General features: G+C 40.1%; 1 protein-coding gene across 1 annotated transcript; it reads right to left on the bottom strand.

Moving 5' to 3' along the window:
• Positions 1 to 5,761: 5,761 nt before the first annotated feature.
• Positions 5,762 to 52,127, bottom strand: brinp3a.1 (bone morphogenetic protein/retinoic acid inducible neural-specific 3a, tandem duplicate 1; the record flags this gene model as incomplete). Its single annotated transcript, XM_083940184.1, has 8 exons — positions 52,007 to 52,127; positions 51,423 to 51,733; positions 33,468 to 33,658; positions 31,352 to 31,536; positions 17,766 to 17,871; positions 17,078 to 17,314; positions 12,769 to 12,991; positions 5,762 to 6,878 (listed from the first exon to the last, which is right to left on the bottom strand). The coding sequence occupies exons 2-8, from the start codon at positions 51,674 to 51,676 to the stop codon at positions 5,762 to 5,764; spliced, it is 2,313 nt and encodes a 770-aa protein (XP_083796310.1). The 5' UTR covers positions 51,677 to 51,733; positions 52,007 to 52,127.
• Between the last annotated feature and the right edge of the window lie 92,052 nt (positions 52,128 to 144,179).

A 144,179-nucleotide genomic window follows, 5' to 3' on the forward strand; every position in this document is an offset into this window, starting at 1 on the left:
TTTAAATAACTAATAAGACAGTATATGAAGTATGTGATAGTACAAACATAAAAGCAGTTCTTGTGGTTACGCAAAAATCATTGGCTGGATTAGTCAAACAGCCATCTGATCTGTCAAACCTTAAAAAAACCTCTCTCCTAATAACGTAACTGGTCCAAGCTGATCCCAAAGGTTGGTATTGGGGCCGATCCAGATGCATTTAAATGGAATTGGTATTGGCAAAGCTTTTTTTCAGACTTCTGATTGGCCAACATCTTCTCTGCATAACTGGCCATCATGGCTAGGGTTAGGATTATCTTGCCACCTGTTAGTTTGGCATGCTTTTGACAGGCTTCAATGTGGTTCTGCCTTCCCGTTTGGACAGACTTTTTTTTCCAACAGTGCTTGTGTGACTGGGAGCAAAAACAAAAATACCCGTACATGTGGACTAGGCCCCAGTCTGCTATTGTTGCAGTGCTGGTCAGATTTAATTACAGCAGCTGGCCTCTATGGTGAAATAATTTGTCTGTGAAAAAGTATTTGGTTGCACCAGCGAGTGAGTTCTAAGACACAGGTCGGCAAAGTGCACAGTTTTCAGGGCTTCAACAGTAATTATCAACAGTTAAGAGCTGTGTACAAAACAATCAGGCAGCAGCCAGTTAAAATGAAATACTACCGTTCGTAGGTCATATCAGCTTTTGCTAATTTATGTTAATTCCATGCGTAACTCGATTACAGGCCAAAATTAAACTTGACTGATTAAAGTTCTCTCTGAAAGCATTTCTGTACTCAACCAAAGACCATTTGTGAGAAAAAAAGCACTCCTCTTTGGAACAACATTGTTCAATAGACCATGACGAGCATGAAAAGCACAGGTGAAATTGAGAACACACAAACAATGGCTAAGTTCAATTAAGTGTCCAGTTTAGCTATTCTGGTGAACCAGCATGCACAATACCATGGCCTCCCCGAAGTGAAATGAGGCTGAGGTTATTCAGGTTATAAATACACCTGTGCTTTTACAACTACTACCCCGAAATTCCACCAGAAGGGCCAAGTTCTGGCTTTGCAGCAGTTCGGTTCCATCCTCTGCCCGGCGGCAATACCCACTGGGAGCTTTTCAGATGTGACGCATTTGCACAGCTCAGCCCAGCCCAGCAAAGCTCAGCCCAGCACAGCTTGTACTTTGATTGACAATTAACCTCGTAAAATCTTCAAATTGCGCAAGGAATGTGAGATCACATGTTAATCTGTACAGGTTGTATATCTGGTTGTATAAAGAGAACAGTAAACAAATAAAATGTTATTTTTCCAGATGACTTACTGGTGATTTGATTGTTTTCCTGTGATATTTCCTCGATTTCTGTGCATCAACCATGTGTAAGCAGGCTAGTTGGCAAGTTGAATGTGTCTTCCTTGACGTAGTGATATCATATACGGTTGGAAGTCTGCACAAGGTGTTTTATTTTGAAAACTCACCGGATGTTTCATGCCTTTCCTATGTCTGACTTCCAAGTTGCTCTATGCAGCTTAAGTCCAAAATAGACTTGGCACATACGCTTAGCAGAGCAGCGAGCAGCTTCTGATATGCTTCTGAATCGTGGCGCTTCCGTGTATGGTGGAATTTTGGCTTATTTCAGTGAACCAGCATTCATAATACCAGGTCCTTACCCTGAGTGAAATTCAGCTCAATAAGGTTATTAAATACACCTGTGTTTTAACAATCTGCTATGACAGTCAAAATATCTGCTGTGAAAAGGGCTTGATAGGGTCATTGCAAGCCCCGTGGACAGCGACTTCCTGGTTGATCCAATAAGGAAGTGCCTAAATCTGCAGTTCTCAGAGTGGTCACTAGTTTGCATAATAGGGCAATTTCTCATTGACCCCCATGTTAAACAGGTCATTTTCTCAGTATAATTAAACCTATTTGAGGCCTGGTACAAAAAAACTAAACCTTCCAGTCTATATATTAAGGTCATATCTCCATGACAACACTGAGGTGATTTTAGGCTATTTAGGTATTTTATTGGAGGTTAAAGTTTATGGAAAAAAAATGTTTGTTTTTATAGGTCACTGTCTGGTTTGAGGTCATGAGTGCTCTGGACCAGGTGTTCTTTAAGGATATATATGTACTTTCAGCTTCCCTTCAACCCTGATCAGTCCCTGCTGCTAAAAAACACCCCTGGAGAAAGATGCTGTCACCACCATTTTTCACCATTGGGTATTGTGCAGGAGAGGAGTAGTGCCTTGTTCCCTGTAGACACGGCAATCCAAACTGAGCCAAACAGTTTAATCTTGTTTTGATCAGACCCGAGAATCTTGTTGCTCGTTGCTTGTTGGCCGGGGAGTCCTAGTTGTTCTAAACTTCTTTCATTTAAGAAGGATGGAGCCAACTGCGCTCTTGAGAAACTTCAAAGCAGCAGAATTTTATTTATTTTGTAACCCAACAAAACCCTCTCCCTGAGCTCTGCAGCAGGGCCTTTGACATCATGGCTTGTTCTACGCTCTGGTATGCATGTCAACTGTGGGACCTTATAAAGACGGGTGTGTGCCAATCAGTGGAATCTACCACAGGTGGACTCCAATCAAGGTGTAAAAACATCTCAGAGGTGATCAAGAGAAATGGGAGTCACCTCAGCTAAAGTGTCACAGTAAAGGGTCTGAATTAATCCCTCAGTGTTATTCTCATGCAGATAATGTTTTACTCCCTGTTTTATTTTAATTGTAGATTTTGCAAATCAATGTCAGTTTGTCGATGTAGGGTATAATCTTAGCCTGTTTGCAAAATTAAAAGGCTCAAAATCAATCAGTGTTCTCCTTTTAATGGTGTAATCTTAGTTTGTATGGTTCAAGAATGATTCATAATTGTTAGTTTTCAAATGTCTCTTTTCTACTATGACAAGTCAAAATGTCTGCTGCTTAAAAAAAAGCCCAAGTGTCACTAATAACATACATTACTGGTGGCTGTGTTTTATCCAGGTGTCTCAATGAGATGCCTATTTCCATCAGTATGTAGGCTTGTAGTAAAATGCTGTTTTTTTATGGTGACATCGTTTTAACAGTCATAAACATTTATGTTTTAATGTTTTTCACAAGAATGTAATTCTTCATTTTGAAAACTAAATTGTGATACTCAACATATGACAGTGGTTTTGCAATGGCCTATATATTCTCAATTGAAACTATTATTATATCAAAGTCCCACTCCAGACATGTTTTAAAGTATGTGAAAACCACTTCAATATGATTATATTGTTGTTGTATGTTGTATGTTTAACGTGGTTTTAATACTTTTTCTCCCTCACTGAGAATTTCTGGATCTGGTCTTGCCCCGCAACCATCTCTGCGCATACTCACTATAGGTTAAGGCTCTTCGGTGACTACATTATACTGTAGGGTCTACCGGAGTTTGCCGAGCAGGTGAAAAAAAATGCACAATCCCTGCATCAGGATGACTAACCGCATTGGAGAGATTGCCATTCACACACATATGCTCTGTCTCTCCCTCTCTCAGACTCGCAGGTCTTTTCCTTTAACTTTTAAGTTTCTTCAGTTTCAGGTTTGTTTTTACTTCAGTTTGTACTCACTTATTAAGAGCAGAGTTCTGTAAACGTGGGTTCGTTCAGACGTGCTGCTTGGCAGAATGGGACTCGTGTTGCATCTCTGCCTGTCGGAGATTTGTTTTCTTTTTCATTTTTTAACTGACTGTCTGACACTTTCTTGCTGTATTCCATAAAACAATAAAGGTAGTAGTGGTATAAATATTACAACACACATACACACCTGGTTTGTAAATAGTTTGCTGTCCTGATCAAAACCATTGATATAAAGCTCAATGCTGATTCTGTCCTGTAAAAAGTTTTCTTATCAACTATTTCTGATCAACCCATATCAATTGCATGCTTAAAATTACATACTGGTTAAAGCCCTGGCCTTTTCAATACAACTCGACCCACTTCCGGGTTAAACCCCGCCCACTTCCAGGTTAGGCCCCGCCCAGCCCGAGTACGGCTATAGATCATTCATAAGGTAAATGGATACAGATAATGCTGTAAACACTCATCCCTAATCAATATGCTTCCTCTGTATCTGAGAATTACTTTTGGGGGGATTTTCTGAAAAAAATAAAACATCAACAGTGAATTAGGGCACACTCACACATGCTATTTGTACCGTGCGCAAGCACAAATGACGGTCTGGTTTTGTTTGACCAGTGTGAGTACACGCTTGCCAGCCGCATGAATGGTGGTCTTTTGTAAAGCATATAAGAAAGAAGCAATCAAGCTGAGCCTTGGATCATTTCAAGTAATGTGAGTGCAAGCGGACCTGGGCTGCGGGGAAGGGGGGGGTTACACTAAAGCATGGCACGGATCGTCTGGGCCAAGTGTGAGGGCGCCCTTAGCCTATGCTTTTGCAGGTTTGACCCTGAGGAGTTGGTGCTTTGATGCGGCATGGTTGTGTGGTGGTTAGCACCATCGCCTCACAGCAAGAGGGTTCCTGGTTGAATCCGGGCTAGGACCTTTCTGTGTGGAGTTTGCATGTTCTCCCCCGTGTGTCTGCGTGGGTTCTTCCCGGGTTCTCCGGCTTCCTCCCACAGTCCAAAGACATGCAGGTGTTAGGTTAATTGATGAATCTAAATTGCCCGTAGGTGTGAATGTGAGTGTGAATGGTTGTCTGTCTCTGTTTGTCTCTATGTGCCCTGCGATAGACTGGCGTCCTGTCCAGGGTGTACCTCGCCTCACGCCCAATGTCAGCTGGGATTGGCAGTCAAGTCAATTTTTTCCCAGCAGACATTTGACATGCCATAGCAGGAAAAGCACATGAAATTAATTAATGTAATTAATAACATTTTTTAAAGGCTGCAGTCAAATTTGACCGCTGCATGCTGTCTCACTGTAACACAATGTAATGGACCCTCATGGTGTTAGTTTGATCTGCTATGAAAACACTGAGCATTAAGTACCTCTTGCAAGTACACCATCTATAGACCACACATAAAAATGTTTATTTAGTGTATTAACAAATTGTATTATACATTTTATAGACAGTGTTTTTTGTTTACTTTTGTTTCACAAACAACAGCATTATAAAAATAAAAGCACATGTAACATATATTGTGATGGTGTCATTTTTTTTTCTCAGCAAATCTGGAGTAATACAGAATCTATTTATCTATTCATTTAGTTTTTTTTCTTTTCTTACAAAAATGTGAAGTGAGTTTACTGTTGAATGGAAAGCTAAAAACAATGTGGTGCCTATCATGTGCCATGTTAAAAGGGAGGGCCATGACAGTATTTATGTTTATTTTTGCACCCAGGAGATAAATGGATGAAGAATGTACAAACAAAAAACATGCTGGTGATGAAATGCTTATATCCGTGAGATGATTACATTGCTTGGGTAACATTTCGTAAGCAAAAGCTTTTGTTCACGCATGTGAGCGATTCAGATGTGTGCAACCTACAAACGTCAGCACACAGGCGACATATCAGTGGTGGTAGAGTTTTAAATTTCTATTATTTACTGTCAAAGTTATTCTTTTAATTAGGAGAGAAAAGAAAGCTATGAGGCAAGTTTGGTGAAACCCTCCTTAACTCTACAATGTTGTACAAATTTATACGAAAAGCTGACAGGAGAATCTCAAATGCACTCTTGAGATCCATGACGACAATGAAAATGTCCCCCAAATGTCCCTTGCTCGGCTCCAGAATTGCTCTTAACCATCATCAGGCCTGTGTGATAACTGCTCTGCCATCTGTGCACCTGGCCACTTGCCCACTTATTAGCTACATAATTTGGTTGTTTCGTATTCAATCGAGTTGGGCTGCTTGGCACTGAAAGTCTGCAGTGCTGCCTGGATCCTGGCAACGTCTGTGGTGGACAATTTGAGCCGATGCCGCAGCAGACAGGAGAAGAGGTCCAGAGGCGAAGGTCCAGGAGGGGAGAGCCTGTTGACCCGATCACGGATCTCCAGCAGCTGCAGCAGGGCAGAGTCCTGCGATCCCTGAGTGTATGGGTAGTCAAGCTGTAAAATCAAGTCCTGGATCGCTTCTGGGTCAAAGTGCATACTATAGCCATAAACCTGGATGCTGTTGATCTTCATGTAGCCTAGATTTCGCCCTGGTTCCAGGTACTCAAGGGGCTCATAATACACTGTTCCATTCCCATTACTTGAGGGCCCTCTAATTCGGCTCCGCAGGTAAAAGTGGACTGTCTCAAAAAATGTTTTCCACTTGTTACCCAAAGTCAAAGTCCAGTTGTAACAGTCATAGGGGAGGTCTAATTTAGTCCTCTCCCAGTCTGGGTAGTTGCTCTGCTCAATGGGCATGATCCAACTCTCTGAGTGGCTCCCCCCAAATGGATTGATATACACAGACAGCATGGGGTCCAGAGTGCTGTTCTTGGTAAGGCAGATCTGTAGAGACATCCCCAGGAGCATATGGACATGGTTTGATTTGTATTTATTACTTTTCAGCGTCAGCAGCATCCTCTTCCTCCATGACGGGTCGAACCAGTTATTTAGCCTGACGTCGTTGCTGACAAAGATCCCGTGGATGCTGATGCGGTTGTCACGTTTCTGCAGAAGGTAGCGCAGCTCCAGGTCCTGCAGGTCCGTTTCGAAGCCGATGTAGTGATCAGTGGAGTCGGGCACCTCGTTGCGGCACACACCCTGGCTCAGCATGTATCCCTGGTTACAGGTGGCACAGCGGGAGCGGTTCTCATATGAGCAGGAGGCGCATGAGGTGCCTTCGCCTACCGCGCAGGGGATCACGCTCTGGCAAGGGGGGTGCTCGTAGGGGCAGGAGCAGCTCCTGGTCTCCTCCAGGTAGGAGCCGATGTGGTTGTTCTCACTGCAGTACATGATAGAGAGGATGTAGTTCAGCCAGTAGCTGAAGGGCCTGTAAAAGATAAAGAGCAGTATGTAAGCTTTACAGTGGCTATAAATACATCTATATAATACAACATTTACCGAAAGACGTTTTGCCCTGAAACCTAAATTAAATGAATAAATGTCATGGGGGATTGACTGCACATCAACCGATATTCAGTTAAAGAAAATGTCATTATTATTAGATCTCTAATATAAAGTTAAAGACACAATAAAATAAAAAATACAACTTTCAAGTTTTAATCATGTGCTAATTACTCAGTTGTCTATCTGTCAAGTATCTAACAGTAACGGCTAATGGTAACTGGCAAATCGCACCATAAAAACAAGTATTGCAGAGGAGTTTGACTGACAGAGGGGATGGGTTCAAACAGGCCCAACCAGACTCCGGTCTCCCGTAGACTGCTGGGCCGGGTCTGACGAACATCAGTTTAGGTTTGAGATGTTGATATGAGGTCAGATATCTCCCCTTACAGCACTCTGCTCTAACAACATGGGTGAGCAGCAGCATGGGTGAAGGTCAACAGTCCTCCACAGTTTTGTTTTGTTTCATATCCTCCAAAGACTCATTCCTGCCACAGTCAGGAGTTTGGTTCAAATCCCTTAATATTTTTGATAGAATCCTTCTAGAAATGAAGGATTTTATATTTTTTGGTCTGAAATACTGCACCTTGCGGTAATAAAGATGTAAAGTGATAGAAAAAATATCCTTGGTTATTTTTTGGCGACACGGTGATGTAGTGGTTAGCACTGTCACCTCACAGCGAACAGGGGTCCCGGTTAGCGCCCCCCGCTTTGGCCTTTCTGTGTGGAGTTTGCATGTTCTCCCCGTGTCTGCGTGGGTTTTCTCCGGGTTCTCCGGTTTCCTCCCACAGTCCAAAGACGTGCTTGTGTTAGGTTCATTGATTACTCTAAAATTGCCCTTAGGTGCGAGTGGTCGTCTGTCTCTGTATGTCTCTATGTGTCCTGTGATAAACTGGCGTCCTGTCCAGGGTGTACCCCGCCTCACGCCCGATGTCAGCTGGGATCGGCTCCAGCCCCCCGCGACCCCGACAGGGACAAGCGGTTGAAGATGAATGAATGATATATTTATTTTTTGCCTCATCAGGGCACAATATCTCCCTTAACACGATAAGCTGACAGCAGAACAACAGATTCTGATTGGGATGTTGTTACATTTTGATTAGTGCTGGAAATACCCAACATCATGTTTTCCCCCAAAACAGTCTCTTTATGCCAATGAGAAGAGCTCAGACAAAAACACAAATACAGAAATTGCTCATGGATAATAAAAGAAATATATACTGTGGCTCCAACTGGGGCAGAAAGTGGTTTATGTAAAACCCAGCCTGATGAAAAAAATATGATATAGTGATTTGGAGTTAGTGACTAGAACTGTACAAGGGACACGTGCCAGGTTTCATTTATTCAGAGACACAAACTTTAATGGTAAATCAAAATTCCTGGGATTGTTTATGTGAAATGGAGCAGATGGACCACATGATGGGAGAACAATTTCCTAAATAAGTATTTCACTTTCTTTGTTTCACATCTGTCACATTTCTGAATCGTCTTTTGTTCTCTAGCAGAGATGGTCGTTTTGTTATGGTGGTCATGTGCAGCTGCTAAATTCATTTAGGAGAAACGATAGAGTAAGTTAGATCCAAAAAACATATTTTTGAAGGAAAAAACATTTGTCCTAACAGTTGTTTGACTAAATAAAAGCTGGGCAGCGTAGTGTGCTCAGCACTGGGGATTTTAACTTGAATGATGAATATTAGATCAGAGTGATCAAGATTCAGCCAAGTTTCTTTCCACAACTTTACAAACCGAGTTCAGAGCAAATATATGAGGCATATTTCAGCATTTCAACTTCCAAGTCTACCTCCATGCATTTTCTGGAGGGACATTTTCCATTTCTACACAGGAACAAATACAATATTATGGCACTGTTTGGTACTGACGTTCCCTTACCAAACAAGTTAATATGCCAGTTTTTACTACGTGGCATCCTCTGGGTCTGAATAAATGAAGCCAACCTGGAAGTGCCAAAAGCAGAAACGTTGATATTCAACATATCTGTCGTTTGCAGAAATGCACAGTGCCAACCTTTTCTCTGGTGACTGGGTTGGCCTGGTACAAAAAACAGTTTTGGTCTCTGTACCTAATTTTCCCTATCCTGACAACTGTACAGGGGTGAATTTTTATATAACTCACTGAATTATATTAAGGCATAAAGTTATGCATAATTAAGGGTGTTATCGCTGTGATTGATTTATTCTGTATCATTATTGTTATTATTATTATTATTATTATAAGCAATGGTACTAATCGTAATAATAATAATTATTGTTAATTAGTTAATATGTAAGAAGGGTTTTGGAGAAGGGCTGAGGTTAAATAAGTTATTCTTCTTCTCATTCCTTTCTGAGTTATAAGGAAAACAAAATTGTTGGACATTTTAATTTTGCTTTTGAATGTCTAACTGTTTGACTATTTACTTTTTTTTTATTCCTATTTTATGTCTTTACTTGTTTGGAACAAATAAACAATTGACGTGGGTGCCATCACAGGTGGCAAGCATAGACTGTAGGTTTCATTCAACTGGCCTCAGCCCCAACCATGCTACACCGCTGCCGATTTTGATTAGCTTGGAACAAGTGGAGTCAGGCACTGCCACGACAGTGACGGCCTAAAGACACCCATATTAAGCTTCACAAGGCTCTTCAGAAAGCTATGGATGACGTCATGGAGACGACGTCTATATTTTATAGTCCATGGATTTTGCTGCATTTATCAAGCAGTGTGAAAATGGGACAAAATGCTAAAGCTATTTTTTATTCTACTTCCACTTCATCAAGTAAACAAAACGTAAAAAAATGCCAAAACTGTGACAGATTTGTTTTTCTGGAGTTTTGTTTTTGTGAAGATATGGAGCCAGAGTCTATAGAAACACAAGCGCTTTGAACCAGCAAACCACTTTAAGACAATATTCCAACAGTGACTGTAGCCATTATGTGTAGTGGGGTGTGATGTGGAGGAAAAAAGGAAGGAGCAAAAGACATTTTCTCAAGTCATCAAATTTCAATCTGGTGACAAGCCAGTCAATACAATGTGTTAACAATCTCAACAGTGCCCAGCTTCTCTGAAACTCATCTGTTCGAGTCAGTTGTGCATATCTCACCTCCAGAGCGGAGGCTGTGCACAGCAAGAGAGAGGAAGCCGCCCCGCCACCATAAAGCGCATTGTGTCAGCAGGACATGTAAACTGTCATGGAGACGCAGTGTGCAGTGCGCGCCAAAGAGAAGCTGGGTGTTCACTCTGCAATCTGTTCACTGTCTGTCAGCTCATTTCACACTGATCAATGCCGCACAAACTTTCTCCTTCTGCTACTGTACTTTTCACTAGTGAGCAAAACTTTTCTTCTCCACAGAAGATGCACTCCATTTCTATTTTCCATGAAAAGCAATATTTATTTACTTTAATAAAAAAACCCAAAAAAAACAGTTGTTTTGTGCGGATCCTTCACTGAGATTCTGACACCTTGTATTCTGCAGCGCCAAACCGAAAAAGCACACTGTCCTAATCTTCAAAGACTGTATTGGAGTCACAATAGAAACCCAAGAATGGATTTGTGGTGTTAAGTTACAAAAGCATATCATGTTTTTCTGTTTGCTTGTTCTTCATCTGACAAAGACCATGATTCTGCAGTATGTGGATAAAGGCTGCAGAAACAGGAATATAAAAAAAACAAGTCCTTCATGAACTAGGTCATTACACACAAGGTGATACAGAAAAAAGCTGTGCAATAGAGCAAATCTTACTCATTTAGTTTAGAACAAGAAAATTTAGGTAACTTGTCGCAGTCTGTTGTGTAATGATGTTTAAATGCAAAACGTATAATTTATACCCCAAATATTTTGATTTAGAGGAAAATGCCTTTCAGTTGAGAAAGGGACTGAATCTTTTTTTTTCTAACTGCTCTACTTTGAACCCTGCTAATATGAAATGACAGACTCTTGCTTAGATCTTTATAGAGCAGCAGGTTACATCACAGCTGGAGCCAAAATATCCAGTTTTAGTATTTACTTTCATCGCTCCCTCTTATATCGTTACTACATTTACTGCTCTCCCTAAATATACCCTAGATACTGTCGAGTTGAACTGTGGAGAAATATTGAATATTAAGCTCTGGATGTGCCTTAATTTTTGATTAATTTCCACGTATCCTAAAAGTCACATATAACTTCATCAGTCCATTTCATTGTCAGTAGTTAAGCACATGTTTTGACACTATGTAGCCTGATGTCAGCTTTACAAACAGATCTGTGATTAGGTGAATTAAGGATATAAAGTGTTGGAATTTCTTTGTCAAGATAATTTATATAATAGAATAATACAGCAGTCTACTCAATTACTATTGCTGGCCCATTCAATTATAACGCACTGGACTGGAGCTGCTGTGAGCCATTTTAAGTCAAAAATAAAACAAAAAACAAAAAGGGCCTTGTGTTGTGGTACTGAGAGGAGAGCTCTGCTGAAGTAAAAGTAATGTAATGCATCTTTTAATTAGCATTTCTCTCTTGTGTCTCTGAGTGCGTTTGGCTATTAGTCTCACATCGTGCGTGTCAGAAAAAAAACGGTGCTGCAAACTTTTATACCTGCTTTTCTCAGACATTAAATTGCAGACGCAGTTTCCTCTGCAGCAGTGGTCAGTCTACGGTGATAAATCAAGTGCAACGACCATTTCCCCCTCCCATATGTTGCACATTTAAAAAGGAACGCCTTAAAATACAAATCGCATGAGACCAAACTTTTAAGCTTAACCAGTGTCAGGTGAAATCTTGTTTCTATATTAATAAGGACAAACACAATATGTCTGTTTAGTGTCTAAAAAAGGGTGTTAAGCCTTCGTAAATATCCCATAAAAATGTGCACTAAATCTGTGGTTCATTGGCAATTGTGCTCTATGCTAAAACGTCAGCATCTGCTATAAAGGCCATAAAAAAACATGGAAATAAGGTGTAGCAGGTTAACAATACATCCTTGTGCACATATGGCCTGATAAGATTTTATAGGTGTTGTTTAAATGTTTGTATATAGAATGAACAGGGATTATATCCCCTTTGGTTGTGGGCGATGAGAGACTATAGCTGCAGCTAAGTATCACATTGCAGAGGATGCATATTTAGTTTCTCACCTGAAATAGCTCCTGAAATACTGTAAGCCTGGCTGCATTAGCTGCACTGACTTCATCACATTTCTTTTTCATAAACTCTGCAGACTACACAGCCTTTTTAGAGAAAAACACAAAAATAGATCCAATGATCTACTGAGGAGACATGGGAAACTTTTTTTTTTTTTCTATGATTTCAGCACAGGCTAGTTATCCAAAAGGAAAAACTCCCAAACTTAGCACATTCCTTTAAAACACTGAAAAGTTTAATTTCACAGGAGAGTGGCTTTGATTTTCTGGATGTAAAGAAGACCTTGGCTGGGAGCCAAGTCATCAGGTGTGACACTATAGCTCACTTCAGTAGGACCTCAGTTGAATATCAAAGTGCTCATATATTAAGTGTATTATTAGCATAATGCATAGTAGAGGGGGTAACAAAGCACTGCGCACAGAGTGGGCTGAAGAAAATAAATGAGCACTGCCGTTCACAGCTTGCTTGAAAGGACTTGTGATGTGGCTCCAGGCTTTGGAATTTTTGCCTATTTTTACACACACACACACACACACACACACACACACACACACACACACACACACACACACACACACACACACACACACACACACACACACACACACACACACACACACACACACACACACACACACATTTCTACATCCATATTAACAGAGAAGTCAGCAGGAATACTTATCAGCTTCTCACCTCTCCCTCAGCATAATAACTTTGGGCTGAGTTCGACACCTCTTGCTGAGGGTGAAGAGCTTGTTGACGATGCGCCTTGCTTTGCTCAGGAGCTGCTGGGTGCTGAGCTCCAGCTGTTTGTAGCGCTGGTGAATGGTCGGCTCCATCTTCCAGAAGTATTGGATAGCGGACGTGTTCAGGGCGTAGAACGTGGGAAGCCTTCGAACAAAGTTCTGAAACTCATCTGAAAAGGCAGAGAGAGATTGGAGTTGAACAGGCAAAACTAACTCTAAACCTACATTTCCTTCCAAGTATGTTTTGGCTAATTTAGTCAGACCAAGTGAGAGAATCACTTCTAGAGGCTATATGGGCTAAAAAGCGGCAAACTGGAAGTGACATTGTTTTACGCATATGCTAATGGTTAAAGGCAGAGCTAAACACAAGGTTTGGGAGCATTTTTTTCTTCCATTAATCAACAGCCAACGGCGTGGACAAGAAGCACAGAGGATAATTCGTGTCAGCCCTTCAGAGCTGGAATACGCTGCACACACAATGCACAGCAAAGAGATTACATTTCCAAGGCATTCAATATATATACAATATCGTCATTATTGTAATCATGATTGGTTGTATTGAAAATCGATGTGAAGTGCAACACTGATGAGAAAAGGACTGTTTGTAATTAGTTCACGTTATCGTGATAATACAGCATCTGATTAGAAAACCAATTAAGTGTCAATGACTTCCCTGGTGATTATGTAAGGTATATTACATGTTCCTATGAAATTAATAAGTTAATTAAACACCTTGTAATAAAATATATTAAAAGGGAATTCAAGTTGCTTTTCATGGCCTTTTTAAAATGAAAGACATTCTCCCGAGGAGAACAGAAACTACATGGTGCGGCTTCTGTGTTTGTTCATTTTATTCCACAGGTCAGTTAAGATATTGCCTTTTGACATATTCATTTGTAGTACATTATGTAGGGAGTTTAATGGATCACATTTTTCCTGTTTTAAACAAATCCCATGAAAACCCCAAGCTGTCTTATTTTTTCTCTGCAAACGTTCCATCTTGTGTTTGTGGCCCTTGTTCACAATCCCATTTGTTTCTTCTAAAGACAAGAGAAAGAGAAAAAGCAAACAAAAGTACTAAGAGCTTGCAATGAAACATATACTACTAAAATTTCAATTGAAAACTAGACCTGCAAGCAGGTATCAACAGGGTCCAAGCCCTCCCATGCAACTCCGACCTGGCGACCCAGAGAGGCGATGCAATTCGGACCCGCAGGTCCACAGGCACAATGCAAGTCGCAGCATGAACGCAGCGCAGATTGTAGTTTGCATAATTTCGTGCCAATGGGACTCTTGGCCTTGGCCGAGTTCGCAAAAGTAGGTTTTGAATATTTTTGGCATGGTTTGTGTATTTTTCAATTTTGTGTAACAGCGCCAAATAATGTCCGATTGACCTCAAATCTTGCACAGAGCCTGAAGTGTCTATGGAGAACTACCAATCCGGAGTTATACAACACTTTCTGTTCTGACTACAATGTGCAGAAAGTTTTGCCTTTCTTACTCACACATGTTTTGGACTTTTACAATTCTTATGATAACTTTTCATCAACATGATTGAAGGATAATTCCTGCCAAGTTTTGTCGTGATTGGACTCTCAGCCTAGGAGAAGCTTCAGCTAGTTTCAGGGAACGCGTAAGAATTTTCAATGTGCGAGGTAGGATCAGGCAGTTACAGGCAAAAATGCAGTCAACTTGATTATAGCGCCACCTGCTGGTGGACGTGTAATTTTTGGTGTCCGAACTTTGGTTCCGACCCCTGCATGTACGGCAAAGTTTAACTTGCCCAACGTGTACGATGTGGGCTGCAGTATGAGTTTGCTACTGCTGGTACTGGGAGGCACGCTACTGCTTGGCGTGGCCCCCAGCCCCCTCAGGCTTGGACCCGTAAAAATATATATATTTTAATTGTTTGTAAGAAAAATGTTGGCATTTTTAAAAATGACAGGCTTTTACAAAGTGCTTCATCAGGGTGGAAATTATTTTCAAATAGACAAGGCTAAGGTTTCCTCAAAGTTTTCCAACTTGTATTAAATGTATATTTTGTCATCATTGTAAAATTGACTCTGTGTTTCCATGTTGACTAATTAATGCTCAGGAGAAGATATTTTTCAATCAAGTTCTGAAACAGTGACTAAATCTGTTCATGGTGCATCGTGGGGAAGGTGGAAACTGAGAGTTACCTGCTGCTGAGTGTGACCATTATTTTATATATCCCTTTGTAAATACCCCTGGAAACTCACTCTCTGCCCACCATTATTATCTTGTCAGCCACAGAACCCAGGAAGGTACAGCGCTTCCCCTTTTGAATGATTTTAAAAATAGATGACGCTGTCAGATTCAGAGGAGCACAAGCACAGACACATTCAGGGAATTGTTAAAAATAAATTGGGGTTGGAGGGTAATGACGTGTTTCAAGAGGCTTATTTGGCATATTCTACTGAAATTGCTCATTTATGAGGTTACAATTAATAAATGATGTGCTTAAGATCCTGAGTTAATTTTAAGCAAATCTTCAAATTAATTTTACAGCAAATGCTAAATACAGTATATCCATACTTATTGTACCCCCTGACTTAGATATTGGAACTCTGTCTAATTAGATATACTATGACTTGATTGTTTGTCTCACAGGAAATGGAAGATCACTAGGCAATTAGTGCAGTTTTAAAATTAAAGATACTGATCCAGACATAAAAGATATAGTTTCAATGAGTGGAAGGTCGAAGAAAATCCACTGTCGGTGGAAACCTCATTTAACAATCTGAGACGTGATTTTCTCTCTGCTGCTGATGTTAGTTGTTATCTATTACATCAAAGCCCAAGTGGACTCCCTGGGCGTTCAAGGGAACTTACTTAATTTTCTTTATATATTACAACACTATGACTGATGTTCTCAGGGCACCTCACTGTTTATGTTATTGCCAGCTGTGTGATAATCAAGTTGCCCTGCCACAGAATCGTGTAGCCAGTAACAACACACTCAGCCAGCAAGGGGCAAAATGAACAGCTTAAGGCAGCGCTGGGAACCACTGAAACAGTTAGATGGCCTCAGGGCCTGGGATGCAGCTCACTGTTTCAAACGGAAACACAGAAACATAGCAATGATGGAACATTTGTTAATACACAGTGAGGGTGCACCAGTTGAGTTCATAGACGTGCATCAGACTGTGTGCCTTTTTCATTAATGAGATCCCCTTTGCAGAAAGCTGGTTTGAAAGCTCGTGCAGATGCTTTTCTCACACTCACCCCAAGTGAACACTGCGAGCACAGCGGTTAGCTGATTTGCAGGTTTGTGCCATGCTACCCAGCTGACATTAAATAAATACAGCTTCCCTTACGGTACTGAAAAACCTTCATTTGACTAAATCACTGTTGACCGAGTCACATAACTGGAAATGCAATCCTTTCATTTTCTGGACATTGAGGTTAGTACCATGCAATTTGTACACACAGGCAGGCTCGAATGGGAGCAAAGTGTAGTTGTTTGAATTCCCAAGTAGAGGGTGAGGTGTTTTGACAACGTCCACTGTGAGATGACGGATTTGTCAGCTGTTATAGATTTTTCCTCACCGTTTCTACTGAGTCAGCTATGTCTTTAATATCTCTGGCTGTACCAGGCCACTGAGGGAAATGTTGCATCGATAGGCAGGGCTGCTTTATGGCAGTTTCTGATTTATTGTATTTTTTATCAATGAGATGAAGAACCCTAATTTTTCCCAACATTTATTCAGCAGATTGTCCAACAAAACATTTACTCAACTGAATTACAGCAATTGCACATTATCACATCATATAAAGAAAATGTGTAACATAACATATTTATTTTTACATTAGCTGCAATCAGTTTTGCAATGGTGTTTCAATCAAAACCTACTAAACAGATATTTAAAAACTGATAAAAGTGCTTTATGAAAAAGATTAATACTTTGTTTTTCTTTTATAGCCCCGTACCACACCAAACACTGGGACTTTGGGAATATCTATTAATTCTGAGTCTTTTCAGTAAATAGGCATTAGATGCTCTTCTCTGTTGTTTTTAAATCATTTTGCAAGATGCCGCTTTAAACATTGTTCCTCTGTGTACTATCAAATTCCCATCACATGGATTGCTTGTAATTGGGTCTTGTTTTCATCGCCTCTCGGTCTATGATTTCTTTGCACATCGGTTCCTCTAACAATAGGGTCTCATTTGCTGGGGGGTGGGGGCTGGGGGGGCTCACAGCCACTGAATGAGTGCAAAAATGAAAAACACTGACCTGACTCCTCAAAGTTGTGATTGGCGAAGTTCCAGGAATCTCGTATTTTCAGCACACTGGCTTCCATAGCCCTTAAATCCACCTCTGGGCAATTACACTGTGGGTAGTCCACGGCACACTGGCACCAGCAGTCATTGTCCCGGCATACAAACTGGCCCTCCTCATTACAACCAATGTAGCTGAGAGCTGCCTGCACGAATCTGGCCCTTAGGTACTCTGGTAGTATGGCCTGAAGGCCTGAGGCAAGGGCAAAAACATGGAAATGTCACATGGATGAATGAAGAGGGAGCAGTTAGTACTTTAGCTATTGCTGAAAATGTGTTAAGATGGTTGTTGTACGCTGGATCTGTAAATCACTGAAGGCCGGCACTCATTTTCTTAGGGTTTTTTATTGCCACGCTTGACACATGCTTGCCATCACATGCAATAGGTCTATACTGAGAGTCGCTTAAAGTTTTATTTTTTTTATGCACAGTTTAACTTCAATTATTACTCAGTGGGATTCACATCAGAACTCTGCAAGCATGCATAGGAACCCCCCCTCCCCCCAAAAAAAACAAAAAAACGTAAGAGTGATTGAAGCTAAATTTGTTCTGACACTCTCATGCTGCAGTTATAAGCTTGCCAGAGAACAGACACTGTGACAATTCCATCAGAAATTGGGGGAGTTCAATTATGGATGGCCAACCTTGCAAATGAATCTTGTTTTCAGGGCTCTGAACCAAAACGGAGCTGACAGAGTCGAGGTTGTCATAGTTACTGCATCCAAGAGGGCCCGTCCTTGTTTCGGTCACCTAAAAACAACAAAGGCACATAACAATATCCATACTGAGAAGGAAACTCACTAATGACATAAAATATACAGAGAAGAAAGAGTGAGATGCAGGAAAAAGAAGAAAACACAATATATCAAGATGTAACTGCCTTGCAGAATAAGACAAACAACAACCTTTTCCAGTAACTACCTCCTCTTCTAAGAACCCAAAAAATATATGAAACATTATTTAGACCTCTACTGTGCAAATCACAACCAGGAAAATTAGTTTGTGAGGTGGTGGGCTGGAAATTGAGTTGTGATAATGATCCCTGGAGTAAAGCATAATGAGTAAGTTGTGGTGTCATCTGTCAGATTCATCTCTACATTGTGTTTCCCCATTATAATGCCCCCTGACACCCATAACATACTAAAATCTATTGTGATGCTAGTGTAAGCATGTCCTATTCAATTATATATGCACCTGAGGATTCATGTAATTGCTTGGAGCATACTTTTCAGGAGGTATGCAATATTGGTACAGGACTACACAAGATGGAATGTGATGAGGGATTGGCATTTAAATCCCCCATCAATTGTGGGCAATGTTCTTCAAATGTGGCATTAAAAGAACGTTAAAAAGAGTACTCCACTAATGACAGTACATTGTCAAACTTACAATGGACAAAAAGTATCAAAATCAATGAATCAGAACCAGATTTTGACTTTTTTATTTATTCCATGCTTTTTTCTTCCTTGTCAAAACCTGACCCCTATATTACCCACAATGCTAATTGAAACACTTGAAGCAATTTAACAGATGGCATGCAACTGTGTCTGGAGAAACAAAAGGCTCTGTACATACATAAAGTATATATGTAACATGATGCTACCCAAATTAAATCTCATCAAGATGTTATGGATTTCAGTTTATTGCCTTGCAAAGGACAGCATGCTAGGTACAGCTAGCTCCCCGTCGCTCGCTACAGGGCATTCAAGAACAGATGAAGAAAAAGAGACTGGAGATGTTACATTGTAGCAAACTCAAACGATTTTGGAATTAACGCTTTTGTTACCAGACATAGCCTTTTCCCAAATAGCTAGCTGTTAGCAAAAGATGCGTACAGTATACTCTTGCAAACATATATATCTGAAAACACTAAAATGAGCAATGCCACTGCTGATTATAGATGAATTCTTCTCTTCAATTTTTCGTCAGCCAACTGCATCACCCTTGATAGTTCATTTGCATAAAGTCATTGTCCAGTCAACTTTATGCAAATACAGATCGAAAAAACGCACCATGCACGGCTCGACTTCTCTTCCTGCCCTCGATAAAGGATGTATAGAAAGTGCACAAGAAGCCCTCCGTCAACACAAATAAAAAGTTTAGTCGAAGGTGTGCTGTATGATCGGAGCTCTGCAAAGTGATTTTCGGAGTTGTAACAGAACTACAATAGGAGTATTATTGTCAGTAGGTGTGATTACTTCAATCATGGCAAGATGGCAGTCTCATAATGCCTTGACAATACAATGTAGAGCAGGTTTCACCACAAGTTACTAATGTGTCTGTGTGGGAGGCGTAAAGTCTCATTTTTGAGAATAAACAACGACTAAAGTAAGCTACTGAGGGTTGAAGGATATCAAATTACTACAGCTTGAGTGGGAAAAAAACACATTGGTGAGAATGAGTTTCTCTCGTCCCAGGAGAACTCTTGTATAAATCTAGGAAATGGTTCATTGACATGAAGTGAGGTGCCAAATACATTGGCAGGAGTTGTTGGTTTGGTGCTGAGGGAAGCTTACGTACCAGCCAGCCTATAGAGGGTATGGCCATCTTATTTATCTTCACTTCATGCGTCATTATGGCATTTGCGTATCTCACAGTCTGTCACACAACAGCTATGTGTACATAATTAGCAATGAAAAGGTCTGGTCATGAGGCGTCTGTCATGAGTGGGCGTGTTGGAAGCACCAGCTGGAGGTGGAGAGGGGACTTGGTTTTACACACCTATTCTGACTCCGGTTAAATTACTGTAGGAGTTGAAGAACAAATAAAAGCACATACATTGACGCACACGCAGACAACTCTGTCCACCAGCCTTTTCCTAGCTTATATTTGGGGAGTGAGTGTTTATTTGAAGAAAGACATCTATATAGAGAGGCCATGGCAGGCAATAGCAGGGAGTTGTGTGTGCAGGGATCGTCCGGATTGTCAAAAAGCTGTTGTTTGTCCGAGTAAACAGTCACGGTAAACATCACTATGTCCTTGTGTCTGTGCTGGAGATTTGAGTGAAATAACTTTGCAATTTGCTTGGTAAATTCATGAAAACTGTGATTTGTACTCTGAGCCTTTCACCTGCAGAATCCCAAATCACTATAACCCCACCGGAGTGGAAAAACAAATAAAGAGCAAAACATAAGAGCAGAGCTGTTTTCTGTGGAAGGGAAGCATTGAGTGAATGCTAATTTAACATTTTGGTAAACAAGAACCAAATGACAGCAAAACAGACTGTAGAAGAGATAGTGTTTCTTGTATGGCATCTGTTGCTTGCTTGTATTCACTTATGAAGAAGCATAACAAACCTGTTCCCTCCCCTTTCTTAATAAAAGGGACTCCTGTGCAGGAGGAAATGATTCTCTGGGACAAATGAAGCTTTTGAAGGTGTTTAGGCAGATAATGGATCCACAGCTCCACTCAAGCTGAATGTGTTTATTTCCATTACCAGTTGGGTGATCTATTAAAGCTCACACCTCATTCTCTGCTGGCTCAACTTGAGAACAAATTATATATTTACATTTATGCTAAATTAAAAGTTGTGATTCAATATGTGGGTTGACTGAAAACGGGAACATAAAGAAAGCAAGACAAAAAAGAAAACTGTTTTTATGGAGACTGCTTCAAATTTCTCCAGTCATTAGGCGACACTCTGCTGCCAGAATTAATGGCTGATGCATTCAGATACAGAAGGGGCTTTAACACACAGTGAGTATGCGCAAGCATGTGTAGCAGAGAGGTTTTAGAAATGGTATTGAATTGAATAAGCTGACTATGTAGCCAAACTGTAACTGTGTAGTTATTTTTGATAAAAAGGCCAGATATTTTCCCACCTCGTTCATGTGACTGGCCTTGTAGTGACAGTGTATTCACGACTGCTGTGCATTGGGAAAAATCATCTGAGCTGTGCTATAAAAAAGTTTAAAGGGTCCATGTCATGCAAATTCAAGTGCCTGCACTCAGCACTACACTCCACAGCTGGAGAATAGATTTCAAGGGTTTATTTCTTAAGCTGTGTCTTGACCGCAGACGCCACGTCAGCGTCACGCTTGTGTGCCCACAGCATTTATCCAACATTGAAGCGAGCGGTTCTGTCTGGTCCGTGAGTTTAAAAGCATCCAACAGCAGGGCAGACATCGACAGACTTCAAAATTGTCACAATTGTACAGTGGTGGTTACAGTTTGCCCACAATAAACATTGAAGCTCCTCAGTGTTCACGTGTCTTGCCTCCTAGCCAATGGGCAATAGTGCAGAGTCTGTGGTATTAAACGGGAGCAGATTGTGCTGCTTCTGGCTCTGGCTACTGCCACAGCATGCTCTGCTCTGCCTATTTTGCAAATTATCCATATATATATTTATTCAGCCTTTTTATTGGGCATCAACCTTGCGTTTACTTGCATATAAAGCGTAAATAAACACTTCAGGTTGCACTTACGCCTGTGAGATGCAGCTGAGACAAGAGACTGAAGAAGTTGGTGTACACAGTGGAATAGATTCCAGCTGATAGACGCCTTTAGTCTAGATACAGGGTAACTGTAGTCAATACTGATGTTGTGGTTTTCATGCAGGCTAGCCCACTAATGAGACTTCACATAAAAACATGAAAACATGATAGAGAAAAAAAACAACTGACGCAACTTAAAAAAATAACAGAATGCCAGCAAATATATTTTACAATTCATGGCAAAATTTTTAGAAGTAGCAATGACGGAATATGCCAACATGCACACAAGAAAAGTTCCCAGAGGTAACAACTGCCAAGTCTGAAAAGCTAAATTAAGCTGAAATAAGATACAGATCAAAGAGAATAACTGTATGTCTCGATACAATGAAATTATTTGGTAAAATCTTGGAAGGGAGAAACAAAAGTTAAGTTAAAACAGTATACCTTCTGAGACATGCATAACAAAGATCTCACAACTTTTGTCAAGTCTTGAAAGATGCAACTCAATCCAAGGCTCAAAGACATAACACTTGAGCTGTCCTGATAAAACACTGACACACACAGAAGAAGAATCTCTCCTCTCCTTTTGAGCCCGTGGTTAGATTGCTCACAATCTCAGCTCAATCATCCTTGACAAAAGTCTGATTTGGAGCATGCATATATTCAGGCTCCACGGCCAGCAAGATAAACTGCCAACCTGAAGGGAAATCCATCTCCTTCGCTGTCACTTGCGAATTATTGCCAAACACCATGACGATGTCTTCTTTTAATATTTTCCCAAAGGTCCAAAAAAAGTAACAACATCTCTGTGCTTGATTAATGACAGCAACTGTTACATCCAGCCAGGAGCAAAAGGAAGACTTTTGCCACTGTGGGGAGATTTATTTTGACATCTACTTTGGACAACAACAAGGTCAATGAGGAATCTAAAGTGACCTGAGGATGAATAGAAGCTTGGATCTCTGTGTATATTTTTAACACCCGGTGTCTCTTTCAGTCTTCTACTAAAAATAGTTTACAGTTACTTGAATATTTTATTTTGAATACAATTATCATCATCATTTTAGGCAGGACAGGCACACTGACTTCCATTCTTCTTCTTTTTTTATTATTGACGCGTTAACACAATTAATTAAACTCAGAGCAGCCTCCGTGGGGATCCGCAGATTAATTTCTAACACAGACAGATGTCCGACTTAAAGGGTAAAATTGACCAAATGCAAATCTAAAGATGGCTTCTCTATGCATAGCAATGAGACAATCTGCAAAAAGAACCCAGTGGAGTAGAGCAAGTGTGCACAGTCAGCCTTCTCTATTCAAAATCGACCACAAAAAGAAAAATCATTTTAGTACATTTCATTACTTTCAAGACCCCACAGGGCATTTTTTTTGTGTGTGTGTGTGCAAAAGCAAGAAAACATACAAGTTATTCCAAAAATGTGATATGCAAATGACAAGGATCAGTTGGTGGGGGAATTATTAATGTGCCATAATTGAGTACAAGATAATTGTGCTGACTGTGTTGGAATAACTAACAGCTGCATTTAATGGAACATTTAATTGCACTTAAAGGCTTTTCTAGAATAAGCAGTTTGCGATGCTTACATGCTGCGGACGTGACTTGTTTATGTTATGTTTTTCACTTTGCCCCGTGGCTTGCCTTTTGATGTCTTCTCAATGTCTACAGTAAATGCTCCTTTAGAATTTATTCAGTCTGAATATAGATCTCGGGCAACCTCTGGAGTCCTAAAATCTCTAGCTTTTTAAAATGTCTTTAAGGCTGACAGATATTGCTGAAGATTTACATCACTATAGTAATAGGACTGTGTGTGTTTTTTTTAATCATAATATGACAAATCATATCATCAGTGATCATATTGATGTGCAGTGCTCGAGCGACCATGCAGGCATAGCAGCAAAAGAGACTTGTTTCTAAACAAAAGTAAACGATCAATTTTCATAAATTCACAAAAGCTAATGCCTGATTCAGTTTTCCATTAAGCTAAAGTCATTTTCCTCCTGTGCTGTATCTGTCTGTCTTCCACCAATCACCATTGTGAACATAATCCTTGAACCAGCAAGCTTTTAAGATGGCAGGTGGAAATGAAAAGCTTAATTGCCTAATCCTCACGATCTGCATATACGCCTATACAATATTGCCCCACAGCGAGGAAAAACGTGAGGTAGCGTCCAGCAAGTCCACTACAGATGGGTGGTAAATAACTTTGAAAAAATGATCTGTGTAAGAAGCTTGATCATCTCGAGCTGTTGTGCTTCTTGGTATCCAAGTCTCTTGAACTCTGTGCGTGATAAATCCCATTTTTCTTCTCTTATTTAGTGTTTTGATCCAGCAGCAACCTATGGGGCTGAAAATGAAGTTCCAAAAAGGTCCGCGTGCAGCTACGGGAGGCTGTCACGAAAAGCCTGTCGATCCCTATAGACCCTCATGATAAAAGTCCCAACTTTGTAGCTGAAATAATCCTGTTTACAAAAAACTAGCTTGGCTAATATTAGCTTATTTCCCCATTCATGACCACTGTACGGGGTGGATTTTCATCATCTATTAGTCTATAAAATATTAAGGCTTAAAGTAATGCATAGTGGCCACTTTAAATGACAGTTGGGCACCGTCATCATTTAGCCTGCGTCAACTGCATCCAAGCTCCACCTCTTTGCTCCTTTTTGGATTAGCCAAAACCGCACAGTCTTGTTACGCTACGCGATTGTGATATCAAGATTAGAAATTGAAAGGAAATATCACGGTTCCGTGGTTTTCATGATTTTTAATCGGTGGATTTATTATTTGACACAATGGAAGGAAAAATACGCTGAAGAATTTTTAATTAAAACACCAGTCCCCGTATTGTAACATTATTTTGGTCCTGCAAATAAAACATGTAAACCTGGCCTTTTTTATACGTCATACTAGATAACTAACCTCTAACGTGACGTATCAGAATGTTCATTACTCAGAGTCCTGTGATATTCAGCTGCTTTGCAAAGTTTATATATATCCCTACAACATTCTGACAGTAGACAGTAACATGTTGTGAACTACCCTTGTCAGTACCTCTGCCTCAAGGAAGGCGGCGATAGTGAGCAGCCAGGTCACGTTGAACTCTGACCTGTGTGCAAAAGTAAACACAAGAAGTGTGCTGTGCAACGCTGTAGAGCTTAGCGACAAGCTGTCATTTCTCACCCTGAAAATGGAGGATTTGATTTCTAAACTGAGAAATTTTTCAAAGCTGGACTTTCAGTCAAAGCAAGACATCATTTACAAGTAAAGGTAAGATATACTGCAATATACAGTTGCACTGGTGTTTTAAAATGGTTTTCAGCATCCTATTCTCTCCTATTCTCTCATCCTATCCTATTGGCATCCTACTGTATGTTTGTAAATCTGACTTGTGAGTCAGTGCCTCCCCAACCCCAACCCTCACTGCACGTCACTGCTCTTGGTCAAGTTTAAACTGCTTTGTTCCTGCTTTGTACATTAGCTAGTTACATTTTTTTCTACTTTGACATAAAGAGATTGATAATTATCTTGATGAAGTTGGAACATTTTCAAAGTGCTGGAACCCTGTGCAGTCACTTTTCGACAGCATGCTTTGCAAATTGGATATCAATCTTCTATCATTTTCAACAACTTCCTGCTCATTTTGTAGATATCTAAAAGGCTCTGCTGCTGACATAAGGCACTATTTTTGGCAGATAGGCTGGAATGTCAGTTTGGGCTGACATTTTTACAGCTATTCCAAACCTTTACGTGACACACAGAACAAACTGACACACACGTTATGGGACTTTTCACAGGGCAACAATGTGGGAATCTGGACACCATAGATGTTGTTGCTTCTACAATTCATACTGTTATGAAACTGTGACCTTATGAAACCATAATGTCGTTACATCCATGGCAAAACTATTAATTCCGATATTGCTAGCGGCCCTTGAATTAAAATGAGTTTGACACTTGTGCCCTAAAGGCTTACTCCAACGTGTCTCCCATTAACTGCCTGTATGAAAGCATCTGCATTTTTTGTTCCTGCACCCATTTATTCTGGTGTTTTCTTTAATTTGTCACCAGCCTGAATATTCAAACAGCAAGCAAAAGTTTGCAAATGAGCCCTGAAAGCATCCTTTTGAGCCTCATATTACACTCTGTCAACGGTCTGTAAAAAATGTAGCTGTCTGCTGCCAGGCACATTGTTCAGGGGAGCACTTCTGCTTGGAAAGTTGACATAGTTTCACTCTCACACAGCACAGCGGCACTGTGCACAAGTGCCGTGACTCGGGACGTGTCGTTTCGACTGTTGGAGCAGGAGAGAGCCAGAGCCTGTCCTTGGCATCCTAACTGGATTTAACACTGCTCACCTGCTAGTTTTACTCAGCTTCTACAGCCGAGGGAGATATAATGTTGGTCTAGTGTTCCAACGAGAAAACCCTGCTTTGTTCAGGAAATAATGGTGTTGTACCAAACGCAAGTATATGACACAACAAATAAAGAAGGCAGGGTAATGACAAACAAGAACACGTACAATTTAATTAATTCATAAGAAATGTAAAATATATCATACAATAATCATAATTGACTTAGAAGGAAGTCACCACTATACTTGTGATTTCATTGAGAAGCTTGAACTGAATATTTATATCTGATAAATCGAAGAAAGTGGACATGATAAAAAAGGAAATGATGCTAAGTTGGCAACAAAATACCAGTATTATCTAAATGAGATTATGCCTCATTTTACACAGCCTACAGATGGATGATAGTCTCAATGTTACTGGTGTGGGGCCTCAGCAGGGTAACGCAGCACTTAGCCTGTTAACATGGTCCACTGATACCCATGGCTCTGAGGCACATCCATTATTTAAAAATGTAGGGCTTTAATATTATTGTAAGACCAGTTAGGTGGTAGCATTTCACTGATTAAGATTCATCACCGCTGCAAATCCCTCATATGAATAATTCCACAAAAAAAAGCATAAAATGTCACTTAGTGCTTGTGTTGTCAGAATGAGCAACAATGGGCTTTAAATGGCTGCACTTTCTGCTTGCTGGGAAAAAAGTACATGATAGCATTAACATTTTATGAAAATCATCATTTCATTTCAAAACTGCCTCATTTGCAGCACCTTCAAGAATTGTCGTTGGCTTAATCATCCCGCCATACTAAATGTGCAAATCCACATTAGCATCTGAAATACGTTTCCGGCTGTTTATTCAGTCTTTGAGGATTTCAATGCATGTTTTAAGACCACTTTGTTGCACTGGCTTACACTCTAATGTCACCAGCGAGGGATAAGCCTATAAACTATAAGCAAGAAAAAAGGGGAAGAGGAAGAAAATAGCATCAGAATGAGATTATTGTGCGTTTGGGGGGGTGGGGGTTGGGGTTGGTGAAAAGCTACTCGAAGCCACAGGGTACCAGAGTAGAACCTTTGGTAGACAAAAGTGGAATTTACTGTATGTGGTGTTATGTTGACTGAGATTCTCTAAAAGAAGCTAAGCTATGGTATTTTACAGGAAGTACCAGTCTCTTGAAAAGGGGGGCAGGAGAGCAAATATGACTCTGTGTATTTATTTTCTTCGAAGTCAAATACGAGTCTAAAATTAGTAGCTATCATCCATGTATTTATATACAATATTATCTGAGGCTTCTTCACCCTTCCTACTCAAAGGAAGGAAACCTATATATTTTGTGAAAGGTTAAATGGGTTAAAGACAGCAAGAAGGACATTTATGTTCCTTTCTGAATAATGAAGAAGCTAAAAAAATCTGCCTCTAATGAATTATTCATACATGCTTGTGATAAGAGCTTTGTTTTATTTTGTTTAATTTATCCTGCCATCAAAACTGCCCCACACTCAGTGTTCATTGCAACTCTTCTTCGTTAGCCATTATCAGATTTCTAAAGCACGATTCTTACTTGGGTCTTCCACGGCGAACAAATGAAGCAGAACGTCGCACGACTGACTGAACACCCAAGGATTGCGCGGCGAATTGGGTCAAACATTCCTAATCACTCATCTTCCCCATCGATGATATTCTCCTCCCAACTTTAGTTTGATGAATCTTCAATACAGAGGAGCCTGGGTCGCAAATCAAAGGTAAGTGCATTTCCTGCATAACTGCTGCACCTGGATCCGGGCTGAAAGGCCTGCTAAATAAGCCCTGTCTGTCCTCATCTCTTTTGTTCAGTCGCATATGACACCCAATCCACAAAATGTTTGACAAATGATGGAGCCTCTCAAAGAAAATTACTGAAATGGAGGGGCTGATTCATCACACTCCATAACAGCAGACACTTTTTTTCCCCTCAGACTCCTATTTTATTTTTCCCGTCCCTGATTATTTTCCAGTGTTGCTGCACTCCAGGTTTTAAGGCGAGGCATTTAAAATGTTATCTCTTAAAACCAGGGGGCCAGTGATCGTCCTAAAGACGGCTTTGTTTTAGCATCCGTCTTCATTGGGGCGAGGTAAGAAACCCATGTTCTGAATTTAAGGCTGCTGAAATTGTGAATATTTTACATCAGTCACCTGAAAATGCCTCACAAACAAATGTACCCCAGAGGGCTCTTTCTCTATTCATCTCAATCAGAGGGGGTTTTAGCAGCACTTTGGTTCAGTGGGCGCCTGCCAAATCAGCTCAACGTCCTCGTGCCAATTCACTTTAGAGAATGTACAGTTTATATCTGATGGACTGTATCGCAGGACATCACTAAGGACGAGTCAATGAAAAATGGGCTGCAGATCAAAAAAAGGCAAGCGATTTAGTGTTTAAGCTGCAGCTGCACAGTCAGAATGAGGGATATTGACCCTGTTTCTGCTTTTCCAATGGAGTTCTTCTGTCTTAGAGCTCGCTACTTGCTGATGACTGCTTAATGTACTATGCGTGGCATGTTCAGGCATGTGAATGGAAATTGTAAGCTTGCATCACAGATTTTCATGGAATATTATACTAAGACAGAGTATATTCACATTTAATTTATTATATCGAGGTAAAAAAAAAAATTCAGCAACTATAGTTGATGCAATAGCCCACACCATGCAGTATTCCCTACAAGCCATTTCCACATTCAACAGCACAGCAAAAGCTTAGCAACATTTGCGTAGAACAAAAAACCCTGCATACTATCCAACATCCATACCTACTTTATCTTTTCAAGATATTTTGGTAGGTAGACTTTAATTACATAACAAATTATAGATCATAATGCTAGTGTAAAACAATGTTAGATAGATAGATAGATAGATAGATATATAGATAGATAGATATATAGATAGATAGATAGATATGGTTTTAATATAATTTGAATGTGGCCTGCTAGTCATAGAAAACAGTCGAAAGCCTAAAAAAATCTATGATGTGGAAGTTTGAATTGACACTATTCTGTCATTCAAATAAAGGTCAAGTAGATCTTCCATGTTTTAAAAAGGTATTTCACTGTCACTGTGGTCGTAGCCTGTCAGTTTTTATATCATGTCATGGATTTTATTCATGTATAAAATGCAGTAAATAAATACATCAATACTTTGAGAAATGAAAGCACACACCAGGCATTTTACCAAATGACCCAGCAGTGAAAAGAAAAAGAAAACAGGCTCCACCACCAATCTAAACACAGATTATAGCAATATTAGAGCATACATAGGGATCTGTGAGTCAGGTCAGATGTGTTTGGGTGTGGTACATCCAATCACTAATCACTGCAGAGGCAGGTGAAAGCACAAACAGACTGAAGAAGCTGACAGTGTCACAGATGGTTTTTTTTCAGGTTGCTGATATAACCTACAATCCGGGACGTTAATCTGTTGTTTACCTCGAGCGAGTGTAAACACATTAAGCCACGTGAGGGAACAAATGATCTCAGAAAGCAAAGAGAATTCAGTATGCGGTGCGAAGGGCAAGCTCAGCCAATTCATTCTGCTTGATAACAACTGACACAGTGATGAATGAACACACCTTGAAGGTATTAAGCAGTAAAAGATGCAAGGTGATATTTACATCATAAGCATATCTTGATATGCATAGCATGTTGTTCTATATAAGAGGCTGTGCAAAGAGCAGGGAAGTAAAACGTACTTCATCTTGACTCTTGTCCAAACTCTCATACTACATCAAAGCACAATAAAATGCACAAATGTATACTTTGAATTGACCAGCTATAATGACCAGCTATAATGTCAAGTAGATCAGTGAATTGATTTGCCTATATAGTATGTTTCACTCTCTGGAGTATTAAGGAAAGACCAATGGCGCTGAAATATTCATTACTAATTTTTGACCGGTCTTTGAAAAAAATATTAAAACCCAAAACAATTCAATTAAATTCACAATAAAATATGAAAAAGTATCTTAAATATACTGCAAGTTCTGCAGCTAAGACTGACGATGACTATTTTACCTCCTAGTTTGCTCAGTAGTTTGTTATCATCGGTTTTATGAGGAAGCTAAATCAGCCATCCGCGTTGCTCTAAACTGTTTGACCGTGGCCCTGTAAGGTGGCATAGTACGACGGTATGGAGTATCCACATTAGGAGGAAGGTTGGGGTGTTAGACGGATCAAACACACTTGAACACCCGAGTTCACGTTTCATGTTAAACCAAAAGTCATCTGTGACTTTTAGATTAACTTTCTTATATAACAATCATTAGTATTGTATGTCTTTTACTAAACCTAACCATATAGCTTTGTTGTCTAAACCAAAAAATGTACTCAGAACGAGACTCCAAGACCATTAAAAACTGATGACAAGGGGTCCTACTAATGACCATGACCATTACCGTGTGGATAGATGATAATCACCTTCTCAAACTACTTGTAGGTATAGCAGACACCTTCTAACCCATTACTATGCAGCTGATAACCACTGATTCGGTCCTTTAATGGAGTGATAACATAGGTGGTAGCCGGGATGGGCCTGGCTCATATGAATTCACATAGATGGTTCATTCTGCTTCATATCCTGAAAATTATGTTTTAATTATCTGCAGCAGGGTGATATTCTACATATGAAGCAGGCCAGAGTAGCCCACTAAGGGCCCATTGATGGGTCGCCAGCTCCATACAGTAATTGGTAGCAAAGTGGGAAGTACTTGGCAAGTACTGACCATTGTAGCTCCATAGGGGAGCACAAGCACCAATAATATTTCAAAAATATAAGCACATAAAAAGCAAGAATGTTTTGTATTTACTCTGCAAAGGTGTGTTGTCACCTTAAAAAAACTGTATCCTGTCCAGAGTGCATCAATAGCTTCACTCAGCACAATTTACAAAGCTTTAAAACTACAAACCAACTATGTAGATGTTATATTGTTTGATTGTGTTGCCATCCTCGCTATGAGTCAATATTTAATGGCATAATATTCCCATAATATTCTGTTGTAATGTTTATAAATGAGTGTCATGTAGGTCAAAAACTCAATGACTCACTGTTTTTATGATTGCCATAAAAACTATAATGGTTGAAAGGGTGTTGAACTAATAATTTTGAAGGCCAAATCCACAAAGAGAGAAAAAACATGGACCCTGGTCGCTCTGATTAAAATGAGCTAAACCTGCTGAATATAGGGTTTCCCATTTAAGGGCTTCATACTGGCAATGATTTCCTTAATTCTTCATAAGTGAGCTAATTAAAATCACTTGCTATGTTTCCAAACAAACAATAAATATGTTAATCCAACAAAATCTGAAGTGAATGTCCCTATAAAATAGCTACAATCATACATGAACAAAATCCAACAATGGGCGCGGATTTCGTATTTGACTCAGATCAGGAACCTTTTTACCTTGATGGCAGTGGAGGCGATCTGAATGTGGTGCAGCTTGTGCAGGGTGCTCTCCCTGTCAATAAAGTAGGAGGCAGCCAGCTGGTGCAGGGCTTCCAGAGTCACAGCTGTGCCATTGGATTCACTCACTTCAGATGTCCGACTCAACTTCCGCTTGTCCACAAAGATCATTAATGACTCTTCCCCTATGAATACACACACACAGACACACTTCATTAATGACTCAGCCCCTGTGAACATAAACACACATAATGTTCTCAATGATGTAGTGGTAAATATTAACCCACCTGCCAGCACTCATTATACAATCAAATATAGGCCGACAAACAGTACTCCGCAAGGTGGAAAGCTAATTAGAAATGTATCTGCCTCTGGTAATTTTATACTGTAGTCTGCATTGTGTCAATTAAGTGATAAGTCTGCAGCTACAGTATAGTGCACAAATTGAGTGCTCATAGAATAAGTCACTCAATAAAAGCAGAGGCAAAGCTTTCAGAGAACGGTGCATTGACAAACGGTGGAAAGAGTGAAGCGTCGATTGAAAAATCATTTCTAACAGCATTAAATTTTATGGGGAATGTGGTTTTAATTTGGAGAGACATTGGAACTAATACACAGCACATTGCCACTGGGAAAAGATAAAGGTTGGCACTTGTCTCCACCACAGTGTGATTTACTTTTTTGATTTTTTAATAACTCACTTTGTCGGGTTATTGAGTCCTAAAGAAGTTACACAATCATTTGTTTCCAATACAAATTAATTTACAGGAATATCACAGTTTAATTGGCATAACTGTATTACAACAACTTTATTTTGTCTTTTTTCCAAGATACTGACATGAAAACCTGTTACAATAAGGAAATCTGCAAAATCTTTTGAATCACATTGTATACATACAACATAAATAAAAGCATGTTTGGTGTGTTTTCAGTAGTTTGTGAATTCTGCAGCCTGCTGGTGGGGTTGTCATTGTGACAACCACAGGAGGAGGGGGGAAGTACCGTGAAGCAAGCATGAGCCCCTGTGGATCTAAGGCAGGCAGTGAAATTTGGGCACAACAATAAAAAGAAAGACAAAGTACAACTTGGTTCCCTTCGTTCATACCAAAAAGCCTTTCAAAAGAACCAGACCATTGGTAAACGTAACATCACCGGCTAAAGGTAATAATATAGGTTATATGAGGCCATGCTGTATTATTTTGTTTTAGTCTCTAATATATGATGAACAGGATTGTCTTTCCAATTTATTACAATAGTTGTTATTCATGATTGGTTTTAGAGTTAATGCACAAGAGACAAAACATGAAAAGAGCTAGCGGAGGGGCTGAGGGGAGATTGTGCAGCAGATAGCTATGGAAGCCCTGCTGTGCTTTACAGTACTCTGGCTGACTTACGTCTATTGTTATGGAAGCATGGGAACCACTCCAAACATAGGTTTTAAATGGTGACTTCAAGATTTTGAGTTTAAACAACCACAAACGAATCCCACAGTCACAACTGACAATATATAATGAATTAGTTATTTAGTTGTTTGAGCACACAAGAAGCTTTACAGCTTCAAATATGTTTAACTGCTCGGTCTTAACCCTTTTTTAAAAGATTACTCTTTTGTGTCATTTTATGTCATTCATTTGACAGCTGATGGTGAGGATGGTGATGAGGATAAAAGACAGTATTAGCTCTTTCCTATGTGGGGTTCCCAGCACATCTGAAGGAATAATGGGTTATTTAGACAGGTTATGGAAAGCATCATGTTTTTATGATTCATCACGTTATTTGCCATTTATTGCTGCATGACTGTGATGTTTGAATGGATGTCGGAAATTACATGTTGAGAGGACTCCAAAGTAATGAAATTCAAGTGAGTGTTTGAAACAATGGGAAAATACACTGTATTAAAATGTGGTTTCAGTTACTACTGAATTAAGCCCCTGGGTCCTCAAGTTGAGGTACTGGAAAAGTTCCTCAAGTCATAAAATGCTTCCTGGAAGGTTTTCTGTTGTGGAAAAGGGGCACATGGGTAAACCAAACCTCACCTTGTAAAATCTCATATCTCCCTTGTGTTAAGGTAGGTCAATAAAATCACAGATAAAAACAATCTGGTTACTTAATTTACCTCCCAGTGTAGCGGAGAGCAGGAAGTGGGTTCCATATTTCCTGATAATGTTGTCGGTGATGGCGTTGAGACTGGGCCTCCTGCCCAGCTGCCTAATGGTCTGGAGGAACTCAGGGTCCAGTGGCAAGGAAAAGCCATTGTTCTCTTGTCTCTCCAGCACCAAGCTGTTCACCTTCCAGCGGCCAAACTCCCTGCAATGCCACAAAAACACATGCTAAGGGTAAGCAAAGGAGGAACAACACATGGCTGCTGCATGCAGGTGCATTCAAAAAAAAGGATGACGATCCAACAGAAGCCACACCTAATAAAGTCCATGCAAAGACTACATGCACCAATCTGAACAGTTGTTTTCTGCCTTTTGAAAAGCAAAAAATACAGCACATTGTTGTGATCTTAAAGTGGGCAAAGTGTTCCCCTCACAAGGAGGCTCATATTCAGGTCTTTTCCTGGCCAGGCATAAAACATATCTGCACAACCTCTAAGTGACTCTTACGCACCACTCTTTGGAACACGAATGAGAAAATGTCAAACCACAGTGCTTGAAAAAGGGATGTGAGGAAAAAGGATTGCGCAGTTATTTAAATTGGTGGAGAAACACAATGTTTTTCATAATATTGTGCAAAGTTATTCTCCTAGCTGGAGGGAGAAATCACAAAGAAGTTAAATTGTTGAAAACAACTGTACATAAATAAACCCATATACTATACCCATGTCCATACAACTGTGTTCAACTGCCTTATGATGCCTTTAAATTGTATGCTGCTGCTTATAAATGCTAAATTGTGTGGCCTGTTAAGTGTTTCTGATGAATGGCATCATGTGGTTTCTACCTCAGGCTCAGAGGATTGGCTTGAACCACGGTAAAATACATAGTTTTTCTCTCCCAATTTGAAATAATATTGCAATCTTTTCTCATCTTGAGTCACTATTGGTGCTACAGTTGGACAGGCTATAATCATGGATGGAGCCTCGCTACTTTCAGGGGTTCTTGTAGAGGGAACAAGCTGTTGTTTGATACTCAGCCTGGCCTTGGAGCATGCCAGCTGCCCTTTATCTACCAATTGCAGACAGGGTGCTGCTGCTTGATGCATAGATTATTACCAGCTGCATATGAATAGTGCTAAACATGGTTCTACTCCTACCTAGCAGCGGAGAAATTTGAAGACCTTTTAATAACGGTAGGGTAGGTGGTTGATGTATCTTTTGGAAAGGGAGCACAGATTGCACATGCATTTGAATTGGAATGTTTTTTTGGCTGTGTAAAGCTGCAATATTTGAGAATTACATGTAAATTTACACCATCTTATGTCAAAAAGTGTCTGCAACACAAAGATGTCTCTTCTTATATATATGCTCTACATCTATCCTTTAAAAAAAAAAACGAAATCTCACAAAGGCCAATGTGTTGTGAAACATACATCTTATCCTGCAGACATGGATCAACATTAGCATCCATTTGGAGTTTCTGTCTATTGTATGTGTGAAAGAACAGTTTTCACTCGCCTTTAATCTCTGGTTTGGTCTCCACCAACCCCAAAGAAAAAATATATGTCTTTCTATTTGCTTAATGTTCCACTTTTTTCAACAGCTAACTGTCCATTTTGTGTTTGGTGCTGGGCAAGTAGTGTACAGTGAATTTATCAAACAGAGGTTACTGAAAATAGCTCCTTGTTGCTGCTGGACCTGAATCAAGGAGTAAATGTGCGGTAAAAAAACAAAAAAACAGTGAGATAAAATAAGCTAAAAAGCACCTTTGAGTTGCGGATGGGTAATACTTCTCTGTAGATTGAGTGCCTTTAGTTTACTTTAAACTGGATTTTTGTTTTAATGTGAACTACTTTAAAATTGTCAGGTATTTCATTCACTGGATAAGCCAGAATCATACGTATGCATTATATCAGTGACTATCTTCAATCGCATCAGCATTACGTTATTGCTTTCACCAACCCATGGTAGCATCCTATACAAATAATTCGCTCTTTCAGCAGGCAGCAATACAGTACAATCTAATGTGAATGCAAAATGGCTTCCAAGAGCACAGAGATGTACAAAGTGATACTATAGTTTCTATACTGTTTCACAGCATAATTCTTACACCCACTGCATACCTGAACTGCCTGGTTGTATGGTTTCTGAGAAGTAAACATCCTAAGTAAACCTTCAAAAATGCAAACAGTTGTCTTTGAAGACTGCTTGCTCGACCCACTTTGCATAGGAGCAAGTGGGCAATTTGGGATTCCTGATGTTTGTCTCTCTCAAACCTACAGTATACACAACCCTTAGCAACCTGCAGACTTACCAACTCCCTTATGCAAAGACACTTGCCCACATGCATGCACACCCTGCAGCTGCACAACATAGAAACAAAGATTCCGTTTCTGCACCGACTCTGCTATCGCCCAGAATATTGCAGAGCAAGTATGGGTGCGGGCTAGCTGCCAATCAATTTCTCACCAATAACAATGACCCCCTGAGAAAAATACAAAACAGAAAACAACTCATTAAGGCCTGTTTCATTTCTGTGTTTCTCTATAACGAGCAGCCATTAGTGTTTCTCTCCATCCGCTGGGGCAGGCTGAAGAAGGGAGCAACGCAGAGAGGAAGAGAGAGAACTTAACTTTGATCGCCACAATGTCTCTCTATGCAGCTCGCTGATGGACATGGTACCACGGCTAAGTGGGAGGATACAACACACACACACACACACACACACACAGACAGACACACACACACACGCGGCTATATGTTGTTGAAGACTTCAATTCAACTTCTGCCTACCACACACACACACAGACACAAAGAGACCTTGCATTTCATGGAAGACTGCAGGTGTATTCCACCCTAAACTGCTCTCAGTGAGATGCTGAGTGACTGAAATAGCCTATCACAGACACACACAGGTTTATTTCACCTGCAGCTCTGTGCAGCGGGGGGTTTCTGCACATCTACCTGTCAGCTCCCCCTCTGAGTGAGCCAGAGCATTGTGCACCAGGAGGTGAGGAGCTGCAGGAACTACAACCACGATCAGAGGAAGGGAGTTATGCCCTGCTACCTGTCCATCACAGCCCATGTGTCTCAGATCAATCACAGCGTACAGGCAGCCTGAGGGTGCCGCTTGGTGCCCAACATAACAAATCAGGGAATCAACTCAGCGAATAACCTACTGATGCAGTTGAAACACAATCTACATTCCTATGCTCTGTGGCGTGTCAGTTCCGTACTGTGTGCGACTGAGCAGGCTTGGTGAGTCTGCTGCAATTGATGTTATCTCCTGAGGCATGTTAACAGCAAAATTATTGTAAGAAAATGAAATGTCACACACATAACACATCATGGCATATTTTAATAAGAGAGGGCACACAGAAAATACATTTTGCAGCAGCAATCTGAGCATGTAAAACTCGTAAACAAAAATAAATAATGAATAATGATATAGATTAAAGTAGCAGCCATTTTATTTCATTTTTCATTTTTTTTAGCAGGGACCAAATAAAGTTCCATCAAGATTGTATACTGTGATATTTTATATCACATGAACAGTTACAGTGACAGTGGCTCACATACACTATAGCAGCCTCAATGTCATTATTCTTCAAAAACACCTTAGGGAGGGTCTGTATGAAGCCCTTTTGTTGTGTGAATGTCTCACCCTCTGGTTAATAAAAAGCCCACAAGCTAAGTTGAGACTGCTTCATAATTCTCTGAAATGACTGGAACCAAACAGGGGATCACACCACATCTTTCAGACTTACGGCAAAATCCATGTGACTGTCAACATATGAGAAGCACATGTAATTGATGCATAACCTACCCCTCCAGAAATTGCATGCAAAATTGTGCAATCGTACCTCTATAGCTTTTTTTCTAAATCGTAAGTGGATTCATTTTGTATGAGTTTCTTTTAATAAATGATATTTAGGTTTAAAATCCCTCTTCCACTGCAAGTTAATTAGTCTGGCATGAATGAGTGCTATGATTCTTGTGCTGCTGGTGTCTCAATCATGCTAATGTGTTGAGCTACAAATGCATATTATCATTTGAATCAATCATAACAACATCTGCATGACTCAGAGAAAGAAAACGAAGAAAGCAAAAATAACTCACTTTGTCTTTGCAGGTGTTTACAATATTTGTATCTATATAGTGTTTCCGACAGCGAGAGGATAACCTCTAAAGACAGTGCTCTCTCATTTCCTCGCTGTTTTACTCAGATACTGTATAACGGCTTTGCAGCCCTTAGATCCAGATCATTGTGATCATCATCAAAATTGTGTTGTCCAACTGTGATTTACAAAGTAAATGCACAATATGTATGCACTGGAGAAATTGTGGATTGCATATTTTCCTATATAATTCATGCATTTTTATTTTGAGCAATACCAGTGGTATACCGGGGAATTAATTAAATCATCAGCTTCCCCTAAAATGTCACCAAAAAGAAAAAATTGGTGAAATATGTACTGCTGTGTGCACATTTCATTGACCAAATACGCGCTAGAAAGCCTTCATCGTTTGTTTAGAATCAGCTACTTATCAAAGGTAACCAGCGCAACTTCCTTCCTTCTCATTCATCCCCACAGCGCTTTACACAGTCGGACGCTCAGCTTCTACTGACTTCAATGGGGAAGTGTAGAGCGGGTTGTTCCACTGCAGCAAAACTAGACGGTCATTTGATAAATACTGGGCTTTGTCCCGCCCATCACATGCTGCTCTGGGGGTCTATGGGACAGTGGGCTTCTGCATGATGATTAGATGAGCTGTCTGAGGCGGAATCCTTTTTTGATTGATAGCTAAATGAGTGAATCAGTGAACAAGTTTTTCATTCTGTTGTTCTGAACTGATCCGGAGACTTTACAGTTCCCCAGGGACTTTGTCTTTGTTAAAAACGACTAGCGTTGTGTCTGGCGACCCTGTTTTGTCACACTGCAGTTTCTTTCTCCAACGAGCAGCGGCAGCTGTGGAGCTTCTCCCCCCGTCACCATCACTTACACTCACAGGCGGTCACACTTCACAGTAGCCTGGCGCAGCAGCTCCAGCTGGGCCAAGAACGTTTAAGCAGCTTAGCTCTGCTGGCCATTGTGAGGACATAGGTCAAGTCCCTGGAAAGGATGCCTAGTTGGTACGACAAGGTCACGGATCATTTCCTTGAAAAGGAACGAAGGGTAGAATTTACATTTAACGAAACAAACACATTTATGATGTAGGCTGGAAAAATTAGCTTCCCCTCCTTGAAAGACCAGCGACCACCACTGCTTCAAATTTGCTTTAAATGTTAATGATGGGCAGCAAAATTGTTGGTAACATTATTCTCACGGCCAACATTTTTCCCAGTGAAGAGTATTACGTTTTTCTACAAATCATAGGGATTTATCACTGGAGAGTGTGTTCTCATCTTGTGTCCCAATCTCCAGGCAGAGGCGCTGGCGCAAGACAGGCAAGTGCTTGTGACCAGTAGGGAGCCTCCGGATGCTGACAAACTTTATCTTCAGCATTGATGATGTGCAAAGTTTTCAATGACAGTAGGAGACCTGACCTCCTTAAGGGGGCCCCACCTGATACTGACCACTCCTGTTGCCATTATTTTTTGCAATTTTCTATGATTCTTCATATTATTATGTATGAATTACACATTTTTTGATGTTTCTATTCACATTTTCAAAATAACCAACTTTGAAAATAACTAAAATGAGCACTGGTGGAATTTTTGCACAGGACCCCAACAGACTCGAGAATCACCTCTGCTTCCGGGGGCTAAAAGACGAACACAATGCAGAAGTGCCAAAAATTGCAGTTCCACAAATGGCCACTTGAGATAGGCCCCAAAAAGCTGTTGTTAATTTACTATTACATTACATTGCAGTAATAGTATATAAACCCATTTATTCTATGACAGTGTTGCACACGAAAATTATTTTTTTAATTTATTTTTTAAAATTTTGTCAAATAAATGGTTTAAAACATCAAAGCTCTGGGAGATGACAAAGAGGAGAAAGACAAAAAAAACTAACATTTACCATGACAGACTAACGTTTGCTCATCATCAAAAGGCCTGGGTGAGAACATATTGGTATGTTTGTAGCTGGGTTACCCCAGATACCAAAATAACCCGTTGTGCAAAACAGTTGGTTGATGTAGATTCAATGTTATTTCAAGGACCTCCCCGAAGAGAATTGTGCAGTGGGAGAAAAGTCCTTCATGCTTCATTCAGGAAGATAAACCCATTTACATATTTTTGGAAGACCTTGCAAGTTGCTGTTTTTTCCAATTTTTAGCTATTTTCTTTGCTGCATTTTGCTTTTTTCTCCCCTGGGTTTAATCTGATGTAACATTGATCCTTTAATATGCATACGCCATTAGCAACAGATACATGATTTTCAAAATTAAGAATTACAAACAAAGCTACATCAAAATAAATTTTACACATGCCAATTGCATATCGAGCATTTTTCTTAAAGGCACCTTCAATGTGGTATACATAAACTCTGTTAATTGAGCTTCTGATGATCCAGTCTTAACAAGAGGAGAGTGGGCTAGTAAAATACGAATGAAAGTAAGATAGGGGTAGAAAAGATAGAGAGACTCATGTCTTTTAGTAATCCACCCACAGAGCAGAGACACACAGCGAACTAAAGTGAGATCCAGACAAGAGAAGAGAGTAAAATGATGTAGTTAATAGCTGCTGGTTGTGAACACTTTACAGAATTACCACCAATGGTTTTTCCAATAACATCAAACCAACATCAAACCAGTCATTTGTGCCGAGAGGTCCAATAAACAACAGAGCCCACTGTTTCCTGCTCATTTTGCTTTTTCATGCCTTTGATGCATATATATGTTACTCACAACCACATTTTAAACACTTAGTTGCTACCGAAGACTGTGACCATTCCCAAAGAAATAAAGCTAGGATGAATTGCATTGGAGATGCAAAATGGTGAAAAAGAAAGGCAATTGAGCATTTTTCTTATTTTCTAAATTAAAGCTGCAGGAGGTAAAAAGCAAAAAAAAAACAAAAACAAACAAAAAGCAAGAATTCAAAGCAGACTAAGACCTCTTCTTGCAGTCCCCCTTCACCCCTGTTCTTTCTTGAGCCAATTGGTCAAGATGCTCTCTCTCTATAAAATGATCTGTGACTGGCCAAAGTCTCCCGTCAAAAGCTAGGTTTTCTAAAGCCTAAAAAACAGAGCCAAGAGGAGGTGCAGCAGTCCACACTTTGATCACAATATGATGAAAGATTATCGACTTTTCATCCAGCATCGCCAAAAACAAATTGTCTACCCCAGGTTAAATTTAGTAGAAAAACATATGTACAGTATATATATATATATATATATATATATATATATATATATATATATATATATACATACATTTATATAGATATAGATGTGAGCGTTTAATCGATCTTCAGTATGTCCTTAAAGTTTAAATTGAAGACAGTCTAATTTAACAGAATGAAAATAACTCAAATATTTTAAATGTGAAAATAAAAAAGTCATGATTTTTGCAAAAATCAAGTTTATTTTTCCGATATGATTGACATCAGCTGCTTCATTCATGCTTTACCATCAGTGGCTCATTCATCAGTTGCATTAGATGACTAGCAACTTACAATCATAGACAGCTTTGGTGCTCAGATCTAATTTTGTTAATGTGGCAAATATCAGATTCCATTGTAAACTGGTCATGCTGCTGCAGTGACCGACGAGCAAAAGAACAATTACAAAGAAAAATGCAATCAGAGGACGCCAGCAAATTCATGAGAGTATAATAATGAGGATGAGGAGAAAGAGAGCCACATTTTGAATTGTGGCTTTTTGTGGAGCATTGGCTGATACTTCTGTACAGACCTGTGTGTGGATGCGGAGTCGGGGCCAGGAGTGGTGAGATCATGACTTCAATAGCTTCACTGAAAAAAGGTTCCATCCAAAATTTCAGGATGTTAAGGGCTACTCTTTAACTAAATGTGTCAGCACCTCTCCACAAATATCCCGTGCCATGACACTTCAGCCGATTGTAAAAGTTGCATGAATTCCAAATATGCCTGTTCAGACTTAGGTCATAAAAATCAGACCTGTATCTGATTCAAGACCACATGTGAAAGTAAAAAGATCAGATGCCGTATGATTTGTGCTCTTCACAGCGTTAAGGAAAAAACTGATCTTAATCACGCATGAGCAAACCAAATCAGATTTGGGCTACTTTTGCCTCAAGTCCATATTTGTACAGGGGTACGCAGTGTCCTTAATAACCTGACACTTCTCACTAATTACTCTGCAGGTACACTCAGGCGGATGCTGTTTGCTGCTGCAGCCCCCTCCACAGACTAAACCTCCTCCTTATACATTATGCTTTTGGTACTGACTTAACGATGTAGTGGGTGTGTGTGTGTGTGTGTGTGTGTGTGTCTAAGAACTGCCTCAAAGAGATGAGCCTTTTCTGCCAATCTGATATAAATATTTGCTGTAAATAGTCAGTTCCGTGATGTAAATGTCTCTGAATGAACTAATTACTTGATTTATTTCCCAACCAAAGCTATGTGTTTTGCTTGACACCGTTTTTAAATTAGCTCTTTACATAAAACGGCTTTTCTTTCTTCTCTTTGCCTTTTAGCAAACCTTTAACATCAGTCTTTACCATAATTTAGTCTAGTGAGGCAATTTGAACTTCAGACAATTTTGTGAAACTGGGAAAAACTGCGCAGTGTGAAAAAAGACAGCTAAACTGTTGTAGGAGGGTGAGTTTTCTTTAAAAAGCAATTGCTTATTGATTTGTAGCTCCCATGAATATCACTACACCTCTGATAACAGAGCGCAAGGGCAAGTTGGAAAGAAAGAGAGCATGATTTGCAGGTGGGTTTGCTGAAATGAAGACTGCTGATCCCTTTTGTACTGCCTATTTGTCATAACACTGTTGACAAGAGACTCCTTTTAATACAGACAACAAGAAAGGCCTGGAATCACATTGTGTACATAATGAGGCATGCACATACTGTTAATACATGCTGTGCATACACAAATACACACACACACACACACACACACACAAACAAATGGAACAGAAGATAGAAGAGCCACCAGCTATGCCAAATCCTGCTCTTCATGAGAGTCACTTTCTGTCAAGGACATGCCTGCATGGGCTTTTTTCAAATTATAATCACTCTAGCAGCACACAAAGTGCCACCACATACATACATACATTTTTCTTTTTTACACGTTTTTAGCACCCTGGGGTGTCTTTGTAATTGTTTTCAATGAGAACGACGCTTTTTTCTCTTTGCTTTTGCATTGCTGAGCATCTAATTTTTTTTAGCGCTCAATGCCTCATGTTAAAAAAACTCAGAGCAGGAAAAACGCCAGAGGTCATTTGAATTAAGTGTCCAATTGGATGAATAAAGAGGCTGTTGCCTGGTCGCAATAATAATAAAAAAGCCAGTGCAGTGTGCATTGCGTTTTGTAACCTACACAAAGCGCTCTGTCCATTAGGACATTTAGATGTCAAGAGATATGATTTGACATCCTTCCAAGTCTGTCTCATTTTTTAGGTCATCATTCCTCTCAGTTACGATCGCTGGTTATGGTACCAATATCTTGATATTCAGCGACGTCAGTACAGCATACAGGCCAAATCAACTGTTGTCAGATGGCTGACCGCCTCCAATGCTCACCCGCGTGCGTGCGTGCGTGCATGCATGCATGCATGCTCATACACGTATGCACCCTCGTGCCTTTACATGTGCAACCATGCTTTACTAAAGCCCACCTCTCTCAACTGGGCCATGGCTGGCAAGCGTGCTGTGCCTGGGAGCGGTACAGATGTACTCACACTGGTCAAACGAGCTATGAAGCGTGCTTGGGCATGGTACAAGATGATGTAGTATGACATAAGAAAGTTAAATTAAAAAGTCACCTTTTCATATGAGACACAAACACAAGTTTTTTAGTCTTCTGATACTTTCTACTATTATGCTCTTTAATATTTTAACCCAAACCATAATATTTTACTAAACCTAACCAGATAGTTTTGACCTCAGCAAGTAACCTTTTTTTGTTTGAATTCACGGCAATGAATTCAATACAAGGAATGCAGTTCCTTTTCAACCTATATTCCATTGAATACACAATGACAAGATATTTAATGTTCAAACTGATAAACTTTATTGTTTTTTATGAAATATTTCACTCATACTGAATTTGATACTTGCAACATGTCCCAAAAATGCTGGGACATGGGCATGTTTACCACTGTTACATCACCTTTCTTTTAACAGCACTCAATAAGCGTTTGGGAACTGAGGACACGAATTGTTGACGCCTCCAGGCCAGTCTAGTACCCACACAACACAAAATGTTGCTTGGCATTGTCTTGTTGTAATAAGCAGGGACGCCCCTGAAACAGAATTTGCTTGGATGGCAGCATATGTTGCTGCAAAACCTGTATGTACAATTCAACATTAATGGTGCCTTCACAGAGAGGCAAGTTACCCATGATGCCATGGGCACTAACACACCCCCATACCATCACAGATGCTGGCTTTTGATCTTTGCGCTGATAACAATCTGGATGGTCCTACACGACAATTGTGATGTCAAAAACCAGTTTAAAATGTGGACTGGTCAGACCATAGAACACTTTTCCACTTCGCGTCAGTCCATCTTAGATGAGCTCAGGCCCATAGAAGCCGACAGCTTTTCTGGGTGTTGTGGATATACGCTTTGCATAGTAGAGTTTTAACTTGCACTTGTAGATGTAGCTGTTAACTGACAATGGTTTTTCAAGGTGTTCCTGAGCCCATGTGGTAATATTCTTTACAGAATGCAGCGCTGCGCGAGGGATTGTAGGTCGAGGGCATTCAATGTTGGTTTTTGGCCTCGCCTTTTAAGAGGTTTCTCCAGATTCTCTGAAGCTTTTGATGATACTATTGTATGCACGGCTGAGCCTTTCAGGCATGCTTCTCTTATAACCAATCATGACACCTGTTTCCAATTAACCTGTTCACCTGTGAAATGTTCCAAGCAGGTGTTCTTTGAGCATCACTCAACTTGCAGGCATCAAATTCAAAATGAGATTTGCCAGAAAACAATAATGTTTATCATTTTGAACGTTAAATATCTTGTCTTGGTGAATTCAACTGAATAAAGGTGGAAAAGGATTAGCAATTCTTTTTTTTTTTTGAATTGGGGTTGTATAAGTAGACCTTAAGGGGACAGAACAACCGACACTGGTATGCAGACCCTTCTCCAGTGATCTTAGTTCTTTATAAAATGTAGTCAAATAGAGTCTCTCCTTCATAAAAGCTGCTTCCTTGGACCTCTGGCCCTGATAACTCCCCCATCACACACTTGTCAGAAGCCATAAGCTTCGTGTTGGATGAAGTCCTCGTCACTGCCAGCACTGCTGGTGATCAAGAGGAGGAGGATGCCCTGCTTTTGTCCTGGAGACACATTCAACCTCTGAGTAGAGGACGATAGACTTGTCTCTCTCACAACTCTGTCATTGAACAAGGCGTTCATGCATGAGAGAATACTGCAGTTTAATGAAAACTATATCTCAGTATACAATTCTGCTCTCTCTGGGTCTGTTCTGCCATTGTGTTGGCAAAAAAAATCTATACCATAATCTTTTCCAGACACTAATATATTGATTATAAACAAACAAGACAATCGCACTAAAGATCAACAGCCTCCACCTGCGACAGCATTCTGCAGTGTGTACAACAAGGTCAGATTTGATTTGGTAAAGGAATGCCAGTAATGCAGAGTTAAAGTGCTCTGCATTTAAAGAAACAGCAGTGTGAAACAAACCAACTTCATCCATTGGCCGATTAATTGTAATCATTCCAAAGCAGAATAGCCAATTTTGGCCAATTTTCATTGCTTGAAACATCCTGTGAATTTGTGACAACAGACATCTCAGTGCCTGGACACTACAATCTCTCTGAGAAGCTGAGGTGTACGTTGGAATTGTAATACCACTGCAGAGGGATTCGGGATGGTTTGGTGTACAATTTTGTAACATTGAACCCAAAAACCACAGTTTATATCCCATTCCAGTCTAAACAAACCATTAAAGCAATCTTCCAAAGTCCACCACACTAAACAACAAAATATCTTTTATCATTGCCTTCCAATGTGTTTTATTGATCTGGCCTCCCTAACTGTTTGTCAGGGGCCTTCCAAAAGTATTACAAAATGATATGAAATATATGATATGAGGTTTGCTTTTTTTATAGGCACAAACCCTAACTAAGGTTAGGGATGGGGAAAGATCACAATTATGGTGCAAAGAAAACAATGTCGACTTCTAGGAAAACGGGACGTTAACAGTCCCAGTATTTAAAGGTCATAGACTTTGCTGAACCAACTGTACTTACTAACCTTTTTGATGTTAGAGGATTTATGGTGCTGCATCTGAGAGTAAGCTATTTTTCGCATGGCCACTTTTGGTCGATGTGAAATGAAACAAGGCAGATTTTAGGTTTCAGGAGACCCGTGATGTTGTTTCTTTTGATGTCTTAACCACAACTTTATGGTAAGTAAATTGTTTACAAGAATGCTCCGCTCTTCTCCAAGACTAACAGTTGGTGGGTACAGTTTTTTGATATTTTTGAGGTACTTTTGAGGTACAGCCCTTTCTGACAGGGAACTAAAGCCGGTCTATATCCGTCTTTACCTTGCACAGAAGAGTTCCCCAGATAACACGACATCAAGCAAGATTACATCAGATTTGCGGGTTCATGTCACATAAAAATGAATCTGGTCAGGTTCCAAGTAAAGTGTTTGTGTATCAAGCAAATGTGCCAGTGCTTGACAGTCAGCATCCTGTAAGGAGCTACTGGCAGTTGAGGGAGAGGTGTTAGTGGGGTGACAACGACACAAGAGATGACTGTTCGTTCAAAACAACAATGGTGGCTGCTAAAGAGGTTAGCTGTGATGCTGCAATACCATCGGTTTTATCAGAACTCAAGAGTATTTCTTCATTGAAAGAAGAAAACGGCACTGAAGGCTTTTCTAGATGGAAATATATTTTCTCTCTTCTCCTGATTGACCACGGTTAGAGTCAGATAGACTGATAGTTCATCCAATCACCTGCCAGGTATTGAGGTATTGAAAGCACCTGCCATATGTCAAACAGTTTCCAATGAAGGCTTCTCCGATGGTCCTTTAAAACAAATCATCTGACAAGTAGGTTATATCTATCTTTGCCTTCTTCAAAACCACCACACAAAGTTAACCAAACCTTCTTCTAATGTTTGTGTGCACGCGGTTCATTTTTCTTGCAGTCAACACGTACGACATGGTGTGGATGGCGATATTGTGCAATTGTAATTGTAATTGAGCGCTGAGTTGTGCATTGCCAAGAATTTGTAACAATGCGGACAGAGTCACAAAAACTTTTGCAATGATTGGCTAGCTACAGGAATATCAGGAGCAATTCTAACCGCATTCAGTATGAACGAACAGATGTGCATGTGGACATGCCTGCGGTCCACGCTGTGCCGACAACAAGAATGAAATAGACATGAGTTTGTTTGTGTAATCGTGCAACTTTGGTAAATTCAAACTAACAATTTAAAACACCAAAGTCACACAAGACATCTGCTAACTGGAAGTTTGGGAATATTTTAAATTTTGCATTTACATGAATATCATGTTGTCATTGCAATGCTTCGTTGCATGTAACTGCCACTGGTCGGTAACCAGCATACCAAATGCATGCATATAGTGTTTGCATGAAGTCACCTCACTCTAGAAGATTTTCCAAAGAAATTATGTCTCTTTGATTTGATAAATGAGATTATCATATTTAAAATACATTTACCAGAATGGAAGGCTGTAAGAGTTTTGTATTTCGGTCTAAAATATTCATTATTTCCTGATCACCTACTGTTTTATCCATGGTTAACTGTAGTATTGTATTCCATCACAGCACATCGTACTATTGTAGTCTTTATTGTTGTGTTCTCTTCATTTATTTATACAGCTTACAACGTGCAGTCATAAACTCATTCATCCCATCCCATTTCATAATCTCTTTTAAATGTGCTCTGCTTTAAAGCATTCAAAACACAATCGAAGAACCATAAAGACAAGACAGATAAGGCCCAATACTTCCTCCAGATCTAAATGACACGATTACACAGAAGCACAGGTATTGTCACACCATGCTTCTGCATTCTATTTTCTCTACAAACATGTTTGTATATACTTGAAACACTAATCACCCCATAATTACAAATGATGGCTCCTTACATCACTTGGAGTCAAAGGAACAGCCAGTGGGCTGACAGGAGAAAAGAGAGGAGAAAGCATGGGGGATGAGGTGTGATGTAAAAGTTATGGCCCGTGAAGAAGAAGAAAGGAGGAGCTGACATTTTGACTAATATGCTACTATCTGCGGATATGGCTCGACTACAGAAATCATGGAGCAAGAGCTTCTCACATTCACAGGATTGACTTCATACTACCAGACGCTTTTAAATGATTCAATGAAACATGCTTTTGTTCGGTTTCACACCCATTTCTACCGACTTCTCGTTCACACACCCTGATGCGTGTGTAACAGCAGTAGCTGCACAAAAAAATATCTAATTTGTACTCAGGCCATCCATGTGAATGAGAAGTCAGTAAAGAAACAATGTTTATTGCTTTAGTTTTGTCATTTTTCAAAATATACATAACATGCAGTTGACTGCTTTCAGTATACATTTAATTTGCGATCCAGAGCCAGAAAATGACAAAGAATGAAACAATGCATAGATGTTTTAAAATGACTGACAAATAAGGTGCATTTCATGCAATCGCAGCTGAGGTAATATTAAGTACATCCTATGCCCTTTTCTCTCTGCTTTTGAATCTGCTAAATCCATTAATTCATCACTCCTATTATTGCATTTGATCAGACCTTGAGGAGAGAAAACCTCTTTCACTCACAGGATTTGCAGTTTGAAAATCACTTCTTTTTTAATACAATGCTTCACATTACACTGCTGTGGCAGAAAGCCTATTCCCCAAGCTTTTAAATATGTCCTTTTAATGCAGACTGGACTGAAGCTGAAAGATTTTTAGGGTTGAAATAAAACACTTTATACCTTCTACTCTGAATATTACTTCATTAAAATGTCCAATTTATTTTAAAATTCTAATTAGAAATGGCTCAAAGCTGATCTGGTGCAGTGGCCGGCCAGCAGGGGGTGATAAAGCTGTGGTTCCTTTTATGTCCCCTCCATTGTACTGAAACTCCTCCAGTCCTCCCCCTCATCCCCGACTCCATCTCCCCTGCCCCCTGACGGGAAAGGCCAACTGAGCTCTGGAGAATATTTATGAGCGAGGGAGAGCAATTGGTTTGAGATCATTCGACAGGGGAGGGAGGGAGAAAGTGAGTGGGGGATGGCGAGAGGGAGAGAGGAAAGAGAACATAGAGAAAGACACGGAGATAAAGGCAGAAGAAGAGGTTGGATTTTAAGGATTTCTATACACTTCTTTTAACCAAGCGGTTAATTAAAAGTAATTTCTTATTACTATTGTTCTGCCTCTACCACAGCCTGTGCATGTGCCTGCATACATGCACTAGCATTAAGGAAAACTGTCAAAAGTAACTGAGGATATTTAGGCTGCTCCTCAGTTCTACAAGAGGCCAGTTTGAGTTTTCACATTTAGTACTACAACACATAGAGTGACAATCCAAGAGCCAATGACAGGACGTTTACTGAACCATAAAGGGCCATAATGTGTCTGCAACGAGCAGAACAGAGTTGTTGATCATTACAAATGACCCAGAGATTACCCTGCCTACATTTTTTCCAGCTTTCAAAATTTCAGAGGCAGCTCTGGAACGAAAAACTGTGCAGCCCGTTGTATTTCGAAGGCACTTTTGATCTCTTCAGTTCTCGGCTAACTGGCATCCTCGACGGCTCAGCGATGGATGACGGTCCTTCGAGTGCAAGATATTAAAAGCCTAAAAAAATTGTTTTTCAAGGCAAGGGAAGAAAATGACAATGCAGAGAAAGTATTCCAATTTTTTTAATAAAGCGATATTCTTCCTGCTTACTTGAGTTTCTATCGGATTTTTAGCTCTAATTAGTCAGCTCCCTCTTCTTTGGAGGAAACTGAAAAGGCCACTGTAGCTCAAGGGGAAAGGAGGGTTATAGACTTGTCAAGTTTGCATTTCTGGATATTTGCTGATAGAGGTCAGTAGAAGTCATACTGTAGTTACAGTAGCTTAAAAAAATCGCCCATATGTTTGGAAATGAAAGTGGTCAGACAATGGCCTGGGTGAGTTTTAATTTAAAAAAAAAAAAAAGTCTTGTGTATGCAAATTCACTTGTCAACGGTGGAGTAGGAAGACAAAAACACAAGAAGGGAGAAAGGGAGGTATGAAGACATCCTGACAGAGAGAAGAGGCCAGCAGAGACTCAGTGAAGGAGGAAGTGATGGATGGGAGGAAGCCAACAGCGCTACATTCACTATCTTTGCCTGGCATTGTCACCCCTGTCAGCTGCTAAATGCCAATGTCAGTCAAACCTCTGTTCATCTGGCATCATCCTCTCCACTTCAGGGCTTCAAATGCTCCGCCAGCATCGCTCTCATCAGCGTGTATCACAACGCTTACCTGGCACAACCAACAGCCAGAAATACAGAGTTATGTATGCACGCCCAGTCACAATCACATTATTGTTGTTGCTGTACATCAATGTTTCATAAAGAGCTATATTGTTTTGGCTACACTACATGAAATAAAAAAGGATATATATACGTATCTTGTGTCTGTGGGTGATGGATTTCTGAGTGTATAAAAAGATAAATCCATCACACACAGACACAAAAAATGTTCGTGTCCTACAGTTTACCCTGTGTGAGGGTCATGCGGCCTTGTACAGAAACAGACGCTGAACCTCCGCCTAAGATCATTATATCAGTCTGAGTTTCGGTGCTCAGTTGAAATGCCTCCGAGGCCTTTCTATCCTGAAGAGAACGAAACTCGGGGGATAATAGCAGCACAATCACACACCCACGCTTGCATACACACAGATGACTTACTAATGAAGAAAGCTTGCTGAGTATAGTTGAGGTTTACATCTGTTACATGCTTTATATGATTTGCTTGTGTGCGCCAACCTAATTCACGTTGGTGACCTGTGGGTGGAATGTGTGAACTGACAAAACCATTATCCTTTCTTTTGAGATGCAATACATTCAGAATTGTGCCTTTAATATTATTTTTCAAAACTTTTGGACGGTGAACATGTCATACATCTTACAACAAAAAATCCAACTATATCCTGTGAAGTAATTTGTGAGAGTGTGCATCTGAAAATACTGATCTGTAATCCTGCAAATCCAGTCTGTTGTCTCAAACAAAACCAACTGAAAAACGTCTTTGTAACAAGCTTTTCAAACAATAACCTGCCGCTTTTAAAAACACACCCACTATTCTTCACACCACACACTTCTGAAGCCATACTGTCTACCCACTGTCACACATCAACTGGCTCAGTCAGATATCTGTTACGTCCTGCTGCTTTGCCCAAACCCTCCTGCGGTATATCCTCTTTGAGTTTCCACTGATCTGCAGCATTCAGAGGGTTTGTATCATACTCAAAACATATGCCTCTGCCCACAGAAAGAGTAAGCAGCCAGTCGCGCCCAGAAACGTTTGCATATATACAGAACACATGCAGAGCTTTCATATGTATGCAAAACTCGACTAAGTAATCAGCTCAGTGCTTCATCCCAGTTTGCCACCTACTAAATCTACATCTTTTATATTCGAAAGAAAGATTATGTGATCCTTTGCCTATAGTTTTCTATAGATCCTGCAAAAATGCCTCTTTTCCTCCAAGCAAAGCTAAAAGAAGGCTTTAAGTATTTATTTTAATTTCCCAAACAACCTTTCATCATATCAGCTTTACCATGCAGACAGACATCCCTGACCCCGCTGTGCATTGCCTCTTACCTGTATATCTTGTACTTGGTTGTGAATCCTTGCTGGTAGCGCTCGGTGAAATCAACAAACTCCTGGGAGTGGTGAAAAGGACCCTTGTCCGACAGGAGCCAGCCCAGTTGCCCAGTGGAGCTGCTGAAGCCATCCTTGGCAGGGTCCACCGCCCCGGCCCCTAGTGACACCCAGCTCTGGAGCAGGCTTAGTGTTAACAAATTCCATAGAAACATGAGGGCCGTCAGTCTAATGGAGATGCACTGGCCACTCATGCTGCTTCCCCCGGCCCCGGTGACTCCTCATTCTCCCTGCACTCTGGATGAATCCCGCTGGAAGGAATGAGGAGAGGGAGATGGAGAGGAGTTGAAGCAGAAAAGACACAGATAATTCCGCTCACGCCCAAACCAAAATTAACTGATGTTAACTGTTTTTCTCAAGTTTTGCTGGATCTTAAATAATGGAAAAAGGTCAGTAGTTTTATCTACAGTGCGTGTATGTACATAATAAAGAACTATACTGTGTCAGTATTTTAAATTTAATTGGGTGTTAGCAAAGCTTCAAAGTGTAAAATCCTGTTGTTATTTTATTATGATGAGTTTTACCTTATTCTGTAAGTGCTATGATCCGTGACTGGTCGGAATTAGTTTCCACAAAATCTCCTGAAAGGACCGTGAAGTTGGGTTCGGATCGACATCCAACCTCCTCAGAGCGCGCTCTTGTCCTCTTCACAGTGGCAGATTTCCAGCGGAGGACGACGCGCAGTAGCTCCAATCCAAGGGAATGAGTCGCAGCAAACGCGATGTTTGTAGAGTGCACAGGGTCAAACCTTCCACTTAGAGCAATTATTTAAACACACCAGCAGGTGAATGCGCAGGGACCAAATGGCCACCTGGCGAGCGAGGGGCGTCGCTAGCAGCTTGCCCTCTAACTCATTTTGCCCTTTATTGGTGAGACGCGCTCGGGGCGCATGCAGGGCGCACGGGATGCCGGTGATGCTGCTGTCGGTGCCTGGACTCCCAGCGCACTGAATGTTTGAATTGCTTTCGCAGCGCTCTCTCCCTCCCCCTGTTCCATAACGCCGCAATTTAATTTATTCCAGCAGCGAGCACACTCCCGGTTGGCTGAGACATAACTGGAGGAAGTGAGAGTGGGAGGTGTAAAGATGGGGGGAGCGATGGTCAGAGGATGCCGATGTTCTGGAGTTAGATGCCTCATTTTAAGAACTCGACAGGCGTTACCTGCTGTTGAGTTGAATAGAGATTAAAAGCAGGATGGAGGGACACAGTTAGACGTTAGTTCCCAGTCGCAGAACAAATAACAACAAATAAACCACCATCATCAAGAAAATGAAACTTAATAATATATTCGGGGAAAGTTGATTAATTCAAAGAAAAACAGTATAATTTAATGTAATAAATGAATGTTCTAGGACTCTAGATGTAGGGAATCTGCTGATTTGAGATGGCTAAAATGTACATTATCTTACGGTAAATTAATCTCATTGACAACTTTGAATAATTTGCATAAGGGCTTTAATAATGCTTGTGGTGTTGATGATGACGATCATAAGGAGGGAAGGGTGTACTCAGCCCCCCCGCAGTTATTCTCGTTATGTTTTTTGCCCTCTTCCTCCTCCTCCTCCTTTCTTCCTGCAGAATAATCATCACTCTCACCATCAGCAAACTTAATTAGATCTGCTCTATCCCCACTCTATCCGAGCGCCTGTGCGTCGGACACTGAGCATGGATCAGAGAGGCAGAGAGCAGGCGAACGAAGGGAGGGATATGTGCTGCCTTTCAGCTTTTCTGCAGACGTTCAAAGGGAGGTTTTATATAGGGATTGGATTAGAAAAATGAACACCATTGAGTCGCGAAATTCCCTGGCTCCCAAACTCAAAGAGAAACTGAAATCCCGTGGCGTGGCGACTTGCAGATTCTGGAGTGAAAGAAAGAGTCGATGCGTCACGGTTTTCATCATCGTGTTTTGGGATTGGGTGGGTTTTCTTTTGACCCTGCCTTGCAGTTATATGATGACTTGTGAAGGACAACTACCTAATAGGAACAGACTCGGTCTATAGTGGTTCTGGATGGTAATGTTTCTTGCCTGTTGTTAAGCTGCCTTGTACCTGAACCTCTAAAGTTTGCCTGCAAGCACAGGTTAAAGTTATTTCTTATTAAAGTTTGAATAAACATGATTCTCAGAAGACAGTGTAGCGGCTCATTAATTTCACATTAGATTTTGGGCAGTTTTTAGAACACTGTTTTTATGTGTCAAAGCCCAAAACTCATATGAGCAGAGTGGAAACAAGTTCCTGCAGCTCATATTTACCGTTTCAAATACATAATTCATCAACGTGTGTGTGTGTGTGGTTGTGTGTTTACCTGTGCACTGGGATGTGGTCGAGGAAGGGTTGTTGTGTATTTCTTTTTAGAAGAGACAGTCAAGGCAACAGAATTGATCGCCAATTGATGGACCACACTGCAAGGATGTCCATGTGACGCCAGATGTAAAGCAACGCAGCAGCGGGGGAAAAACAAACAGAGAATTTCACAGCAAAGGGCTCATTATGGCTGTAGACAGGTGAAGGAAATGTATAGGTCATAGCTGAGCAGTGACATAACATGGAGTCGTCCTACTCTTTGAGGTTGCAGTAACCAAAGATTGCAAAAAGGGTAACCTTGGCAACTGCATTCAGCAGTTTTGAAATCTGTAAAACATGTTACTTAGTATTCTGCAAAATTAGTACGAGAGTAGTAATATCCAGGGATGGCACCAATGGGTTTCATTCGTACAATCTTGCTCCAATCATATCCACAATTATATTTCAACTTTGAATTGAGCTTTCACTTTACTTTCATGAAATGCATGGAAACTTACACTCGCAATATATTTTTTTTGTGGCCACTTGGGGGCAGAAGAAAAGAGTTGTGAACGCACAATTATTGAGATGTGACATTTTAAGTTCATTGTAAGTCCAATATTCACTCTCTTTTAGCTCTGGTTCTGGTGTCTACAGTAACACCCGAGGGAAATATCTGGCCCTTTAGCTGCTAAATGCTCCACTATGTTCACCAGCTAGTCTCTAATTGTCTCTGTCTCCTGCTTGGTGAAAAGAGCTTCCTGCTGTAGATGAAAATAGCGCTATGAGAGTAGTGGGAGTGACGTAAAAGACGAACATCGTGGGCTGGGCTCATTAAACATCAAATTGAGACCCGCTAGAAAGCATAGCCAAAGGGAGCTGTGGATTCAAGTGATCATTGACTGTAGGCCATCACTTCAATGTCTTTCACACTGCCATTTGATCCATTGTTATTAAAATAATAGCAATCATAGCCCCTTTAAGCCATAAATGCCATATAGCATAATAGAGTGCCTAAAACGATGTTTTCCTCAAAATACTGACAAAAAAGTACGCTGGGATTTCCTCCAAAGGGCACTCATGGACTGTCCCCAACTTGTCGAATACCGACGCTTTGTCAAGGCCCTCGAACTAACAAGGCACTCGCATGCATTACCATGCACGCACTGCTGGACTGGCAATCAAAACAAGGCAAGACTTGAAATACTATAGTAGTTTAGATAGTTTTTTCATTCCCTGCTCAGGACTCCATTACTCCACTACATCTTCACATAGACCAGCCCTCATCCCAACTCGTACATACTGCCATTTGGTTAGATATCTTCGGCATCACTTGTCAATGCACTAGGTAGGATTGCTCATCAAACACATGACACACTGCTACAATCTGTTTTCAGTTGGTAGGCCGAGTAGTATTGACCAATCATGTTTATGAGAGGGGAAAAAGAGGGAAAAGCATTTTCCCTCATTCAATCATGGAACACATCGACTCTAGTCTGATGACAATTTAGTTTTTCATTTGCTTTTTGTTACTATTTATCTGCACTCTTATGCAAATATTTGTTTATAGATATGTCGTGCCTCATCTCTCTTACACAAGTCGCTTTTCAAGTTGCAAATCGGACTGTAAACAATGACTGCAGCTCGGAAGAGGAGTCTTGGCCCAGATGTCCACTAGCTACACCGGAGAGCCCCAATACTGGTCCTTTCTCCTGGAGGTTAAAGTTTCATCAGACAAATATCCAATTTGTTCAGAGATTGGGTTAAGGCACCAAAACCACTTGGCTAGGAAGGGTTATAGTGTTTTTGTAATGCGACTACAGTGATGCAGGGGACACAAACCACAGTGTCCTGGGTGAAACTCCAATGCTTTTTGTGAGCTCTTGCTCTGTGCATCTAATATTTAACTATGGATGGGTTAACAGGTGAAAGCCTGGTGCCTTTTGCAAATGCGAATGCCATTACAAAACAGTGGTATTTGACACTGTTGCTATACTAATGTTCTGAATGTCAAGTTCCCCTCCAATTTAAATATGCCCTTTTCCCCTCAGGAGTTGGGGGAGACGAGATCAGGGCAAAAAGGAGTGTCCCATGTTTGGCAGGTGATGAGAAACTGAACTCCAAATAAATTTCAAGTTTGTATGCTGGATATGTAAACACTTGCCAACATATTTTTAAAGCAATAATATGCTGTCACACTGCCCCCAATTGGCCAAACAGGAGCAATGGAGGTGATTAAGTCACCAGGAACACGAGTATCGCGTCTTCTGCTAACATTTTTGATCATCATCAATCACAGGTAGCAGCCAAGGCGGCTAGCTAACTGCTAGCCCCGGCTCAGCTTACTTTTCTGTTGTGCTGAATGGGGAGTTATGCTAGTACTAAATGGGAAGCTAGTGCTAACCAGGGATATAAATGCTTCTAAAAAAACAGAAATGAGCTCTCGGATGAAGTGTGTGGCTCTTAAAAAAGCCGTTGTGTTGTAGTGAGATCAGGCTGTGAATAATTTAACCTCTTAAGCTGTACAGGGTGCTGCCCGGCATGCTCCACTCTGCAAAGATGGCTTTCTTCTTCTTTTTCTGGATTTCCAGCTGACCAGATGCCTAAAGGCACGTCGCAGTCATCCACAGTTCATAGTTAAAGCCATAGGAACAGTCTGATTTCCCCCAGGGACTGCAACAAGGGCAGCTTTGGCAATCCCCTGGATGTATCACGGAGAACTTCAATGACGCTTACCACAATCTCAACGCTGATTGGCAAAGCATCACGAGATGTCGCTTGAAAAGTTATAATTTTTCAACTTCAAGCACCACACGCAATGAGGCGATGGATGTGATGGATACGATCATCGCACTGCCCCTATCGCCCGAATCACCGGAATTGCGCTGTCATCGCGTCATTGCATGTCATCGCATGTCATCGCATGTCATCGCATGTCATTGCGTCATTTACATTGATTTTGAATGGAAGCTTGTTGCTTTGATCGCATCCATTGCTTTTGGTGTGAATGCCCAGTAATGCTTAAAACACACCAAGCATCTGTGAAGTGGGGCGAGCTGCCATGGAATGTCTGTGGAAAGTTGCAGAATACGCAAGGTGGCAAGATCACATGCTCAAATTCGGGCTACCAATTGCTGTGCAAACAAGAGACTTTGGATATGTTTGCCCTCTGGGCAGGAACTCTGTATATACGGCAGTAGGAGCTCAAACTCCCTCTGCAGGGGGTGATCAGGGCAGCCCTCTGGACCTGCCTATTTTTGATGTCGGAGAGCTGCAGCTGACTCACCCCAATGACTTGGACAAGCCTGGCCAAACCTATTCCTATTGGCCACATTCAGGTTCCCAAAACATGCCACAATAAAGAAGTACAGAACAGACTCAGAGAAACTTTTACAGAACAAAGTCATCATTAAAGTGCCCACATTAAAAGTTTTTCATTTTTTCTCAAGCAGACGCTGTTGGACCTTTTTAGAAACTACATCAACATTGTTTGGATTTTAATCTTGTTGTCAAAAATTGCACCCAAACCCTTGTGATTTTCAACAAGGTCAATTTCATTTTCCTCAATATCTGTCAGTTTTGGGTTGGGTGCAGTTTTCCTAAAGTCAGTGATCGTGTCCTTGGTTTTAGACACATTCAACTCAAGAAAAGTCTCCTAAACACCATGAGACAAAGGCATCTACCGGCCCATGACCTAGTTTGTCTCCTTTCAGTAGGCGTAGTATAACATAATCTTTGGTAAACTACATGTAGTTAATTCAATTCAATTCAATTTTATTTACAGTGCCAAATCATAACAAAAGTTATCTAAGGGCACTTTACAGAGTAGGTATAGACCTTGCTTTTTGACTTATTTATGATTTACATAGACCCAACAAGTCCCCCATTGAGTATGGTAGCAACAAAAACCTTCCCTATAACAGACAGGAACGTCGGACAGACCCAGCTCTGTGGAGGACGGACATCTGTCTTCACCGGTTGGGGAGGAAGAAAAGAAGAGAGAAAGAGAGAAAAGACTGACAGATGTACAGAGAGAGACAAAGACAGACAGACACACTTCCAGAGATGCAAGCAACCACAAAAGTAAAAGTGGTGACTTTCAAGTTATGACAGTTAATAGCAAGAAACAGACACAGCTAGAGTGACAGAACACGGCAATGATAATAATTATAGTGGCAAACATGGAGTTTACTATTTCTTTGCAAGTCATAGTTTAAAACAATTATTATACCACCTGCTGTCTCCCATCTGACTGCCAATTAAAATATTTCTGCACAGATTGGAGTGTGCTGATGCTTTTTCCCCATTGAGTTTAATAGTTAATAGATAAAAAAGGTGCATTGTCATATATTAAACTACCAAAAACCTATATATATATAAATAACAGGTACAGTATTCAGGGCTCTTCATGTTCTGCATAGCTGGAATTTTGTGAATACTTCTACCACCAAGAATAACTTAATAACACACAATAAAATCAACTTTAAATACAGCCTGGAGTTCATCTAGCCAATGTGTCCTTGTTTAACTTCATCATCAATTGCTGGTAGCCCACATTTTGGGGTGTTATATACTATCCCAGCATGCATTGGCGCAGCAAGCAAGAAAAAACCCTGAGCAGGTCAGGATTCTATTACAAGGCGAACTCAGATACAAACATTCACATTCATATTCACATATGCCGACAGTTCGGATTCTTCCATCCACCTGACTTGCATTTTTACAGGAAAAAATAACCTCCATGCAGCTCCAGGCGGACAGAGGAGAGATGTGGAATTATTCTTTGTGCAAAGCAACAATGCACAACCAGCAACCCTCACGCGCAGCAAAATATAACAACCTGCAAATGTTCTTGTGTTGACAAAAAGCTGGTACACAGACCCCGGGCTGAGGTCTCATCATCTCATCTCTGTGTGAGTGTGTGTAACCTTAACAAGTGGTGGAGAGGACCGAGGCAGTTGCATTTACTCAGCACTGAGACAGATAGTCATTAGGGGAGGTAAACATTCACTTAAGCCTGAGCGTGCTCATTGATGCCACTCAAGGGTCTTCGTAAGGAGTGATCAGGGAACAGAGTGAAGCTGAGGTTTTAATTAGCCTGAAAACCTGACAGCCTTTGTCAGTGCTTTGTCACAGTATTGTTGGCTTTTCTTGTTTTCTCCTCATGTGCTACGGGGCGAGACAAATAACGCGTTTGCTTGACACTTCCGGAAGCTAGATGACAAACACGCCTCGCCGTACTCCACGCAGAATCTTTAAAGTTATCTCCACCTATGAGCTTTGATGGATGAGACATCGCATTTTCTTTGTTAGGGTAAGTAGCACTAAGTGGTGCAGGATGCCAGTTAACTGCTTCTATAAATAATAAATCGCCACTAGACAATTGTGAAAAGAACGAGAATCATCTTTACTTAATGTTGTCCAGAGTACATATTTCAGCGTGGTCAGAGGCATGCATAATGTGGTGATTAAAAGAGCCACTAGCCTGACAACGCTTTAATCAGAATCTGCATTACTTATGGCTCATCTGGGTCACCAAACTCACCATTAATCAACTTAAGAAAAATGCTGAGTTTCTTTAATACTGGAGCTGGATTGCACAAGTCCAATAAATACCCTGTCTCCAATTAACTGTCTGATTCACTGAGTTCTTTTGTTGGTTGAGACACATCATTGTCTTGTGCTCAGAGAAGAGTCAATAGCAGATCAGTGCTGATGTTCTTTGAAGTCTTTCATAATCTTTTCTCTTCTTAAACTGGTAAATATTTGTCTAGATAGGCATATTCAAACCAAATTCTCTGAGCGTTCAGGAATCTGACTTTTTTTCCCCCCTTGGTTTGTGTATTCTCCTCCCTGTCTGTACGTTTTTCTGTCCGGTTAGTGTATGTGTGTACTTTTCTCTGGTAGTTTAAGGTTGTTTGTTTGGAATATATGTGAAATTAGTTGTTAGGAGGAAGTGTGCATCCTGCTGTTTGAAAATAAATAACACATATCAGCAGATTATATCGTCACCTTCAATCAGCTCAGAGAAAACAGATGTTTGATGAGACCCTGTAACCCCATAATACAGTATATACTAAATATAACCCTAAATACCATGTGTACAATGTGTGAATGTGACTGTATTCACAAGATCTATGTGTGATCCAATATGCTGCACAAAGATCCCATCTCTGTTTCACGGTTACACTTGTTTCCAACCCTGTCTCCTACATTACAATGTTTTGTTATAAATGCAATTGCCACCTGGAAAATGGTAACTTTTACCTTATAGGAAGCATTACTTATACAAAACATATTTGCTAATGCAACCAGACAGTTGTTTTTTTTTTCAGAGAGAACACAGGTCTAATATTAGCCCTGTGAAATAATACTGTGCATCTTTACATTTCATAAATATGTATATTTGCTCATGGGAATTTTTTATGCATGATACATTTTCAACTGGACTTATTTCAGTTTTTTAATGCAACATACAAGTTTCATGGGTGTTCTTCATAGATTTGTCACATTTTTCATTTTCATATTGTCTTATGTCATATGCTTGCTTTACAATTGCATTACCCATTCATGCAAATAGAGTATATTAGAAGCATGAGAAAGAAAGAGGTAGCGAGAGAGAAAGAGAAAGAGAGAGAGATAATAAAATGTGTCATTCTGTCCACAGAGGGACAGGCTCATACCTCTCCTAACAGCCTCCCCAGATGCTCAGCCTCTCCCTGTTGTTGCCTCTCTGAGTGAATGATTCTGACATTCACATATTCAGTCAAGAATGCAGTGACAGCCGGTGTGTTTGTGCACGCTTGTGCGTGCGTGTGTATGATATGATAAGGAGCCCGTCTGTGAAATCATTCCCCACTGTTAAGGCTCGTAGACTTTTCACCTCATCAGGGAGTTGAGTTCATTTGCTGGAGTAAAATTGTTATTTGGAAATGTGACCACTCCGGTTGAAAAAACATTAACAGCAGAGATTGAAATATATATTGTGTTGTAAAGAGTACACAATATTGCATTTTTTTGAGTGGGAACACAGGGAGCTAACAAGCAGAGGGCAATCTTTAACATGTGTGACTCTCAGGATGCTTATAGCAATTATACTGTATTCTTCAGTGATTCTGGGTATAATAGTGAGGCCAGTATTGACACCATCATCCAAATTGCTGAACTGATGTTGCCTCACAAATAATAAAGACGGCGTAAGAAGCTGAGAATACAGAATATGGTCTTAATCATCAGCCATGATAAAAAATGACTGTTCCATGCAACTTAACCGTATTCTCAATTACATTTCGAAGGACTCGTATGTTCTCCTGGATTACATTTATTTCTGACGTACCACTTATACTTTTCTAATCAATGACCACATTCAAATCAATGACCACATTCAAAGTCCACAGAGAAGGTAGGGGTGGATGGATGGGTCAAACAAACACAGGACTTTCACCCAGGAGACTGCTGTTTGAGTCCTGTGTAACCAAAAGTCAATGTTCACTTAATTAAGGACTTAACTTGCATCTCACTTGTTTTTTTTTTCATGTGCTTCGGTGTTTACCTGCTTCTCTCCCTTCCTCTCAGCTCCAAGAGTTGTGCAACAGAGTGCTGCTGTGAGCAGTGGTCGTCCGTCTGTTTTACCAACACACACTGCTCTCTCTCTGGCTTGTTGAGCCGGAGAGGAGGGGCGGACTTTGAATGCTATGTGTTTCCAAACAGTAAGCAATATTTCCTACATACAAGTTTAACTTACATATAGCACTTAACTTACATGGTAAAATACCTATTTCAATTAATATTGGGACCATGTCGCTGGTTTGAGGACATATGAAAACCCAGCTGAGAGGTAAGATGTGCAGGAGTGTAGTGTAGTGTTTTCTTGTTTAACACAATCTCTCTCCTACCATGGACTTGCAGCAATAGTTAGATTTTTTAAAAGTATGATGTGAGGCTCTGCATTTCACACCATTTCATGATGGAGCTCATGATGGATTTCATCCTTCTGGTTAATGATTGTGTAGCATTCACATAAAGTGTATTCGATGAGCATGCAATTATTGTTATTGAAGTTATTGTCAAAAAAGTTATATAGTAAAATTAAAAAAAATTAAGCATATGCAGCAGTCAGTCCTGAAAAGTTCAAAACCAGTCGTCAAGGATATTTATCGACTAGTGTTTCTACATAAATAAACAAAAGAGGAAAACACAAATTGTTACTTATCTCCCTGACTAATACAATGGCTCACATTTTTAGCTTAGCAACCAGTTTCATTTTTGTCCAGCCTGGCTGAAAGTTGTTAAGGGTCTCATAAAACATGGTAAGAAAGCTTATCTGACCAAGCAGAGTGCTTGGCTGGCACTGTATAAACCTTGTGAGCATTATGTTTTCCTTTCTCTTCTGTTTTTACCTTTTCAGAGTAATCCCTCCTTGATGCTGGTCTGCATTTGCAGGGGGGGAATTCAGTCCCTCCAGGGAAAGCAAAGCAAACAATTCACCACAGAGACAGATACTTTTTCCAGAAAAAAACCCAGTCTTGGGACGACATTGTCCCGGTTTATAGAGAACATAGGTCAGGGATAGCATGTGCCCAGCCTCTTCCTGTGGCAGCTGGCTGCTGATAAATGACCTCAGCCAACAGCCTCTAGTCTTGTGCAGTGTCCAGCTAAAATACCCAAGAGCTCTGCTCCAATCCTCTCCATGCGGAGAACATGTTGTATGCAAGCCTGATTGGATTGCTATTGCTCACCCATTGTGAGTGTAACTGTCATCAGAGCATGCAAATGGCCCAAATGGCTTAGTATAGTCCGTCTTTTTTGCACTCTTGTAGCAGTCGACACTGCATGTAAAATGCTCTTCTTGACAAAAAAATGACAAAACAACTTTTAAATCCGACTCATGTAAGTCTGAGCACAGTGTACGGTTGTATCATAAAATACTAAGGTTCTAAAATGACCACAGAATTACTCTGATGCAATAAAGCCAAACAAGGGTCTTGGGTGTTACACGTTCAATATTTACTTCATTCATTTTTAAATTTTTAACCCTGCTTGATCCATATTTTACAATGACTTTTAGCCACCGAACGTGGGCTGCAACTAAATACCATCACATACACAAATAACAAACTTGTTAGCTTGTTTATCAGTCTAACATCTAAAGTGATTTAATTAAAGCTCATAAGGCAGCTTAAGCTGGAGCCGGAGAATTTGGAGAAAAACAAGTACATTTAGGCTTGTAAAATGATTTAAATGAATAATCAATTTCACAAACCGAATTATCACTTTCTGTTAATCAGCTAATGTTTTCAGCACTACAGTAAACACATTAAAATCTCTTAAAGTTCTAACGGCCTGTTGGCGGGCTTTCAGAGGCTGTACTGGACTCAGTTTTAAAGCTATAGCGAATATATTGTAGCGTCATCTGAAACGAGACAATCTAAATAATCCATTAGTACCAACCATAGCACGCTAGCTTGCCAGGAACGGGGCTAAATAATGCTTATAAGAAAAACTGACATGGCCATTTTCAAAGGGTACCCTTGACCTCTGAACTAAAAAAAAAACATGCAATTTTTCCTCATGTAGCACAGATGTGTAATTTTGGCCTATTCTAAAATGGTATATTTGAATATTTCGTCATACTGAGGTGCCTGAATATTCTTGGGCCCAATCCCATTTCTCATTTGCTGTTCCTAAAACATTTATTCCAACCCCATCCATGATTACTTACCAAATGGTTTTGCTGCCTAAACTTTTGTTTGAATTTGTTTGAAAACACTACCCACATGTTTCCCATGTTTAAAACAGTGACCGTTGTTGAGCAACACTGCTTCAAGCAAAGGGCCCGGCACATTGAGAAGTAATGCCAAGGGGCCCTGACAAAAGGGCTGAAGGTTGTCAGTATTGACTTTTAGCTTGTTGTTGTGGTTTTATAACCCACAACTTCAGTGTTTTGGCTTAGACTCACAGCTCTCATCATCCTCATTTCCAGCCACAGCAGGAACTTGTTTTAACTCAAAACACAGACACATGCAGACACACACACACACACACATCTGACTTGACAACTAATGTTACAATATAGATCAGTGCAATTAAACCTTAACGATGTAGGGAAGTGAGCCGCTCGCAGCTCTATGCGTAATTTTACGCATGCGGACGTACAGTAGGCTACCAGTCGTTCACGTGAATGAAAAGCGTGTCCAAACCTTTGACTTGGTGCTGTAGCTCTCATGTTTATCGTCTGAAATCACCTGAAAACAACTTCAATCTGCTACAGGTAAAACACACAGACCTCTTGTGAAACAGCCACGTCCAGACGCGTCAGCTGTGATGTACAAACAATGTCCAGGTGTGAACCTAACCTGCTATTTGTTGTTACAATTATTTTACAGATGGCATTTCTTGCATCTACAGTAGGTGCATCATTTACACATTAGGTAGGGTCACCAATCACCCATTGGACTGATTATGAATAATTATTATTTTGATTCCATCAAACCTTATATCTCCTCTGTTTAACCCGAGTCAGCACCTGTGCACAGTCTCATTATGTTTTTTAGACATTTGTAATTAACTAATAAGGTAAAACGTGTTGTTTATGCTCCATTTTGCTGAACTTTCACTTCCCTTTGTATCGTGTGTCAGGCACTTCATTCTGCCTTCAAAAACAGCCTAATTAAGATAATTACCTCCTACATATGAGTTATTATCTACTATACTATTAATACATGTTTTTATTAGCTTGCCTTTCAAGGTATCTGTAAACCTCCAGCATTACACATGCCAGGTTTCCAGGTCACAGTTTGAGATATACAATTAAATGAATACAAACTGCTTTAATTATGAAACTATTTAAAACTGTACATATTTTATCAAATATATAATATAGAGAAATCATACCTCAGTGCTTAACTGAAGCATGGCCTTTAATATCATAGTTGACCATAACTTTTGCATCCTTATCCTTCCTATATGTAGAAGGGGCAGTGATAAAGACCGCTGCTGCAAATTTGGGGGGTCTTACCATCCAAGATATCACTGACATGTCTCTTAAGGGGCGGCAGTAGCTCAGTCCACCATTCATGGTGTGGACCATGAATGGAGCGTGGACTGCTGGCTGGTGAGGTGCCAGTTCATCTCCTGGACACTGCCGAGGTGCTGTTGAGCAAGGCACCGAACCCCTAACTGCTCAGGGCGCTGGTCACTGGCAGCCCCCTCGCTCTGAGATCTCTCTATTAATTGCATGTATATAGGTCCTGTCTGTGCATGTGTGTGTATTGTGTAAAATGAATAATAATAGACTGAAAAAATCGAATTTCCCCGTTACGGGATTAATAAAGTAATTCTTCTTCTTCTAAATGTCACAAAAAATAAACCCATAATAATAAACACATAAAAAAGCTTGGCTATATTTTATAGCTTAAATTTAGTAATATGATTATTTGGTAACTATAGAGCTGTTTACAGTTAAATTATACATTAAGGTATTATTTGAAAGCAAATTAAAAGTCAAGATAACTAAACTCGTGGAACATTTCTGCTCTAAGAGACAAAATTACTGTATTAACAATTATTATAAACATATGCCATTTTTAAATATTAAAGTATTTCTGATTCTGATTAATTTATTTTATTGAAGGGACATTTAATTATATAATGTATTGTTATCTAATACGCCAGTATTTTAATTTTGTGTCAATGTCAGATCAGCAGGATGGACATAAACACACCTCTGTTATCCCACTGTCCCCAAATCCTCACTCTTCTTCCTCTACCTCTTAATTCTACCATTGCAGCACCTAGTTTTGCTTAGGCACCAAAATAAATGCAAAAGGAGCTGTTTTACAACTATATCATATCTGACTTACAGGTACTGCAGCTCATATTTATAGGTTTAAAATCTGGAGGATTGTGATCGTAAAGAGGGCACTAAGACAGCTGCAGCACTTTTCCACATGCAGCAGGGCTACTGGAACATCGTGAGTGGGGAAAATCTAGGCGATAATGAGGTCAATATTGAACTTTTGAATACTTAGATTGTGCTGCACAAGATGTTTGCAGTAATTTTAGGGATCTTGTTTGCTCACATAAGATCTCAAATGACCTCGTTATGGGTCACAATTGTTGAAGGGGTGAAGCTGCAGCTGATAATGTGTTAAGTTATTGTCATATGCAAAATAAATCTGTGGAGAGAATACGATTTTCATTTCTGGGTAAACTCATAACTGCCCTTGAAAGTATAGTATTCAACCATCTCTTCTCCCACTAATTCTGTACAGTAGTCATACCGGATAAATTAAGTTTTAATTTAAAAATTTGTGAGACGATTACCTTAAAAAATGTGGGTATTGCTTAGTCATTTGCTGCAGGCTATATCTGAGATAATACAGTGGCTGAGGTTGAAAATGTATCAGAACCTTAATAGAATGGAGACACGGACTTATTGAGTTTTTGCTTATGACGCTATATCCTAAGCTGTGAATATTGCAAAAAGCATTACCACATATCTGGTGCCCCGCTCCATTGTGTCTCATGCAATGTTAATCATTGTGTATTCTGCTGTGCTCCCGTTGTGTGCGCGACTTTCGAAAGAGAAATTCCTCCTTGAGTTATATTTATGAATTCATTTTGATTGCGCTTCCCATATAGAACCACATAATGCCATACTTTTATCAGAGACCATATGTCCCTGCAATACTGACATTACACAGCAGTGAGATTTTAAACAGCAGACAACAGACTGCAGTGGGATTTAATGGAATGACTGCAGATGGACGGATGGTTAGAGCCAATGCAGCAGTGAGACAAACCGAACTGGTTAAATATAGTATATTGTGTGTGTGTGTGTGTGTATGTGTGTTTGGCTGTGAGGCATGTCCAGATGCTGTTTTGGGACAAGCTCTTGGGAGAATAAAAGGCTTGGCTCTCTAAGACCTCATCAGCTGCCATCAACTCTGGGACAGTGCAGAGAAAACCAAATTACATGTGATCACAAACACTTACCGAATAAATGGAATGTTGTGATTTGAGGGTGTTGGTGGAAAATGACTGACACCATGGGCGGCTGCAGGCACCTGAGCTGTCACAACTCAGGCCGAGGAGTCGTAAAAAACCAGAGAGAAAATCATAAGAAGTGTGAAAAGTGAAATGCTCTGTAGCACAATATTTTACCAGTTCTTCCACTGCAGCAAAACTAGGCGGTCATTAAAAATGATTGATAAATGGATAAATGCTGGGCTTTGTCCTGCCCATCGGACGCTATGGGACAGTGGGCTAGCCCGGACGCTCGGCTTCTGCATGATGATTAGATGAGCTGTCTGAGGCGGAATCCTTTTTTGATTGACAGCTAAATGAGTGACTCAGTGAACAAGTTTTTTATTCCGTTGTTCTGAACTGATCTGGAGACTTTACCGATCCCCAGCGACTTTGTCTTTGTTAAAAACGACTAGCGTTGTGTTTGGCGACCCTGTTCTGTCACACTGGGGTTTCTTTCCCCAACGAGCAGCAGCAGCCGTGGAGCTTCTCCCCCCAGAGTGAGGATCACTCACAGGCGGTCACACTTCACAGTAGTCTGGCGCAGCAAAAAGAAAATACAATTGTCAACACACATAGTGACCAACAACGGGACAAGATGGAGGCTCTGAAACAACAATAACAGGCTCGTCTCCAGTTATATCTTACCGCCACAGAGACCGCTATAACAACATATCTCAAATCTTATTGAGTACAACTTTAACAGACAAAGTCCTTTACTATTTTTTCCTCATACAGCAATGGTATCAGAGCTGCCATGCAGGATGCTGGTCTGCTTCACTGGGAGTAACCTGGGGTTCAGTGTCTTGCTGTGGTGTAGTGGTAAATGTTTTTGTGCAATATAATCTAATTTTAAGTTTAATTTAAAGTATTTATCATTGCAAATTGCATCATGATGATGTACACAAGTGCACAGGGTATTTTAAAAAGCATTCCCTTTTTTCTCTGTTCTTGCTGGTGGTTGTTTTGCTCCTGGTTTTCACTGACTGAAGGTCATATTTTTCACACCTTTTTATTTGATGCGGCATCATCACCCACAGGGCACGCACTGGCCGTATTTTTGCACTTGGTGATTAGATGTGTTTAAAAATGCATAACAAATGTGAACATTGAACATTTTGTTTTTAACCACGCTCACCTTGCTTGCATTAGGCTGCATATGCTAAGTGCCCATATCTCAGTTTTATTGCTATTTTTTAAATGTATTTTTTCCACTTTGGCTTACATGAAAGCGTCTGAAAAGCTGGATGTGAAAAACCTGCTTGTTTCACCCACAGTAGTAATCCAAAAGGGCAATTCAGGCAAGCATCAAGATTCAGGATTAAACATCTCATTTATCTTCCCCGAGGAGGAACATTGTTTTGGTCTGCAATGCTGCCAAATAAACTGATAAACAGTACAAAATACATCACCACCACTAAGAGCCCATAAAGTAGCATTTTCTGGGTTTTTCGATTGTTAGTGGATGTGGCTCTGCAGTGCGACCAGCAGATGTTTTGACATCCTTCCAGCTTCTTCCCCTGCCTTAATATTCTCACAAGGGTCCTCTCCTGGTTTTATTTTTAACTGGCATGAATAAATTAATTACTTGAGAAGGAGCAACAAATGATGCTCCTCTGTGAAAATAATAGCATCACACACAATACTGCTTTGCCCCAGTGCAGCACTTTCAAGAACACACACACACACACACACAAACAATCACACACATACACACACACCTGCTCATAAATCTCACCCCCAGAGGGACCCACTGTAGCTAATTGCGGTCATGTTACTTGTGTGTAGCTATGTTGTTTTGCCTGAAAATGATCAGTGAGTAGCAAACAACAATGTCATTGAGATCGCCTCGAGATTTATATCTAAAAGCATTGACTGCTTTAAGACTTTAGGCTTGTGATACAGTTGAATATGTCACCTGGGTTAACAGACTCCACAGTATCGGCTCATCTAGGCAAGCTGTAAACTGGTTTGCCAACTCCCTGTCAGGTAAAGCTCAATGTGTCAAGTTTGCTGGCTCTTCCTTGCTCCCTGTATTAAAGGGCATGCCTCAAGGTTCTATACTAGGACCATTATTATTTTCCAAATAATATTTGTGATCACTCAATACACGCATTTCAAGGCTGCTGATACTGTTATCTGTTGCTCGGTACAAACCCTTCGATTCCTTCATTCTGCCTTATGATGTTCCTTTTGGCTCAGCTCCTTTTCACCAGAATTAAGCTGGTTAATGGTTACCAATTACCCTTCCCAGGCTGACAACTATCCAAGGAGTTGATATTTCTTTAACCTGGCTTCTCCTTCAGGATGAGGAAACATAATATCACCTTTTTTATTGTTGTTGGATGATCTGCTCTTTATGAATACACCCGCCAAGATGTCGGCTGCTGTTTACCATTGTGGTTTATTGTTTGATTGCAGGGCGTGGTTGTCTTGTACAAGCTACTTCTAAGTGGCTACTATTGTGCTTGATATGTTTCAAGCTCTCCTTGGGCTGTACATAGATGCTTAAAGATCAAAACAATATGGCCTGTGTTCTTTCAAAGGTTAATAGATAAACTGATGTGTTTGCTGTTGTTCTACTTTTGTAACAGTACATGAAATCTGCCCTTTTGGCCAGGTCTCTCTCGACAACTACATTTAAATCTCAACTAGACTTTACCTGATTATATAAATAAAATATGAAGAACATAAATTAAATATACTGTAGATGTCATGTCGGTGTCATTCACAGCAGGCTCAAGAAGTTTGAAAATGGTAAAGTTGGGAGTTGAGAGAGAGACTATACTTCTGTTTCAAAGCATACAGAGAGCAAGGCATTGCACCTTACGTGAACTGTTTACACTTCAATGCAGTACAAGGTACGCTTCACCAGGGTCAACTTCTCCATTTTTTACACTGCATAAACACTTTTAAAGTAGATTTGACTGAATCTCTGTTCCATTATTAAGGACTGCATTATGAATTCATCCCCTTCCACTCACAGACACTCAGTCACCCTTGACATAGAAATCTTCTAAGACAGTCCATTCACTGAAGGATTGTTCAGTAAATTAACTAAATCCCCAACTGCAGAAGTGTCAGGTAATGATTTCCCTAATTACACTTTAATTCAATTTTGGACTATATTGACACCCTTCAGTGCATCTCTGACTCTCAGCCTGTCTCCCGGCATTACTCTCTCCTCCCTAAAGACGCAGAAAACAGCTCAGCACTGATGTCTTCCCTTCATGGTCTGTTTGTGGCCGCTGCAGTCTGAAACTGACTCTCTGAGCTTCTGTTTTGAATCAGGACTCTCTTAAAAATGAAACAGACCAAGCATTTTGAGGATTGTTTAATCGTAAATGCGTGTCTGCGTGGCAATCAGCCATGTCCCAGCTTGATTTGCCTCTCCAGAGCTTCACCGTGAGACTATAAAAACCTTTATTACCAAGACTTATGCCCGGGTCATGCTTGAGTCATGTGTTTTTTATTGCTTGTAAATGCTGAATGAACACAAATTATTGCCACCCAACTGAGTCACTTAATACTGAGTATTTACTGACATTGAAAGCTACATTATGGATGATAATAAGTATGTATCAAAGCTTTCCGTAAATTTTTTGGAATGTTTTGTGTTTACGTTTTGTAAATAATGACAATGCTGAACATTTGAACCCTTGTTGTCTCTTTAATAACATATTCAGCTAGTTTTTAACTCTGCTTCTGCTAAGCAGAACATAGAGCAAATACTGCTGCAGGTTTTTCTCATGCAATAGTGTCAGTAGAATCTGACCTTGTCTGGGAAGAGCTGTGCTGGTCTTATAATCGCAAGCTACTGGCTGAATTTTACAGGCAAATAGTATTGTTTGGGCAAGATTCAGGCCTGTAAAAGTGTTGAGCAACAGTAGGTCACAGAGGCTTGCAGAGGCTCAGACACTTCTCAACAACCTCGTGTTCATACATCGCATGTTGGAAGGTGGTTAAACAAAAAAACAAGGACACAGTAATCACTCACTCATCTCTCATCACTCATCCTCAACCGCTTATCCGGAGGCAGAAGCTCTAGCAGAGGACCCCAAAATTCCCTTTCCCGGGCCACATTAACCAGCTCTAACTGGGGGATCATGAGGCGTTCCCAGACCAGTGTGGAGATATAATCTCTCCACCTGGTCCTGGGTCTTCCCCGAGGCCTACTCCCAGCTTGACGTGCCTGGAACACCTCCAGGAGCACAGCTAGCATCCTTACCAGATGCCCAAACCACCTCAACTGGCTCCTTTCAACGCAAAAGAGCAGTTGCTCTACTCTGTGTTCCTCATGGATGGCTGAACTTGTCACCCTATCTCAAAGGGAGACTCCAGCCACCCTCCTTAGAAAACCCACTTTAGCTGCTTGTACCCGCGACCTTGTTCTTTCTGTCACGACCCAGCTTTCATGACCAAAGGTGAGGGTAGGAACAAAGATTGACCGTTAGATTGAGAGCTTTGCCTTCCAGCTCAGCTCTCTTTTCGTCAACGGTGCGGTAGAGCGACTGAAATACTGTCCCCGCTGCCCCAATAGAACACAGTAATGTTCAAGTATAAAAGCAATTGCCATGCAAACCAAACCAAGAAAGCAACCAATTGAATATCCATCTTTGTCCTGCTGGGCTACTGTAGAAATAAGACGGTTCCTCCCTACATATAGGGACATACATGAAGGGCTCATCCTAAGCTTAAAAAAAACAACAATTAGGAACCATTATTACATTTCTACCAATAGTTACCCCTACATGCTACAGACTGCTCCATGCACTTCAGTCCAGTAAATCATGTCTAAGCCTTTAGGGTTACAGTTAGGGATTGGTGCTGTTCCATTCACTCAATCATTCACAAGGCAAAAATGCCAACCTCAAGGCAGTTTGAGGTGTGTTTAGATAAAAACTAGTGAGCCATTTACAAAGCTATATAAACATTATGTCAGACTGAAAATAGAACTGCTATATAAAAAGGTCCAGAAACCCTTTTATCATTTGTCTCGATAACAGCAAGGAAAAAAGTGTGCTATCACTGCTCATGTTACAAGGTATTCTACCAGGGATTCATCTTTGAATTGCTGGATAGGTCGAGGCTATAGAAGCCTCTCTTTTTTTGCCAGAGCGTCAATACAGTTATCTCATTGAAATTCATTTTTTTAAAAAGCCTTTTTTTTACATAATGCTGAACATGCTCCTAAAAGCTGATGTAGCAAGAGCAGAGTGGTTTTAAATCAAGCAATTACTTTCTATCCGGCTTTATAATATTAATAAATTTCAATAGATCGATTCTGCTCTGCTCTGATACCAGTGCAGATTAGACTGGGAGTTTGCTGTCGTTAACACAACACGTGATATGAGACATGCTCCCACATCCATCCTCTGCACAGTGGCATTTGGCAGTAGAAATTTTCCTTTCTTTATTATTGTCACTACAAAAATAGTCCCACAAATTTAAAACTTTTTATTAATGTCATATTTTGTATGAATTTTATTCGGCTCTTATCGAAGACCTCCACATGTGGTTGCATATCGTTTAAGATTTATTTTAGCTTTAAAAATTACATTTTCTTCAGCCTCATAAAACCTTGGTATATTTCTTTAACCCGCCTCCCTACCTCCCTGTCTGCGAGTGTGTCGGCCAGCTTGCCCTCTGCAGTAGATTCCAATCTTTATTCTAACAAATCTCAGAAAAAGGGTCGCCGAGAGCACCGTGTCTGGCACCGCAGGCACTATGGGCTTCCTGTAGTGCTGCATCATGACCCATGATAAACTCAAACTCAGCTGATCTCGGAGGAGCATTCAGAACATATTTACATACAGACAGTTTGTATAGAATAGGAGCACACACTATATGGATGTCCACAAAAATGTAGCCAGTGTTGTCTATGCAGGCAAATTTTCTCCATAAGCAATATGTTTTCTTTACCCACACTATTGTCAGGGAAATTAGCATAACTTCCTCCGTAAGCATCCAGTGGCTTTTTTTCTGAGACACACACAGAGAATAAACACAAAAAGGAATCAAAAAGAAAAGAAACATGCTGGGCCGAGAGACACATGGAACAGGTGCAAATATTGCACACAAAGAGGCCAAACAGAGAACCCAGTGTCAAGCACATGGAGGCGTTTGTGCAAGAGGAGAAATATTTAGAAGGCTAAAAACAGTGGTGGCACTTAGACTCCACATCCATCACCGAGGAGACTGCTGTGTTTGTTCAAAAGAGAGGACTGTGCGGGTGTGAGCAGACTGCAAAGTTAGCTAGCTAGGTGGCTGGCCAGGAGACAAAAATCTTCTGGATTACACACACACAGACACACACATACCAAGTCCAGAGTATGAGGCTGTCAGATATGGTGGCTAAACCTGTTGGGCAGTAGGGAGCCAGAAATGGGAGAAATCCCCCAACATTGTAGACATTTGAATTAGATTACAACAAAAGCCAAACACTTAGCAGTAAAAACAGCAGAGTAATAGTCTGGTAGTTTAATAGCTGCTGAATGAAGCAGCCGAAGTTTAATGCCACTCTCATAGATGTGCCTTGTCTTAACATTTATTTACTACCCATTTGCGGAGCAGCTGAATTCTCACATCGCGGGATCAATCTTGTCAGGCATTTTATTGGGCGGGGGCTGACGACGGCACATAGATGACTGGTCATTCAAATGAACAATGTAGATGCTGTTATAGAGTCAGTCATCAGAATTTGAGAGGATTTCTTCATTGAAAAGAAATGTTTTCTCTCTACTCATGGCTGCCAGTTATAGACAGATGGTCCATCCAATCACCTGCCAGGTATGTTTAAAGATTGCCTGCCCTTTTCCAAACAGTTTCCAATGCCAGCTTCTCAGATGGTTCTGACAATATGATGAGTCAGCTTATCAACCTCGTGCAAAGGCCTAATGTTCTCATTACAATTAATTATTGAAAACAGCTGGGATCGGCTCCAGCACCCCCACGACCCCGACCCCGGGATAAGCGGTTGAAGATGAATGAATGAATGAATTTTCTTTTATTAAAATAACGCATTTAGACAACTGGAGATATTTAGCGAAACAGTCATTTTCCAGCCAATTACCTTAATATATTGTATTATATATACACTGTACTATCTATAGGACTATCATATCAAATCTTGGTTTCAAACTCACAAAAGCCTAAAATGTCTGATTTTACATTGTCTTGTGGTGAAAGATGAATTCTGCTCCATTTCCAGGCTCAAGTCACTTCAGTTTCCAGAAGGTCTCGGAAATGTCACTGCCTTCAGTAGTGAATGTCTAAGCTCTGACTGGTGCCATTTCAAGACCATTTGTTCGGCCACAGCAGCTCGGTGCCTGTAAAGGTTTCTGCTTCCCTGAATTTCTCTCTGTTGTCAGTGCTAACACACAAAGCCAAAAGGTTTCCAAATTGCAGTTTTTTTTGCAAACTGCAAGTAAAACACTCAACATTAGTGTGTCCACGATGTGTGTAGAAGCACAACGCAAGGAGCAGCTCTGATGCCATCCAAATTCACTTTTACACTTAAATCGTTGTTACGGCCCCCAAACAATTGAATAAATTGACTAGTGGCTCAAACTGGAGACCGAAACATAAAAGAAGGACACCAAAGAAGATAGAACTTTTAACGTTTTTTTTAAACAACTTATCCCAACAGGAAGCAAACGTTCCTGAATGAAAACTATCAAAATACAAATGAGGATCTTACCAAAAAAGAAATTGGCAAACCCAAAAAGGGACCTGGAGATGCCGGCAAACTCAGCAAAAATGGAGGGGGGACCAGGCCACCCCTCATAGGGACGTCGGAGCTGGCCCCCCTCCCTACCTAACAAAACCAAATTATAAACTAAAACCCAAACGAAGAAAGAAGGCCGCCGGCCATCTCCAGGCCAAAAATAAAACAACTACTAAAACAAAGCTTTTAATAAATCATAATGTGGGACCAAAGGTGCTGGTGGGTCTGTGTCTCCTGAGGGAACGGTCTTGCTGGCTTTATATAGCAGGTTGGCAATCAGGGAGTTGATCAGCTGCAGGTGTGTCAGCCTGATTGCCAGCCTGCTGAGAAAAGGGAAAACAGGTTTAGGCACATGGAGGAGATCTTTCATGGCCACACACAACAATCGTGCACCTGCCACCCACCCAAAAGAATAGTTTATACTTCCCCTCTAGGCGACTGCTCTCTAAATATTATGAGTATTTTATTTAATAATTGACTTTAATGACTAGGTGTTGATTTCAGTAATTATAAATGTTTCCATGTGCACAGCAAATTTTCTGGAACATTTGAACTACAATACTAAAGACTTTACTTGTGAACTTGCCAGATAAAACAGAATTAAACTTAAACTTTTATCTTCTGAAATAATAAATAAAGTTGTTGTTAAGCTGTTAAACTGTTACCTATTATATATTATATATAAAAAAGAAAATTCATGAGAAAAGTCATCTTTTGTTTCCTAAACATAACAAAAGGTAACTGTTGCAATCACCGTTTCCAGCATCAAATGTCATATTTTGCAAGATATACACATTTTGTGTATTACTTTTCATAACATATCATACGAACCTTTAGATGAAAATATGTTGCAATAGAATACTTCTTTTGTTCTTTTCCCTTTCTTTTTGATCTTTATCTGATGCTCATTTTTGAAATGGAAACATCTCTGACCTGACAACTCAACCACAGACTGTACAGTCTGCATGGGTTGTAGCTGCTGCAGTGGTGTCACAATCACACATCGGATTAAATTGAAAACGCTTGCTGTGACTGCAAGCACAAATATATAGTTATGTCATGTTTTTCATATCTGCGTAAAGAAAAGATTGAATGCAGGTAGAGGCTACAATATCACTTCCTATGTCTTTTTGGTCAATACCTTAAAAGTACGGATACCTAGCCCTAGTAACTCCTATCAAAGCATATTGCTTCAACTCAGGAATATATATAAATTAGTTGTACTTGCTTCTTGTCACCGTTTGGATATGTCATTGTTTCATGAATTAAATTTATTTTGTATTTCTTTTAAATTCCTTACATCACTTTCTATCTACAATTCATTCTTAATCCAGCTTTGCCTGCATAGAGACATGTGCATCCGACTGTAATGCCATTAACGTCAAGTGTTGTTTTACTTTTGAATAAAAATTAAGGAAAAAGAAAGAATCATTGTCACTGAGCTGTCTGGATCCCTTAAGGAAGGAGGGGAGGGAATATCCCTCCTTGACATTCAGTGAATAATCTAGTCTCCGAACAGGACATTCTTGCTCGATAAGAAAATGCCAGGCATGTCAAATTGGTGAGAAGATGACTGTCCAGCAGAGCACAACAGGCTAACAGCCAACACCACCACAAGGTTTCCATCGTCATTCTCATCAAAAGACGCCTCGCTGACAGGCCAGAAAGCAGTGTGCCAACACTTCTGTCGCCTTTCGAAGGCTCCTAGAGAGTGAGGGAAGGAGGAGAAACTGTGCAGCTTTCATTGTGATGGACGGAGTTAAAGTCTCAGCATAATGTTCAAGTCATCTTCACAGCATATGTCATAGAAAATTACAGCTGCTTAGTGTGAAGACTGGAGCACTGTGCACCACTAGATCTTACACAAGACTGGTGCCCATGAATGTGTGCATGTGTCTTTTATATTATATAATGTTTATATACTATTTAACTCTGTTGGGTTATGGTTTCTTTTTTCCAATTTGTGTTTCTCTTTGTACTTCATAGTTAGTTATACTTTTAATATTTATATTGCATATACACAAGGGCTCCTCCTCAGGATCAGAATCAGTGATTAGTCGATGATTGGACACTTGAACTGAGACCGATCTGCCACTTCCAATCCTATGGTATCCTTATAGGGCAAACGAAAAGCACCTTTGAGAGAGACAGAAAGAGACAAGGGACCTTTCCTATGACAATAAATAAATAGGTTCCTGTTCGTGTCACCGTGATATGTGTGCTGCTCAGGTATCTTTGCCATTAGTTTCGACATAATGCATCGAAGGAACAACCATCGAGGGAAGGGGCTTAATGAGCTCTTTGTCTTACTCAATTTCCAATGTCCTTTATAATGCCTTTTTTCCTGCAGGTTTCTTATTTGTTGCATTGTAAAGTGGCTCTGCTTTCTGCTTGCTATTTCCACAAATATTCAAATAAATACTGCACAATCCCCTGGGGAAAATGAGCTATGTTTGTTTTTTGTTTAGTTTTTTTTCTAAATAGAGCTTACACATTATTTATTCTGTTATTTATTTGTTCTGTTATCACTTGATACCGGTGGTGTAGTGGTAAATAATTATGGGTAAATTATGATCATCACACGGCAAAAAAGCCACAAGTATAACTCATTATTTTATCCACAAAATGTTTTTCATAGATTAAAAATGCAAGACCCAATTTTCAAGTAATTTAAAGAAGTCATCGTTCGTAAACAATGTACTGGAGGTTTTTTAGTTTGTTTCTTACACAAGAGTGTTCTCTGATCAGACACCTCTGTGGTTCAGGTTTGGCATACTCTATACTCCAGTGAATGGTATTTTACCTTTCCACACAAAATGAGGAACAATGAAAACATGTGTTGTGCCTAAGAAACACCCCAATATATATTTGTAGTGTCACAATGTGTTAGGTCCAATTAAACAGGACAAGTAAAAAAATAAAGAAAGCTAAACCAAGCTGCCAGGGGGGACAGGGATGGGGACGGGGACGGGACTAGAGTACTCAGATTAATTCCCTGCCCTTGAGTGTGCTGACAGATGCTTGGACACTACTGTGTCTTCAGAGTCAAACAGAACAAAGACCAGTAAAAATATAAATATAGTCAAGCTACAACTACTTAGGAATCCTCATTGGATAGTTGGTGGAACAAGATTTCAAATCTATTGGATGATTAATCCCCATTGGGCGTTTCCAATGTCAAAGTGCCACATCCATGTACTGATAAATGCTCACACAAGGAACAAAAGGACACAAGTATCTAAAAGTCACAATTAATATAGATATACACAATGTTTAAGAACTGCCTCCATCACCTGTAAAAGTTTGAAGGAAACATAACAAATTAAATTCTTCATTTAAGCCAAAACGCTCAACTGTCTTCAGATTCTAGGGTAAATTGACTCCCAGCTGGGCGTCTGCATCAGGATTCAATTTGTATTTTTAAATAGAATCCTGATGCAGACGCCCAGCTGGGAGTCAATAACATGGTATTTAGCTAGAATGTGTCAAACAAGTAGCAAACTTATTAAAGGAATAACTCCTAACTAATTAAAAAAAAGAGAGTGTGAGAGCGAGGCTGAAATACAGATTGCTGTCATTTCTAATGATGCTGCTTATGTACTTTATCTGTCTGTATTGGAGATTCACAGTCACATAGACAGTGAGAGCAAGCATGTGTGATGTTGAGTAAAGTTATTTTGCTTTTTTGAAAGCATACCTTCAGAAGAACTGTAGGTGGACCAGCTACTCCCATTGTATTGCATTGTACTCTTATTGAAAGGGTGACATTTTATTGTACTCCCTTGAACTTTAATTAGCCATGGCTAGCCTGTAGGTAGTGCAGAGAAATTGTTGCAGTTTTGTGTTCAGATATGCAAATCTTTAATGCTCTTTTAGTTTGACCAACCAGACAGCGACATTTCAGAATGTGGACATGATGTGAGAATGAAGGGCTTTATGGTGTATTTTCTACCAGTACAGGGATTTATAAAGTGTAATAATAAACTAGACTGTTTACATGTAATCAAGGGACGTACTGAGCTGATGTTGTTCGGTTTAAGGATTTTGTTTTTAACCCTGCCAGCCAATATTCACTGGAGAAAATGACCTGTGAGGAAGTAGCAGTAGCAGCTTGTTCTCTTCCTCAAAAAGGGAGTCCCTGTCTGTAAGGCTAAGTCTAAGGCTCTTTGATAGGCCAAATACATATGTGGTGTGGGTTAACCCCATGCTGAATATCTTGAGTTGAGCTTTAGACTTCCACTCTGTAGTAGTGCTGTACTGTGTTACCGATGTTTGTTACCCTCTGATTAAGACACAGTAGTTATGTTGAGTTAGTCTGATTCATTTAGAGCCTTTAATTGTGCAAACAGTGTTCTCCAATCCTTCCTTATCCCTTAGGAGCTCTCTCATCTTGAGCTGAGAGGCACATGTTTTGAGCTGCATGCTGCTGGAAGATGCACAGGAAACCCCGTTTTACCTAAATGATGCTATTCATGGATGTGAGGAGCCAGGGAGTAAGTTGAGTTGACTCGTATGCTCTATGGGCCCAAAAATGTGTAAATGTGGGGAAGCATAAAAACCTATATCAGTGTATTTGCCTGGTGAGCAATGTAGGATGTCTTAATACATTTACAGTATAGTGAAGGTATAGATAAAAGTAGGTTCCCCCATCCTTCCCGTTCTGTTGATGTAGTGTGAATGCGTTGTGATTGCTTGGTCACACCTGAAAAAGCTCTGTAAAATTAATTTTCACATCCTTGCAAAACAGTTGCTGTTAGAGCTTGACGACATAGTGAGGAGATGTATGGTGGCATTGCTTGATATTGCTCCACACTATCGAGGTGGTTGCAAATGGCTAGTGGCAGAAATAAGTATCTGAACATATTTTGAATTCTGCAGGAAAACAGTTGTAAGGCGGGTGTAACAATTCCACACTATTTCTGCTTCGGCCACTGATGACCCCGACATACCCAAGTCTTAACTGGGTAGGGACAAAGCCCAGAAACTGCATTAAGACTGCCTGTAAGAGGTCGATTACACAAAGAAAATCCAGAGAGTTCATGCATTGCAGCACAGTTTTGCTGGCAACTTCATCACCACTGAAGCAACTCCAACACAAATGCTTTCCCTGACCTTGTATGTTTACTCCACAGGCAAGACCCTACCTAATGCATAACATTTCTGACACACTATCCTCCAGGGCTTGACTCTTTCCACACTAGACCTATATAAAACTGCAGACGTAGATGGGTCTACAAACTTTGTCCTGTATTTTGGTAAGCACAGTCTTCAAGCTCCGCACGGTGCCTAGGTTTTATGAAATACAGATACTGTTTTCTATTCTATACACCTCATGAAATGCAGCTTGATGAAACAGTAATCTTCTTTACTGAACATTCAATGAAATTATATGCTCTCGTAGATGGAATAAGGTAGATTCTTTCCCCTTCTTTTTTATTGCATTGTTCTCCACTGTCGAACCGTACATTTTATTTGGCTTCCTCGAGTTCTTCCCCTTGCTGTCGTTTCTCTTCATAATAAATGAAATCAAAACGTCATGCCTTTTGCCGCAGTCATTACTTTGCAAACTTTTGGACTTCCAAGGTAAATAAAAGTATCTCTCAGCAGCATTTCCACCTGTCGTATTTTCTTTTTCCTTTCTCATTTTCACGAGCAGCTCTGTTGGATTTGTACCCTTGTAAAAAAAAAAAAAAAAGATACTGCTTTTTCACAGCGATACACATACTGTATTCCACATTTGCGTGTAAGCGGTGGTTTTAACATTTGAAGGTTCATGAATTTAATAAGAATAACTCAGGGAACTTACATTTCACTTAAAGACAGAAAAACAGCTGCAGTCAAAATTCAAATCATGTTTCACATAATACACAGGCCGCAGTGAATATTGGAGAATTTTATGCTCAGGCATGTCTGCAGAAAATCTGTCAAAAGAGCCTTGACACAGAGGTGAGAAAGTGTTAGAGTAGACAGATCATAATAAATGTAGCATTATAGGAGGTTAATTATGTTGTTTTTGCTGAGAAAGATTTCTATTTCATGGTATATATGCATTATCCCGCATAACCGTTCCATAAATGCGAGGAAATGACCGTTGAAATAATGATTTGAAATTGCAAATTGCTGTACAACGTGAATCCATTTGGCTTTTGTGTTTGCAAGCTACGCTGTCAACGCAAACATAGGTTTATGTGTCGGCTGTGCAGGGTCTGTTGTCTTTATTCGGTGTTACATGATTGCTTTGGACACCTGTTACAAGCGGTCGTGCTTTGTGTATCTGCTTTCCGACTCGAGCCTAGTTTTAAATGTTTCACCAGGCGCGCCCAGCCCGTTTCCAGCCAAATCCATTTCATCCTCTCTGCGAGCTCAGTTACAGACAGATATATCCTTTCATTCCCCAAAGAGGTGCCCTGTGCTTCAGAAAAACAGCGTGACAGACAAAAGCTTGGGGGGATGCCCGTGGCCAGCCCGTAGTCTCATCTTCTTTCCATAATCTAGCCTGCCTCTGCCGTTGCAGATTACCTCCATGGAAACCAGCGGTGCTTGGCTGTGCTGGTGAGTTGCTGGCAGCGATGGCAGTAGCATATGTAATGACACTGTCTGTCTTGTACTGACAGTATAAAAAAAACATTCCCTTCTTCGCAGGCCCATGCGATCATGTCTGCGTGGTACCCAGCGTGGAGTTTTTTGTTGCTGGGTGGTTGTGAAGGTGAGAGTAGAAGGTTATCAAGTTCTATACGGATGAAGACTCTAGTCTGCCATACGTGGACGTAATCTGCACTTTCAAAGAGAAAGGGATGACTGGAGATGAAAGGATCCTGAACAAGAGATTTTAAAAGGGATAGTAATGCCACCATATGCATGAAAATTCATGAAGACACTCACACACACACACACACACACATACACACAGCTGCCTTTATATTGAGATTGGATTTTCCTCCCTTTCTTCTTTTTTGTCCCACTTCCTCTTCTGCTTCCACATATTTGTTTCCTTCTCTTTTTTCTCCTTTTCCTGTTTTTTTTTAATGGAAGATGGACTGAACAAGCAGGATGGAGAAAGGAAGAAGAAGGAGGAGATGTGGGAGAAGTGGAAAAGATAACGGGACAGAGCAAAAACAGAAGGGAATGAGGGATTTTGCTTCGTCTCCTCATCTTTCTTCTTCTCTCTTCCTTCTCCTTTTCCTGCATGTTCCATTCCATCTTTACATCTTCTGTTCTTCTGTCTTTTTTCATTTGTTTCTGTCTTCATTTCTCTCCCTCCTCTCGTCTTTTTTTAATTTGTCTCTGTATCTTTCTCCTCCTACTCTCCTCTAATTTGTTTGTGTCTCATTTCTTTTTTCTCCTTCCTACATTTTTCCTTCCCTCCTTCCTTTCTTTTCCCTCTTCTGGACTTTTCTTTCTTATTGTTTACCTACTTCTTTTCCCTTTTCTTATCCTCCTTTTATTCGGCTTCCATCCTCTTTGATTTCCTATTTATCTTCTTAACCTCTCCGTTTTTCACCGACTTTTAAAAAAATTGCTTTTCCAGGTATAAAGATTGTAAAAAAAGAGACATTTCTTAATTTTTTCCATTTTTGGCACGCAAATACTAAAGTGTAATGATCAAACAACAGCAGATTGAATATTGGCACAAAACACCAGCAATCTGCAGCTTCTCTATCCCTACCCAAACAATTAGAAGTTACAATCATGACTAATAAATGCCTGCAGCTACTGAGTGTGTGTTTACCAGGCATTAAAGTGTCAATCACGTTTTATAGCGACGACAGAGACATTGACAAAATCCTTAAAAAAACCTACAGTATTATAATACAGGCATTCTGATTTAATAACCAACCAGCGACACGTCCTACAGTCTGCTTGCTCATTTATTTTTAGAGGTCCCAGCAGTGAACACTGAAGCAATAATTCTGGCAGAGCCTGAGCTTTATCCATCAGAGCACCGAAAAGCATATTGCATTTGTAAATGTGTGGTTGCGTGTGTGTTTTTTGAAATTAATAATTCACAAAATGAATATGTGGTGGTGATGCCTCTTTACTGTGTACCCCTTTGTGAGAGGATCAATCTTGCTGATGTGTTGCTGTGATTCATGTACCCGCTGTGCTTTCCACGCGGGGTTGATTTAGTCAGGAGTTACGGGTCATTGAGGAGGGCACGTACTGTACTAAGGGTCTGGACTGATGGTGTATGTAAAAAAAAAAAGAAAACGTGACAACGGGCTGACAAACTACTTCCCACGCCCTGTTTGTTATTAATGAACAGCGAAGAAGACATATGCACAGTGAGGGAGAAACCGTACACCTCAATAACCAGGACTTCCTCACGCGCCTTCTCACTCTGTAAATCTTCCCAGCATCGTTCATTCACCTGGTACTTTATTGACAGTAAGAAATATTTATTTTGCAGGTTGAAAACTGAGGCTGGCTATGGTAATGCACCATGCCTTGTTGTGAACAACATCCTTTAGCAACACCAATCCTTCAGTAAGAATGATCTTTGAAAGGCTTCAGAAAAGAGGCAGTGGTGTTATTCAGAGGACTACTGAGAAATACAGAATCTGTTAGGAGGAGAAGCCTTCACTAGGAGTAAATAGAGTAACAACGTGTGACCGCCATAAAGCATTTAGTTGTGCATGTACCCAATTGCTTATTATAGACTGCAAAATGGAACAGACATTTTCTTTCAGACATTTACCTACTCAAGTATACCATAAACCTTCCAATAGATATTATTTAAATTCTTCAGAGACATCCTCTCAAGGTTGGGGTAACAGTTCTGCAGGCTGTTAGAATGAAAAGACTCACTAAACCCAACTGTTACACTTATGGTAAACAAGCTGTGGACCCTAAAGCAGACATAAGGCAGGTAGTTTTAAAGGCTCTTTAATGCTCGATCTGAAAGTGTAATTGTTGGAAACAAAGAGGCAGGTAAACCCCAAAGTAAAGGCCCAAAGGCAGAAAACTTTACCAAGATATTTCATTGTCATATGCTTTTACATGTGATGCATCTCCGACACAAATGCCTTAATGTAGGGTGAGGCTGTTTGATGACTACCAGTCTGAGTTGAACTGCCAGCCAAAGAGCTCAGCTGTTGAAAATGGATACTTATTATATCATAATCGATATGAGATCACTGGTGATCACAGATGTCCTTCAGCAGTATTCGACACACAAGGGTAGCGCTGAAATGAGGTTTAGCGTTACCCCACTCTCTCTAGGAAAGCAGCGGTGCATGATGTTGCAAAGCGATTCTGACGGTAATCATGACAACCTGAGGCTGTCTGAGTATGTCTGTGTCCAAGGAAAGGGCGAATGAACAGGGTCACCATGACACAGAGTTCACGTGGTAGCAATATTTCAGCAACTGCGCATAAGGAGCCAGGGCTTGGGTAGAAATAGTTAGGAATGCTACATGGGGAAGTTCAAGATTTCAAACCCTTTGTTTTCTCAGATGCTCCCTGAGCTGTTGCATCACCATTCACAATTAGATTTAATCTTTTCCAGCTGTGAGGAGCTCTTTTATTGTGAATTTCATTGTATGACATTGAAGTCATCAACACTATACTCAAGGAAATGTAGCAAGAATGCAACAGTGAACATCCTTTTCCCCTATTTGTTTCCAGTGTAAATAGAGTTTAGCGTGAAAGAAGAATTACTACATAGTATACAACAGTGACATACCTATTTCTTTCAGCCCTTGGGAGCCAATGGGACAGCAATGGGCAGAAACAAGATTATACTTTAATAACATGACCTACTCCCACTTGACTCTGAAGCTTTACAAATGAACTGGTTATATTCACCTTACACACGCAGCATTCGACACATACCCAGGGCAAAAATCCACCTTCAAATTTCATTCACACCTGGCCATTATCTTGTGTCCTGGAGGGATAAAGAGCTAATTAGAAAGAGTACTGGAGTCCTTAAGAAGTCCAGAAAGGTTGCAGCGGTTTGCTTTGTAATCACCCACATCCACGGTGTACATGCTCTCAGGAATATGCTTTAATATCAAGCCAATTTTGAAATGATTTACCTGCAAGGGGGGTAAACAATTTTGCAGCGGCTTTTATCGACTGGGTAAAATTGCTTATTGTGCAAGAAGAAATGTAACTTGAGCAAACGCCATTTAAAAGAATGTACCCCCCCCCCCTATTGTTACCATTACGCCTCATTCTTCAGATCCTTTATGCCTGATATTAACAACAATATTAATTCAACCATGAGAATCCATATTTCTGTGTAGCTACTATTAAAGAAGCCAGACGGCCCTGTAGCATTCCACTGTGATTTCTCTTTCTGCGTTTATGTGCTTCTGTCCCTGAAATCAATCCCCAGTAATCATAAAAATAAGAAAGATGGCTTTCTCATCTATCTGACCCTCCTTATGTCTGGAACACCTTCAGATAAACCTCCACATATCTCAGCAGTGAGTGGTGAAATTGAAATGGGAGAGAATGACCTTTAAATCCAGGTGGCTCCATATGTAGCGTGACACTGGCTCGCAGCAACAAAACCTGTTTCATAGGATCTAACAAAAAATGTCGTAGCCATCTGAAGGCGCAAGCTCAACTGTTGGATGATCTTATATAGGGGAAATACCAACTTACCTTTTACTTTAAAGATGCAGCCAACTATGATGGATAAGGAATTCAAAATTACAAAACACCTGAGGTGCATTTTACCTTCAGACCTCTGGTGAAGTATTGAAGATGAGGCTAGTAATGAAAATGAGGCTAGTAATCAATCAAAGAGACAACAGCCACTACTGCAATCACGCACTTGTGTTGGTTTCCTTTTTGAAAAATGTAGAAAGCTACATGATGTGGGCCTTAAACGATATCAATGTATCATGAGTAGGGTCGTTTTCAGAGGTAAAACTCAGCTATTTGGGTTCGTTCCATTTCAAACGGCAACAGAATGATTTTTCTTAAGCCTCAAAATGACCGTTTGTATATCAATTACTAATTGAGTGTTGCCTTGATTTTGCAAAGAAAAACTTCAATCCAAATTAAAAAACGGAGAAACGTCTTGATGCATTGAAGACATAAGGTACAGCACCATGTTTGACAACTGCAACACTATATCGAAACATTACAAACTCTCACAACTCATGTCTCCAAATGAGACTTGGATCATACTGCGTCCAATATGCTCAGTACTTCCCAAAAACACAGCACACAGCTCATGTGAGTCTGGACAAGTAGTGTGGCTGCACCAGGGGGAGACTGTATATGGTATAATATGATATTCTCATATCAAGTTAATTTAAAAAATATATATATTACTACCAATCTTAATATGTAAAACGTTCTGATGAGATTAAAAATAAATAAACAGCGGCTAGTTGGTGCTGTTAGTTATTCATGTGTGTAACTATATCTTACCCCTTGTTTGTCTGAATTGTATTCTTTTTATACAGAAAACTGCAATACATGCTAAAATTGGTTACGCATCGCCTCATTTGACCTCACAAACCATGTGAGAATTACTTGAATTAACATCAAGTCCTTGGGCACCAAGATCCTGAATTTAGAGACGCTGATTTATATTTATTCTTACATTTTTGCCTGCAGCCACAGCATTTGTATGTGCTACCTGTTGTCCACTTTATCCTAACCTGAACTCCTGTGTTGACACATGCAGGAAGATGCCCACACAGAAAAACAGGTTTTATGTCCTCACTTACATTGATTGTTTGTCCCCAAAGCTTGAGCAAAGAGGCCACAGCGATTGATTTGGAAATGATGCAAATTCAAACTTTCGCTATTAGTGTCCTGCAAGCCAATCACAGATCGTCGCACAGATGAACAATTCGGACAACACCACACAAATAGCTCAATTCAGACCAGGCGTGCACCTCAATGCCTTCTTTTTATTTCAAGCTGCATCTGAAACCTTGTTTTGCAGTCGGGCTAGACAATAGCTCAGCACACATAAGTAGTGTTTGCACACGGGCGGAATAAGGGATTCAGATTCATCATACACGTACATTCAACAATATGCAAATAATATTCCCATATTAATTCAGGTTTGTTTTATGACTCACTGGGACATATATAACTGCCAGTTCCCAACTCACTGTGCATTTTTTACTGCATCCACAGGCACAGTTATGGCTATCACACCTAATCATGATTCACAGTGTCCTTGTGATTTCACCATGGAAGGCAGGTGATGTCATTCAAGTCCTCTGGATGTGCTGTGTGGATTCAGTGACCCATGCAACGGTCAGAGCCATAATGTTCACACTGTTGAAGACCTCCAGGATTCCACTTGAATTAGCTCATAACTGCACAGATAAAGCTCCATATGTAGAGTGAATGTGCAGGGCTTGTCAGCTAGGTTACACTATCTCTGTACTGCGTAATGATGTGTGAGCATCTCGGTCCGTATGTTGGCTCTTTATACTGCAGAATGGAGATTCGCCTAACGCAAAGGAAAGTCATAAATTACTCTGGCAAGATTTGAGTTCTGCATAAGTCAGGAGGAGCCACCATGGGCGAAACAGATTGTAGATTCTTTTGTCTGCAAAAGGGAATGGGGGAGGTTTGTTTGTGGCGTTTAGATTAATGCATCTGCCAACTTTACAAAATGCCTTTTATTTTACAAGTGCAATGTAAGCTATAACCTACATGTAAGATACATTAGATTCAATAATAAATGTACGGCTTTGGTATTAAGCAGTGATTTGCCTCTTTTGTCAGAAGGAGGAAATAGTATTTACGATATGATATTAAGGGAGAGCAGGGGTGAGTTCTTTGACACTCACTCAGACGTGGCATGCAGAGGCAGCTGTTTATGATAAATGTCATTACCCTGCTCACTGGGGTAAGGAAGTGCCTTGTGGCTCCAACCAGCAGCAACAAAACATAGAGAACTGCCATTTGTAGGTGAATGCATTTAGTGAATAAATAAAAGTGTGACATCTCTAAAGAAGTGCATTCTTAAAAATGTTACGTTTGTACTCTACATAATACATTATAATAAAATACAACTATCAAGTTACATGATAAAAAAAAAAGGCACAATGCTTAATTGTGATATTAATGAAAACCCACCTCACACTAAATGTCAAAATACTAAACCCTGGATTTTGATTATCGTTCCATGTTAATCAATCAACCAGGACCTCTCTGCTCTAACTTACTGGCATTCAGCAAATGTTAATATTGTGTTTGCATTGATTTTTTTTTTGTCAGAGAAAGGGTTCGCATCCCGGCTGGGGCCTTCCGGTGTGGAGTTTGCATGTTCTCCCTGTGTCTGCGTTGGTTTTTCTCCGGGTTCTCCGGTTTCCTCCCACAATCCAAAAGACATGCACGTGTTAGGTTAATTGATGACTCTAAATTGCCCGTAGCTGTGAATGGTTGTCTGTCTCTGTTTGTCTCTATGTGCCCTGCGATAGAGTGGCGTCCCGTCCAGGGTGTACCCGCTTCACGCCTGATGTCAGCTGGAATCGGCTCCAGCCCCCCGCAACCCCGACAGGGACAAGCGGTTGAAGATGAATGAATGAAAATCAAATGAACACATTTTGATGTGTCTTTGAAAGGTTTGACTCAAACCCTTAATTTTACTGCAGCACTGGAAATATTGTTGCTGTTGTATCACATTGTAAAGTATTGCATATTACTGTAAGTTTTTTTTTAATTATTATTATTGTCCTACCTGAAAGTCAGTTACGTGCCCTGAAGTGAACCCAAATCCAAGTGTTGTTCCTGGTAAGATATTCAGAAAATGTTAAGTGCTCCAGTACAGTTGACCTTCTCATGACATTGTTATTCAGGGTTTTGGCTTGAGGTGAGACTCTATGGTGTCTGAGGAGAAAATGGATTGTGCATAAAAACCTTAAAACCTGAGAATATAACGATTGTGGACCACTTACAGCAGAAATTGAGGGTAAAAGTGATCGACTTTGGCTGAAGCCTCTGAAGCACACATTCAGACCAGGTGGTGCAGGTAAGCATCTGGCAGCATGTCAGAGCTCTGGTAACAACTTCAAAAGACATATTCAACAGGATATCTTTGCATACCTGTATGTCCAGGGCTGATAAGTGGATTTAATGATAAAGGATATCAAATGAAAGCCTGCTTACACTTGGTGGTCTATAGATAACTATTTTTGTCAGACCTCCAAATGCTTGATTAACCTTGACTGATCAAAAAAGCAAAACAAACGTGTGTATATTATCCTATATACAAAATTATATTTTTCAAACAGATTAATATATATATTGTTTTAAGTTACTTTAATTCACTGTTGTTACATAAATGCTTTGTGGAGCTGAACAGAAAGGACTCCTTGGATTATTCATGACCTTGGAAACAGCCATTGAGAAAACAACGTCAACCCATGGTTCACTTACTCGCTTGTTCCAGGGCATCCTCCAGAGAAGTAGGCAGATTCAAAAGTATTGATAGTATGGACTGGGACCGGGACAATCTGGAATTGTTCAATAATCTCCACCAATGAAGAGCATGTGATACAGTTGAAAGCTCTGTAGCTTGCTTCGTAAACTTTTAACTACTTATTTGGCTTTGTCAATATAGCTGCTACTCTCTGTCTTCAAAAGCCCTTTGTTGAATCAGTAGAATATAATTTAGAGTGACAGTTATGGGGCAATAATTCTCTGTGTTTAACTGCATGATTGTGTATGCTTAAATAGTGCTAAAAGTGAAGTATCAACTCTTGATAAAGTGTCAAGCAGTTTCTTCTTCCTGTTTACCGTCTACAGTAAGAATGATAAATTCTACCTTAGTAGCCTATGGGCGTGATTGATACGTTGTTTGGCATCCAATATTACTTATCATCAAAGCAGCGACCTGAGTTCACCTCAGGTCTATGTTTGCAGTGCGAAGCTCTCAAATGAAATGTGGGCCTAATTACATTTTATCTGATGCCCCGCAGCAGGCGCTGCCCTCTGAGAAATTAATATCTGAGTGTCCACTGCACCCAGTCTCAATTACATTTCTTTTCAAATGCATCAGCTGCCATCCTTCTTGTTAATGTGCAATGCGGGGAAAAAAGTGTATACAGTTTTGAGTTATCCATCATGCCCCAAAGACCAAGCAAAGGGCTGAATATGTATGCATTTCAAAAAGCGGTAACACAGAAAAACAAACTACCTCACTAACATTTATGAGCTGCCAAATGTTTTACTTTTACTTAATGCCTTCCTAAACCTTCAGTGTGGATGTGTTGTTTATGACAATGGTGGTCAGGGAACAAGCTGTCACAGTGTTTCAATTCGCCTGATATTTACTTGTTGTTTCCTGTTGTGAGGGGTTGAGTTGAAGTTTGTCACTGCAGCCAGATTTATGAAATGAGAATTGCCATGCTGAGTGTTGTTGGCCCCCCTGCTGTGGTCATGTTGAATATGGGCCTGAGTGGCTCCCCTCTTCAAGTCAAGCTGAGAGCCATTCACCAGCTTAGAAGGTTTGTAGTGTTCTCGCATCATACAGTAACTATGCATAACTGCTGCTGATAGGGGAATTGTTGCTCGGTGATGAGTCACAGGCCTGTCAATGATGTCCTTGGGTCGCTCCTGTGGGGATATGTGTGTGGATAATGAGCCTCGCATCTCCACCTGAAACCACGTATGTTCCAATAATAAAGGGACTGTTTGGCTATTTTGAAGTATGGTTGTATGGGTGCCCCCATGCACGTCCAGCTGGGAGGAGGCCTCGGGGAAGACCCAGGACTAGGCGGAGAGATTATATCTCCGCACTGGCCCCAGTTAGAGCTGGTTAATGTGGCCCAGGAAAGGGAAGTTTGGGGTCCCCTGCTAAAGCTGCTGCCCCCGCGACCCGACCCCGGATAAACAGTTGAAGATGAGATGAGATGAGATGAGATGGTTGTATGTGGTATTTATCCAAAGTCGGTGTATTATCACCAGTACATGACAATGATCATGCAGACAGGAGTACTGAGACAGAAGCTGAGCAATGTACTGCTGTGGACAGGGGCAGCAGATAAACATACGTTAGAAACCTAAAAACCGTGCACATCAAAACAAAACCTCATAGTTTTTAACGGATGTATTTTTTTTTAGGTTGGTCTTTCTTTAAGGTGACTAAAGCATGTTTAGCTGCAGTTGCTGCCCGGTCCACAGCATCTTTTGTGTTGGTACTCTACTGTATCATCTACTTTAGGTAATATACTGACTATGGATAAGTACTTCATACAACCCAACTTCAAAAGAGCTGAACTATCCCTTAAAAACTAGCTGCTTGTGTGAAGTGGAGAAAAGCAATAATGCACAATGCACATCAGTGTGTAACAGAATGCAATGAATAGAAAGTAGTGGTGCACTCTCTGCAAACTCATGTTTAAAAAGAGCTGCACTGCATCAGCGGGGGGAGGGGGGACGGACGGGACACATAGAAGTCTATGTAATATGAGAATTCAAATAATGTTTCATAAAGGGAGAGATGCAGTAACACACAATGCAGGACAAGTTTACTCCATATCATCAGTATAGAAAGGCTGACAAGCACGTGCATCTATATTGTTTGACATTGATAGCTATACAGCGCAAACATGCCTAGAAAGCTCAATTACAGATCAAGCGTACGTTGCAATTTTTCATCATTTTGAAATGCACCCTATATGATTTGACATGTCCCATAGATGAGTTTGTAATGCTGTTATGTGACTGATTGGAAAAGTCTACATTGCATAATTAAAAAAAACATGTAACTTTGACAAATATTAATGCAGATTTGATTTTCACTCTAATGGATGACAGAGCTCAAGAAACTTTGAAGTCTGGTATTACAGTACCACAATGAATATGGCTGCCTGAAAGTAAAATACATAACAATTAAAGAATAAAAATGATACATGCATAGATGCAGTGATGTAACATATAACTCAGTTTGATCTTTCAGAGACTAAGTTTGCAAATCCTGTAAATGTAAATAACATTTTTTTTTTAAGGATTAATGAGGTTGCACCCACACACTGTTGGTCAGCAGGACTGTCTTGACAACTCTTATAACATGAAACTTTTCTGCCAACCTCCACAGCAAGAACACCCTCATGTATGGCACTGCTGTCTTCCCATGATCATGTTAACTTGCCAAGAAATGAACAAAATTAACCACCATGGCTTGCATATAGTCAAAGAGACGTTTTAATACAGAGCAGTCAAAACTAAGTATGGATTTGTATAGAAATTGAAAGGCTGATGTGTTTATTTTTTCTAGAAGTGCAGATAGCAATGCCAGTGTTCAGAATTTGTAATATGATGACTAAGACACCTGCAGGATTCAGCGGGAATGTTGAAATTATTTCGGGGTTAGCAGCACCCTAGAACATGTGGGAAACAATGACAAGATGAGTTGACCTTGGGAAACCAAAGCTGTTGATGCTCTGTTGTCACTCCCCATATTTACTGGTTTATGGCATTGTTAATATGTGTCCACTCCTAGGGATGAAAAAATAACAATATATGGTACGGCACATTTGGCAACACATAAATGGATCATTAACTGGAATATAAGTGTTATGTCACATGGTGTGCAGTACTTTTTGATTGATAGTTTGAGGTCTACTCAGTTTGAAATTACTAATAGCAACAATCATAGTACCTCCAAAGGTTTTCATCCTGCAGAACATCTGGGTAACACTTTCTATGAAGACAGCATCTAAAGTGCATTATAAGAGCATTTATAGTGAATTAGGATGCATTAATAATGCTTTATGGCTACACTCATAAACACACATAATGTGTTTTGATGCATTATATTGAGATTCATAAAACATTGTATGTGATTTATATTAACATGTCTTATGGTTGCTCTTCGCTAGAGGTTGACTGATGGGGCATATAATGCATTATGACTACATATACTCTTACCCTCTATACACATACACACCTCAACAATCACCTGTAGTAAGGACTCATAGTATGCTTTATGAATACCCTCATAATGCACTATACAGTAGATGTGGTCTTGAATTTAAATCTGTATATGATTGAAGTGGTGAGATTGCCTGTGTTAATATTTCTCAGAGTCTTAAGGATGGGGTGTACATATGTCTTAGTAAAGCCCAAAATATGTACTTATAGTACAAACAAACTTATTATTGGAATCAATACTTTATGTTTGGTACTACAGTTCCAAAAGTTTTTAAATATCTTATCTCAAACTTGCACGCTACTATAGCTTTTGGCACTTTCTGTTTGCAGATTTAGAAGAACAATCATATGGGCTACATGCTGAAGAAAATGTTTGTGAGGCAAGATGAAGACATTAGGAAAAAAAGATTTATTGATGCTTATCCGAAAAAGGTATCAGAGAAGCTTTTATCGCAGAAAATAGCTTGCACCTCTTTCAGCAGTACGTGTAAAATATCTGTGTGTTCTGATTTGTTTGACACAAAATACATAAATCAGACGTGAAGGTTATTGCCTAGACCTTTTATCAAAATACTGGTCATGAGTGTTTTATTAAATGTCAAATAATCCTGGCCAAGATGCACATATGCATGTATTATGATTTATTGTGTTTTCCCATTTTACAAATAGTACTGTGGAACAACATAACCTGCCATAACATGTCTGGTAAATGGACTTGTACTTATAAAGTGCCTTTCTAGTCTTCTGACTACTCAAGGCGCTTTCACACTACTTGTCACATTCACACAGACATTCACACAGATGGCATGGGACATATACATACCATCTAATCTAAGCATTCACACCCATGCGCAGCACGGGGAGCAATTCGGGGTTCAGTGTCTTGCTCAAGGAAACTTCGACATGTGGTCCGGGGGAGCTGAGGATCGAACTGCCAATCTCTGGAGTGGACCCACTGAGCCACAGCCGTCTGCTGCTATGAAAAAAAATACAACTACAATGCAAAGAGTGTGTGGTTCAAACAGCTTGTGGCCATGTTTACATGGTGAAGGACAGTAACACAGCAGCAGAATTGCAAGGATTAAATAAATAACCCATACAATCTTAAAGCCACTGCTTAAGCTGCTCAAGTAAATACCTGACACTCAATTTCCAGTGAGGCCGTACGGAGCTGCAATGACGGCTGTTGTCAGCACTGGGGGTTAATTCCATCAGCTGAAGGACATGTGAGGGTGATGAAGTGGCCCTGGCCTCTTGTGTGTCCCTCACCTTTTACACCAGAGCCTAATACTGCCCGTGAAACGCTGCAGATTACAGATAGAAGCTGTAAATTGTGCCGATATCCACTTTGACAAGAGCGAAAATTGACACAATATGGAAATACGGCACATTATAGTGCATAATTCACCCTCTTTGAAACAAACTGTGAATTGCTTTTCACAAACATAAACAGGCAGCAGTTGCAGCAAATATGGTAATTGGTGAGGAATGTCTTGCCTGAATTTGTTTATTTGTAATATTTGGCCACCATTCAGTGTCTGCTGTGGCACAGTTGCCCTTAATTACTTGTCAAAGCATGTGGCTCCGCAAGTGTTTCTCGCTCTCTCTTATTTATTTAGCAGCAATCAGGATGCCTCTGTGTTATTTCAAAGCATATACTCTATGCATTCAGAGGTGACACAATAAAGTAATATAAAAGGGTAGAAAATATCTTGAGTGGGAGCTTATAGCATGACATAAAAACACCTCTTACTCACCCACAGTGCTTCTCAAGAGACTTTTAAATCTTGCATTCAAACAGAAAAGCCAAGCCACTTGGATTGGGGAGGGCTTTATAAACTCATCGTGCAGGAGCAATGCAGGCTGGTATTACTCTTCACAGTTGCTGCATTTATCCCCTAATTCCTGATTATTCTGCAGTGAGCTGCTAGGTGTGCTCAATTTACAACAGAATAGAAGACAGATTTCATCCCTGGGGGCACGGCGGCTGAATGCATTTCTTCTTCTTCTTTACTATTTTTTAATTAGAGCTTAAAAGTTTAACTGTAACTGCTCAAACATTGGGGGCAGTGGTGGTGGTGATTATCATGGGCAAAATATTTTAATAACAGATCATTTGTATTTGAAGTTGCAGGATCCCAGTAAAGGGAGTTGTTGAGCACTGGCCCTTTAGGCAGTGTGCAAATTTGCATGTTTAGAGGAATTCCCTCTTCATGGAAGCAGCTATTTCAACTGTAAAACAATTAACCAAAAGCCTTGCATGAAGACTCAAAAGGCAAAACTTAATAAAAAAAATGCATTTGTGCTACTCCAACATAGGCAAATATACCTACATTTTCAAAATGAATCATTTACAGTTTACTTTCCACTTTTTTTCGACATAAAAGGTACTTTGGTTTGGTACTTTTCTCCAGTTTGTAATTTGAGTTTAGGCCTATCTTGCGATTTTGATTATCCACTCGCCAGTAAATGTAGGCTATTTGCAAGGTTAATGTACAGTTAATGTCATGCTAGTAGCTGGTGTAATCAGGCTACATTTATGTTTTGATCAGCTGCTGAATGAATCCATTATCTTCCATGATTTGTTATAATGAGGGTGTAAAATGACACATTGAAATGCAGGGTTGCTAAAGAGGTTAGAATCTAGCAAAATGATTCCCTCTAACTTTGCATTTCAGAAAATCAAACAAAGAAACATAATTTTCCTTTTAAACTGTTTCGCGTTCCTCTCAGGACTATCAGGCTGGGAAAAAAGTGAAAGATAAAACTATCCTAAATACAGATGCAGCTCTTGCTAAAGTTCCAACTTTTTACCTTCAAGAAGTCCCATTATTCTCCTTAGGAGGTTTATCTCCAACAGCACAAACAGCTTGCTCTTAAGCTCTCATTATAACCGCGTCTGGTTGTTGGCCGGATAAACAATGAAGAAGAGCGATGGATGGGCTGGAGGGATGGACAAGTAGGTTGGGTAACATTGGTGGAGACAATAAGTTATGTTTCATTGGCAAGGACTAATTCTTCATTCCTCTAATTGAAGAAGTAATGGTAGATCAATAAGCTTTGCCAGGCCGCCCTATTCTGCCATGCACTGACATTATAGCAAAAGACCATGTGACACAATAGATATTTTATCAACGACAGGGCTTAGTGTGTTTACAACACATCCCTTATCTTTCAAACTCCTATCTATCCTGGTGCAGGAATCCAATTATGTTCCCAATATTAACCCTTGTAGAGAATTAACCCCACACACCACCTATCTTTGAACAAATAAAAGTGGGTAAGGAACCTGCTGCCAGTGTTAAATGAGGAAATAAATAATGGATACTGGCTTTGCCTCTCTCCCTCTGCGCGCCACTGATCCTACCCACCTGGAGGGCTTCTAAATAAGATCCTACGCTGGCTGAGCACAACACAGCAGTTCATTGATCCCCACCCTGTGGTAAGGTCTCTTCCCTCAGGTGGGCATATGAAGGTTGAGGAGAAAGGGCATGAAAAAACTACACAGGAGCCAGACACAGAAATACACATACATACGTGGAAGGCTGAATGACTCACCTGCCTTCTAGGAAGCGTAGTGAAGATCAAAAGAGTCAGCAGGTTGCATGTACATGTGTGTGTGATAGGCTGACGATGTTCAAATGTACCAAAGGAAATCAAATGTGGCATGTTCTTAGGAGCAGTGTAATTGCTGTTGGATCTATGCACTTCATATGGTCTGTTTGTTTAATGGGTCCACAGCAGATGGAGCAGCTAGCACAGTCAAAGAAGATTGTGGCAAAACTGGAAACACAGCCCACAGAACACATGCACAGGAGACAGTTTGTAGGCAACCACATGACATTGCTGACCAGTTCCAACTGAAACTATATTCGAGGATGGTAAATGAAGCTGTAGAAATATAGTGATATATTTGGCTTTTCATAATATAGTGGAATTGCAGGTTAAGATCAAAATAGAGCATACAAATCACAGGAAGTGGACAGAGTATTGGAAAGGACTCCAGACAAATAACTGAATGGACATCTGAAATTCTGCTGTCTGTTAACACCAGACCAAAATTGTTCACAGCACTGACTGGGAAGAGGTCACAGTCATCACCTATGAGTCAAGCGACTGCAGGAGAAAGGTTGAGAAGGTCATTCACATCTGACACCAAAGACATTTGGGAACAGAGGCATCAGTTATGACCAGTTCAACATATTCTCATCAATGAGTTTGCATGATATCTTATGAAATATGACATTGTATTAAACGCTGTGAAATGGCAACTACGGGATGGTTAAGTTTTGGCAACAAAAGATGACGGTTAAGTTTCCACAAAAGCAACTTGGATTAGAAAAAAGGCGAAGCAAGGCAAGTTTATTTGTATTGCACCATTCAACAATAAGGCAATTCAAAGTGCTTCACATAAAACATTAAAAGCATTGGGAGAAATTACACATTAAACATATACATTTAAAAGATATCAAAGGTCAATTAAAACATATGAAAGATTTTAAAACGCATGAAATGTCATTTTTAAAACATAAAAGATGGTTACAGTTACAGAAGTTACAGCGCAATTTACTGAAAAGCAGCGGCAAATAGCAAAGTCTTCAGTCTTGATTTAAAGAACTAGGAGTTGCAGCAGAATTGCAGTTTTCTGGAAGTTTGTTCCAGATTTGTGCTGAACACTGCCTCTCCATTTTTAGTCCTGACTCTAGGGACACAGAGCAGACCTGTCCCGGAGGATCTGAGAGGTCTGGATAGTTCGTAGCTGAGCAGAAGATCTAAAATGTATTTTGGTCCTAAACCATTCAGTGCTTTGTAACTCAACAGATGGATTTTGAAATCAATGTTTTGGCAGACCGGAAGCCAGTGTAAAGATCTGAGGACTGGAGTGATATGATCAACTGGCTGTAGTCTGGCTTTGTACCTCAGGGACACAAACAATGGTCCCCTGGTTTAAAGTCCTGTGTTTGGGGATTACTTTTCATTATTATAAGTGCAAAGTGAAAAAAGACACCCTACCCAGTTCCATACTTAGCTCAGTTGTTCTCATCCATCAGTGATGACCCAGGGTACCATGTAGACACGGTACCCTGGGTAAAACTGTTCTCATACCCCGGTTAACAGGCCTAAATAACTCCTCCAGTACCCTGATTATTCGTGCATCAAAACAGCTTATCTGGAGTAATATAGGGTTTCGCCCTATGGGTTATAACTCCCCCTCCCCACTGGGCGGCAGTGGCTTTTAACCCGGAAATAGAATAAACCAGGATGCAGCAGCACCGGAAGCAACAGCGCCAGAACAACATGAAAAAGAAAAACACTTTGTATTGCTCACTCTAGTTGTTGGCAAATGATGTGTATATTTTGGCATTGTTAAGCCCCACTCAAGATGCTGAGGTCCAAAGGAAGTGCAGGGGCGAGATTGAAGTTCTTTGGATGAACAGTGCAAGCAGCAATACTGGAGACCAAGCAATCGACCCCTTCTGAATGATCACATCCTTAACCGATTCCTGGATACATTTTGTAGCTCTATAATATACAGTATATTTCTTATTCATGCAGAAGAGAAAATCTCAAAAGTATGCGTACTGGAAAAACAAGAACCTTCGCGTGTAGATTCCATGGCATGAAAGATTTAATCACACTGGTCGAACACAACCAGCCCAGATTCTGCACCTGCTGCACTGCTTCTGAAAATATGAACACAAGTATTGTAGCCTATATATGGGATGATACATACTTGTACCTTGGCAATTTAGGGAGCATAGATCCTTAATCCTTTCCTACCTGCTTTAGTCCTTGTTATATACAAATTTGGCTCAAACCTGACCTGACAGGAAGTCCAAAGTCAATACTTTAAAATCATTCCTCCCTCATTCATAAACATGAAGCAACATGCAGACAATGTTCAAAGACAAGTCTGCATCTACAGTTCATCAAGCGTCCATCTAGATTAAGGAACTAGTGAATCAACAGTAAATATTAAGAGAAAAACAACACAACCGGGGTTTCAGCACACATTCATTATTAAAGATGACAAAGAGAAAATCCACAAATGATCTCCAAATCCAGTGGCAGCCATGGGGATTTATATCAGCGGGGGCTTTGCCCAAATTTTGTCTCACTCTCTTTCTATCAGAAAAATATAACCTGTTCTAGCAAGATATACTGAGAAGATTGTAGGTCAATATAATATACTGTAGCTACACAGATACAGAACAGGTTGGTTTGGTGGTTTGGTTCCTATCAATAATCTCAAATCTCTTAAGATAATAGATTGAAGATAATGATTGACACATTGTTGTTACTGATCTGAAAATAACTAGACATGTGTGTACTTTTTCTTTCAGGTGTTTCCATATGTAATTCTCCAAACATGTCATATTATTGAAATTTCAATGAGGGATCTTATTTTTTCTTTTTTTCATGTTGAGTTAAAATATTTTTTCAAAAAGTAACTTGACGTCATGGTTATACCGGGCTTACTCTGCACTGATCCACACTTAATCTGTTCCTTTGATTTGTAAAAGGAATTTACATTTTTACATTTTCAAATGTATTGTTGCGCTGATCCAGTCCAAGTAGTTTGACAAATGGGTTTATCCAATAGTGATATTCAGGAACACCGGTGGTCTCCATGTCATGGTTGCCTCCCACCACCACTCTTGTTTTCAGTTTTGGTTCATGCAAAGGCTGTCAGTCACCCATCAAGCACACTACGAACGAGTTAGGGCCAAAAAAGATGTTACCCCGAGGACCCATGTATTCATTCCATAGACTGAGCAAGCTACATACTCAACCTAATAATGAGTGTGTATGTGGAAGTGATGGGCGCGTTACGTATCAACCTAAATCTCGGTTACCTACCAGTCGCCTTTTCATGGTGTATAATTGAATATTTCATAAGATATCATAAAAACCTGTTCCAAGGTCTCACATGCTGCTGTTGTTTTACTGGAAATCATAACTGTGGCACACTTCAAAAATTGAATGCTGAAAAAACAAGTGGTACGGAAGGAGGTCAGTCGAATTCTTCAATTTCAGTTGCTGCTGGACAAAATTGCCACTATAACTGGTTGGACGTCCCTCAGTGGAATCATCCCTGATGGTGGATACTTTAGGTTCCACGGGTAGGCACTGCATCATATCACCTTTTTTTTCCCCATTATTGTCTGTTACTCATTACAGTTGCAGATTATTTGCAGTACTGAGAAGCTTTTCTTTTTCTTCCGATGAACCGTCACATTCACCAGATCCAGCTCTACCTTCAGAGCACGAGCCGAGGGTCCTCTGAAAAAAAAAAGTCGGACTTCTTCTCCATCTCAGCTTCATTCTATTGCTGGAATCAATCTGGTATTGTTGGCTGGAATTGCCTCTTACCGACCCTTCAGCAATCCTGCAGTGCACTCGTCAATGCTTGTTGTACAGATGAGCCTTCAGTGAATTTGCGTGCCTTTTCTACCACCAGGTTTTTTTTGCATATGCATGGCCAGGAGTGCTTCTACATTTTACACACAAGAAAAAAACTGATAAATAACAGTTTATGCACGGAACTAAAAAATACCATTTATTTTTTAGGCAGTGAACAAGAGTATGCTCATGAAAATGAAACATTCTCATAAATTTGTCAGGCCCATTGAGTCCTGGTTGGTTTACTTTATTATATTGTTTGCCTGTTTATCTTGTAGCTATGTTCTTGTAAATAAAGCATTCTGATTTAGGCCTGGGACCAAAATGCGTTGGTTGAATAAAGTGAAGAGTATTTTGCTAAGTAACTGCTTCCAAGATATAGAGTATTTCACCTAAATGCAGCATAATGCATAATGTGTCACTTTGTTTCAGTCACACTGTGTGAACAGCACAGTCATTGTCAGTTCACTGTGTGAAATATATAGTGTACCGGATACAGTTGGTGGGGGCAGATACTGTAGACAAGTACTTCAGACATGATGCATTTACACACACCTATGGAGGCAGCCAGTATAATGCTGAATCAAACAGTATGGGATTTTTTTTTTTTTTTTAATTGTATCAATGTTGTATCAAGCCCCACAGGTTGACTGTACCACAGGGAAAACCCCCCTTCTACAGATGGCAAGTCCACCCCTGACCGTCTCCCTTTTCTTTGACAGGAGGAAGGTATTATAGCGCTAATAGGAAGAAAACATTACATACAATGTACAGCACAACAACGTTTGATTCACACTTGATCTATTCTGCTAATAACTGGTAGCTAGGTAATAACTTAAAAGTCCTTAAAGATATTGCATGCAAGACACAATCTCTATAAATATTACCAATTGCGTGAACACCTGCAGTTCCTTTCACTCCAATGTAAAGGGATATCCGGGAGCATGTTTCACCTTTGTTCTCCTAGTATAGAATTCTATTCAGAAACCTATAACTTTATCCTCCTTTAAAGGACAAAGTGCTGGCCTTTGTCCTGCCAGGGGTGTAAGTGACAGCGAGGTGATGTTCTGAGTACATTCCGGCCTACAGTCACAGCTGGAAAGAGGCATACATTCATCAAAACACACCCACACACACATTCACTTACTCACACACACCATTACTTCTTTACCCTCCAAGCCACGATTGGGTTGCATAGACTCGGACTCTAATTTAATGTAATTTCATTTATCACTCTGAATTAGATTTCATGTTGCTACTTAATAATTTAAATCCCCTGGAAAGCAATCTTGGCTTTCATCTCAGTATCAGGGAACACTGGAAGATGACCGGAGGTAATAGCCATGCAGTGGCCAGGATTTACTTTGCAGTGTGGCGCAGGCAGTATGTGGAAACAAGATAATCTGTGCACCATGTAAATGTCAGTGCTGATTGACGGAGATGTTGAGTCTCCAGCGTGTGAAACCTTAATGCAGTCTAAACTCGTTCCTCTCTTCAAGGACTACTATTAGTCAAATTACGTTATTTGGATTACGTTTTTTTTTAACCATGATTTATTTAGAATATTATCTCTGAGGGCAATGCTCTCTTTTTGAGGAACACTCTGCTCACATTCACTTACTGTTGTGTTAAACATTTAAACTTAGAAGCTGTCAGTACCTCGACAGTCTGATTGGCCATTGAGCAGTTGGGGGTTAAGGGCCTTGCTCAAGGGTGCCCCACTGGTGGGCCAACACTCCTCTTTACCTTTCCTACTGGTCATACGATTTAAGCAGTGATCTTCTCCAAACAATCAAATGTGTGATTATTTTATTGAGACTAAAATTATGCTAAATGTTTAACCCACAGATATGATGTCTGGACCGATGCAACCCATTCTCATTCCCTACCTGTCACATACAACACTTTTTGATTCTCCCCCATCACAGTTTTATTCACTTGGTTAATGGTTGTGAATTCAAAGAATAAATGTTAACATTACTTAGGTTTAGGCATAAAATGACATGGTCAGGTTTAGGAAAAGATCGAAGTTTGGATTAAAATAAGTGCGTCTGTTGTGTAATTGGACAGAGGATCATATTTGGATGGGATTAGTTTTACCTATGGTTTTTTTTTTTTTTGGACCGTTTTCAAGAAGATAAAAATGGATCTATGCTGGACAATTTTCAGAAATATTTTTCAGTTGTCCTTTCAGTGTCCATTTGATATCTCAAATATGCTTCATCTAAATCCACTGACAAAAAGCATATACACCTATAACTTAAATATTTCAACTAAATAATAAATAACCACCCCATATTGGACAGTTCCAAGGCACTGAGCAAGAGGACACATGAGGGGAAGTGTTTCTGAGATGGGGTATGGCAACTTTTATCATTCTAACCACATCAAACCCATCCCTTCTTACACTTAAAATAAGTACGTCTGTTGTGTAATTAGGATTGACTTTGACATGGATGGGATACCAATGGGACTCAAACGGTGGCCTCTTGTAAGAAAGTTTGGTGTGTGTTTAACCCCAACATCCACCCTAACCTCCTCCGTATGTGGAGTTTGAGGCTTGTTTTACTACGTTACGCGACTTCCTTAGCACTTGCTCTAAATGTGTAGTATCATCATTTTACAGTGGAGTCAGTTGGAAACCGTATATGTTGCATACAGATGTAAAAGCTGGCCGAAAACATTAAATATCAACATTACTGTGGTTTGGAGAAATGTACAATGCCAACATTTTTTCAGGCGACCAGGCTGAATTGTAAAATACTGTGCACAATGATCACGCATAACGTATTTAATGTGTATCCCATTTTTCTGTTTATTTAGTCAATTTGACAGATTGACATGTATTAACATTGTGAATGTCATGACATTTCAATGAACCTCAGCCAACTTATTTATGGTCTAGTGTGGGCAACTGATTGATGGTCTTCTGTGGGCTTTCATAACATCATAACACATTCATAGATTTGCCAAGAATTTGCCCGTTCAAGGACAACAGTCGACAAAGAATGATTTAGATTTCATGTTTACATAAGGTTGTATCAATTCATAGCTCTCAGGATGGTAATTTAGTGATGCTCCTCTGGCATACTTTTGAGCAAGCAAAGAAGTTAGAAGCTTGTGATTACTAAAGAGATCAACAAATAGAGATAGTATGAGGTCGCTTTTATGGTCACACAAAAAAGTTATTGAGTATAATACACTCCTATCTGACATATGTACTCTTACACTGTACTCTTTCTGTTTGCACTGTACTCTTTCTGTTTGTAAAGCTGGAGTAGTGGGTGAGAAGCTTGAATTGATGGATATACGTATGATGCATGTGGTGCTCTTTAATATTAAGCACAGGAGCCACTCGTCCATTTATGATGAATGCTTAGAAATAATAAATTGCAAAATGCAAATAAGGAGAAGATTAGTCCGTGTTTATGGGTGGCATTTATTTTTAATTGGTTCATTATTTCTGGAAATTACATTTTTAAACTCTCCTGACTGCCACAGCTGTGCTTGGTGCTGCGTTGAGGGACTGAAGGCTACAGGTTGAGAGCATCCCTCTTGGCAAACCCGACCCATGTGTACATTTCACTTTGTGTGAATTTAGAAAAAAAATTAACAACTGAAAATAATGAAAGGCACAATAATTGAGTTGAGTTTTGTATTATGAATAATATTTCTACAACTTTCAGGCCCTTCAGTGATCCACACGTGTTGAAAATGACAGAGTCAATGTAATTTATGATAATAGCCCTTGTGCAAAGCTTTACTGTTATTTAGTTTTCCTACCGTTTACTTTTATTGCTGTTATTGATGTGACTCATCCTTTCCTAAGCCCTATTCAGGCGGATTAGTTTTATATGGGTACATAGGGTAAAATATTTTTTCCTCAGAACGTCTATATAAATGGCCAATTTGCATGGGATTAAGACATCTTTGTATTCTACCAGAAGTGGGAGGGTTACTTGATTTACCCACTACTGTCACCTCCCTATCATCATATGCGTGCAACGTAGCTTCCTGATATCACAAAACTGACTAAACACGATACTAATGGACAAAATCGATACATCTAAAAAAAGTGATAAGGGCTTCATCAAGAATCTCCATGCTTAAAAAAAATAAATTGGAAATGACGTATTAAAAGGACATTTTGCAAAAGGTCTCATTCAGATGGGATTAGTTTTACCTGCAGTATTTTTTCTGGACCATTTTCAAAACGGTAAAAATGGATCTATGCTGGACGTTTTTCAGAAATATTTTTCAGTTGTCCTTTCAGTGTCAGTTTCAGCATCTGAGATCTCAAATATGCTCAATCTAAATCCACTGAGAAAAAGCATTACCACCTGTAACTTGATCATTTCAACTAAATAATAAATCCACCCCATATTGAATTGTTCCAAGGCACTGAGCAAGATGAGGGTACGTTTTTTTGAGATGGGGTATGGCAACATTTATCATTTGAATCACTTCAAAGCCATCCCTTTTTACACTTTGAGTGGCTTAAGCCAAGGCGCCCTACACTTACCCTTTGTCCAGCCAACAGTTATAAATATGCTTCTCTTTGATCCCAAGACATACATTTATTCTTTCAATTCACTGTAAGTCTTTGAGTTAGGCGTGTAACATTGAAGTACAAATCAAAGGTTGTGATATTTTACGTTAAAACCAACACCAAACCACTTCGGTCACAGTTTTATAAGATATCCAACATTTTTCTCGTGCAGAACTTTGCGTTAAATGGGAATCTGTTGATGGAATACGTTGAATAGCTGCATCTGCCAAATCCATAATGATACTGCCCACTGTCCACAAGTACCTATATCAGTTTAGTAAAATTCCTCTCCTAGTAACCAGATTAAACTACAGATTAAAAACACCTGTGAAACTAATATAGCCACATGCTAATTTTTGCGACAAAGATAATATGTGCACCATTTTGAAGACCACACTCATGGAAATAACTTTTAACAAGAGTACACTGGAAAATTGTCTCACCCTGGCATCATGTCCAGGATTTCAAATTCAAGCCTGGTTTGTGACCTTTGTTTTAATCCTCCATCCTTTTTTCATCTTCCCCTTCAGTTTAGGGGTATGGTACAGAAATGCCATATAATATATATTTAAATATATGCAGAGGCGTCGTTCTATTTCTTTGACATTTCTCCTTTATTAGGGGGCATGACCTGCGCGAGTCCAGAACAACAAGGATCAGAGGAAGAAGTTATCACACCAGGAAGGTTGTCAGATGGATTCAAGTTAGAAAACCCAAAGTACACAGTAGATGCTTGGTGGTCTTAAGGAGAAAAAAACCCTGAATGTTTGAAAGATGCATTTAAAACAACCTTCCTGGGGTAATTTGCCGTCATCAGCAACAAGGTCAAAACGAACTCTGGAATGCAGCTGTGAAACAGCATCTGTCCCAGGGTGTGCAGTGTAGAGCCAGCACTGCTTAGAAAATGTCAGTGTGCCCCCGTAGATGACTGTTTTTAATCAGGATAAGGATTGATCCAGAGATAAAGTGCCCGTCCTTATCGGCGATGGCAGTTCTCACTTGTTCTATCACACACAAAGTGTACTATAGGCGCATGCTGTGCCGTTCACAGGACTCCCTGCTGGCATCAGGATTTTCGAACAGGATTTCACTGGGCTCAGACTTGTGAGCAGTGATCCTTGATGCAAAAAGCTGTCTTATCTGAGAAGTGTTTGAGAGTGTGTATGTGGGTGTATTTTTTACTGAGTATGTGTATCTCTGCGTATATATTTGTGTGTATTTTTTGTGTTCATCACGCTGGATAACTACACAGACACTAGTTATCTAAAATCAAAGCATGAGGGCATTAGAGTTCCCTCCAACGCTCTACCCCTCCCTTCTATCCATCCATCCTTCCAGCCATCCATCTTTCCACCACTAGTACTCCATCACCCCCCCCCCCCCCGCCCCCCTCCATTTCCCCCTTATCCTTCATCCACAGGAAAGAGCTCAGACTCCTGCAGAGATTATGTCTGCCTGTCAGCGTTTCTGTTTTGATAGGTTGGAGCAGAGTTTTTATTTTTTTTATCCCCCTTGCACATGTGAAAGCTGACATGATTGGCACTCATCTGAAGTTCTGATTGTTGTGCTGTGTGAAGATTTTGTGGGGGAGTCACTTCTTAGATTTTGATACAGAGGCAATGCTCTGCTGACGGACAAAACTACGAAGGTACGACAATCAGTCAGCGTGACTTTATCGGTAAATGCAGGCATTCTCGTCTCCAAAACGTCTCCTCCTGGGAGACGTCTTGAATTGCTGAGTCATAATGGAAAATGGTTCACTTCTGTACTCAAAGGAACTCCTCAGTAAAGGACTCTGTTCCTCTAGGAATGCAAAGAAAACAGAACATCTATTTTAATTTAATTGATTTGGGTCTTACTTGACTTAATTTGCACAGGACAATTCATGTAATGAGTGGCCAAGACAAGATTTGAACCCAGGCCAAAGGTGGTTCATGAGTAATTGCACAAGTTAAAATTTCAACCATTACTGCATACACTTTACAATCAAGGGACATCTCTTTCTTCATTACTGCAGAGACTAAGGAGCTATGCCATTACTTGTTCCTGATGGCGAACTTCCATTTTAATTTTGACCCAAACAGAATGGCTTCATTATTGCTGTCTAATGTACAAAGTCAATATAATTCTAATGCCATAAACTCCCTGCAAAGTTCAATGGAAGAACTTTTCCGAGCTGTGCTGTTTGTTACTCATTTGTGATAAAGATTACATTTGGAACTTTTGCAATATTAGAAACAGTCCCATTAAATGTTAAGTTAGGAAGTTATGTTGTAGTTCTCTCAGAACATATTTAATGAATTACCCAATTACGGAAGTCTGTTTTTTTCGTACTTATTAACACCAATTGATATTTGGTCAACCCACCGCCCATAAACATATTATGAGCCAGTGGGCCCCTGAGCACAAACATGCAAAAGCCCCCCCCCCCCCCCACACACACACACACGGTCTACGTAGGAACAAGACATCCAAATTCATAGATACTCATTTTAGTAATTTTACAGTAATTTTGGGTCTCTTTGTGTTGCACTTATTTTTATATGGTTTTCTATGTGATTATTTTGTTGCTCTTTATGCTTTTTAGTTGTTTTGTATGTCTTTATATGTCATTTACCATCTCTTTGTGTTCATTTTAGTTTTAAAGCAACATTTTATGGGCCCCTGGGCCTGTGCTCAGTAGGCACGTTGAGTTATCCATCCATGCCCTGCCACCATTCTTCCTCTTACCATACTTTTTTTTTACGGGTTGTGACCCTAAAGCACTTTTTTCAAGCCTTGCTCCATGATTTGTAGTATTAAAACTTGGAATCTTCTTAACACCTACCTGCTAAAGGTAAGCATTTAGTCTCTGTAGCACCCACTGTTCTGACATATGTCTCTTCTGATTGACTACACACCTTCCCAGTTCTGTAGCAAGAAATCAAGGAGGTTTCTTGATGCCACGCACTTTTTAGTCATTCTCTTCAGCTAAAGCTGTCACAAGTGTCATTTCTCTGTCACTCTCACATAAAACAACCTTCTCTCCTGTGGGTTCTTGTCCAGCCAACATAATGGTGGGCTCAGTAAATAATGTTGCACAGACGAGGACTCATTGCACATTAAAACATTTTCTGTTCGGATTAGATCATAAGGGATCTTGCAGCACAAATGTGAAACATACTTTGTTTTCCACCCTTGTTGTGCCAAACAAGAACTTGAGAGGGAAGAGCAGCTTGCAGCACTTATGTGTGCACTCGTTTGTGCAGCAACCCACATTGATGATGGAGGAGAGATAGTTTGAAGGGATGCACGGTGGTACAGTAATATTGCAATCAAAAAACATTAGCTCAACAAGCCACATGTTTGATGCTGATTAAAACCTAGTGAACTTCCATTGACTATTGTTCATCATTCTTAAAATATCTATGTGTCATATTACAAGGGTAGAACACATTCTCGCTGACAAAATAAGCCATGTCCATAAACCTCCAGATGTCCGGTAAGACTGCCTCTCTGAATTAACAAGCTTTGGTGACAGATATGTGCAATTACACGATTTTGAAAACTAATTTTAGAAGCTTGTCTTGGACAGCAAAATGTATCACTCTGGATCCAGCACAAAGGCAATTTCACTCAACAATGCTCTTAAAGGGTCAGTTCACACTAATCAAAGAACAATATTTTATCACCAAATCTTAGTGGTCCCGACGCTTCATTACACACGCATATCTGATGCTGATGCACATGGCACCTTCTCCTCTCCGCAAGTCCTCCAAAAGTAAGTGTGAGGTCAGGTCAAACACACACAGGACTTTCATCCGGACGGCCACGGTTCGTGTCTCATGTATCCCAATTTAGTCATATTTATTCAATCTGTCCTCATTCACCATTGGTACATGAAACTATGACAAGTAATGCACTTTAATGCATTTGTATTCCACCAACATATTCATGAATAGGTTCTTATGTAAAATTCTGCACAAAACTTTGTATGATATCTTACAAAATGGTGAAAGTAAGTTGATCGCGAGAAGCCGTCAGACGGGAAGTGGACTGCAAAGTGGACCACAAGAAGGTGACAGACTGGAAGGGGACTGTCGTCCAATGCTTTTGGTGTCTGTTAGGTTTAGGCACCAAAACTACTGCTACGTTACTGGTTTTAACAAACAAAAAGTGAACAGTTAGGGTTAGGCATGAAAACCACTTGGTCAGGATTGGTGCTCATGTCCCGGTGATGTCTGTGTCCTACTACATGTAAGCAAAACCACAACATTTTTCTAATCCTAAAAAAGGCTATTGGATGCCTGATGTTCTAATAATCATATTTTATAAGATATCATACAACCCTGTTTCCTGGCATTGAAAAAAGAACAGCATATTTTACAAGATATCATATGAATTGTTGTGTATAAGCTGAAGTCTACATCTTTAACTATTTCATTTCAATGTGTTTTCCAGTATCAACAGACATCACTTTCAAGGTATGTGAAGCATTTCTTTGCTAAAAGGTAGTTCCACCCAAAAACTTCTGCATGCCTAGCAACAAGGCACAAATGCAGATAAGTGTGATTTGAGTGTACTAATCCTTTAGGTCAGCCCATATAATTGCCCAGTATCAGTAATGAAGGAAGACCAGGAAGCTGCATATCCAGCAGCAACACCTCTACTCCCCAGACCGTGAATTGGCCATCCCTCTGATCCACATTTTCTAATTGGTGCCTATGTGCTCTTGGGCAATGCTTCCTCGATCATTATAAGATGTTTTAAAATAATGACTTCACTGGCTCATAATATTATGGTGCTGCTGTAGAAAGCAGCTCCAGTTTTCCAGTCTTAATAAAACCATTTAGCAGGGAACATGAAATACCGATGAAATAATAATACAACTGCCAACAGTGCTGCCCAAGTACCTTGAAGAACTCCATGAGCTATACATCATGCTTCATTTACACAAATGGAACAAATGTTTTTTTGAGGCTGGACTGCTGCTGCTTTTATTTATGTCCATACATGGTTATTTTTGTGTATCCAGTTCTTTGCGTCTTGTTTTTCTTTTCTTACTTACATCATACCTTTCTACCTTACCCTCAACTCCAAGTCCATCCACACTGTCATTGCAACTGGTCCTGGTGAAAATCACAGTTATTTGCGCCATTAGGTGTTCTGTCCCACAAGCATCATTGTTCCTCTCTGAATTTCTGACTGTTGGACATATCTGCAGTCTCACCATGGGTGTATGAGTCACCATCAAATTATAAAGGAAAAGAAAAGAGTACAGAAAAGCACACCTCCAGCTCTCAAGGAGGACCTGAAACTGCCTGAACATACTGTATTGGGAAAGAAGTGACAACCACAAATTAAAGTAAAATGTGCATTATTGCTTCAACAATGCAATATATGGCAGCGGTTCTTTGTGTTGCCATGCATCAAACTTTGCAAACTCAGCGTGAAACAATGAATCAAGGCAGTTCTTAGTAGGAAAGTTCATAGTGGGGGATAGACAGAAAGAGGAACAGAGCGAAACGGTGTGTGAGAAAGCATACTGGCAGTGATGGGGGTGCCAGATGGGAGAGGGAAGAACTGCCCAGGAGAGGCGCCAGTAAGCAGAGACAAGTGGTGCCAGCCCAACTGTGTCTAACAGGAGGTCCGACTATTTAATCAAACCCAACATTGAAACCGCACCAGTGCCAGATGCAATTTGAATCCTTATATAACTCCAATTAGTTTTATATAGATTTCCCACCACACCCTCTGTCAAAGATGTCAGAAGAGCTGATCCTTATTAGAATTTGTAAAAAACTGGATCTTCATAGGACAGGAGACAGCATATTTCAGAATTACAAGATACAGGGTAATAGGACCTAGAGAGAAAGCTGAGTTATAGGGGGAAAAAAATGGAAATTCACTCTGACAATGCTGCTATATGTACACAGAAGGCTCTTGCTACATTATGCAGGAAGTTTCAGCATCTGTCCTTTTCTGTCCTTCACTTAATCCAAAACTGGCTTGCAGCTGACTGTGCCTACTGCCTAGATTCAAACATCCTGTCATTTTGGTGATTGAGCTGGCAATACTCTTCCACACACTCACACTCACACACACCTTTTGGAGAGAACTAATGTGAACTAATAACAAGACTATCGCTCAAAATGTCAAGGTATCCCTTTGAGGTGGCTGATGAAATCATCTTGCGCAGCTCTGTGGGGGATAAAGGGACAATCCAGTAGAAGAGAGGACAGCAAGTTTGAGCAAGAAATAACTGGAAATACCTTGATTAAATTCAGAGGTGTGAGATTTTCATCAGCGTGATACGGCTCAGTGGGGGTGTTGGGGTAATAGTAGGGGCTGGGAGTCTCCCCTGTTGACAGAAAGGACACACTGCTTGTCAGCAAAGTCATCTTTTCCATGCACAACATCTGCGCTGATTTCGTGCGGCACTGTAACCAGGCCATTAATCTAAACCGGGACCACTCCTTATCGTGCAGAGTGACAGGCACCCTCACACTGTGCACAGAGAATGAAAAATAGATATCTGATTTTTTTTTCCCCTCACTGCATTTGTCTCTATGTCCGTCTCTTTGTGCACCTCATTCTTATCAACTACCTCCTCTTTCTGCTCTTATGAGGTCATTTGAATTTGACATGGTTTTGCATCCAGCTCTCTTAAGCAGTGCAACACAGAAATACCTCTTCCCGAAATAGCACCTTGCCTCTTAACCCCCCATTTTTTTTTGTAGTGCCACAGCCTCAGCATAGCATAGGCACAGTGGTGCTGATACTGTAGTATTTCCACAAGGAGATGGATGTTGTAGTGTCTGTAAGGCAACATAGTGACATTTACATAGGGAAGAATGGATGCTGTTAGGCTAGGGAGGAAACCAAAGAGGTGGAAGAGGAGCTGCAGCACAGCAGTTATCACCCCATCCTAACTGATGCTCCTTGACAGTCATTTTGCCCCTCCTGCTGTGGTACAGAGATGGTACATCAAAAATTTTCTTTACACCATCTGCAATTCCAGCCAGCAAAGGAACCAAGGTGATGTCATATGTCAGTGCACTGCAACCAGCACTGAGGGGAGGTTAATGAATAGATTTAAAAAGAGAAAAAAAAAGATGTAAAAAAAACTTCCAGTCGATCGGAGCGGAAAGATGATTCAGACCTAAGCTTGCCCGAAGTCAGTGCACAGTGGGTATTTATAAAAGAGGACAGGATGTGCAGCGAGACTCTGAGCGCAGCAGAACTCAAAGCTGAGCCAGCCCATCTCGAAGTTATTCAATCAAAAATGAGTACATCTCATATTATGAGTACCGTATTGAATGTGGGCCAAGGTGTGCTGCCCACAGAAAATGTTTCAAAGCTCAGGAAATTATTACTAAAAAGTATTGTTATATGTCAGAGCGACCTGCTGCAGACTGCTCCAGACAGGGGCTTTTTTTTCCTGTTGAGAAAAAGACTTGCTTTAAGTAATAAAAAATTATGAGCTTGCAGTTTGTCTTAACAACTATTGTCAGTCATCATTATCCACATCTCAGTGGTTAAAGCCCCCCTTTTAATCACATCAATTACATAGTCATATTTTGATTAAACAGCTAACTGTTTCATGGTTGATATGAATTTCCAAATAGATTGTGCTCAGTTCGAAACGTTTCTCTTAAAAAAAACTACTGAGTTGTAATAACAATGAGACTTTAAGGGATTAGAATACGCGTTCCAAGGCCAAGGATTTTCCAAATTGCACAATGGAAACCACTGTCTTAGTTTTGTGCTGCAAAACAATGAGTCTGCATTTGTCTTATTTACTGATCTCAGATGTCCGATTCTGTCATATGTGGGTGTTTATTGGAAGGAGTGGCTGCCGTGAAATCACTCACACTGCTGCTTATTGAAGATTACATTGGATATAATGGATCAAATGAAGCTTCAGATGAGATATTGACTGCTGATGTTATTATTAAATATTGTTATGGAACTTATCTGTGTTTCGATGCTTATCGTGGAATCAAAGTGGGATATAAGGAGTTCAGAGCACTGAACAGACTGGGGAGATAAATAAGACTTAGCATGTCTTATTACTTGAACAAAACATTTAATTGTACTGCAAGAGATATGCCATTTGAAATTGATTAATTAGCTCAAGAGTGGACCTGGTTTGATTAAGTCAGGACACAAGATCCCACACTTTAACCAAAACAAGGATCTTGCATGTATTATGCCAATTTTCAATTTTGTAAATTTGTATCCTTGTCAAAAAAGGTATCCGGCTGGTGCAACTTCATGCAAATTCTGTTTTTGGTGTTTTTACACCACATTACCAGAAAAATAGAAACTCTCAGAGGTTTAGAAGACTGCAAATGTAATAGCATACGACACCATTATCATGCTCTGGTAGTACCACAATCATAATCTTAAAAATTCCTTATGAGCAGTGCATCCACTAAGTGAAGCTATATCCCAACGATTGAGCTGCCTGTGCAATCTACCATTCAATTCTAATTAGTTCACAGGCTTATAATGTACTCGTCTTTTCTGGCAGAGTTTTTAACACATCACTGAGTCCAGTTGGTTGTCTTTTATCATTGAATGGTCTCATCAGCTCAATATTCCACTAAGCTTCTAAAGCAACACAGCAGGGAGTTTTTACTTTTCCTTTTTTTTTCAAATTGAAAAACCCTAATCTGTGCCAGGGAGAATTTCCATATCTGCTACTCTGTTGATTCGGAAACTGCGTGCCCTGTCTCTGACCTGGCCAGTGAGTGTAGGATTGTAACCGAGTGCTTCAGTTAAAGCAGGGGCCTGGCTATGACGCTGCACAAACAGGCACCACTAATGCACCGATGCTGCAGAACAAGACTCTGTTTGCTTTCTCCAACGCTTTGAGGCCCATCTGGGCTGTGCTTTAAGAAATCTAAATAATTTGTTGACTTTCGCTTTCAAATTTGTCTTCCACTGAAACATCCTTGCTTGGTTAAACATGAACACACTGACAACAACAAGTATTGTAAATGGTTACAGATATTGTGCTCCAGGTTTTAGCTTTTCTTCTCCCCAGTACCCACAGAAAATATTTCAAACAGACTTATTTACAGCTTGAAAACATTCTGTATTTTTCGCTTTTAAGAAATTTAAAGTCATGAGATTTTCCTTTTAGCCTCTATGACTGTAAGTCATTCAGTACATGTTGTCACAGAAATTGACATCTAAAGTGCAGAGATCTTATCCCTGCCTTCATGCCCCATAAATCACTGAACCGGTGTGACAGTGTGCTGCATTCCACTATCTGTGAACAAATCACCTCATTGGGCCCAAACTGAACATCTGGATCAGGAAGCCTGCAAACTTCCCTGCTCCTAGAACATACACATCACACCTTCAGAACAGTGCTGAGACTGCAGTGAGGGGTCTATTGAAAAGCTGTTTCTCTGCACCGTGTGACACATAACATCTGCAAGTCATCCGACACATTGCAGAATTATATCTCCTAGCTCCTGAGAAGAGTTGCGCCCTGAAGACAAACTGCAGTGATGAATCTCCATAATTGTCTCCCTCTTTCACAGTTGCTCGGAAAGTAGGGACCCTGTTCTCAAGACAAGCAAAAGTAGACACATCTGTTTGGATAAATGGAGCCACAGTGTTCAAACTCTGGGCAGGGGACCATCTCGTATGCCTGATCATCTGACAGAGACATTATTAGGGACAGTGTAGGGCCAGCAGAGGCCCTATTGGATTTGCTTAGTTTCTTAGTTAGTTGCCTTTTGGGGGGCTTTATCACATTCAAAAACTCACTAAACTTCACTAATAATAAAATGCATGTGAAAATTTACATATGAAAACCTGTAGGCATATATAACTCTTCAGATGTATAAAAAAGCCTCTTGGGGGGCGACCGGTCGCACAGTGGTTAGAGCAGCTACCCCATGTAAAGAGGCTGAAGGTCCTCAAGGCAGTGGCCACGGCTTCGACTCCGACCTGCGGGTCTTTGCTGCATGTCTTCTCCTCTCTCTCACCCCATTTACCGTCTGTCCTATAAAATAAAAAGGCTTGAAAAACAAGTGTAGAATATAGAACAAGTTTGATGAAATGAGGCTGAAAACTTTGCCTTTTCGTTGCGCCATGTGACCATGACGTAGTGTGTCGTTAAAGTTAGCCCTTTGGCCATATGATAGGAAGTTGTTGTAACTTGACCATTCTTTGCCAAATTTGCACCAGATTTAACCTACATCTCAATATTGAATCACAAAATAGCACCCCCTAAATTACTGCTCCTATTCCAGGATTGATGCAAATGTATGAAAACTGTGGGTTTTATATATAACACCTCCAGATGCACAAAAAGAGCCCCTTGAAGCAATATCCCAAAGTCAACAAGAAGTCGCCCATTTTTAATTGTATGGCCATTTTCTGACATTTGCACGTGTCATACAGATTTCACCCAATCAACTCAAAAAAAATAGGTCAGTACAATCTAGCGACATGTCTGACCAAACAATACAGAACACTTTTGCTTTGTTTCCTACCATGTCACTGCGGCGTGCCACCAAAATATCACTTTTCAATATAAAACAGGAAGTTGTTGTGACATGACCATACATTGTTGAAACTGAACCAGATTTTTTTATGCACGACTCAAGTCCGGGACTGAACACAACTACTGTACATCTCATTATTCACACAGTCATAGCTCACTACTGGCATGAGCAAAAATGACAAAAATGACATTTCCATTTCGGGTTCTACGCTTGATGTAGGGAAACATATGTTTTGGCATGTTGTATCATGGCAATAGAGGCCAGTTTGTGCTTCTCACCATGAAACAGGAAGTCACTCTAACTTTAACATATATTGTCCAATCCAAACTGCACCGAATTTCCCATCAATGATAAGAAGACGACTACATGTCAATATTGACCAACAGCCACAGCACCACCTACTGGCAACCGGAATTCAGCCTGATGTGACAAACTTCGTCCAATTTACCCACATCAGATGTTCATTGTATGTTCCACACCTGATATAGATAGATAGTTTCAGTTCATAACTAGTAATGTTGGTGAATATGGAGAAGTGTCTGTTTCCCTAGCAACAGTTATAGGGGGATACACATTATTTCAGATTGTATTTGCTGTGATTTTCAGTCTGCCACAACATGTATCCCCTATCTAAAATGCACAGATTATGTCCTACCATAAAGTGTTTAATATTGCACATATTTCATATTTCAATCTCATCCTACGTACATCAAATCTTCAATGCGTGTTTAGAAACGCATGGCCGCAGCTCCTCCAACACACATCGGGTGTGAGGGCCGGTTCATCGCTGCTTGCAGCCTTAATTTTTTAAGCCAATGTAGTCCTTCAAAATTAGATTGTAAACTACTTCAGCAACATTTTGCAGCAGTAATTTGATAAGTTATGAGTGTTTTGACACATTGACACATTTTTTCCCTTTCTGCAAAATCTTCAAAATCATTGGAATCTATTCTAACTGATAAACAGTAAATTCAAATTGATATTGCTGCCTTCATGCCTCTTGAGGCTCAGTGTTTTATAATTATAAGATAGGTTCTTGGTAAAACATCACTTATTGTATAGAAAGCCACTACCAGTAGCCAAAGCAAGAACACTGACCTGAAATAACAGTCATTAAAAGATACCCTGGGGAGTTTGTGACCTCTAGTAGCACTATGAGGCAGTTTTTTTGTTTTTTTTTAGAGTTAGGCCTTGTTTTATTTGTCTTATGCGCACACACACAATGCACATGCACTTGTGTGTGCATGAGGTTGATGCTATAAATTTTCCAATGGTGTCGCATTATTCCACTAAAGCAGACGTGTGAAATCACCCAAGATATACCCCAATGGGCCAACAAAGGCCACGAACAATAACAAGTAAACATGTAACATGGTAAACTGTATTTTCAATATTTAAAAATATTCTCAGTTCTTTGCTTGGTTCCCCCACCATCCACCATGACCTCCTCCCTTTGACTTCTCTGCATTAGTATAACATATCATCTCCTTGACTGGAAAAACACAACATTGCTAGTGAACACAGTACAGGCTACAATTATGTTTCCTCTATGATAATTCAGTGTTAAGAGTCTTACCATGTATCTACTGTAAGATGAACCTGGATGCAATGCTCCAGACCATAACCAAGGGGTGTATCAGTGGGTTACATCTGTTTTAAATCTCTGTGTTTTGTTGCATGTGTAATAGCAACCTTGTTTCCAATAAATCACACCTAATGCATCTAATTTATAAGTGCAATTTATATTCATTGGCAATGTTTTGTTGGATGCTCTTACAGTGTAGTGAAAGATATGTAGAGGAAAAGGCCAGCATGGACATCCGCATATAATTAACCAAAGGTTCCTTAAAAAACTATACAATGACTGATTTTTGTTTCTTACTATAAACTAATTAGGTTATCAAATGTTTTCAACATCTTAATGGCGTCAATTTGCAGATTATATTTTCAATCTGCATCTCTTTCTCTCTCTCTCTAACATCAATTCATTTTTGCCCAAATATGTCCTCTTGAAAACCAATAGCTAAATAACAACATAACACAAATTCAGTGATTGAGTTGAACAATGGCTCAAAATTCGTCTTAGTCTTGATCAGGATTATGATGACACGTGAAGAAGAAGAATTCAATTTTCACTCCATTATTATTTTTTCATGTTACACACACAGGCCTGAAATACACACACATGCACAGACAGGACCTATATACATGCAATTAATGGAGAGATGTTAGAGCGAGGGGGCTGCCAGTGACCGGCGCCCCGAGCAGTTGGGGGTTCAGTGCCTTGCTCAACAGCACCTCGTCAGTGCCCAGGAGTTGAACTTGCACCTCTCCTGCCACCAGTCCAGGCTACATTCATGTCTGACTCAACTATAAATTGAAAATAGAGCATGCCAAAGTGTTGGCAGGGTGGTAATCTACATGAAACACGTGAATGCTATTGAAATCATGTAGAATCTTTGATATGGATTTTGTGTGGAGGTTCACTGCCTAACTTTAGAGCCGATCAATCAGCATTCATCAGGCCAATGTGAGAAGCGCCTGGCGTGTGAGAGTAATGTGTGCCGGGGCGCCAATGTGCTTTCAATCCTCATTTCACTTCACAGCTCTCTACATGTTGGCTCAGCGTTACACAGTTTGGATTTCATTCCTCCCTCTACCCCCACTCCAACTTAGACAGACTGGATTGGGGGTAGGATAAAACCACATGTCCTTGATGTTAATATTTTCAAATAAAACATCTCTATCACATTTTAATGAATCCACGGAAGTTTAAAATATAAATCTTCTTTTCAAGTATATTGTTGCATTAAGCACAATGCATCCAATTAGCAAGGTTTTGGACAAGACATCGATAGCTTTAAGGGCACTTAAAATGGCAAATGAAAGAGAAATTATAATAAATATGAAACTGTAAAAGTAGTTTGTTGTCAAAATGCAGACTTTCATAAAAAGTCCAGACAATACCAAGAACATATCTGTTTGCTCTTGGTATTTTTGAATCAACTCTTTGGTACTCTTACAGTGTTGTCACACCTATAGTTTGTTTGTTCCGGTACAAAAACTTTAACTTGGAGTGTTTTCCCCCTTGGTTCGAGTAAAATCCAAGCAAACCAAAATAATACTTATGGCTGACTAGTTAGCTGTTTAGTGTAACTTAAATCTGGAAACAAACTGTTACAAAGTGACTTGCAATAAGTGCCTATGTACATTTAACCGCTGTAGAAACAAATATGCGTCGTAAAAACACAACTAGTAGTAGCTCCTCTCACTTCACAGCCCAATAACTGTGTGTGTGTGTGTGTGTGTGTAGGTCATGTGTATGTGTTGAATAACTTTCCCAGTATTAATCCTTCCCACTAGCCACCAGCTAATGCTAATCAATTATTACATGCTCATTTATTTTTGTCTCTCATAGATTAGGCCTTACCCAGGCAGGCCAAAGTTCGATTTGGCAAAGTAAAAAATTTGCCTGACTGAATACAGAATAGACCAACTAAGACTTAAAATACAGTATGGACACAAAAGAATGACGCAATCATTGAAGGATTGTTTACATACAGTGCCTTGCAAAAGTATTCACCCCCTTGGCATTTTCACGTTTTGCTGCCTTTCAACCTGGAATTAACGTGGATGGTTTTAGTATTTGCATCATTTAATTTACTGAGCATGCTGAAAACTTTGAAGATGTATTTATTTTTATATTGTGAGGCAAACAACAAATAGGACAAAATACCAGAAAAAAGTCAATGTGCATAACGATTCACCCCCTTTTGCGGCAATCACAGCTCCAAGTCACTTTGGATAAGTCTCTATGAGCTTTCCTCATCTTACCACTGGGATTTTTGCCCATTCCTACTTGCAAAACTGCTCCAGCTCCTTCAAGATGCACGGTTTGCGCTTGTGAACAGCAATCTTTAAGTCTGGCCACAGATATTTTTTCTATTGGATTGAGGTCTGGGCTTTGACTATGCCATTCCAACACATTTCCATGTTTCCCCTTAAACCACTCAAGTGTTGCCTTAGCAGTGTGTTTGGGGTCATTGACCTGTTGGAAGGTGAACCTCGGCCCTAGCCTTAAATCAGGCACAGAGTGGTACATGTTTTGCTCAAGAATATCCCTGTATTTAACACCATCCATCTTTCCCTCAACTCTGATGAGTTCCCCAGTCTCGGCTGCTGAAAAACATGCCCACAGCATGATGCTGCCACCACCATGTTTCACTGTGGGGATAGTGTTCTTTGGGTGATGTGATGTGTTGGATTTGCGACAGACAGCGTTGTCTTTGAAAGTTCAATTTTAGTCTCATCTGACCAGAGCACCTTCCCCCTTACATTTTGGGAGTCTCCCACATGCCTTTTCGCAAACTCAAAACGTGCCATTTTGTTTTTTGCTGAAAGTAATGGCTTTCCTCTGGCCACTCTGCCATGAAGCCAAACTCTATGGAGCATACGGCTTATTGTCATCCTATGTACAGATACTCCAGTCTCTGCTGTGGAACTCTGCAGCTCCTCCAGGGGTACCTTAGGTCTCTGTACTGCCTCTCTGATTAATGCCCTCCTTGCCTGATCCATGAGTTTTGCTGGGCGACCGTCTCTTTGCAGGTTTGCTTTTGTGCCATGTTCTTTCCATTTGGTTATGGTAGATTTGATGGTGCTCCTGGGGATCATCAAAGATTTGGATATTTTCTTATAACCTAACCCTGACTTGTACTTCTCAACAACATTGTCCCTTACTTGTTTGGAGAATTCCTTGGTCTTCATGGCAGTGTTGGGTTTGGTTTGGATATGCACTGACAGATCATGTGACACTTAGATTGTACAAAGGTGGATATTATTTCACTAATTATGTAACTTCTGAAGGTAACTGGTTGCACCAGAGCTTTTTATGGGCTACATAACAAAGGGGGTGAATAAATATGCACATGAGAATTTTCCGTTTTTTATTTTTAATAAATAGTTTAATGTATATATTTGTCTCATTTCACCTTGCCAACTTAGATTATTGTGTTCTGATCCATCACAAAAAAAAAACATATATCTAAAGGCTGTAATGTAACAAAAAAGGTAAAAAGCCAAGGGGGGTGAATACTTTTGCAAGGCACTGTATATGAAGAAAATGAATCTGGCAGGATGATGAGCAACTTACAGGTGTCTGCTTTGGCAATATTGTCATTCTTTAAAACATCCATGCCGATAAAGCTCATTTTGAATTGAACTGTTGCCAAATTATCTCATCCCCAACATGGAGAAATGGATGAGGAGAGGGAGTGAGATACCTTTTGGCAAGAGAGAGAGAGAGAGAGAGAGACATTTTTTTTAGGAGATTATCCAATGACGTCCAACAAAAACTGGAAATGTAGACATGTGCCTTCTTTAATATGACACTTAAACACTACAAACATACACTCAGAATAAAAAAAGACACAATAGACACACAGACAAAAATTGAGGGGAACACTCAATTACCCACTTTATCCACAATTCTGTGTGGAGTTTGCATGTTCTCCCCGTGTCTGCGTGGGTTTTCTCCGGGTTCTCCGGTTTCCTCCCACAGTCCAAAGACGTGCAGGTGTTCGGTTCATTGATGACTCTAAAATTGCCCGTAGGTGTGAATGTGAGTGTGAATGTTTATTTTTCTTTATGTGCCCTGTGATAGACTGGCATCCTGTCCAGGGTGGACCCCGCCTTATGCCTAATGTCAGCTGGGATCAGCTCTAGCCCAACCCCCCGCAACCCCAGATAGGTACAAGTGGTTGAAGATGGATGGATGGATGGATGGATGGACAAACCAATTCTGAGAAAAATGACAAAAATCTGTATGGGTCATGAGGGTCAGCCTTTTTCAAAAGCCGCTATGTGATTTAAAAAATTATACTGACCCAAATCAAAACCCATCAATAACAAAATTAAATGAACTAGAATTGGCAATGAAAGAAAATCAGAAAACACTACATTCCAATTGGCTATCCTGAAACGCTTCAATTTAATCCAGAGTGTTGATACTTTCCTGACTCATCACACCAATTTTCAAAACTAGAGATGGAATTCAACCAAAATGATTACAGCAATTTGGATTTGTACCGAACCACCACACTTCAGATCATATTTACACGGTATACACCTTGACTGATAAACATGTTGACCAAAACAAAAAACAATCTTTGAATGTTTTATAGATTTCAAGTTTGATTACATTTGGTACAGGCCTATTTCACAAAAGTTATTGAATCTGGTGTAGGGGTAAAACATATGCTATAATTGAATCAGTGTACACAAACAGTAATTGTAGTGTAACAATTGGCAACAAACATTTCACTTTAGAAGTGTAGTGCGTGACAAGGCTGCTGAATGAATCAGACTCTATTCTGCATCTATATTAATAAACTGGCCATCATCCTAGAGAAATCAGCAGCACCTGGCCTCACTCTACAAGACTCCAAGATCAAATATCTTCTCTATGCAGATCTCCTACAAAACAGGGTTTAAAGCAGAACCTGCTCTGGAGCAGTAAACAGGAAAAAGACTGACAATGATTTTTCAAAAAAGATTCAGATCTCAGAGAAACACATAGTTTACATGAGGAATACATAAATTAGATAATTTTAAAGATTACAATTATTTAGTATTGGAAACAGTCAAACAAAATATAACACAACAGAAACACAAAACAAAATCACAAAGAAAATATCTATCTATCTGGCCCCTAAGAATGAGGCAGATTACCTGACCAGAGTGAGTGACAAGAAACAAAGAACTACCTTGACAAAGTATACAGACTCTGTGAGCAGAGCCTGGCCACCGAGACAGGCTGATACAAACAATCATGGCTCTGGAAAGAGAATCTCTACAAGAGCTCATGAGAGAAAATACAGAATTTTAATTATGTTATGTAGGTGAAAAAAGTCAGTGTTTTGATTTATTTTAATAAGACCTTAGTGGAATTTGTGATTAGATTGTTTTTAAAACAGTCTCCAAGGTCAATATTGAATTCTGAACCTCAGTTTGTGAGCCAACATTGATGAATAGTACTTGAAGTGCTTGGATAAAAATTGAAATTTTCATAACTCAACTTCAGCTTCTTAATAGCCATCATCTCGGTCTTTTGGCAGGGTTGTATTCTGAACTGCTGTTTCCAAAATCATTTATGAGTAGAGAGTCTCTTCAGCAAATATAACCAAAAGTATTTATCTGCATGTCCAAATATTTCTGTGCTTAATTTGTGCTCAATAAGTAGAGACTGATTGCAATCATTAAACATATTTGTTATCTCTATTGTTTGAGAGAAAGAAAATATATGTGCATGGTTTATGAAGTTAAATTTATTTCAGAATTGTTTTTAAAACCCAAAATATGTTCTTGGTCAATTTGATCAGAGAGATACCACAGGGTCCCAAAAGTCAAGACCATACAAGAGTTAATCAGAGCATTACCTCGTCATCTTACATCAGAATCAGAATCAGGTTTATTGCCAGGCACTTTTCATTGCAAGGAATTTGACTTGATTTGACAGCGCCTACATAAATATAAACATGAACACAAGCAAACTAAACATATGGCATTGAATTATATACATAAAATATGAGTGACTGTATTTGTATGACCAGTGCAGGTGGTAGTGTGCAAGTTAAAGTGTCCAGTGAAAAGGGGGGGGGGGGGGTGTTAATATAACACCTGTGATTTGGGTACGTTAATATAACGTATGAGTTCCAGATGTCGTTAATATAACGAATGACCGTTAAGTGTCTCATGACCCCACAATAACATATTTCAGGTGTCTGCTATACTTTAGCCAGGCCGAGACGATACAGTCAACCACTATTTGTCCAGCCAGTTCCCTAAATGACCTCCATGTTTGCAGCCGCTGGGATTGCTGGGGGATTTGTTGATGCAATTGCCAGGCCTCCATGGGAATATGCTATTTAGCTAACTTTGTTAGATAAGGTTTGCTAAGAAGGCAAACACAAGTACACACCTCCCAATATACATTTGGTTTCAGCCAAGAAATTTGATTTCTGGTGACAACTGCTGTGACGTAGCAGCCTGCCAGCAGGTGCTCCGGGCTCCATGCCCACTCTCTGAACTGGCCACAGAGGAATACCTGTCAGGGCTGGTTACAGGCGTTGCTATCTAGCTCCGGCACTCTCAGTTTATTTGGGAGCTCAGCAGAAGCAGATTCTGAATTTGTGTGTATGTGTGCAGAGAATGTGTCAGGAAGTGGAGGCTACACACAATGAAACAGGATAAACGTAGTCACTCAGGGAGGACCACCTTCTCAGAGCTTGCTGCGCAGATGCGTGTTGCAAATTATAGACATGAATTGGCCTCTATTCCAAGAGCAAAAACACGTCTCATATGTCTTTTATACCCCCACGACTTGAGAAATGCAGGAATGCGGCAGTGTTCTTGATTTCTCACTGAAGAGGAGCATGTGCCTTTGGCATAACACTTTTAAAATGCTTAAGTGCTGTGTTGAGTATGCACACAGGAATACTCTGGCACTGCAGGTATGTGTACAGAGTACTTCAATACAGTTCTGCCTGAATCAACAACAAAGTAACACAAGCTTTGCTGCAGAATATAAAAAAGATGGAAAAAGTAAGTATGTAATAGGGACTGGGCTGTGCAGATGTGAGATAAACTTGCATTAAATAGAGGATCGTCTGCATCAATGGAGGTTGTAGAATCTGACCAGATGATGACCTACACATATCTAGGCTGCCTCCCTCCTTACACTGTGAATTAACAAAGTTTATATTAAATGTCGGCTCTGTTTTAAAACACATATCTTGCATTTAGTTTGGCTGCTCTACATTGTGCTGCATTATTCTTGTCTAACAGCGATGATCTCTCAGAATTGGCAATATGGCAGTGGGCTTTCCAATAACGGGTGATGAGTGATGTGTCGTGTGTAAATTGTTCCACATTGAATCAGACTTATTGATTTCTGAGTGTTGGCACCGGGTTCTTTTGAGCTCTATGCTTCTGCTGTAAAATTATTACTTTTTCATCATCTCATTGATATTTCATTATTATTGTATTTCCCCTTCCCTCTTTCCTTCTATACAAACTTCTACTGCCAACTGCCCTTCTGAAAAGCAATTATGCTATGGGTGTCTATCATTTCCTTCTTATGAATCTGTCCATGTGCCAGAGCTCCACTACAGTGATGTTATATTCAAACTGTAAATGGCAGTTCCACCTTTTCACTTGAGCTTTTCCTGTGTGCTCTGTGAGTTGCTTTTGAGCTTTGGTGCTTCGTACATTAGCCATGCACTGACACTTCTTGTTTTTGCCACATCTTCAATGCCCAATGATGTGTTTACTACCATATGATCCTGCTTATACAGAATAATGAATAAGCCTTTAAGGTCTTTGCTGAGGTAAACATTAAGATCTATCACCGTCATTGTTTAAATCCAAAAGGTAGGTTGGAAAAATCCACATTTTTAAAGAATACCTATTATTTTTTATTTCTGCCTATGGAATCATCAGTACAACAACATCTGCAACAATATACATAATTATAACAATGACAGAAGGATAGGAAAGCCTTTGTCATTGTACAAGGTACAGTAAAACGAAATTAAGGGTTCTCCCACAGAGCCACTGTGCACCACAGTTAAACAACAACATGTAAAAGTTAAAAACAGTGCAAAAGACATTTTTAAATACAAGGTATATACACACTCAAAACATTTTTTATCATAAACTGTACATTCAAAAGAAAAGGTGCTGTGCTATAAGGTGCTTGAAGTGGGAGGAGGTAGACTGTATTGTTCTTGGGTGGAAGAATACACTATGTTGAAAATGACTTGGAAAATACATCAGAATATCATGAAACAAAATGGGAAAATGAAGCAGAAGAAAGCTGAGTGCAGTGTAAAAAAACAAACACTTGTAGTCTGTCTTCAGAGGGAAGCTGGTAGTAGATTGTCCCATCTGGAGGTGTGGTAGGAGGCGTGTTGACTTGACAAGAGTGTTTGATATGTAAGTGGGGGGAAGGGAGCCTGCTGAACTGCACAGCAGCATCACATCACGTTAGGTAAAATGAGAAAAAGTGCTGGGTCAAAAACAAGGCAAGATTTGTAAAAATGATCAAGGCTCAATTTTGACTTTGTCTTCTTTAGGTGAATGACCCATCAAATTGATATTAGTGGGACGCATTAGCACTAGTAAAATTGTTAAATGTCAAGTAAAATAACTGGAGGGAAACAACTGTGAGGAACCAGGTACCACATTTCACTTCAACAAGAGCAAACATGCTGCATCTAGAGAAAGCTGAACAGATCAATGTGATTATTTTTGGTATTCTTTGGCATAGTGATACTGCAATCTGTGGGGCAGGACCGGTAAATGAGACATAGGGGCATCACAGTGGGGCAGCTATGGCTCCGGAAGTAGAAGGGGTCGTACATTGGTGGTTCGATCCTGGTTCCCACTGGTTACAGATTAAAGTGTGCTGAGGAAAACACTAAAACCAAAATTGCTCCCCCTGGCAACTATCTCTCTGTGTGTGAATTGGAGTCACCCTGTGCTTTGTCCTGCTAAGGTAGAAAAGTGCTATATAAGTGCAGCTCATTTACCACTGCAGGAGAGAAGTGACCAGTGGAAAATGTGTAGGAACCAAAGGTGAATAAATCAGATTTATTTAGACAAAGATGCTTTTAGGCTAGCATTGCAATCAATATTCTGATACATTCAGACAGCAGATCTACAAGGTCGTTATGAGATGGTGGAAAGATGTACAAAGGAGAGAAATAAAGAAGTCTGACCATTGCTCATAAAGCAAACAACTTAGGCCCCGGCCACAAGACAACGCATTTTCCTATAAACACACATTTTTATTACCAGTTAGGCCATTCACACACATAGCCGGCGTTATCAGAGCCTGAAAACAGTCTTTTCTGTAACCAGGTCCCCGAGTGAAATCTTCCCACTCTGGGACCCGGTTTCAAGAGATACTGTTTTCAGGCTCCGATAACGGTCTGCGTGTGGATAGTCGTACTGCAGGTCTTAACGCGGAATTCCTATTTATTGCTCAAATACGATTTTTTGTTTGGCTGTTCAAGTATGTCTTTAAATGTGGCCTGTCTGTGTGAGCAGCTCACGCTCCTGAAGTGACCCGCATGCGCACTTGAATGTTGATGACGTCAAGCCAATACGCCGTTTACAGAAGCGAATATTTAAGGACTTAATGGCTTAATGCTTAAAAAAAGTGTGTGGCGGCAGCCCAAATACTAATGAGGTCTAAAACTTCACTATCCCTCCCCTGGCATAATTTTGGTTCTACATAAAATGATAACAGTTTATAAAAACATAATTTATGTGGGGGGCTATAAATTCTGTTCAGCTTTAGAAAGAGGACGTGACAATATAAGGTTTGGGAATGAATTGCATAAATGAGCATGTTGTGTCAATTTTATTGACGCCACATTACAGGAATTGTGGCTATTAAAGGCCACAGAATTAGAAAAAATCTCCTCTCGCTGCCATGTGTGAAATTAGCTTGAACAGCATTAATCAAAATATACCCATAGCATGTGTCTTTCAGTAGCATGTAAAGCGGAGGACTAACAGGGTAATCCAACTTCAGCATATGCTGCTGATGTTTGCGTAAAAGGAAAGCTGTGTGTGTCTCTGCCTCTCCATTTTTCCGTCTACAGCACAGGACTTTCGCACTGTCCTAACAGCGTCCAGTCTAAACGAGGTGAACGAATTGGCCACTATGCCAAATGGACACATAAAAAGGAGACATTAATGGACTGAAGAGCGGCATAAATCTCCCAGCGGAGCCTTCTACTCCAATGCCTGTGTAAGCAGGCCGACGTCGAAGGACGACAAAGACGCCCCAGGTGAGGCATATATCTCTGGCATCTAATTATACTGACTGTAAATGGCAATGGCATCCCACATCCCACATGGTAAGAGGGAATATACAATTATTTCTCCATTTATATGAAGAGTGTTGCAAGAAAATATCCTCTGTGTGCTTTTTTAAGATTATTTGACATGGCATTTCTGCATTATTAAAAAGTTGAGGCAGGAACCTTATGGAGGTCTTGCTCTGGTATCTGTTGCATTTCAGCATCACTGATACATATTTATCTAGATATATAACGTGCATCCTAATAAGACATGCAATATATATATCCACAGCAGATATCCTGGTATAAGACAAGGGGCAAGATCATTCCAGGCACTATGAAAGAAAGTATTTTACCCTCACTACTCATCCACGCAGAAAAATGCCCAACAGGTGCTCAATAGGCCCATTTGTACTGCAGGGAAAATGTTGACGATGTGCTTGTCATCAAATGTCCCTTGTCGTCGAGCAGAACAGTAAACAGTAAAGGAGTAAATGAGATCCACATTTTAAAAGTGAATCATTCAAGCGTTTATATGACTGATTGCACACAGTATGAATAAATTATGGTACTACTTAACCAAATGCAGGTGCCATGAGTACATCTTTATTTCAGTCTGGATCTAAAAGAGACTTTGAGAAGGAGAACTAATACACAGCAATACCACAAAAAATAATGAATTTCTGCTTTTGGTGCAATCCCTTGGTAATTGTTAGAGCACAGTGGAGTCCAATCATGTGCTGTGGACAGAGAGAGTTTCCAAACAACCATGACACCAGGTGATTTCACTGATTGGTTGCTCCCTTGAAGATGATGCAGTTTAATCAGGGAAAAGCAACAGCAGCTGATGTGCTCCGTTGAAAGAAAACGAAAAACAGAATATTGTAGAATAAAAAAAAGATGTCGACCACAAAAGGATTCAAAGATATTGTACAAAGCATCAACATATCAAATAATCAAAAGAAGCCAACATACCTCAATTTGAGTGTATATATGTAAACTGGTTCAACAAGGCCATGTACGTATATAATGGCTGTACTCCCTTTAGCTGTGTCAATGTGTAGCAGTAAATGCTATGTACTATAAATATGCTAAAATGGAATGCAAGACGCCTCAAACAGCTGCACATGATGTTACAAAAGTTCTAATGGGTTGTCTTTTTGTATAAAAAATACTTGTGTTTCTAAGGGCCTATTCTTCTCCACTCCTACAATTGTCTCCTGTCCTTCACCCGACTCACTGCCACCAACAGTAATAGCTTTCATATCTGAAGGTCACTGCCATCATGCATAATTTTAAAAGTAACGAGAGCTTGAATAAAAGCTACCCCGAGCAAAATTTCTGACAAATTTCTCTCAAGTGGGTGCTAAGCAGCAGTGAGTACATAATTCTCTGTAATACAGATCTCCATTAATAAAACAGAGTGCATTACTGCTAATCAGGAGGGATAGAGATTCTAAATGATTGAGCTGCACAGCAATGTGCCACCCATTGGAACAAGAATGAAAAACTCAAATCAGCATATAACAATATGTATCATGTTATAGCATGTTGTCTAGTAATTTCAAGAGTACATATTCTTTATGAAATGACCACATGGTAAAGCCATTTTTTGTATACTTCTGTGAATTAAGTATAAAAACATATTAAACATGCCGAATATTTTTCGACTTAAGTGCAAAATATGAACTCAAAATATTTCACATCACATTTTTCTGAAAGATTAAAGTTAGTATGTACTTGTTATTGACAATTTAGATGACACTGTGTACCACAACATCCATGGTACCAAAATGTCATCCAGCCCCACTTTAAGGAAGTAAATGTATGAATAAATGGAGTAAAAAGAGTTGTAGACAATAGAAAGTGTCATCAGATAATCATTATGAATTTGTGACTACAAAAAGGCCATGAAACACAAAAGGTCACAACAGTTAGAGCAATTTTAAAGTGCTTTGTCTCCAACAAATGTCATATTAGTATATATATAACATTGGGTTCAGCATATAGATGCGGCAATATGTGTTGTTTGATGTCAAATCAACTTGAAATATGCCACTTGAACTTGCTAGTTATAATAAAAATTTCTGTCACACCACCACCTCATGCAAAGGCAGATGAAGTGGTGGGGCATCGAACACTTTTTCAAACAGGATTTTGAAGAAGCCTGACAGGAAACTGGAGTGCAGAAACTGTGGCATTTATTAACAAAAGAAAAACCTAACGCAAGCTGCTACCTCTCTCTCCACTCTAATGAAGGCACTTCTCAGGCTCACCTAACTGGAACCTATTACCTACACAGGTAAGTATAGGGTGAGATGAAACTGAAAAAGTAACATTTAACACTTGATCCGGAAAATACATTTGATTCATATAGAGCAGTTAATGTAAATTAGCACTCTTAGAGCGTGCTCACATTGTCCTTTTGGCCGCGGCCAAAACCGGTTTTTCAGCTAAGGTCTAGTACCTTTAAGCCATGTGAGTGCACCCGCTCCGCGCTCAACTGCGGCCAGCGGACCGTCCACGGCCCGCTTGAAAGAGGTGGGCTTTAGCGGAGCCGTTTGCACATGTATGAGCACGAGCGTGCGCACGTGTACGAGCACGAGCCCTACGGCAGTAGCGTTATGTCCGCCTGTTCGGACATGTAAATAGAAGGACGGACCATGTGCGGACATTTAACAACAACAACAATGGCGGTGAAAGGTTCACGTTGGTGTGGTGCGGAGGTGGAGTGTTTACTGCAGATTTGGTCGGATGAAAATATTCAAAAACAGTCGACAAGACGCACAAAAACTCAGACGTCTGTGGAAAGATTTGTAAACAAAGCCACACACACGCGATCAATGCGTGTGACGTGTTACGGCGTGATGGCGTATGGACAGCAAGAAGCATTGGCCGGCCCTGGCAGTGTGAGTACAAACGGGGCTGGGGCGCGGGGGGACAAGTACCCTAAAGTCCGGGTCTCGGTCCGGGAGGTCAGTGTGAGCACGCTCTTAATGTTTGGGACAGGGCCTAGTGAAAATTGATAACGGTGGCCTTTTCCTAATCCCTTTGCCGCTAATTTGTGGGTAATCCTGATAAAAAAAGCTGTATTTCAAATAATGTTAGCTTTATGTCGTTTGGGCTCATCTACAATTTTGTGTTTTTGAAAGATCCCATTTTTGCAACAAAACATCTTTGGCATGCAGAATCTCTAACAATACAGGTCAAAAGTTAAGGCTTATCCAATTTCATCTGCATGTTCTGCCACCCACTAAACACATTTTGGAGTTGACTTTTTCAGAGGAGGGAGGACTAGGTTTCTGGATTAGATACTACTTTTAGTTTCTTAGCTCTTTATGCAGTTACCATTGTTCTGGGGAAACGCATCATTCAGCGGATTTCAGCAAATCTGTGATGCTCTGTTCCATGAGGACACTTTTCATCTGAACACAATGCCCACATTGCCATGACACATACCTAGATTAAAATGGGTAAAGTATCCCTTTTATTGAGCACCAGTAACTCTAAAATATCCTGTCATTGGTGCTTCCCAAATATGACTGTATCTGTGCAACTGGTACTCTGTACTTTGTGGCATTTTGTCAGCCACTGAGCACAGAGAGGAGAATGACCTCTTTTGTTGCACCCAAGAGGAGGTCTAATCAGACTAGTTAAGTGAAATCACCTGTGTGGATGGCCCATTGGTGTGTAGGAGCAATCACAAATGGCAGTTCTCGCACTGCTTTTCAGAAATGTCCGCTGGAAGAAAGTATCCATATCCTCAGTTATTTTCTGATTTAGTTCAGCCTTCAAAGCAACAACATGAACAAAAAACCTAAAAATGCCACAATAAGCAAATTAGTTTCAATGATATTTAAGTCTAAGAGACTGCTGCTCACGGCTGTGCTTTATTGTTCAGCTTTCTGCCTCTGTTTCCTTTTACTTAACCTTCATTAAATTGCTATTGTGTATGGTGTGTTGTGACATTTTGATACATTGCACTATTATTCAAAAGATGTGTGATGAACCATAATGAGGCCTGTATATGAAGAGCTCTTTTCCAAAACGAGATAAAAGCCAAATTTAAAAAAAATGGGTTTGAGCCACTTTGCTGTATACAGAACCTATTCACTGCTTCATCAATGTTTCATGACAAATCGCTATATTTCCTTGTTTAAAATGGTCCGCAAGATGCAGTTCCTTTCCAAACCGCGACCAGCGCCAAACCTATTTTGAGCCTAAATGCGATACGTCCTCTCGACCAATCAGAATTCAGTGAGCGTTCTATGCGATCCAACATGGCGGCGCTCTGAAGCGGGAGATTTTTCTGTTTGGTCCGTTCTTTCAACATGTTCAGACTGAGCCAATAAACCATTTTGACAAGATAAATTGAATATTAACCAAATGTGTGGGTCTGGGTAAAAAATGTAATTTTCCTGAAAACTATTAAAATGGATTTATAGCGTTTTGGAAAAGAGCTCCTCATATGGTAAGTTAAAGATGGACACAGCAAAAATGTCTTTAGCTTTATTTAAAAGCTTTATGGTCATTTTCAGGTTGCTGAGACATCTAAAGGGAATATTCTACCACAATCTGTCAATTTGAGAGCCATAGAGATGGTGATTAAACTCGAGTATAAAGTTAGAAATTATATGGAATTGAACTTTAAATGAGAATGCGGAACCTTTTGTAACATACAAATAACTCTTAATTTTTTGACATCCGTCATCCAGTTTGGCGATACAGACGTTATGTGGCTTGCAAGATGTGCTTTATATGTGATGGACCAACTGAACTAGTATTTGTACTGGGTAGACAAGCTTTGGGAATCTCAGCCAGTCTGATGATGTAAGAAAATAAGCTCCCCCATACAGGCCTATAGATATTCTTCAATGTTTGCTTAAAGTTCAATCATTAAAATTGTATTATCTGCTCCCATTTTGTGCCTGAAAGGAGTTCGGCAGCTATGTTTAACTTCCGCAAAAGAACATTAACAAAGCAGCTGGGAGTTGAAGTCTGTAGGGGAGTTTACAAATAATATCCATAAATGAGGAAGTAACTATCAGAAGTACTTAAAGCAACAACGACAGCTGACAAAGAGTGACAAAGTCGGAGAGGGATGCGACTGACAGCCGTTGGTGAGCTACAGTTTTGACTCAGTCCTCATGAGCGACTCGACACTTCCACTCAGTGATTTATTCCGTCTCAAATGATGCAGAAAATTACTTTGACAGCCCCCGTGTTTAATGCTTGTTTGTTGAAAGTGCTGCTGTTTTGAAATGCAGTCATGATGAGAAGTTTGTGGTACCAGGTAAGTATTAATTTTAATAGTTTGAATCATATTTCCGTTTACAGTACAAACAAAATGTACTTTTCAAACAAATACTATACATCTGTCCTTTTTCTGATACATTATTTAATGATGATTATATTTTGATAATTTACATGGTGTTTATGGTCTTACAGCAAAACTGAATGTCTCTCCAATTGCTTACTCACCTTAATTTTATTGTGTCCAATACATTCTGATGCTACTGCTTTAAATATGAAACTAATTTCTTATCATTTCTTATGAATAAAAACTATGTATTGCCATACATTTCATATTTTCGGGCACTGGGTTGGACATCTCAATAACTAAGTGTGAAGTGTGAGATCCAAAATATGAAATGTGGAATAATGGAAAACACCCACTATCGTCTGAGGAAAATTTAGCTTTTCATTTTGTATTTGTGTTCATGTGCACATATCTGTTTATAGAAGAAGAATTACTTTTATTAATCCCGCAAGGGAAATTCAATTTTTTCACTATTTCATTACTATTATTCATGTTACAAACACACAGGCCCGAAATACACACACATGCACAAACAGGACCTATATACATGCAATTAATGGAGAGATGTCAGAGCGAGGGGGCTGCCAATGGATCAATAGCACCTCAGCAGTGCCCACCAGTCCGTACTTCATTCATGGTCCACTAATGAACTCGAACCGGCAACCATCAGTTTCCCAGCCGAGTCACCTATGGACTGAGCTACTGCTGCCCCATAGTGACATTGTCTCTCAACTCCAACTCTATTCTTCTGCTCAAGTTTCTAATCGGACCTTAAATAATGACTGCTGCTCAGAAGAGGAAGAATCTACACTGAAAAGCCTAAAATATTAGCAGGCTAGTTTGTCTTCAGATAGAAAGAAGATGGGTACAATCATTTTCAATAAGCTCTTCTCTAGGCAGGGAAGGGAAAGTGCTATTTTGGGGTACATCTATGGAAAGGTATTTTTATATATATATGTGTGTGTGTGTAATCGTTCCATGAGAAAAATGTTTTTTTAATACAAAGCAGTTCATCATTCGTTCATTCATTCATTCATCTTCAACCGCTTGTCTCTGTCAGGGTCGCGGGGGGGTGGAGCCGATCCCAGCTGACATCGGGCGTGAGGCGGGGTCCACCCTGGACAGGACGCGAGTCGATTATGTTCATTTCTTGCTTGACCACTAAGTGACCCCAGATGCAACTCCAACCAACCTTTTACTTTATCCTTTTCTTTCTATTTTGCATCATGTATTTGTTAAAGCTCTTTTTTTTCCATTAGAAAATTAATATTATCATTATTTATACTAGTTTTAATTAATGTGGAGAGTACATATCTTAATTCCACCCTCAATTTGATTCCAACTGTTCCCTGAGGCTCAGACACCATATTTTTGGATCACTATTCATCTTTACGTGCCCAAAATGCCGGAACATGGATGTGAGCACTTTTAAAGAATGGAGGTGCTATTATTGGGTACGGTCAGCATGCTCTTTCGCCCTCTTCCCACATGTACCTTAGCCCCATATATGTCCTGACCATTATCGGTCTCAGGGAGTCAGAAGATGCTCCAGCAATTTGCCAGCATGCGCTTTTCCCAGCATGCTTTGGAACGAGTGAAAGGCACAAGGTGGACAAGTCCGCAGAGCCACCATTACATTGAACCTAGGCTTCATGTGGGAGACTCTCTCTCTCTCTCTCTCTCTCTCTCTCTCTCTGTCTCTCTCTCTCTCTCTCTCTCTCTCTCTCTCTCTCTCTCTCTCTCTCTCTCTCTCTCTCTCTCTCTCTCTCTCTCTCTCTCTCTCTCTCTCTCTCTCTCTCTCTCTCTCTCTCTCTCTCTCTCTCTCTCTCTCTCTCTCTCTCGTTCATGTAGTAAAAGGATTGACTGACCTCCGGATGACCTTGGATTGTAACTAGCCTTTGTTATCTAAGACTCTACCATTCCTGTGAAACCCATCATTCAGACTCTTTTCAGCTGCCAGTCAATCCATGCCTTTCTTCTTGGAAAGATGAGACGCATTTGAACTGTTGTACACACATACATGTACTTACAAGTCTTCTTTCACTCCGTCATTAAATAAACTCCCATTTCCACGGACTGTGTGAAAGAAAGCAAAAGGGCTTCTGTGTGTGCGGTGTGCATCATTTATGGGTGGGCTTTGTACATCGTTCTCTCCTATGTTTGACTGCTCTGCTGCTGCAGGATGACAATTCATGTCTAAAGATGATTAATTTAATGAACATGATTGTGGATGGTTCCTGGTCTTAATTAAACAAAGCATGTTACAGAGATCTGAAACCTAGGGGAAAATAATTTCTATAATAACTCGAAATCTGTATAAGCATCATACACATCACATCTGTACTGGTGTAAGGGGTATTTTATTTTAAATAGTTCATTATCATTTCTGAGGATATGCTGGTTGCAGGATATGCCTGTGGACTTCTTCTGTCATTCTAGATAGATTTAAAAAAAATTCTGGCTAAAGGCAGTGCTCATTGGACTTGCAAATCAGTTTTAGTTAGCCTCCCTGCTGTGTGCCAGCAATGTTGACACCACAGATGGCTTTAACTTTTTGGTATTTTAATGGGCATGATATAAAAAAAAAAAATGATGGCATGGTTCCCATTTGAGTCCTTAGCAAATTCCCTCCTCTTAGTTCATCGATGGCTGCTGATGTAAACCCCTGCTTTCCAATGTCAACACAATGCCTGCCAAGTGCCACCTAAACAGGTAGAATTGTGCAGAGCTTGAGAGCCACAGGCTTCATAATTTCTTGTGAGGCACAGGAACTGAATCAGGTGCTTGTCCTTTTTATGGCAACATGCAGGACGCTCCTTCTGATGAATCTTTCTGGAGGCTGCAGGGTGACTTTTAGTGATCATGCAGAGTGTGCTGCTGACACACTCCTGTCCGGTCAAAGGAAGAGATGAAAAATAAGGCCTCCAGTGAGCCACTCTAAACTGTCACCAACACTGTGTGTGACGTGACCGAATGTGAATCTGTGACTCAACTGTTCAAAAAATTAAAATCAAACTTGAGTGAACATGAATGTAAGCAGCAGTGAGAAAGTAATCAGAATGGGAATGGGTCGTATGCCAGTTAGGTTTTCACATACGAGATGTTTTGCCTTGGTGTTTGGTGCGCACAGTGCATACAGCGAAGTACTGCAGCATACATACAGAATAGAAAAGATTCCCGTAAAAAATTTTCAAAAGATACTATACCATTAAAATACTATATAGAATATGCCAAATTAAATAGAATACAATATGTCAACATGTGTGTTAATGCAATGCATACAGTTCCAGGCCCACTGCAGTTCGGAGAGAGTCAAAAAATAGTGGTTACAATCGTTCCTACTCACCTCAGGGTCTTGGAGACGTACAGGTCCTGGGTCAGCAGATTGCAACTAATCACCTTCTCCGCAGAGTAAATATTATGCTGCTGTCTGCTCTGGTGTTTGGCGGTAACAACAGCATGCCAGCCGGTGATGGAGGAGAAGAGGATGGACTCGACAATGGCAGTGTAGAAATGAACCAGGATCATCTTTTGCAGGTAAAACTTTTTCAGGAAGAACATCCTCTGTCAAAGCTTTGTGGTGAGGGAGCCGATGTTTAGCTCCCATGTGAGGTCCTGGGAGATGATGGAGCCCAGGAAGCGGAACGACTCCATAGTGTCGACTGGGGAGTCCCACAAGGCGAGGGGTAGGGCTCTTTTCTTCCAGTAATCCATGACAATCTCCACTGTCTTCAGCACGTTACAATGCAAGTTTTTTTTTGTTTTGTCTGCATCAGGTCACTCCTCATCATATGGCATTAATATCTAAGATAGTTAGTTGTTCATCTAGCATAATTAGGTGTTTGTTAATGAGTTAAAAAAATATATAATTCGTTTGTGAATGACAGCAGGTTGGTGGTAATCGGCCATTTTCACTATCACAGGTTGTGCCTTGAAACTTTAAAAAACATATTTAAATAATAGTATGAATTATCTACATATATTTATCATCTTTTTTGCTGTTTAATGAAGTTGATGCCACTTTTTTTCACACTATACCTCAACTAATTCCATTTTTAACAGTCAAAAAAAATATCCAGGGTTGAACAGTAAAGTAAGATCAATTTCAAAGTGGGACTTTATTGAATATTCCATTGATACACATCCTCATCAATCTAGACCTGTAATCCATCACTGTCAAGTAAACAATGCATGCATTCATTTGGAGGAATACATTCCCCTTTTCCTTGCCCCCTCAGGCAATAATTTTAACAACTGTCAGCAAGTTCTAAGAAGCTTTGGTTCGGATCAATCCCCTCTGTAGGAAGGAAGCAATGCACACAAACACTGGCACATATAAAAGCTTGTATCATTTCCATTCTTAAGGTAAGAATAAAATCAACATTACAGCACCTTCTTGCTTTGATAAGCTCCAATCACATGGAATGCATAGAAAATCATTTTACCGTTTACTGTGTACACGTTTATTATAACCTTGGCTAAAGCTATATTGATAATATAGCCTTTTATGATAAAACCATTTTTATTAGAAGCCTTAAAGCCATAAATATTTTTATGGGGCTCTTTGAGGCAAGCTGACAGCCCTGACAAATTAGCACCTTATTAAATTGATATGGCGAACGTGTTGGCAAAGAATAGCCTACTTACACATTTAAGACACCAAGCAACACTAGCATTCATTTGGTCATGTTTCTAGCCACCTGACAAATTTATACTGTACATGGTAATATTGATTTATAGCACTACCTAATGGCAACAGGAAGTTGCAGTAGCTCTACTTCCATGTGCTACTCCTAGCGAGTTGAAGAGAGTGTAGTGTGATCAGGAAAGCCTTAAAACGTGAATGAAGCTTTATTCAGAAGATTGTGATGTTGGGCCGTGATAAAACACTCTTATCTTTGTTTTGGTTCTGTTCTGATCTATAAGAGCAGTTTGAATGAGCATACACATGTGTTTTACAAAATACTGAATATATTGTTTTGATTTAAAAGTAAATTTTTTTTTATTTCACAATTTTCTACTTTGAGCATGTATTGTGATTTATGCGCAACTAAAGGAGGCCTGGGATTGCCTCCACACAGCTCTCACAGATGGTTTGTCAATATGTGAAATGTACCAACATGCATGCGCAGTTTGACCGGCCGTCAAAACAAATCACATCGAAACTCGGAATACAACACAGACAACACACAGAGAGGGAGAGTGACTTCATTCTCCGCTCAGGAGGCCATTACTCCGCTGTATCTTAACATAAAAAATATTTTCTTTCTGCTATATGAATGCTCTAAATATCGAGTACAACTCCTTTCAGTATTGTTTTTAGGAAGTTCAGTTTTGAAACGGCAATAAAATGTTCACAAAGTAGACCAATAATATATATTAATAAGCACTAAAAATGCACTTTTAAACAATTCATTAAATGTTTATGAACTGGTCATGCATACTTAATAGGTGATCTTAAAATAAAGTATAATCAAATCTTGGACAGAGAGGACAGTTGGTTTGAAAGAAGAGTAAAAGAAGCCATCTATGTAAAAGTGGAGAAACCATCGCTAAACAGAGGAGGGGGTCTGAGACACCACTTATCTCCAATTTACAATGCCGCCCTTTCATCCCTTCCCAGGAGATTCAACAATCTAACCTCAAAGGACAACTGTTCACACATGGCCTGGGTGACCCCAACGACTGTCGTTCAGACTCAATAGAGCACTAACGAAGTCGAAACCAACTGCCCACCAATGACTGTCACCCTAACGACAGGCGTGGGCACTTGGAGCACAAAGGGTGTCAGTGACATCATCGGCCTTTTGAGAGGCTAAATACCTGGATCTCCACACCAGATAGTTGGACCAGTCCCAGCCTGGTCAGATGTGTACATGAACTGATGAAGCCTCTTGGATGAGAGGTGAAACGTCTTCCTAGACAAACAACCAGTCCAGTTGTTTTTGACTGAAATTGCTTTGAGGATAATCAAAACTATGAATCAAAGGGTTATTTCTCTATGAGTCTCTGTTGGGTGAGTATAACTTGTTCTCCATGATGTCTGCAGTGCACCTAAGGGAAATGGAAAAATGGTTTGCGAGTGCATGCGCCGTATATGTTGTGTTGTGCATGCTCTCGCGCATGCCGGTGAATTTGTCTGAGTGTTATAAAGCGAATACATCATGCATAAGGGCAAAGCTGCACTCCATATTTCAAAACCTGCAGTGCTCCGGTGGCACTTCACCCGCTGCTCTCTGAGTGGAATAATGAGGAGGAAAGCAGATCAGCTCCCTGTTTTGAAAAGGAATCACCTTTTTAATTTACCATGAGATGTCTCTCATCACAGGGAAAGATTTCCTCCGACGTTTTTCTGCTTCATTTGCACTCCGCTGTGTTTTTTCGTCAAGCTCATCAGTTTTTGCCCATGTCAAAGCTCTTCCTTTTTAATGGATTTCCAGCTAACAGATTTTCTATTTACGATAAGAGGATGCTCTTAGTCTTTAAAAGCCCAATTGAATGTTGATGGGAGCGGCTTTATTCCAAACATGTTTAGTATAGAGTATTTTTGCATCCTCTTTGCCCTCATTTTACTTTGTGAATGATTTGCCTTTTGAGTAGAATGTGATATAGAATCTAGAAAGAAATATAAGCATTGTGACTGAATGTCAAGCAGCTGGTAAAATACTTTAATTCAATATTGTAAAGTTAAAAACAGTTTTATACACTGTCCAACAGTAAATTATATGGACTTCAATTCCTGCTCTGGCATCTCTGCAAGTGCAAGAGACTTAAAAGAGAAGGTATATGAGGTGTCACCTTGTGAACAGGGTTTTATATGTTGCTCGATGTAGTGCATCATTCACATAAAATGGAAGGCTTTGTTGCTACCTCACAGTGCTGTCAGTGCGAAATGATGTGCCTATAGACTAATTCACAGTAATTCATGTCGTATTGATACAGGAACATGCCAGGTTTTGGAGTTGGAGTCTGAATGTGGTCATGGTATGAGTATGATAATACAAAGGTGTGATCCAAAAACAAACAATGCACCCTGAACTCTCTTTTTCATTATTTTATAGGAAATTAAGACATATTATTGTGTCTCATTGAGACTCTGGTGGGATTTCTGGGAGCGAGTCCCAATCATTTTCTACCTGAACATGTCCACTGACACAAAGTTGGAGCACTTTTAGGGCTGGAATGGGAATTATACTCCTGGTTAAATCATCAATACGAGATGGGAAATGTCTTTTCTTTAATTAGAGGGTCAAAAGATACAAGCTTTTGCAAATATAAAAAGGTAGGGTTCATTTCCACCAGAAATTCTGTCACATCCAGCCTCTAATGGCGAGCAGAAGCAACGTTTTTTTTCCAAAACTGTCTGTATTCTGCAGTTTAAACAGTCTGTTATCATGCCCAGGGCATAAAATACTACCGTTTCATCACAGCCATCAGCGTTTGTGAAATGCACCAGCCTTTCAACTGTAAATCCATACGCGGGGATAAGTACTCAGAGCAAATGCTCCAGAGGTAGGTTGGGGTGGTGGATAGTTCAAACAAGCACCTGACTTTCACCCAGGACAGTTTGTGTCCTGTTTATGTCCCATGCGTCACTGTAGTTATGTTAACACAGTTATTTTAACCCCAGCCAGGATCTTCTCCTCACCCTAACAGAGTGGTTTTGTTGCCTGTTCCTAACCACATAGTTTGTGTTAATTCACAACATTAACCACATGATCCCTGAGTTGAAAACAGCCGTCATATGTTTGATGCACAGGGCTACCCAGGTCATTGACATGTGATGCAAAAGGGCTCTGACAAAACAGCAGTAAGTAAGATGAGGGTGGGATGAGGAAAGGTTGATTTAAATCAATTCACTTTCCAATTCCCAGCCAATTTTGGATGATTTCGGCAACTACTAACTTCACTCCCCCAAGGCTTCTTTCTACCCCCAAATGACAGTGAATCACTGCACAAATGTTTTATTATTTTTGTTTTATAAATAGTTTTTCATGGCTTTGAAAAGTCATGTTGCCTCCACATGCAAAATGGACTATTAAAATGAGTTTGAAGCAGCCCATTAATATGAGGGCGGACTGCTGCAGCCACTGTATTTGAGTCAAATATGAGAGCAATCAAAAAGAACTACCTCCTCATCAATAAACCACAGTGATCCCATCCATCTCTCCAGACCTATGATGGATAGACTTGGACCGCTCTAATTAAAGGATGAATTATGGAATGGATTCAATTCATCACTCTACTGTCATTGCTATTATATTCACAGTCAGTCCCATGTTTCCATATCTGGGTTTTGCTGCTTTTCTGCATCTATCAATCATAAATCAAGGAAGAATTAGTCCCAGCAGGGAATCTTGTGCCGTTTATCTGGGCCACACTTCTGGTTCAATTCTCTCCTTTAGGTAGTTGTGTTGAAACAGGCCTCATTCTTGCTGATCCCCAGTGTACACATTGCTGAACCTTCTCCACTGCATAAGGCAACTGATATGGTGTTAGAACAAACATGGTGGGATAGACTATTTCATTCTCTTAGTCTCACACACACACACACACACACACACACACACACACACACGGAACAAAGATGTACATAACCATGCATTTATGTGCATAAACAAACTCACAAACACATACAGGACCCTGAGAGGAGATGAGTGGAGCCACTCCAAGGGTTATGATGTTATTGATTGGACTAGCTGTGTTGTACACACATACACTGCACATCACACAAAGCAGTGGCAATACGATTTTAAATGACCGCCTCTCAGCAAGTATTCTGCATTATGAAGGTTTTGTGAAGCCTCAGATTGAGGTCAATCAACATCGTGTGTCCAAAGAAAGGGAAAGTAAAAGAGGGCTGGAGAAGGAGTCAGCTGGCATCAATGACTGTAACGCGTTTAAGGCCAGAAGTATTCAAGCTCTTCAGCGTCCCTCTTTTCATCGGCCGACATAGATGGAGATGTGGGGGACATAATGAGTGCCTTTCAAAGGAATCAAACAAACAAGCCGATCACAGTCAGTGAATGCAAAATAACCACTGAGGTTGCTGTCAGTTTATGTCCACTGAAATATCAACACTTTCAAAGAATTTTTGTGTATGTACGCGTGTATGTGCTTAGGTTTCCGTGAATGTGTGTTCATCTGCATGTTAAGTGGAAAATCTTTTATACAGCTGAACAAGGTCTTGTTCTGCACACGAGAAAGAGAGAGAGGGTGCGAGAGAAATGCCCTAGGCCCCATGCGGTTCTAATAGTGAGGCTGTTGAAGGAGTGGGTCGCTGTGCCGCAGGATGGACCACTGCAATCGTTTTCCCTCGCAAAATTATGCAAAGTCCAAAATAGCTTGAATTTTAACGTTTTGCAAGATACTAACAACACGACTTTCAAAACAGCGTCGAAGCACCTTGAAAACAGAAAAACGCTTTAACTTGCAACACAGGAATTTATGAATTACAATTTTCAACATTCATTTTCAGATGTTGTCCTACATGTTTCTGGGTAAAGTTATGAAGTCTGATTTAAATGGATTTTTTTTAATCTAGGCACTTTCCACTGCAGTGATTAAATGTAATAAGTGAACTTTGACCTGCAGACAGCAGGCACCATCAAGCAACAACCACAAATAGAAACACAAATTAATTATGCTTCCAGAGGGGCATTAATTAATAGCAATGTTTTCCTGTAAGGAGTTTATTCTGATCTAATTCACATCAAAAACAGCATGACGCATCAACAATTTACCTCATAGAGATTTATCAGAGCTTAAAGGAGAAGGCAAAATCTATCCCAGCAAATCAGAACAAGACAGGGACGTTAGCTTAAAGAAAAAAATAATTACCTCAAGTTCATGCATGTCAATCAAGAAATCAATGTCCTCAGTGAGTCCTGGTGTAAGATCAAGTAGAAAAAACAACCGTTTATACTTAAATTGTTGTATTACATATTGTTTAAAGACCAAAACTCAGGCATGTCCAACCTGAAGCAATCTGAAAAGAGAACATCACTGAAGTTACAGCTCATGTGCAACATGTAGGTCATTTACTCACAAAACACAGGGTCTGTTAGCTCCGTGAAAGATTTAGCCCCTGATTCATGCATTCACACACACTCTGTGGAGGAGCCACCCCAATGACAGCCCGTTCCGCACTGGGAGCACTCACTGTACTTCAGGGGCTGTCCTGCAGTGACAACTAAACAAAAAAGGTGAATCTGTTCATTTTGAAGACAAATGAAAACAAGCATGCCCAGCTACACTGTGCAGGAAGACAAGAAAATATTATTTCTGTAGGAATCAAGGTCGGTCTCTGTGTCAAATAGAAACAAGAGAGTTAGCAGACTGATTACAATGTCTCTTCTCATCTTCAACCTCTTATCCGGGGTCGGGTCGCGAGGGCAGCCGCTTCAGCAGGGGACCCCAAACTTCCCTTTCCCGGGCCACATTAACCAGCTAACTGGGGGATCCTGAGGCGTTCCCAGGCCAGTGTGGAGATATAATCTCTCCACCTGGTCCTGGGTCTTCCCCGAGGCCTCCTCCCAGCTGGACGTGCCTGGCGCCCAGGGTGCATCCTTACTAGATGATCCTGAACCACCTCAACTGGCTCCTTTCAACGCAAAAGGAGCAGCGGCTCTACTCCGAGTTCCTCACGGATGGCTGAACTTCTCACCCAATCTCTAAGGGAGTCTCCAGCCACCCTCCTGAGAAAACCCAATTCAGCTTTCATGACCATAGGTGAGGTGATTACTTATTCATTTTAAAACCACTTTTTATTCTATTGATCGATGGATGCTTACGGCCTAGACAAATAAAAAAAATGTAGGAATGTTTGTAGTTACGCCAACAAACACGTACGGATTTACCATGTTATCGTGTCTCCTTTGTTTATTACAGTAAATCTCAATGATTCATGCTTTGTGTTCATGAGTTTGATACAATTAACTGAACGATTCAGTTGTGGAGAATTTAACTGATCCATTGATGTGTAGCATGGCCATATGGAGAAAAAAAAACTAGCTAGCAGCTGGATTTTAATAGGTTAAGATTTAGGAACACCTTGTTGGTTATTAGTAATCCCTTCATCAGTTTCCAGCGGTGATTAATGCATTAATGGTTTGGAATAAGAATGCCGATCACAGTCACTTTCTAATTTCATAGATGCAAATGCATTTCCTATTGAGACTGTGAGAACATAGACAACAATGAAGACAAGATGGGAGACAGAGCTGAAAACTCCTGCCTGACTTGATTGCCTCTTTATTGCCCTGAAAGCATAGACCTGTTCCGTTGAGACGAGTTCATGAAAGGACACTGTCAATCTAGCCTATCCACGAGCCTCTCGCTCTCTGTAATCAACAATATACATGATAGACAATCAACATGACGGATAGGATACCGTCTCATGTATGCACGGTTTGAGCAATATACTATAATATGTCCACTTGTATTAAATACATAACTGTGCTAGTCGCCTTAGACAGCATAATGTTAATCATTTCTATTTCAGTGAGACCACCAGTTGGAGAATGTTAAAGGCCGTAAGATAGTATTAACTTTTGTTATTATAGCCCCGGCCAAAATTACTTCTATCTAAATCCTGGTGCCATTTCTGCAGTTGGCTCTTTTCATTTGCCTCAACAGATGATGCATTGATGATTGCATTTACATACGGTATGGTCATTAATTGCTACTTGGGACAAGGTAAGTATTTGTAATTAATGGCTGCGCTTGTATTATCCACTTTTGTCAGGACAACCTGAGGTTGCTGGCCAATTACCAAAAACAAGTGACTTGAAGTTCCTAAAATCAAAGTGATGTATACGTTTTTCTTTCACCTTTGACTGCATCATGCCAATAGCTTTTAAAAATACCCATTGCTATCTTCAGTAAAAATGTAGAAGTGTTGGTTCATTTGTAGAGTACATATTGTTTACAGTTGGAGCTGCTTTCATGATCTTATTTGTAATGTGCGATAGTGTGGCTTTCATGTCAGTCACCAGATATAAGTTCTGTCTCACTTATGATAAGAGTAAAATAAAAGAGCAGTTGAAAAAGAAGAAGACACACAAGGAGATGGGGAAAAATAACATCGTGGGTATTTAGATGGCAAGCGTGTCAAAAATTGCACAATAACATGAAAGCAAAAGAGGTCAGATTC

This window comes from Echiichthys vipera, assembly GCF_963691815.1.
Source record: "Echiichthys vipera genome assembly, chromosome: 3".
Lineage (NCBI taxonomy): Eukaryota > Metazoa > Chordata > Actinopteri > Perciformes > Trachinidae > Echiichthys > Echiichthys vipera.